The sequence below is a fragment of the Equus przewalskii genome, chromosome 27 (genome assembly GCF_037783145.1).
Source record: "Equus przewalskii isolate Varuska chromosome 27, EquPr2, whole genome shotgun sequence".
In the NCBI taxonomy this organism is placed as follows: Eukaryota; Metazoa; Chordata; class Mammalia; order Perissodactyla; family Equidae; genus Equus; species Equus przewalskii.
Window position 1 is genome coordinate 40,026,184 of NC_091857.1, and position 139,149 is coordinate 40,165,332.

Below are 139,149 nucleotides of genomic sequence, written 5' to 3' on the forward strand. Positions count from 1 at the left end.
CCCGCAGTTCATTACTTTGCATTGTTCAGGGTTCCAGCTGGTTCAGAGAGCCAAGAACAGACACCCAGTGAATCACTCCTGCAGGCTGTATCCTTGCTTACTTAAAGTGCCCAAGAGAACTGGCTGAAAAGACATAAGAACTAATGGGAAAGACCCGTAAGATGTCTTACTACAAAAGTTTTAAAAATCCCTATCTTGTCTACATTGCAGAAGTCATCCATTTAGAAAATATGTTATAAAAGCCTGTGTATTAGGCTGAGAAGTGCCCCCAAAGATGTATTCACTTCCTAATTTCTGAAGTGTGTGAATGTTATCTTCTATGACAAAAGATTGATTAAATAAGGATTTCAAAATGAAGGGATTACCCTGCATTATCTGGGTGGGCCCTAAATACAAGAGAGAGGCAGAGAGAGTTGATTGACAGGCAGAGGAGGAGGCCTTGTGAACACAGAGCAGGGAGAGAGCTGGAGATGCTGGTCCCGAAGGTCGAAGTGAGGCAGCCACGAGCACAGGAATGCCGGCGGCCGCCAGGAGCTGAAAGAGGCAAGGAACAGCTTTCCCCTAGAACCTGGGAAGGGATGTGGCCCTGGGGACACCATGCTTTTGGACTTGTAGCCTCAGAAGTGTGAGACAATAAATTCCCGTTCTCTTAAGCCACCAAGTGTGTGTGTTCCATCAGCCACAGGAACATCCTGTGTTCGTGTGTCCTGCGTCCTCTAACCTGACGTTTCTCCCCGCTGGAAAGGTTTCTTATGGCGGCTGGGACCGCAGGATGGATTACTATTTTGAGTTCACTTGTTTTACTCACTCACTCATATCATGTAATAAGAGAATTTGATCGAAGGCGCTGACCTCTGCCCGATGCCCCCTCCCGTGCCCCTGGCTGCAATGCCCGTCTCCCTGGTTCACCCGAGGGCCCCTTCTTCAGGGACCCTGATGGGTGGGGAGATGTTCCACCTGAACCTCCCTCCTGGAGCTCTTTGCTCAGGTGACCCCCGCTGGCACAAAGAGGGGTGAGGTCAGGGAGGAGGAGTGAGGGACGACCCTGCTTCTGCAGAGATGGGCTTGATGCCTCGGCTCCTGACTTGGTGTGTTTCCAGGAGCTGGGTAAAGAAGATCGCCCTCCCCAATGTGCGTGGGCATCAGCGCATCCATTGAGGGGCTCCCATAGGACAACAGCAGAGGAGGGCGGATTCAGTGTTTTTGCTTGAGCTGCGACGCCATATTCCCTGTCCTCGAACTTCGGTGCTCCTGGTTCTCAGCCTTCCGATTTGGACTGGGGCCACACCGCCAGCTCTCCCGGGTCTCCAGCTTACAGACGGGAGAGCATGGGACTTCTCAGCCTCCACAGTCACGTGAGCCAATCCCTCGTAATAACTCTCTTTCTCTCTAGCTGTGCTTATCGTATTGCTTCTGTTTCTCTGGAGAGCCCTGACTAATACATACAGCATCCTTACAGGGAAGACGAAAGGATTTTTTTCTTTGTTTTTTTGTTTTTTTTAGGAAGATTAGCCCTGAGCTAACATCTGCAGCCAATCTTCCTCTTTTTGTTGAGGAAGACTGGCCCTGAGCTAACATCCGTGCCCATTTTCCTCTAGTTTATATGTGGGATGCCACAGCATGGCTTGACAAGCGGTGCCATGTCCACACCTGGGATCTGAACCGGCGAACCCTGGGCTGTCGAAGCAGAGCATGTGAACACTGCTGCACCACCGGGCCGGCCCGCAAAATGTTTCAGATAGTGTAATCACATTCCTCTAGGATGACAAGCAGTAAAAATCTCACACGGAGCGCATACTGTGTGGGTGGGGCACGTCTGTGCTGGAACAGTGCCTCTGTCCAAGGAAAGGCGAACGCAGACCCCAGGGCCCCAGGGTGGACACAGCGTCCCACAGGACACCATTGTTCCTGTTTGAAAGTATTGCTGACAAGAGAAAAAATAGTCCGCCCCCAGCCACCGCGGACTTGGGGGTACCCAGGAGACACGGGAGTCCCTGTCAGCCGAAGCAAATGAGAGCAGCCTCCGGGTGGGTTGGCAGAAGTGGAATGCCACGTGGCTGGAGAAGGAGCTGCTTTCACGGGGAATGCTGGGGTGACAGTCTGGTTTAACTCCCACACTGTCACATGACATCCCTCCTCTCACACGGGGTGTCGCAGCTTCAGAAGTCCAGGGCAGCATGGAGGGCAGAGCAGCCAAACAGGACGTGTCAGGAGACGCCCACTCTGGTAACTTAGCCCCCACTACCCCCGCCTGTGAGCCATTGACAATAAAGAGCTTCCTCTTCAATCATGGACTCCTAGCAGATATCCATTCTGTTTGGTAAAAACTTCATTCCACACTTGAGCTTAGAACTCAGTTTGGACCAAGAGTTTCCATATACGGTGCAACCCGACCGCTTCAGCAGCCCCCGTCAGGACGGCCGCATCGCGAACGTCCCAGACACACACATATGCACACCTGGAGATGGACTGGAGGACACTCAACCAGCCCTGCCCTGGGATAAACGTCCAACAGGGTCACCGAGAGGAAAGGGGCTGGGCTGTGCTACACAAGTTGACAAAGCCTGGGCTCAGATGAGCTGAGAAAAAACTGGCCCCGGTGCTGGGCCCTGGTCCCGGCTCTTGGGAACCATGAAACAGAGGTTGAGAGGCCGCCTGTGGCTGTTACCACGGCTAGCGATCTCGGAGGACTCCACATGCAGCAGTCAGCGGGTCTCAACCCACCAGGGTGCAGACATCACCTGAGGAACCTTTAAAAGCAGTGATGCCAGCCGCCCCCCACCCCCACCCCGCCATGAAGTCAGAGCTCTCGGGGCCATGCTGTTTAAAGCTCCAGACTCGGGGGGCTGAGACCCCTGAGCTGGGAAGAGCTGCTGAGGGGGCAGCGATGGGGCCTCGGGCTAGTCTGCTTCCCTCACCTGCCCGGGTGAAGGGTCCCAGGTGACATCCAGTCAGAGGCCCTGATGCAGTTAGAATTTGAAATAAAAGGAGAGCCAAAGCCAGGTGCTTTCCCACCTGTGCCCATTGGCAGGTTTGTGGTGGGAGTGGGGGTGGGGGCTGTAGGGTGGGTGATACTGTGATGTAATAAGAAGATGTAATTGGTCTTCACTGGTCTCTGGCACAGAAAACCCTTGGAATTTCCTGAGTGGTAAGAGTGATAGAGGTATCTTGATCTTGATAGCAAACCCGTCTCAACCACGTCTGAGTTTCTGTGGATGAGGACACTGGGAGAACACCTAAGGGTGGGGCTGGCCGCCAGGGGAACCCCCTATGTGATTGGAGAGTTGGCACTTCGGTCCCACCGTCCAACCTCCAGGGAGGGTTGAGGGACTGGAGGTTGAATCGGTCACCAAGGGTCAGGGATTTAGTCAGTCATGCCTACGTCGTGGAACCTCCATGAAAACCCAGCAGGACGGGGCTCAGAGCTTCCGGGTGGGTGAGCACGTGGAGGTGCTGGGAGGGTGGTGTGCTCAGCGTGGAAGCTCCGAGCCCCTCCTGAGCCTTGCCCTGGGCCTCACTTCATCTGGCTGCTCATGTACGTCCTTTGTAATGAACGGGTAACCTAGTGAGTGAACGGGTTTCCTGAGTTCTGTGAGCCGCTGTAGGAAATTAATGGCATCTCTGATCTACAGCCTATCCTCAGAAGCACCGGGGACAACCGGGACTTGCAACTGGCATCTGAAGGGGACAGTGGCAGTCTTGTAGGACTGAGCCCTTCACCTGTGGGATCCAACAGCATCTCCAGGTAGGCAGAGTCAGAAGTGAGTTAAATTTGTGGGACCCCCGGTCAGTGTCCTCGGACAACTGAGTTAACTGCTTGGTGGTGTGGAAAAAACACACACGTTGGAGTGGCCAGCCGTCTGGCTTTCTCCAGCTTGCATCATTTCCCGGCGTCAGTGACTTTCAGGGTTAACACTGCAACATCCAAGACAAACCAGGATAGCTGGTCACTGGGGCCAGGCTGCAAAGCTTCTCCCAGGTCATTCTGATGCCCTCCCATCCCTCCCCACCTGATGTTATCCACCTGCTGCCCTGGGTCAGTGACCTGCTTGTGTCGGGAGCTCGGTACTGAATTCTGGCTCTGGGCTGTGCTTGCTGTGGCCCAGCTCAGTGTGGTTTAGCACACAAACCCCTGAAAGCAACCCTCGCTCCCCCGCTCTGAGATGCCCCCGCAGGAGGTAGAGGGAGGGTTAGGTCCCACCTGATCTGTGGGGTCAGCAGCGTCCCAGTTCCCGGACAGGTCTTGTGGACGCGTGACTGACCTGGTGACGAGAAACTGCTGAAACACACTGATGGTACACGATGCAGGTTTCATTAAAAACAGATAAAACAAAACCCACTAAAGGTTAGTTCACTCAAAGATTCCAAAGGCCAACGTTGGGTTACTTAGATATATGGTGTAAGATTTTGGTCCTAATTGAGTCTCCCAACCTGTCTTTAAATCAGGAAGCTGGAGGGTGTATTTTTGGTCGACAGGCCTGAGTGGTTAAACAGTGAGGGAGGCACTAAGACTGGAGGTTTAGGGCCGGAGGGCGTGCAGAGCATCACGAGAGAATTCCACATGTTGTAAGAAAGGGAACTGTGATTCCACTGAGTATCTGTGTAGACATGGATGCATAGGAAAGGGACTGGAGGGCACCCACTGAGGGGACCCAAAGGAAGGAGAGCAGTTCGGGGGAAGATGCTGGACTTGCCCCGGACATGCCCGTGTGACACCACGTGGAGGTGTCTGCAGGGGCTTGGGACTGGAGTGGGGACCTTTGGCAGGCAGACCACGTGTGAGGATGGGCTCGTCTGCCAGGGGGTTATAGAGGGAAGGGTCGAGACTAGGAACGTGCAGAGCCCCCACATTTACAGGGTAGGAACGAGGATGGCCCACACCCAACACTGTCTGAGAGCCGTTCCATTTTGTTCAGTCGGGTTTCCACACTGTGGATAGACAATTACAGCCTGATTCTCTTCCCAGGCATGGAGGCTGTGGCACCATGATAGGGTAAAAGGTTGCCCTTTGGCCGTGCTGTTTCGAATACGCTTGTTTAGGAGTCGGGCGAGTCCCGGGAGTGAGGAAGGAGTGATGCTAGGTGCCTGCAGCGTGATGGGCCCAAGGCGGGAGCGTGCACGTGGGCCCTGGCCACACTGCGGCTTGGCGAGGGACAGGCATGAGGCCCGGGAAGAGGATGACTCTTGGCCTTAGGTGGGATGAGGAGAGGCACTGAGCCCCCTGAGACACGTAGTGAGGGAGGAAAGGGTGGTGATGGTGGAGCATCTGGGAGCTGGGCCAGGCGGGAGCCCCACAGGCTGAGGTCGGCCCCCCCGTGTGGGACAGAAAGAGCTTCCTCTCTCTGGAAGGAGGAGGGCAGAAGGGACATCCAGCGTGAGGCTTATGAGCTGTGGAATTGTCGTGGGCAAGGTACTCAGTTTTGTTTCTTTGAACTTTGCTCTAAGTTCTGTGCCACGTGCTTTTCCTTCCCAACTCGTATCAGTTACGATTTCACACTGGCCGAGGGGTCCCTCTGTGTCCCTCCCGGAGGGCAGGGACGGGTCTGTTTCTGCCCGGGTCTGCTTCACAGTGAGTGGCAGGGAGCAGGTCTGCACTCCATGAGTGCTTTCTGAAGGAACGGATGCTTCCTAATCAAGAGTCATGCTGGGATGTTAATAAAGAATTTAAGACTTTTAGGGAGAAATAAGGGCAAACATCATCTGGAAGTGTGTTTCCTTACATGAACAAGACGCCCAAACTTGCGCCCTGCGTCCACCTCTCCCCTCCTCGCTCAGTCCGTGTGATATGGAGACGAGGGAAAGAGCGAGCGCTGTGGTGGGTGCCGAGGATGTTGAAATATTGGAATCCAGCCTTTCCCTGGGTTCCTCAGGACCTCCTCACCCTGCAGGGCTCTCACTGACCACCCCTGGCCCTGGCGCACACCATGCCTGCTGAGACGGTCCCAATGGTGGGTCCTCGTGAGTCTGGATTATCACACTTGGATACCGTAACATACCATCGTTACACGAGACACGGGCTGGTTCCCTCGGCCGTGTGGCCCTGGATCAACCGTGACTTCCAGGTCACCCGATGAGACAGCACATGAGGAGCACACTTTAAAACTCTTGCTTGGCTTGTGTTCCACTGCCCCATTACCCCAAGAGCTGTGTAGACGGCGGGAGAGGCGCCCGTTTCCCAGCTTGCCTCTGCCCTGTTCCCGCTCCACAGTGGGCCCCCCTTCTTGGGGCTGCCCCATATCTTGTGACAACTGCCAAGGAGCAGGGGCAGGGACTGGGCCAGAGAGGGCTATGACGCACAGCCAACAGAGGAGGAAGGAGAGAGGAGAGCCCGAACCAGCATCCGCAGTTGACCCTGCGAGTGTGTAGAGCGTGGGGAGGGGGCAGAGCCCAGACTCCGTGGACAGCTTCCATGAGAGTTTTATTGATCTTTTTCTATACACTTGATTGAGGAACACTATAAACAATGGGATGTAATCTTACACCGTGATAGGTTCAAATAGAAATAAAATTGCACCACCTTTAATCAGACACCGTCCTGATTTTCACACAGGAAAACACATATTTAACCTTATAAGACTCAAGCAATTCCTTTTTGAAGTCTCTCTGAAAAGGTCGTACGTATCAGGAGGGGAGGCTGTCCCTTCTTATGAGTCCATGTATTCACCTGGCCATATCAGTCATTTGAGGGCAGAGAAAAGCATAGTGGATTTTTGGTTAATGGATGAAACTGTCAAAGTGTCATAAGCCACGTCAGGAGGCAGGTCACATCCGGCCTGATGGAGGGGTGTGGTGTGGGGTGGTCCCATCTGAGTGGTTCAGGTGGCCTTGTTCACCAAGCATCCTAACTCTCAGCAAACTTAGGGTTCATGACTGTCATGGTGGTGCTCTTGAAAAGGGCATCGTCCTGGTGAGAAAAGCAAACATGACTGTCAGTGCAGGGGAGGAGGAGCTGGGAGCGGGGTCACCTTCCCTCGGGTCTGGCCCCATTGGCAGAGCTTGCCCTCAGCAGCATGTGCTCTGAGGATGAGCTCTAGGGTGGGGAGGGGGACAGGTATGCAGCCTTGAGTTGATGTCCACCGCCTCCTGGGGGAGAGGTTACCCATGGCTGGGAAGATGCGCCCCTCTGGATGGGACCAGTTACTTCGCCCCTGGGGACGGCCACTCACTTTGTCCTACTGGGACTTGAGCTGCTCCGTCTTGAAACGGCTACTTCCTCAACTTGCTCAGGTAGATCAGGGATATCCCAATGATCAGCAGGAGGAGGCCAATGAGCACAACTCCCCCCACAGTGCCCCCGACGATGGCAGCGATGTTGGGGCTCTCCACGCACTCTGGGGTAAGGAGGAAGCACACGCATACCAAGCGTCAGGCCCTCCCCGGCTCACTCAGCCCCATGTGTGCCCCGTCCCAGGTCGCTGCAGTGCTCAGGGTCCAACTGCTGGACTCATGGTGACAGGTAGGTGAGCAAAATGGCCAGGATTGGGGCAGAGCTAGGGACAAGGCCAGACCTTGTGGTTTCAAATGAAATTCGGTCCCTTGTTTACAGAGAAAATGAGGCCCAGGTTGCCAGCCTACCATGGCAGAGCCTGGAGGAGAACTGGCTGTGACCAGGCCGTGAGCTCAGGCCACATGGAGGGCCTGTGCCCCATCTGCCCCCTGGGGTTCCCATCGCCAGGCGGGGGAGCTAGGAGCAGGTCTCAGTCCTGCAAGGGCCCTGGTGGACTGCTGGCCCACCCCTGGTGTGTGGCCAGGCCTCCCAGCCCTGTGATCCGATCCCTCAGCCTCTGTGATGGGAAGGGGTGGGGGTGCAGAGAGTTCGTGTGCTGCACACACCCCTGGGCACTACTTGTCTAAAGCCCTTAGTCCGCTCTTGTCGTGGGTCTATTTCCACTAAGTCCCAGAGACCCACACATGCTTTGTCATTGTCACCCAGTGAACCTCGACCCACCCAACCCTCCCTACCTGTTGGGGACCTATGGATCCACCACCTGTCCCCATTCCTCCTGATCCCCTCCCCATGTTCCATCCAAGGGCAGGCTCTGCCCACACCACCCCCACGACCCCAACCCAGCCCACCCCCACCCATCTCCACTCTTCAGTGCCTGGACCTCGAAGCAGCCCCTCATAGGTCTGCGTCCACCCGGCCCCTCAGGGCTCTGCATCTGGCTTTTGAAAACACAGTTCAGCTGTGCGGCTTGCTCTTCTGAAACCCTGCTAACAGTTCCTTGTATGTTTCAAAAGAGACCCAAACGCCTCCCAGGACTCACTGACCCCCGTAATGACCAGCACTGGGTGCCTCTGACTGCACACCCTGTGTCCCGTCTGTCTGGACACCCTTGTTCTCTGGTCTCAGCTGCAATGTCTCCTCCTCCAAGAGACCTTCTGACCTCTGACCTCGGGGAACACCCCAACCTGCAGTCATCTCTGTACCTCATGACCCCAGCCACATCCTCCTGCCGTCTGGGGCACTGGTGTTCTGACATGTTGGGGAAGGGTGCCCCCCACCTTGGAACGTGAACCCTGTGAAGACAGGGTTGGCATCTCCGTGTCCTCGACCATTACGGGGCCACATATAGCCCTGGAATCCAGGTGACGGACGGGCTAACAGCGTTTGGGAAACCCCAGTGCCTGGGCTTCCCGGGTCCCTGGATCCCCTCCCCAGGGCTGAGTTCTGAGCAGGAGGATTCTCACACCCACGGGTGATCCTGGTGCAGCCATTAGTGGACCAGCCCTTGGGACCTGTGGCTTATGAAGTGAATAAGAGAAACCTCAACTAAATTGGAGTCTGGAAATCCTGCAGGGGGAGCTCTCACCCTTGTGACTCATGGGCAGTTACACCAAACGGGAGGAGACATAACTTTGCTTCTTGGATAGGAAGTACAGCTACTTTATTACGGAAGATTTCTTTCCCAACCAGGCAACAGCTCAGCCAATGAGAAATGCCACAGCTCAGCCTATGAGAAGCCATTGCTGCCCTCAATTGCTACTTTCCCCCAATGACTTTCCTTTAGAACAGCCCTGCCCTCTCCCCCTTTCTCTCTCTGTAAAATCAGTCCCCTCCATTCTTCCCTGGATTTGTCTGTGGTTCAGCATAGTGTGCATGTGTCAAATTGCAGTGCCTTGGGCTGTTCCTAGATAAAGTCATTTTCTTTATTTGCTTTTAAAGTTGACAGGCTTTAAGCCTCAGTCAACCGTCATGGGGAGATAACCAGCATGGTACCCGTAGGCACGCAGTTGGGTCCGTCCCCTGATTGGCGCAGCTCTACTGCAAGGGGACAAGCCATCCCTGCCCCTCAGCACCCCAATGTGAGGTCACAGCCATGAGGGAGAGGCCTGGGGGTGGGAGGACCATGTCCTGGACGCTCACCTGACCCTGCCCGGCCGGCCCTCCTGAGTGGACAGAGACCCTTGCCACCTCTGGCGGCCTCATGACTGGAGCCCTGGCGGCCATATCCCGCCTCGCGGGGTCTCACCTCGCGTGTCCTCCACGTGGATGTCATAGCTGTGCATCCCGTCCCGCTGACGCAGGGTGTACGTCATCCAGCAACCCTCCGAGTCCCGCTCTTTGCATTGCCGATTCACCGAAGGGGCTTCCTGCAGCAGCCTCAGGCTCTCACACTCCACACTGCAGGTCTTCTCGTAGGGGCCCTTCTTGAATTTCAGGCACTCGGCACAGGAGCTGCGGAGGAGCAACTACGTGAGCGTGTGTACAAGAGGGTGTGCACACACATGCAGGAGGGGGCGAGGCTGTGAGAGTACCTGAGGGGGCGAACAGGTGTGTGAGAGGATCTGGTGCTGTGAGAGGAGTGAGGGGTGAGGGAGCAGAAGGAAGTGAGGGGGTGTGAGAGGGTGTGAGAGGGTGTGAGGCGTCAGGGTGTGAGAGGGGGTGTGATGGGGTTGGGGAGGTGTGAGGGTGTATTGGAGGAAATATGAGGAGATGTGAGAGGGTTGGTGTTGCAAGGTGACTGGGCGCCATGTGGGCTTCCGTGCTGCTGGGACAGGAGTGGTCGGGGCGGGCCGGGGGACAGGGATGGGGACGGGGGGCAGGTACCCAAGGGAGTGAGGAAGGGTGGATTGGCCCATGACACCTGGCTCTGAAGGAGGCCGCAGGGGTGCAAATGGAAGAGGGCCCCTTGCCCAGGCTCTGGTCCTCCTGGGGTGACAGCTACGCTGTACCGTGCTGAGCACTCACATGTAGCTGCCACAAGGTGACGGGCAGCCCGGGCAGTCCTGGCACAGGGGCGGCTGGTAGCCATCGTCGCACTCGCACACGTTGCAGCGGCACCGGCCACGACCACTGCACTCTATCCCGCGCTGGTTCAGGCAGCCATCGGTGGACCGTGGGCACTGGCACGCCGAGCCCTCGAAGCCCTCCTTGCACTGGCACTTGCCGCAGTTGCAGGTTCCCCGCTCTGTAAGACAGGGGATCGCTGCAGACTCGCCCTCGTCCCCCCAGACCAGTGACCTGGCCATCCGCCCGCCAGAACCACAGCCTAGACATGCTGCTGCTCTCGTGCGGCTGAAGGAGAACCCCGAGGGTCTGTCTCTCTGCCCATCTGACCCCAACGTCTGCTGTCTGTCCCCTCGCACTCACTCTCGCCCCCACAGACTTGGCCGTCGTAGCGTTCGCAGTTGACGTTGTCGCACTCGCAGAACTGCCCGAAGATCTCCTTGTTGGGCACGTCACTCTTGTGGCAAATGCACTGCCCGCACACGCAGTCCCCCAGCCCCGAGCAGACGAGGGAGTTGCTGTCCTTGCGGCAGCTTCCTTCCAGCTCCTGGCTGCTCCGGCCCTGCGTCTGGCACTCACAGTTCTTCCCAATGTAGCCAGCGTCACACCTGGGGTGGGAGGGACGCAAGGTCAGGGCCCCTCCCCATGACGGTGCCGGACGCTGCTCCTTCCTATAGGACCCCCGGCCCTGGGCTGGAAACAACTGCTGCTGCACATCTCACTGCCCCTGGGGTGGGGTGCACCCTGCGCCCGACTCACCTGCAGATGCCGCACTCCACGGAGCCCTTGTCCCGGCACAGGCTGCGGTCCCGGCTCATGTCGCGGCACTGACACTCGCACTGGGGCAGGACCTGCATGGTCACCGTGTCCGAGAAGCCCAGGGCCCGGATGACAAACGACTGCACCTGGACGCACTCGGTGGCTGTGACCTTCACCTGGAAGGTGATCTGTCATGGAGAACAGCATGGCTCAGGCGAGGCTGGGACACTGGGGTCACCCTGCTCCCATCTCCTCAACCAGCAGTCTGGACTCGGATGCCCTGGGGGTATCGTGGTGAGGGTGGGGTCCTTGGCCCCGAGGCATGGAGGGCGCCAGCCTCTGCAGGGGCCCCAGATGGCAGTGGATTGAGGTGGGGGGATGGGAAGAGCACGGACACTCCAGGATTCCCCAGGACTTGGGACATGAGATGACAGAAGAGAGAATGAGAGAGAGCTGGAAACTCAGAGGCCGCGATGTCAGAACAGGCGGCAGCAGGCCTGGTGGAGCCCCTTGTGCCCACACACCGCCATCTCCAGGCTGGGCGGTCTTTAGAGTACCTTTATCACACATTCATTAAAATGGATTTTACAGTGACTTTGTAAAGGACATACACTTCGTCCTTAAGTCTGGCTGTTAGATGCCAGAATGCCACGGGAAGTCCTAGGATCTGGATCTGGAGTTGTGTCCTGACCCTGAATGAGAGGGTCAAGATCCTGCCAAGAGGAATCAAGTGCGACAGAGCAGAGTCCCCGCCTCCCCTGCACACTGGAAGCAGCTGCCAGCACTGAGCTCCAGGGAGTGCGGTCTCAAGAGCAAAGCAGACCCCGAGTCACTGTAGGTGAACCTCCACAGGTGCTGAGTGAAGGACCAGAGACGTCAGGAAAGTGTGTAAGAGGCAGTCAGCCAATCACAAGATCAAATGGATTCCCGTGTGCATCACCCAGTATGAGGGGGGTATGTTGGTAGAAGTTCACATGCAACATTTAGTGAGTAACGTTTCTGAAGGAATTCCAATGTCGTATTATGAAATGCAGCGATGGGGCCGGCCCTGTGTCTGAGTGGTTGGGTTCGCGCACTCTGCTGTGGCAGCCTGGGGTTTCACCACTTCGGCTCCTGGGCGCGGACCTCGCCCGGCGCATCAGGCCATGCTGAGGCGGCATCCCACAGAGCACAACTAGAAGGACCCACAACTCAAATCTATACAACTATGTACTGGGGAGCTTTGAGAATAGAAGGAAAAATAAAATCTTTAAATGCAATGAAAGCAAGTTTTTTTTTTTCACCATCTTTTTCCCCTTTTTCTCCCCAAAGCTCCCTGGTACATAGCTGTATATTCTTCATTGTGGGTCCTTCTAGTTGTCGCGTGTGGGACGCTGCCTCAGCGTGGTTTGATGAGCAGTGCCATGTCCGCGCCTAGGATTCGAACCAACGAAACACTGGGCCGCCTGCAGCAGTAGCGCGATCTTAACCACTCGGCCACAGTGCCAGCCCCGAAAGCAAGTATTTTGCTGAATATGAGTTCACAGCCAGTGACAGAAAAAATCAATTGTTTTGGTCATAATGAATTTAAACTATTATGGAGATAACTTTGCATATTTGTAATCATCTGTGGCGCCCATGCTTTAATGCCATGTTTAATGTCAAAAACATAACAGAGGGGCAGACCCGTGGCTGAGTGGTCAAGTTCGCGTGCTCCACTGTGGCGGCCCAGGGCTTCGCTGGTTCAGATCCTGAGCGTGAACCTAGCACCGCTCATCAGGCCATGCTGAGGCAGCATCCCACGTGGCAGAACCAGAAGGACCTGCAGCTAGAATATACAACTATGTACTGGGGGCTTTTGGGGAGAAAACAAAAAAGAAGAAGATCGGCAACAGATGTTAGGCGCCAATCCTAAAAAAAACCGTAAAACTCAGGGAAACCAACCCAAACCAGTGTGTAGTGTGTGGAAGCAGGCCCTTCTTTGACGAGATGGGCTGTGTCCAGCGTCTGCCCCCAGGGCGCACTGCCGTCCCCGAGGTGGTTCCCTCCGCACCAGGGGAGTCTGTGCTGACGACTAGGATGCCCTGTGCCAAGGAGTGTGGGCGCTGTCTACTCCTTCCTCGACAGGAAGACAACAGCTCACTCAGCGACCATGGCCGCCTCCGAGAGGATTTGAAAGCAAGGAAACTGGACCAACGATGGACATTGGCTCTTGCCCCTTGCTTGTCCCCGTGCAAGCCCGTCTGTCTGGGTGCACTTCCTTCTAGGTATCACTGGGAGAGAACCTTCCAGAAGGTCGGGTTGGAACCTCACCGGGATGCCGATCCGGACATTGTCGCAGTCCCCTCTGGGCTGGTTCACATTCGACACCCCGTTACTGCAGAAGGAGTCGTAGGTGACTCTCAGGGTGTCAGGGAGGGTGCCGTGCTCCAGAAAGACTCTGGAGGAGAGTTTCTGTGGGCAAAGAGCAGCTGCCACGATTAGGGAGGACCTCCCGCTGTCCCCTGGCCCTTCCCAGCCGATGGCTTGCACACCTGTCATCTCCCTCCCTTCACCCACACGCCCACTGAGAGCTGGGTAGGTGCCAGGTCCTGTGCTCGGTGTATGCAGTGGTGGGGTTACCAACGCCACCCCCCAAGACAGGCCCCCGAGGAGACTGACATGGAGACAGATCATAGGCCCTACCCCAAGGAGGGGCTTGACCCTCCCCTCACCACTGGCTCCCCAGTGCCTGACACAGAGCAGGAGCAGGAAAAACTATAAGTGAATGAGAGAGAGTGAGACAGACAGGTAGTGACAGGGACACAAAGAGACAGACAGATATAGAGACACAGAGAGGGAGAGACAGAGAGATAGAGAAAGAGGGGGAGACAGACTGAGAGAGAGGGACAGAGAGACAGAGACAGAGACAGAAAGAGACAGAGGAAGAGAGAGATATGGAGAGACAGAGATAGAGAAAACAAAAGATGGAGAGACAGAGATATATAGAGAGAGAGACAGAGAGGTGAAGGAGCCAATGATGGTGGCACCATCGAGCGGAGACGGAAACCCCCCACGCAGCGGCTGGAGGCCAGGAGGCCTGCTTTGGGGCTGGGGGCTCTGAGTGGGTGCAGAAGCACAGGGAGCTTCCTCAACAGGCTCTAACTTAATTCAGCGGTGTCAGCGTTTACCCAGGACCCCCAGCTGTGCCTGGTGAGGCTACCAGGACCCTTGGCCTAGAAGGGGGCCTGGCGCTCGTGGTTCGGGGAAGGCACGCACAGGTGAGGGTCTGGGGTGTCACATACCACGCCATCAACCAGAGAGAGGACACAGCTGGCCCTCGGGAAGTGCCAGGGTCAGTGTGTCCAGAAAGCCTGAGGGCGGCACAGGAGGCAGGGGCTCTGCTCTCCAGACCACCCTTCTGTTGACCTGCAGCGGGGAGGGCGTCTCTGCTGTCCGCCCAGGGCCCCTGCCGAGTCCCCCGGGGCACTCACTTCGTAGGCGGCCTTAATGAGCTGGACAACGTTGCTGGAGTCTTCCGACAGCGTCCCGACTGCAGACTTGGGGATGATCTCAGTGAGCTTCTGCCAGGGAAGACCAGGTGGTCATGGCTGGATCCGCGGCCACAGAAAGCTGAGCTTCCCCTCAGTTTGTAGCGCCCCGGGGGGTTTCCTTCTGCTTGCACGTGGCTCACACAGCCCCCACCAGACCTCTGACTGTGTTTAGTTAAGTGAGCACGAGGTCAGTGGTGTGCTGGTAATGCTTAACAACCAGTTCTTGGGAGGAAGAAAGCCCTGAGTTGCAGGGTTTGCTCATTTCCTTGGTTAAATACTCCACCTTCGTGTATTTCGAGCAGTGACCTCACTGAAGGCAGAGCTGGGAAGATGTGCCTCGACACCGTTCAACAGTGTCCCCACCATGGAGAGGTGAGAGGCACAAACCACCCTGGGGCATAGGTAATCAAAAAATGTGCCAAAGCTGTCAGGAACGGAGAAGCTCTGAGCGCTTCAAGCAGTTGATATAACTGAATTTCAGTAACGACCGTGCTAAGCAGCAACGGGACAATCGGCTCTGGCAGGCCAGGGCCAGTGGTCCAGGGATGCCGCGGGTGGGCAGGCCGGAGCACCTGCAATGCAGACAGGCCTGGGGCAGCCTGCGGGAACAATTGTGCCCATTCTCCCCCACACCTGCCTTAGCTGAGCTCAAGGGTCACGCCATCTTTTCCAAAAGACTGCAGCGTTACTTTGTCTTATGGAGCTGATGGTCGGGTGCTGTCCTGCCCCAAAGTCCTTCCGTGACTCCCCTGAAGGGGGCCCAGTTGCCCCCATAGAGCTCATGGGGACGGTCACAGCCTGGCCACCAGTCCCCTGCAGCCTTCACTGCCCACTCCCCTTGGTCCCAGCCTGGGGACAGGCCCTGTGACTCGGGGAGGCTGGGCTCCTCCACGTCCTGTCCTGTCCATCTGCTCTCCACTCGGTGCAGATACCCATTCCAAGGAGGGTCTACTGTCTGCTGTCCCTACAGGCTATGGGTCTCCTTGACTCCCATCTCCCAGGAGCCCCGTGAGTGGAAGTCAGGGAACTAAGGCTCAGAAAAGCCTGTGACCTGCCCAGGACACCGTCCATCTGCGCTAACGGGGGCAGGGTTTGGGGTTCAAGTCTCCTGTCTGCAGCTTCCACCCCAGCACCATACCGTCTTCTGGAACACAAATCCTGCTGCTGATAGCAAATTACTGGGACCTATGATCCGGGGAGGAGGGGACCGCCATGTCCTGTAATAGAGCCGAGGACACAGTGGCTGTGAAGCCCTCACCTGCTTGTGCTCATGAAACTAACGTGGGCGGGTGGTCTTTCTGCCTGCTGCACCCAGCAGGGGCTGAGTGGAGCCACTGTCCCCGGGGCCTGGCAAGCTCCCACTGCCCACCCAAGGGGTTCTCCCAGACACCGGCCTCCGCCTCCTCCTCTGTGTCCCCGCACAGTGTCTTGTCCCCACTCTGGAGGGTGGGAAAATCAACAGGGGGAACCCCTGGTCTCACCATTGGCCCTCACCAAGCGCCCCCCGCCCCATGGGCAGCGGCAGCAGCAGCCCCCAGCCCGCAGCAGAGAGGTGCACAGGACTTAGGGAGAGTGAGGGCCCGGAGACTCACAGCCCATCAGAGCAAACAGGAGACCGGCACGCCACACTGCAGCAGGCGAAAACACGCAAACACAGCACATCTCACACCAACACAAGAGTTACTGAAGAGAAGGAAGGAGGGAGGCGACACCGCCCTAGGAACAGAACGTTCCCCTCCCGAGTTTCACACTACAGAAGAATTTGGTAAGAACAGTGATTCGGTACATCGGGACAGAGCCGGGCCCCTGAGGCAGAGAAGGAGGAAGTGTCTGCTGTAAAAGTGTTGGTTTCCGCGGGGAGACAGCCGCTGCAGGGCCCAAGGCTCCTGTGATGTGGGTGTGCTGCTCGAGAAGCGCACCAATATCCGCTTAAGGCTGGGAGCCCTCCTGTGTGACCTTGGGCATCATGAGGAGCGTCGCACTCAGACGCACAGGATGTAAGAGGAGAAAGTTGCCCTAAAGCGCACAGCGGCTTCTGCTGACCCGAAGGACGTGCTGTGTTGCGGCAAAAGCAGAAAGATCCTGGCTAACACTGAATGTCACGGACAGAAACGTTCCTTCTTTTATTCCCACGTAAAGGTCACGTGGCCCAAAGAGGCCTCGGGCTCCTCCCCTGCATTGTTCACTCCCGAAACCCGTGGTGGCCCAGGTGGTGGACCCACTGCCCAGCGCCCAGACTGTGGAAGCAGAGCTCAGCCTGTGGCAACGTTGGGTTTCATCCTCATTCAGCTGAAATGCCCTGTCCCCCATGTTGCTCAAGACCCTGACTCCACTTACCTCATAGGTTTTCACCATTCTCTCGGTCACAGCAAAGATGAGCTGGATGTGGTTTTCAGCCAGTTTATGGGCCAGCTGGCGCACCGATGGGTGGTCCTGAGAGGAGACACAGGTCAGATGGCCCCGGAGGTTGGGGACAAGCCATCAAGGCTACTGACCCACTACTGCCCGACAGCAGCAACTGCCCAAGGCCCAGTGCCACCCATAGGGCCATTCGAATGATGTTCCCAGTGCATAAAACAATGAGATTATAAGGGAAACCGACGAGACTGAAGTACAGTTAAGAAAGTATTAGAGGGGCCTGTCTGGTTACACAGTGGTTAAGTCCACGTGGTCTGCTTCAGCCGCCCTGGGTTCACGGGTTCGGATCATGGGTGGGGACCCACACACCACTCATCAAGCCATACAGTGCTGGTCTCCCACACACAAAATAGAGGAAGATGGGCCAGATGTTAGCTCAGGGCCAATCTTCCACAGCAAGAAATAAACAAATAAACAGGAAAGTATTAGAGGTAGTGTTGTGCTTCTTGATCCCCGCACTGAAAGGGAGATCGAGCGGCCAGGAACCGCTCCCAGACGTCCAGGTGGAGAGGACAGTAAACAGACTGTGAGGTGTCCCCACTTGAGGGGTGCTGGGCAGATACCCCTCCTCCTACTGGGGGCAGACCTCAGATACGGCCCCAGCACCCACTCTATTTTCCTATTGGAAGCACACGCTCGACTGCAGGCAGAGGTTCACCAGAACCTCAGGTGTCACATTTCCTGTCCAGGTCATAGATCCCTCCTGTTATCCACCCACACCCCCAGAGTCTGTGGGCTCCGGGTGAGAACCCCTGAGGGGTCCTATCTCTAAAGTCCTTTGCGGCCCCCACAGTTTACAATTCCAGGATGCAGACATCATTTCACAGGGGGGAGGGCAAACTCCCGTGACAGGTGGTGTGTGCCTGCCCGGTGCCATTAATACAGCGCCTCTGCCCAGGGGAGGAGACCCCAGCACAACAAGCCTGTCCTCGCCCCCAGCCCTTGGCACCTCCCCTCACCCCTGGACTCCCAACTGTGCTCCCTCTGCCGGCTGGGAGGCACCACATAGGAGGGAGCTGGGGGAGGTGGAGGACCCGGGGGTGCCTCCATCCTGGCCCCTGTGCCTGGGATATCTCGGAGATGAGACGGGGTTGAGAGGGCAGGGTGATGCCCCAGGGGTGGGGACCCCAAGCCCATGGTGAGTTTGGGGAGGGCAGGGGAGGCCCGGGCTGCAGCCTGGGGGCAGCAGCTACTTCACAGGCCCAGAGCAAGGGAGCGGCTCCAGCCAGCGTCCACAGGGCCTGTGTCCAGTCTGAGGAGGGTGGGCGGCTCAGCGGGCGGCCAGCCCACGTGGGGCTTGAGAGACCTAACACTGCCCCGCTGGGGGCTCCGCCGGTTCCCACACAGATCTGCTGTTTAGATCGAAGGAGGGAGCCCCGGATTATAGCAAGGTGGCTGTAAGGACCCTGGCCTCCCGGCTCCCCGGGGCAGAGCCACAGACAGCCCCGGGATTCCCCCCATGGCCCGTTTCCCCCTGTGCTGTGTCCACTCCCTCCCAGGACACCAGGGATGTGGCACTCACGAATTCGTTGCTGCGTTTGTACGTGGTGTCCTCCAGGTGGCAGCGACTGCCATTGGGGGTCAGGATGGTGCCTAGCTTCCCGGAGCCCGCAAAAGGGAGGCCATTGTCCGTGGCGAACACCAGCAGCCGCGTGACATTGCGCCAGCCGATTTCCTCCTGAGCAGAAGACAGCGGGGTTACCTTCCTCCGTTTCCCCCATGGGGCCCCCACAAGGAGCAGATGAGAAGAGGTGCAGCTTGGCATGGGGATTGAGCTCAGCATGGGGACCAAGGCGGCCGGGGCCATACCGGGCATGCAGCCACTTGCATCAGGGCGTGTAGCCCGTCCTGGGGGGCATCCCGGTGTCCAGAAATCAGCTGCTTCCCGACCTCTGTCTGGAACTGGTTGGAGTCGGTGAGCTTCACCACGTGCCTGAAGGCGAGTGGGGGCTGGCACGCCTTCTCCTGGTCGGGGCACGGGTTCTGCATCTTCTCAGGGTGCGTGTTGACGAGGGACCCTAAGCCTGAGGCGGGGGCAGGATGAGTGGGAGAGGCTTCTGGTGGGGGGGGGCCCATGAGCCTTGTGGGGGCCACCAAGGGCAGAACCTCGGTTTCCCTACCTTGAGCCAGCCATGGGAGAAAGCAGGATGGCTTGTGGGGTGTGTGTGAGCAGGTGTGGCCCCAGTGAGGATGCCCCCAGGGACAATGTGTCTGGAGTTCCCAGCGCCCGCCCCTGGGACGTGAGGGGGTGGAGGTGTGGGTAGCAGGGTGGCAGGGATTGTGGGCGGGACTGAGGAGCTTGGCCTCACCGATGTGGCCTGACTCGGTGATTCCCTTAAGGGCCTGCACTAGGTTGCCTGCCAGCTTCTTGACGTGGATGAGGTCATTGAGCAGGGGGTTGGACTGGTCCGTGAGGTAGTACAGGTCGATGGGGTAGCCCTCGGCCCGCTGGAAGTTCACGTTGAATGCTGCTGCCTGACCTGCCGGCAGAGAGGGCAGAGAGTGAGGGTGTCTGGGGGCACGGACACCCCTCCACAGGTCCCGAAGTCCTCATGGCTCCCGCATTCTCCGAGGCCTGCGGGTAAGACACAGGGCGCCCAGTTAGATCTGAACATCTGATCGAGAACCCTTTCCCAAGTAGAAGAAGGTGGGGATGTACTTCCATCAAGGTGTACTCCTGGCTTATGAGGCATGGTTGACATTCACGTCTACCTGGATCTACCCGCAAGCCCGTCTCCGTCAGCAGCCACCAAGCAAATCGACCTGTCCCAGACAGGCCTCCCCTGGCCTTGGTGGCAAAGGGCCCCCGTTCTCCCCGCCTCCCCTCGCTTTCTGGTTGTTATCATTTGAATCACAACCTGCAGTCATGTGGTTACCTGTTCCTGTGTCAGTACAAATGGCCCGTGTCCCAGCCCCAGGATGGGGCCTGGCACGGAGTAGGTGGTCAGTAGACAGGTGACAAGAAGATGGACGAGCCAGGGAGGGAGGGGCGAATCCAGGCCCTCCTGCTGGGCCCACCCTCCAGCCTTCAGCTCCCCCTGGGCTGCCCTTCACGGGACGATGTTGCAGGGCAGGCCCGGCTGTGGGAGGCCCAGCCCAGTGCTGATCAAGCCAGGCAACCACATTGTGCTGCTTGCTTCCCACACGTGCCTTCCTGAAGGGTGTTTCTGGGAGCCCTCACAGGGAGCTGTGTCCTGAAGCAGGCTTCTGTGGTCAAGCCAGTTGGGACAATGCGGATTTAAACAATTACGCAGCTTGCTTGGCTGGAGGACTTCTCAGAGCCTTTACTCTGCCAAGAGTACCTGGCCTTCTGAGAGGGGGTGGAATAGTGTTTTCCACATGGTTTGTTCTCCCTTTTAAAGAAGGACACAGAGAACATAAGGAAAAAGAGAGACCAGGCACCCAGCCAGGACAGCGGGTATGGCAGCATCCTCCTGGGTCGGAGAGGAGAGGGCCGTGGGGGAGCTCAGACTTTGGTCTCGAGGTTCCCAGCAGTCCTGGGCCTCACCTGGCCTACCTTGCTGTCTGACCTGGACACATGGACACATGCCCATTGGTTATCCCTGGCGCCCCAGAGCAGGGCTGTGCTCCTGGCTGGACCCCCACCCGGAACAACGGACACACAGGTGCCGGCTCACCCCCAGCCGAGGCCAAGCCTACCTGGTCTCAGGTAGACGGTCACTTTCTGTGGGGACAGCTGCTTCTGGCCCCTCTTCTGGTCCTGCTGGGTCTCGGCAATGCTCCTGGGGTCCATGATGTCGTCAGCTGCACAGCCCTTCTGTAGCAACTGCTCCCGTGTGTCACAGCGATGGGAGTCGGGCTCCTCTTGACGGGTGAAGTTCTGGGGCCAGAGGGAGTCAGGGGTCAGGAGGAGCACAGAGAAAATACCAGGGGCCCACTGTGGGTGCTGAGTGAGGCTGAGCCTCCTCATTTGCACCCAGGACTCAAGACAGAACTCCCCGTGGGAGACGGGCCTGGGCGCTGGACAGCCAGCCAGGATGAGCCCTGCCTCCCAAGAGGGTGACCCGCCCCCATGAGGGCTCCCAGATCACAGCAGAGCCTTGGGAGAGGGCAGGTTCCTCCCCACAGCCTCCAGCAGCAGGAACGACTCAAGAAGCAACATCTGCAGCCCCAGGCTGACCGCCAGAGGGGATGGAACCCTCAGCTGGCCCCCGAGCCTGGATCAGCCTGGGCATCACCTGGCATCTGGCCCACACTTTTCAAGCCCTTCATCAGCAGAACCTTTGTTGGAGGGAGCAGTTCTCTCCCCCAAGGGAACATGAGTGTCCCCTCTCAGCCTGCGTGGCAGCCCCGAGGTACCCTGGGGCTCCCAGGAATCCTGGATCACAGGCCAGGGCTCTGGGCCAAGCTCCTGGCAGTTCAGAGGGAACTGGCCCAGAGAGGAGCATGGGGGTCCTGGGTCCGGGGCGCTTTCCTTGTGACCCCTCTGCCCCCATGGAGGCCCCCGGATTCTGACGTGGCAGGGACAGAGAAGGGGCCCCCTCCTGGCCAGAGGCTGCTGTGTCCCAGGGAGGGCGAGCTAAGACTACGGTGGGGTGGCTGAAAGGCACAGCTACATCTCTGCTTCCTTTCACAGACGGGGACTCAGGAAGAGCAGCGCAGACACGCGAGGCTAGCTCGGTGCCGGTGCCGGGGAAGTGGGGCCCGCGAGGCGCCGGGAGAGGGGGCGCACTTCCTGAGCTGCCTCTGCTTGTCTTCACTTTGGAACCCTGTGAGTGCTGTATGTGCTCAAGAAACAAAACTAAGTCAGCGGAATGGAGAAGGACGACCCTACACTGTAGTCACAGAGAAACAAACGAGCCACCGTGTTTCAGATGAATGTGATGAGCTCACGCAGGGGAGTGAGGAGTCCAACCCGACATTTCCACCCCGGGCTTGACGAACCCCCATCAAAGGAGAGAGGACACAGACCGCACCCACCTCGGGCATGGAGCGGCTCTCGACTCTGAAATCACTTTGTGGGTGTGGGTTTGAAAATGAGGAAATGTATGCGGATGTTGGGAGCCAGGCTTCTCAGCAAGGAGAACCAGGAGCCCTCAGAGAAATGTCTGATTCTATGGCCGGGGACAGGAAAGTACTGATGGGCCTAGTGCATTCCGCTATTGCAGAGAGTAAGAAAGTGCCCCCCAAATTATGATGGGGCGTGCCAACAGGCCCCAGCGCCAACCTGAGGCCTCCCAGTGGCCAAGTCTGGAACAATTTGAGCATGAAAATGACAAGATGGTAGTGACAGATTATATACTACCAAATAAAATAGAAATCCGTGCGTCCATGCTGGAGAGAGAGAGAGATTGATGGGGGTAAGGAAAAACCTCGTTCCAGAGGCAGAGAACAGGGGTCCAGTCCAGGAGGTGGGAAGGTGGGAAGGGCAGGCCAAGTGTGAGGACCCTCGGCTAGCTGATGCCATCCACCCTGGCTCTTACCAGCTTCTGACACCAGGTGCAGCCAGGCCCTGACTTGATGCAGTCCCGGCAGGTGCTGACCTTGTATCCGATGCATTCCTGGGAGAGGGCTGGGGGTGAGACAAGATGGGCCCTGTGAGCCGTGGCCTACAGCACTGGCCCTCCCCACGCAGAGAGCCTGCAGGCACTGGGGGGCCTGAGACATGGATGGGGGGTGAATGGACGATGAGGCCTGCATGCAGGGTGGGTGGAGAAGGAGAGTCAGCATCAGGACCAGGAAGGATGGGAGGAAGCCAGGGAGCATGTCCCCTCCAGGCTGCTCCCTGTGGAGGCCTGCACGTCAGCCCCACACAGAGGGGCAGAGTGTGGGGAGACAGGCCTGCATCTGGGACCGGCTCCCCAGGCACAGTGTTTCCTAATCTGCCCCCAGGATCAGAAAGAATCCTCAGGAGAATGGGAGGGCAGGCCCCTTTCTTCAGACCCGAATGTTCTTCAGAACTCACCGGACCCGAGGGAGAGCAGACCCAGCAGGGTGAGCAGCAGGGAGCGCTGGCGCAGCATGTCCTGTGGAGGGAAGGGGTCTTGGTGACAGGGCCTCGGACCCCAGGCTCTTGGGGCGGATCGTCCACGGTGCTGAACTCCTCCACAGCAGCCTGGAGACGCAGAGCCGGGAGGGCCCTGTCCCTGCTGCCAGGGGGCGTTCAGCACCGGGGTGAGGCCAGCACGGGTCAGTGTCTCTGACAGCCCTGCACCAGGGCTGCGGGGCAGCGTGGGCGCACAACTCATGCCTGCTGAGCCCACAGGCCTCCAGGGAGGAGCAGGGAGTGGGCCTCCTGCCAGTGACACACGTGTGTGCTCATACATGCACACACTGCACACACAGATCCCACAAACATGCATACACCAGACACATACACACGCACCACACTCCCACACACATCACAAACTCGTGCACACACACGCACACACACACACACGTCTTATTGGTTCTGTTTCTCTGGAGAAGCCTGACTAGTAAAGATCCTAAGATAGGTGCCACAGGTCCAGGGAAAGCTGCTAGAGATGTTTTTTTTGTTTTTGTTCTTGTTTTCTGCTGAGGAAGATTGTCCCTGAGCTAACATCTGTTGCCGATCTTCCTCTTTTTGCTTGAGGAAGATTGTTGCTGAGCTAAAATCCATGCCAATCTTCCTCTACTGTATGTGCAATGCCGCCACAGCGTGGCTTGGTGAGTGGTGTGTACGTCCGTGCCTGGGATCCAAACCTGCGAACCTGGGCTGCTGAAGCAGAGCACCTGAACTTAATCACTCGGCCACCACGCCAGCCCTGAGAGGGGTTTTTTTAACACCTTGGAGCCCAGGTGTGTGGGCAGAGCCCTGGTTTCCTGATCCACATATTCCGGGGGCATCGAGGAAACTTCTGTACCAGTTTCTCAACTCCCCGCATCAGAGCCTTGTGGTGGGGGCCTCACACTCCCTCCCGAGCCCACATGTCGTCCCTCTCAGAGCTGAGACACGTGCGGACATCTGTGCTGAGCAGGGGACCCACGCGAATGCTCATGCAGAAGCCAGGGCCTGCTGGCTCCTTGACTCCCCAGGCCCTGCTACTTGACTGCTGGGAGGGTGGGCGGCCTGGACACCCTCAGGCTTCAGAGGAGGTAACTCTGGGCCAACAGGGAGGCCTGCCTGGTCACAGGCTGGGCAGCTCCAGGACTTGGCTGCCTCACCACAACTGTGCCTGTCTTGTCACCACGATGCCCACTCCCCAATGGCGGAAGTGACTGGAAACCACCAGCCCTGCCAAGGACTCCCACTCCACCGACAGGCTGCCCTGCTGGGAGAAGGCCCTGGAGAAAGGGGGCTGCAGGGGCTCTTTCCTGGCCTGAGGCACACAGAGCAGCCCGGCCCTCGTCTTCTGGCCCCTGGCCCAGCCTGGTGGGGCTCTGGCTGTGGCTGAACACCAGCTCCCGCAAGGCTGACTTTGTGTGAAGACCATGTGGGAAGTCGAGGCCTGGTCCTAGCGCCCAGGGCAGGTGAGGGGCAGCCAGCATTGCTGGGACCAGCAGGGGCTCAAGATCACAGGGCCCCCTGAGACTCAGGCTCCCTGCTCCTGCCCAGCTGCTTGCTTCCATTCCATGGGGGGTCAGCAGAGGCCCGTGATCGGGGCCTCAGCTCCCCAGTCAGGCAGGGTCTGGGGTGAGATGATGAGAAAATCAACACTCCTGTCTGAAATCCAGTTGGTGGAAAGGAAAACGGACAGTGAGGATAGTCAACATCCTGGTTTTGGCCCACCTGGTGGGCGTCCCCTGACATCACCAAGAGATTGCCCAGCACCCTGGGGAGAGTGCCTAGAGTTGAGGGTTCTCAGTGTGCCCGGGCATTGTAATGGTTTTCCTGGGGAAATGTCGTTTGATCTAAGTCCATCTTAGGCAGCACCCTTGAAGGAGAGGATTCTGAACCTCTAGGGAGACAATGGAATGCCTTCTTTGATAGGTACGCAGGAGTTTCTAAAAGACAAAGTGACCCCAGAAACAGCCCTGAAAGGATCCTTACAGCATGCAAATAAAAGTCATTAGCAGATGTCTTTGGCCATCCGAACAAGTAACCTTAACTTAGTCCATCTGTCAGAAGAACAATTTGGATCCAACTATTCCTTTGAGCTTTGTACGTGGCTAAAACTGTTTTAAGTGAAGGCTATGAGATCCCGCTCTGCGCCTGCCTGTAGGTTACGTGTGTCTACGTATGCACGTTATAGAGAGGTGCTATTTCTCCACCTCTGGATGGTATTGCTAAAAGTGGTTTGTCAAAGACCTCTATTTAATAGGCTCGATAGTACAAAAGTGCTTATAAGACTGAAATATAATAGAAACTAATCCACATGCATTTCAGATTTACATGATCTGGGATTAATCCTTACTAAATAAAAGCTAGCTTAAGGTTGTAGGTTTTATTGAAACACACATCTTCAGAGTTATCAGTGCTGAATATAATGCAGAGGTGCAACTTTCATTCTACCTGGGTTTACTAAGTTCATGTATCTCTGTTACAAACTTTGTCAGTAAGAAACATGATAAGATAAGATGATAGCTGAATGCTTCAAAGTCACTTGAAGCTTTTGTGAGTAATCTAAACATAATTGTTGGGAACAAGTGACTTAGACAGACGAACACGAGTAAGAGTATTTTGGTGCAATAAGTATGTTTTATGGTATGTATGCTTGAAAGTATAGCTCCCAAAATCTTTTTGGTAACTTGAAACTTTAGAGTTTTGCTAAGTTAAATTAAATGATGGAACTGCATTGAATATCTGGGTCGTGTTCCAAACAAAATAAAATACTACAACATTAATTACCGAACATAGGTTTATCTACTTTTGGCTTCCTATTGAAGGAAAACTAAAGATAAAACTAGGCCTATTAGTAAAGATGTCTTGTGCCACATTAAAAGATTGTACTATGAGAAAATATATTTCTAGGAATTAAGAAATCCATTCTAAATTTTCCAATCTAAAGAATGCAGGCATAACAGGCCATTTATGAATGCTTACTTCTTAGTGAAAGTTTCTAAGGGCCAAGAATTCTACCCAAGATATGTAGTGATAAACTGAACATCTCCATAAGCAAGCAAAGTCAGATGTGTGCTTTGGTAAAAGAAGGTGTGAGGAATGGAAATACATTTCGTTGAGGGAAAAGAAAATAATTTCGTCGTAAAGAGAGGCCAGTTATTTCAGACTGGGAAAGAGGAAAACAAAGGACAAAATCTGAATGTAGGAAGAAAGCTGTAGAAGCTTTATGGGAAGGAATCTTGGGAGAAGAGTTTTACGCATGGTCAGTACTGGCTAAGATCGGAATGAATGAGTTTTCATATCAAAAATAAGTTGACGCAAAATTACAATTTGGCTTTCTTCTCTGTTAAAAGGACAAAGTTTTCTTGGGCTATTTGTTTTTGATAACAGATTGTGAAAGCTTCTTTACCTTTTAAGTAACACGCCTAGAAAACAGAGATTTTGGTTTTTACCAAAATAATTCCCTCTGTTTTTGTTATCAGGTCTTTAATTACTTAGGAAAGCTAAGCCTTCGTATTAAAGGGGTTTGGTTTTGCTTATAACTATGTAACCTTTGTAATTTGCCTTTGAAATCTTTTCTATGGTCAATAGATAGAATGTTATCACTTGTAATTCTAGCTACTATCTACAAATGTATGTCACAAAAATACCCAAATTTCCTGGTCAATTGCATTATAACGAACCCTCATCTGATGCTTACTCATTGCCTTTTTTCTGAAGTCTTTTGTCAGTTATAGACAGCTTTTTTTCTATCCTGATGCCTTTTCAAATATATTTCATCTCCAAAGAGATTCAGGGAAACGACTTTGACAAGTACTCTGGAATACAGACTTTTGATAGTTTCAAGATCCTAACAGTGAACTGGGCAAGAATTTCTAAAACTCTAATGGCATACTGGTTGCTTTAACATTTTGTTTCCCAGATGTAAAGGACCCCTTTTCCTCCTCTCCTCTAAGCTAGCTATAACTTACAGCAATTGGGTACAGTGTGTCTTCACAACAAAGGCTGAAACATTTATCTTTTCCTCCCTGCCTGACCCCTCCAGAATTCAGAAACTCTTAGATATTCTTTTCATGACAATATAAGTATTGGCATAAATTCAGTGAGAATTGTTTCTCCTCAAGACAGGACACAACAGGAAATACTGGCTAATATTTCCAGGTCTTTGACTAGATTATCATGTGCAAGAGAGACGTACACAGATCCAGAGATGGGGAACTGTTGAAAAAATCAGCCTAGTAGCTTGCTTACAAGGTTCCAGCAAAGCAATCTTAAAAAAAAAAAAAACAGATTATAGGGTCAGGCACTATTCTTAGTGCATTTATATAAATAATGAGGCCATGTTTAATATAAAAAATTAATTTTACTATGATAATAAAAATGGGAGTAATTGTGGCCAGAGAAATTATGTTTGGGCCTTTGTAGATATTAAATTGTAGTCCCATTAATTGTCTTTAAGGTTTAGTTGTATACCTGTAAGCTGGACTGGATCCTAAATTCTGCCGGTTTCCTTACATGTCTGGCTGTGATCCTCCAAACTGATGTTTCCAATTTTCCTGCCCTTGAAAGCTCCTTGGAAGGGACTATACTAGGCGCTCCTCACTACCCAGATGGCAGCCAAACCTCAGGGACTCGAGCCTTGGGTGCACATCTCACAGCTGAGGGAGGCTCCACCTGACACCTAGTCCTGTACAAACACTGGAGACCTCCAAGTCAAATGGACCAGGAAGACGAGCAGCCGACATCCGGGCAGACAGCGTTCCCAGGATGACGGGACCAGGCCTGCACAGCCTCTTCCCACTGTGTTTCTGACTTTATTTTCTCCTTCTCTTTCCTGGAAGGACAAGGCTCTTGCCTGCATTTCCCAATTCCTTGTGAAAGGGGGAAACCTGCTTGGCTGCTGGATTTGCCACCAGAAACTCGGTCTGCCCAAGACAATAACGACCCCTTAGTTCACCCTGTGAGCCGTTTCACTGGGATTCCAAATGCCATTGTCTGTTTAAAATGTTCCACAGGCCCATTTTAGAGAAACGGGGTCCTAAGCCCACCTAAACTTGTTCGTCGCTTTAACTTAACCCAGGCTTGGGAGGGGAAAAGAAGAATCTTTGAATATTTGTGTAAAACATTCTGTGGGACTGCCTATGTAACCCCAGCCATTTGTAAATTTCTTGATATACCCATATATTTAGGCAGACTCTCAGTGTGTCACCACATAATGTCTGAGCCTTGGTGACATAAGCTAACGCCTCTATACCAACAAATGGGTGTGTAGATACTATCACTTAGCGGGAGACTTACGTCCACCCTCTGGGTACACCTGCATGTGTGGAAGTTTTGGAAATGGGCATTATGCTTTATGCCTTGACAACGGGAGAATACATAGACAGTGTGGCTTTGCTGTATTCACTGTCCTATATTCTCTACGTAACCAAATAGAGGCCTCTCGCTGGTCTGTCCCATGAAACCTCTATAAGCACCTGAAATGAGAACTCCCAGGAGGCCTGTGTGACTCTGGCTTTGCCCCGTGGGAAGAGCTTTTTTCCACGGGTCAGAGTGAGTCCCGTGAACAAATGGTCAGGGTTCTCTCCCCGACTCTGGAAGAGTTGGCCGACTCCACAGACAAACGGTTTCAGCTCAGCAATGTTCACCTAACTCATTGGCCAAGGTGGTTTTGGATAATTGTATAGCCCTCGATTATGTACTTGCTGTGCAAGGAGCCATCTGTGCAATAGCAAACACCTCCTGTTGCACATGGATAAACGCCTCTGGGGAAGTGGAGACACAATTGCATAACATGAGAGAGCAGGCACATTGGCTGCAACAAATGTCACCTAACAACCCACCGTGTTTGATTTGTCCAGCTGGTTACCTTCGGGTCTGGGCTCCTGGTTTGGAACCGTCTTGCAAACTGCCCCTATAGTATTGCTCCTAATCCTACTCTGTGTAAAACGACGTGCCCAAGAAGGCGATGCTAGCTCAGTGCTCGGGGATGCTTTCAACACTTATGACCTTGACGAAACGTAGACTTGAGATAGGAAGTGCCTGGGTGTTCTCCTCTTAACCTTCCCTGTTACTCCCGTGGCCTAAATGGTTTCCAACCACTGTGCATTTTCCCTCCAACGTGGGACACGCCAAGGAGGAAAGGTCCTTCCAGGCACCAAGGGAGAAACCGCTAGGCGCAGAGAGCTTGACTGTTGTTCAGTGATGCTTTTGGAGAAAAGCCTTGATCGAAAGGGAAAAACTGAAAATTGATGAGAAATCTCAATTAAACTGGACTCGGGCGCTCTCACACTGTCACATTGTCAGTTACACCAAACAGGAAGAGACCGGGGCTGGCATCTCCCACGATGGTGTCCACCACCGACCTGCCCAGCAGGAGGAGGGAAGAGTTCTCTCCTCACCTGGCAGTAGTCCAGCCAATGGGAGGCTGTAAAATCCCGCCAATGAGAAGCCTCTACACCTTGGACTCCCAGCTTCCCCCAATGGACCCTTTGTTTGTTGCCGCCCCTCCCAACTCCTCCACTCCCTATGAAAGCAGCTCCCCCACTTTGTTCTCCACATTGGCCTGTGGTCCCCAGAGCATGCTATCCCAGGTCCCGCTTCCTCTGGCTAGTCCTGAATAAGTCATTTTGTGGCTCAAACAGCAGGTCAATTTGCTTTTTAACTTGAAACTGTAACCACACAGAAACCCGAAATGGGCTCCACTGAGCTGGCCCAGCCCTCGGTCACCCGCCCCAGGTCACCTGGAGGTCAGGCGTCCACAGAGTAAGGCCCTGTGGCCCTGCTCAGGATGTGGTACCGAGCTGTGGGCTTGGCCACTGTCATGGTCGGCCCTTGTCTCGGGACCTCATGCAGGAGAGGGACTCCAGTGTTCTTACACGAATGCAGGGTGTGCAAGGGTGTGGGTGGGGTGCCCGATGACAGGTCCTCGAGACTCAGCCGTGGCAGACTGCAGACGCTGGTAGAAGCGGGGGTCCCTTCAGTATAGACCGACTGGGGCACTGATGAGCTCCCAGAGGTTTCTCAGCAGCTCTTCTCTGCCGATTCCCACAGATGCTGTGCCCTTGGTGAAGGGAGGGCTCGCTCTCCCTCCCCCATCACAGCTGCCCCCCCTCCTCCCTCCCTGGGGTCCCAGGTGCCTCAGAGAAGGGGATCTCTGGGGACAGCCTCGTCAAGTGGGTTCAGGGACTCTGGTCAGGGTCACCAGTGCGGGATCCCAGCCCCTGGTCAAGGGAAGAAGGCAGGGGTTGGGTGCCAGGGTGAGGTGGAGACAGGGAATGGAGGTGGGTGTAGCAGTGTCCAGTGGGATCCAGGTGGACCCCAGGGTCCAGGGGTGTGGCTCCCGTCTCCTCACTCCCAGAAGACCTTGAGACAGGCCTCTGGGAGCCTGGTTATGGGAGGTTTAGGTCACACACCTAATGCCTGTCCCCCTAAAACTCAACTGGTGTACCTTCTAGAATCTGAGAGAGCCAACAGACCACCATCAGGAAAATGCACCACGTCCACGTTCACGCAACACGTACTCACATACACCGTGCACCCTCACACACACACACACACACACCCCACACACAAATGCACCTGAATGCTCTCATACACACACATACACACAAACTCTGCTGGAGGACAGACCAGCACAGCCGACCTTGGGGGCATGAAGACAGGAGGGGACTGACCCAGAAAGGAAGAGGAAGGTGCAGCTGGGAGGCCCCAGGAGCCATCCTGCATAGCCCTGGCCACTCCTGGTCCCCCACCGACCAGCCAGGGGTCCTTTCTGGCCCCCGCAGCCTCCTCCTGGCTGTGTGGGCCCTCGAAGCCCACACATCACCAGCTCAGCAACTGTCTGTGGCTTGTCAGCATACCCCAGACCCAGGAGCCAAGGTCTGGGGTCTGTGCCATGTCCTGTCACCATGATTGGTCCCATCCCCCTACGTTACTAAGGCACCCAGGGCTCTGCGTGGTTCTGCCCACAGTAAGCACAGCACTTCCCCTCGCTAGACCTCGGTAAAAGGAGGCCTGGAGTGGACAATCTGAGGGCAGGTGACATGGACCAGGGCCACCAGGGCCCCCTCCATGGCTGGGCCACTTGGAGCTGCTTCCCTTGGGAGAGACAGCAGCCACTCCCTGGGGGAAGAGCTGCAGGGCTGAACTCTTCCCCTTGAGAACAACGAGCCCAGACACAGAGGAGCCTCTGTCCACTCACCCCGCTTGATGCCCCGGAGACCTCGGCAGGGGCGTCCCGGCTGGGCTGGGATGGGCTTCGGCTCTGCTCTTTACCAGGCTGCTGCGGAAGGTCTGGGGAGACACCGGCCAGCCAGAGACGCCGATGCTGAAGGCACACTGCTTCCTGTTCTAAGCCAGCAATTCGGAGGAAGCAGTTACGTGTGGCTGATTGCACCAAATGTGGTCCATGAGCCCCAGCCCCTCTGCCCCCCGCCATGGCTCCCGAGGGAGGGACATCAGAGGAGCAACCACACACCTGAGAAGGGGACACACTATTCATCACCCACCTTCACAGGGAGAAGCACAACTGTGTGAAGAGAGGAATAACTAATGGGAGCAGAGGCCTGTGGCAGCCCCGAGGGGCTCACTCACACGCCAAGTGGGGGCTGGCCCCACAGGGCACAGAGAACCACGGAGGGCAGTGCCCAGAGGGGTGACTCACACCCCAGGAGAGGGGACCAGCCTGCAGACTGGCACCCAGGAGAGGAGAGTGCACCCCCAAAGGAGACGCACCAGGCATTAGGGATGCAGACTCTGATGGTGGAAATAAAAAAGAATTACCCGGACTAAAGAGCAGAATGATAAAAGCCAAGAGCAAATCAGAGAGAGGACGAGGATCAGCTCAGGGCACAGAGAGGTGGGAATGAGGAAGACACATCCAGATGCCTGGATGCCAACATCCATCAACCACAGGACTTCCAGGAGGAGAGAAGAGTGAAGCGAGAGGAGGAGCCACTCCAACAACAGAAGAAAAGCTCCAGATCCGAGAGAAGGACCCAGATTAAGAAGCCACTGCGTGCCCGAGGGAGGAAAAGGAAAGGTCCCCACACTAGCTACCTTGTGATGCTATCACAGAACTTAAAAGATGGCAAGAAGATATGCAAGTTCTGGAGAGAGAGAGAGAGAGAAAGGAGACATGGCCTGGGCAACCCAAGATTGAGAGACATATCAACCAACCACAGTGCATGCACCATATGATATTAAGAAATTATTGTTAATTTTTTTAGGTTTCATAAAGGTTTTGTGATTATGTTAAAGAGTCTTCGTACTTTAGAGTCATATGTTGAAATATTCAGAGATGACATGATGTGTCAGATCTGCCTCCAAATAATCAGGGGCGGGGTGGGCTGGGGGGAGAGTGGGTGGAGGTATAAGTAAGACAAGAGGTGCACAGGCCCTGCCGTGTGATGCGGGGTCGGTGAGCTGAGGAGTCAAAAGAAAGATTTCTTACACTCTTAAGATCTGGCAGTAGTGCTCTTTTATTTAGAGAATAGTATAGAATAGCATGGGGACAGGACCCATGGGCAGTCAGAGCTTCTGCTGCGTGGGGACAGGACCCACGGACAGTCAGAGATGCTGCTGGCATGGGGAGCTGCTGATGCCGCCGCTGGCCTGGGGACAGGACCCACGGGCAGGCAGAGCTGCTGCTGGCATGTTGCTCTTGTTGCTGCCATCTTCTGCTGCAAAGTTGAGTGGAGAGTAAGGCTAAATTTAAGGCGTAGGTATGTGAATTATCTCTTTACAAGACAAAAAAAAAGTTAAAATGGTAGCAGTGCCGGTAGGGTCCAGCCATTGGGTGGTCCCCCAACTTTTAGATAAGAATCAAACTGGATTGAGTAAATGGCAGAAGTCACCGCTTAAATATTATCCTCAGCTAAAGACAAAGGAGGATTGGGGGGGGGGGGGGTGTCAGTTACATGAGGTTGCCAGACCGTAAACAACTTAAGTCCTTGCCTTCCCCATTAAGAGTTTCCAGAGATAAGGCCATCCCCCCTTCCTCCTGGCGCAGAGAGGGAGGCATGGAGGTTTCCTTCACAAATGCAACTGTCTCTGATCAAAGGGCAAGCAAATTTCACACCTCGGAGCCTCCTTCTTATCTGTAGTTTTAAAAGTAACCAGCCTAAAAATCCTCGTCATAAACCGTTTTAAAATTAAGCAGCCTAAAAATCCTCACCACCGTGGGCCAGTGATTCTCAGGGAGTGAGGACAGTGGGGGGAGGGGAGCCACACACCTGATCCTGGAAACCCCTGCTCACGGCTCCTCCAGAATTTCAGATTTGCTGGTCCATGCCCAACTCACTGGACCCACATCTGGCCCAGGTGTCTGTCTAACACACTCTGGACGGTGGGGGGAAGGTCTGACCGTCAGCTGGGCCACAAAGCCACAGACCACACCCTGAGCCCCGGGCCCCCCGGGCCTGACCTGGAAGGCACACGGCACTGGGGAGGAAGGAGAGGGGGACGGCAGAGGCCAGAACAGAACCAGGGGTCACCTCACGCTGAAGCCGCCCCTGAGGGTCTTCTCTGTCTCTCTCTGAAACCTTCTCTTCCTACCTCTCCTGCCAGTTTCAAGGCTCCTCCTCATCCACAGAGGGGACTGAAGGACCTCACCTTGCTCCCCAGTTCCCACCAAACCCTAACGGTAGGTGTGCCAGTGCCTGCCCCACTGGGTCCCCATGGCACCCCTGCAGGCATCCTGGCTGTCTCCCTCCCTCTGCCCCTCCTGTGGCTGCTCCACTCTGCACATCCACTTCCCCTCCCCTCTCTCCCTCTCCCAGACACTGGTTCTGGGTCCCAGAGCAGAGCTGGCCTGTCAGCCCAGAAGGACCAATCCAGAAAGATCTCCCCTCCTTCCCCAGAAGCCCCTGTGGACTGGGGGGCGTAGGGGGTCAGTGTCTGTCTTCCCTCTCTCTCTTGTGTTTTCTCTCTCAAGGAAATAGTGGCACCTCTCCAGTGTGGCCCTGTGGGTCAGTCTTGCTTCTGGCACACAGAAGAGCTGGCAGGTGGCAGTGGGGGCCCACGTGGCTGGGCTCCGGAAGCCTGGACTGCAGTCTCGGACACCCGCTGGGCCGGCGTCTGCATGGCCTGGGGCCAGTCCTGAAAATGCGGGTGAGGGGTCTGCCTCTCGGGACCTGAGATGAAATGCATGAGTTCTCAGCAGAGCCCGGAAACACGGAGCAGGGTCGGGGCCAAGTGTATAGGGCCCAGCCCAGCAGGGCTGGTGAACAAGGCCAGCAGAGGTGAGGATGCTGGGGGAGGGTTTCACCCTGACCACTAGGACCCGGGAGGCTGGCTGAGCTGGGGTGAGGCTGAGGTTGAGCGGGGCAGGGAGCATTTGCCCTACTCTGACTGTGACCCCATCCACGCAGGGCATGAGGCACGGAAGGTCACACATGCGTGGGAGGCTGGGCTGGGCTGAGGGAACTGAGGCCCTGGGCTGTGGGCTGGGTGGGCCCAGAAACACTTAACCCTTTCCACACTTTGGCAACAATGAAAATTCCCAGCTAAAGGGGCTGCACCACACCCAGGAGAGAAGAAAGATGCTGGAAAGGACTGGCCACTGTGCACTGTGGGCATCTCTGGGTGACCGGATCCAAGAGACGTGAACTTTCAAAACAGTTTCCTGGGGGCGGCCTCAGGGGAAGTGGCTAAGTTCTCAGGCTCTGCTTCCACCTGGGCGGATGGAGCGCTTCCGGGTTTGGTTGGGATCCTGGGCAGAGACCTGCATACCGCTCATCAAGCCATGCTGAGGGGCATCCCACATACAAAATAGAGGAAGCTTGGCACAGATATTAGCTCAGTGACAATCTTCCTCACACACAAAAAGAGTTTTCTGTATTTCCCAAGTTGTCTACCATAGCCACATACTAATTTTATAATCAGAAAAGGACATTACTATAAACGAGTATAGTAACCAAACAGGAAGGAGGGGCGTCGACTGTGGGCCGCCCCTTGAAGGGCATGCGGTCAGGCACGCACAGGGGCTCCGCGGAGGGCTGGCCCATTGATATGGAACCTGAAGTGAGTTCGCTCACCCGTTGTGAAGCAAGCCAATCTCTGACACCGGGTGCAGTGGAAGAAAGTAGGAATTTTATTATTGCACAGCACTGAGCAAGGAGAGAGGGCAGCAACGCTGAAATCCCAAACTCCCTGAAAAGCTGAAAGGAAGGGTTTTTATTTGGGATTTTAGGTAGGGGAGGGGGGAGCATATGGCCTTGCTGGTCTGAACTTTCCCACCAGCCTGCATCTCTTAGCGGGGCGGAGATAATGAATCCAGGTGCTTGTCCTTGGCAGTATCTGTCTCCACAGAGGACAGTGGATTCTGGAGCCAGGAAGCCAGGGAGTAAGCAGGGAAAGAGTGTTTTGGTTTTGACCCTATATATGCTGGGTTTAATGTGAGGAAACTGCTATCAGAGTCGGCATCACCATCCATTACCCCAGGGCAGAACGCCCTTGTGGAAATCTCGACTTGGGCAACCTCATCCCGGGCCTCTTCCTCCTGCCTCCCTCACCACTTCCTCCGAATCGCCCCCCAGCCATCACAGCTGGAGTCAACACCATATATATATATCTTTGTGTCAGTGAGGAAGATTGTCCCTGAGCTAACATCTGTGCCAATCTTCCTCTGTTGCATATGTCGGATGCCACCACAGCATTGCTGCTGCGTGGAGCAGGCCGGTGCCCAGGATCCCAAACAGCAAACGGGCCTCAGTGGAGCACAGAACTTAACCTCTAGGCCACGGGGTCACCTGGGGACGCATTATTTTTACCCACACAAGTTCTCAAAGGCGAGCACTTCCCAGCCTAAACTGTTTGCCTCTGAACTTCTGGGCATTCCTGGGTGTGGACAGTATGTCTGACCCTGCAGTCGCTGTGCGCAGAGGTGCACAGGTCCGGCACTGGCCAAGCTGCCCTAGGAGCCAAGAGGGAGGTCTGCGAGCCCAGGTCCTGGAAATTCGTCCTTATGGATGTGCTCAGACTGCAAACCTCCCAGCAGAGACCCAAACCGACTGTCTTCAACCCCAGACTTCCTTGAACCAAAGCCGAGGCCATGGGGTTGGAGACCACCACGAACCCAGCTGTCTCCTCTGGGCCCAGCATGCCAGGCCCCCGACCACCAGGGCCCGGTGTCACCAGGACCCAGTCGCCTCCATTGGGCAGTGCGACTGAGAGGCAGATGCGCCCAGGAGCCACCTTGTCCACGCGGCGCCAGCGACCCCCTTCCCCCAGCGGGCCACTCACCTGCTCACTCACTTGGTCTCGGAGAAGCTGCCCGGGCCTGGCCTGGGCACCCCTGCGGAACCAGACCTGGTGCCGACGGCAGGACTGTGTACCTGCCTCAGTCTCCCGATCTGTAGGCGGTAGACGGAGGGAGCCCACTGCTCGCGCAGGCTGGGGCAGGTCTCAGCCGCTGGCCCTGGAGCAGGGCGCCTCCTTCCAGAATTTCCTCCTTTGAGATCTTGGGAGGGTCCCGAAGAAGCAGGGAGCCGGGAAGCCGCCTCCCCTCCCCATTGCCCCCCGGGGCAGGGGGACTCCAGAAGGCTGGGGTCAGACTCAGGACTCTGCCCTTCCCCGGCTCTGGCATTTACAGGACGCACTGCCCGGTGCCCACCGTGACATCTCAACCCTGCGGTGCAGACTCCACCGCGTTTGCTCCCTACGGACTCCAGGGCCACTGGAACGTACTGAGGGTGTGCTCCCTGCAGGAGCTTCCTGGAGCTTTACCCCTTGGACCTCAGAGAACCCTCAGGGCAACCTCACTGTAGAGATGGGAAAACTGAGGCTCAGATGTTCCCACCTTTCCCTAGTCACCACCAAGCTCAGCCGCCTCCCTGGGGGGCGTGAAGGGGCCTCCCCTCGCGGGGAGAGGCCTGGGGGAACCGAAGATCCGGATTCAGGCCAGACAGGACTGTGGAGACAGGAGTGTGCCCGCACAGGGGCTGATAAGACGCGTTCCTAGGGGTGAGGAGACTGAGGAAGGCTCATCTGGAGCTGGATTCACCGGGCTGGGCGCTGTACCCGGGGGGGTCGAGGCTGGTGGCTCCATGACCCCCATGACCACCCAGGAGGGACATCCTGACACTGGGCGCACGCAGACCTGCGGGATTAGAGCATTGGCCCAGGGCCAGGCAGGGCCGGGACGCAGCCGCCCCGGAGCCCTGCGTCCAGGAGTGCGGTTGGCCTCAGGCGGCGTCCACGCTGCAGGGAGGCGGGGACACTGGGAGGAGCGGTGGAGCCCCAGCAGCCCCGCTGTTCGCAGGTGGCCTTGGGCCCTAACGCGCAGCCTGGTGGGACTGGGAGCCCCGAGAGCGGAGCCTGGTCCTTCACTAGGAAGCCCTTCGCGGCCCCCAGTGACCGGGTGGACAGTTACGAGCGGGGCTGTTGTACCGCGGTGCGGCAGGGATGACGCGTCCCGGCAGCCATCCTTCGCGACTGCCTGGGACCCCAGACCCTGGCGCGGAGGGCTTCGGGGGACGCGGCTCCTGCGTGGTCCGCGCCCTGCGGAGGCGGAAGGGCCTGGAACTCTGGGGGAAGCCACTCCGTGCTGGGATTCCCCGCACAGCGCGCATCTCTGCGCTCGCGGCGCCCGCAGCTCCGCCCTCGGAACCCAGAGGAAGGGTGCGCCCTGCTGGTTCGCGAGCGCCCTCGGGCGACCAAAGATTCAGTGCAAGAAAGCACCAAAGAATTGACTGGCCGGACCAGCCTGGTGACAGGCAGGGGAGGCTGGGGAAGATGACAGCTGGGTTTGGGACTTGGGCAGCTGCGCGGTGATGGTGCCCTATTTACTGAAAGGGAACATCCCGCTGGGCAGTGGGGACAGATTGCGATGGGAGCCAAGAATTCCTTTGAGATTTCCACTAAACTTTCCGTGGAGAAGGAGAGAGATCTGGCTGCAGATGCAGATGTCAGGGTAGCCGGGTGTGGCATGGAAAGCTCTGGACTGGAGGTCACCCAGGGGGATGTCAGGCCAGACAGAGAGAGCAGGGGGCCCAGGACTTTCAACCACTGCAACAGATGCATTTTGCAGCAGTTGGACACCCCACTGTGTACTGAGAAAGCATGGACGGCACAGAAGAGGCAAACAGCACCCAGGAATCGAGGCTGTGCTGCAGGAGTCTGGAGCTGGCCAGGAGCTGAGATCCTGGGCTAGGTCAGGCAGGGGAGCGAGTCCCGTGTCCAGGAGCCTAGACGGGGTCTCCTGCCGCAGACAGCTCCGGAATGTGGCTGGCTGGATACAAATGTGTTAAAGATCAGGTCGGCCATGCTGGGGCTCTCTAAACAGAGCTGCGTCTGGAATGTTCCCTAGTGTCTCTGCACAGGCTGCCAGGGGGATGTTCCTTGATGCCCCCTGAGCATTCTCTTTGTGCCTGCGGGCTCTCACCAGTTAGCTCGCCCCGGCATCACATTTATGGAACAGTGATTACTCTGCATTCTCCTTAAATCGTGGGACAGCTGTGGACCTGTGCTGTGGTGCAGAACCAGAGAACCAGGCTTCCCTTACAACGCTGCATGACACCCCCTTAAAGAAGCACATGCCACCGGATGGGTGGGGACACGACTGGTGATGGGCATCGCCTTCTGCACACTCCAGAAAGCCCACCTGTTGGGCCGACACTCACTCCTCCGGGAAGTTCCACTGGTCGTGCTCCCAGCCGGGCAGGAGGGTCTACACAAATGCAGCTGGGCATATCTTTGACCACCTGGCGTGGCAGGCGCTGGTCAGATGCCCTCCCTGGCCACTGGGCAGGCTGCTCATTTCCAAAGGGTCACACAGGGCCAACTTCTCTGCTTCTGAGGCCGGGCCCTGCCCACCTCCTCATAGTTTTTGACATCTGGAGAAGTTCTTTCAGGGAATATAGGCAAATTCTTCAGCTATTTACTTGCAACAATTACAAAATGTGTGTGAGAACTCTGAGAGATAAGTGTCTGTTGTTTAAACCCCTAGTCTGGGGAATTTTTACAGTAGCCCCAGCCAACCAAGACCGCTATTTTCAGTCAGACTCTCCCAAACGTGACCTCCTGGCCTGGAGAACAGGCTTCCAGCCCTTTTTGGGCACCGCAGGAAGACGCACAGACTTGAACTCGATGCATGTATCCAAACATCTAACAGTCTCTTTGCTGAAACTTTTCTTCAGACAGCTTCTGTTCATATGTGTAAGGACACATATGTCCTTACACGCATGTGTGTTACAGCAAGGCACTGAAGACAAAAGATGTGGGCACTTAGAGCGGCGTAAATCCACAGTAGCTGGGAGGGAGCGAGAGCCGATGGAAGCGAGGGGTAGACCTCAAGATCTGCTCTTACGTGGAGGGAGCGAGGTGCTGAACAGTGTGGGGAGTCAGCTCTGATTGGTGTGACAAGAAGCATCAATGAAAAATATATTTTCATTGGGGCGGCCTGTGGTGCAGTGGTTAAGTTTGCACGTTCTGCTTCGGTGGCCTGGGCTTCCCCAGTTCAGATCCCGGGTGCGGACTTGGCACCGCTTGTCAAGCCACGCTGTGGTCGGCGTCCCACACATAAAGTGGAGGAAGATGGGCACAGATGTTAGCTCAGGGCTAATCTTCCTCAAAAAAACCAAACCAAAACAAAGCAACAACAACTTAAAAAACTGATTCAGCTTGAATCAGAAAGCCTGACTTATGGCCTATCAAACATACATTGTACATCTGCTTATCCATTAAAGGAATCTCTCGAGATAAAGAATGCATACTTCCCCTCCTGCACCCTAATGGTGGCAACACCCTATTGGTGATGCCTGGATTAGTCCCTTTCCTGGCATCATGGTCACTGTTGACCTGCTAATTTGCAGCTGAATACCTCTTTGAAAATGTGTCCTGAGTGTTGTAGGGGAGGAAGACATTTCCTCTACCTGCTGTGGGTTCTTCTGGCCAAAGAACGAATTAAATTCACATGAGACAGAATAACAGGAGAAAATTAAACAAAACTTTAGAACATGTATACATGGGAGAGGCTCAGGCAAGCTGAGCAAGTAGCCAAAATGGCCAAAGCCACCACCTTAAATATCATCTTCAGCTAAAGACAAAGGAGGATGTTGGGGGTGGGGGAGTCAGTTACAGGAGGTTACCAGACAAGCACAGTAAACAGGAATAAGATTATTATGCAGATTTAAGTCCTTGCCTTCCACATTAAGAGTTTCTAGAGATAAGGTCATCCTCCCTTCTTCCTGGTACAGAGAGGGAGACACCTTTACGGATGGAGATTTCCTTTACAAATGTAAATGTCTCTTAACAAAGTGTAAGTAAACTCTGCTTTTCAGAGTCCCTTTCCTGTCTGCAGTTTTCAAAAGTTACCAGCCTCATGCCAAAGAGACATATCTTGGGGTGGCCAATTCCAGTCTCCCATAGGGTATCTTCTTTGTTCTAAAAAGATATAAGACTATAGTGAAACCCCCACTTCTCTGGAACACCTTCTGAGGCCTTCCCGGGTTATAATCCTCAACTTGGCTCATAGTAAACTCATTCCAGTTTTGATTTATAGGTTGGTTATGGGTTATTTGCATCAACAATCTGATGAGGATCAAGGCTGCCCCAGGGAGAGAAGCCTAAGGCGTCCTGGCCTACATACCAATCTCTATCATCCTCCAGGAAGCATAGGGCATCCTGACATGATCTGACCTGATTCGTCTCCAAAGTTATAGGACCACCCCATAACCAGACCCCACCTGCACTGATATCACTTTAACAACTTTTTTTTTACATGATCTTTCCTTGTTTAGTAAAAATAGTTCACATACCTATGCCTTGTAAATTTAGCCCTGCCCTCAGCCCATTGCAGCTCTTCACTGCCCATGGGTCCCGTCCCCATGCTACTCCATGCTATTCTCTGAATAAAAGAGCACAACCAACAGACCTTGAGAGTCAAAGAAATCTTTCTTTCAACTCCTAGGCTCGCTGAGCCTGCTTCACATCCAGGGTACATTAAGGTGAATACTTTCTCCTCAAGGATCAAGTGGGCTCAGATGCTGAAGGCATGCTGAAGGAATCCAAAACACACCAGATTGTTCACCTTGACAAATAGAAATGGCAAGCAATAGGATACAATGGAGTATATGAGGAAGACATTTGGTGTAAACCTAATTTGGCCTGACTTTGTGTTTTCCAAAAGGCCTGACTGTGGCCGTTGAGCATGCATTGCATATCTGCTTTGAAACATTTCCTATGGTAAGAACAAATGGCCCTTAAGATAAAGGTGCAACTTCCCTCCCCCTCCCAACGTTGGCATTTCTTTAAGGATTAAGCACCTTTCCTTAGGCTAGGAACTGACTGCTGCGCTCACCTGTGACCGCCCAGCTTGAGACAACAGACTTGCCTCCTGCTGCGCCCTCCGAGACAGCAGACCCACTACCTGCTGTGTCCATCAAGCGCTGTGCCGACAGGGCAATCTTGTGACTATTGTAAAAGGGACATTTCAATCCTATGTGAAACATCCTGTTTGGGGGGATATAACCACTCTGTGCACTCCACTTCTTTGGTGCCCTTTCTTCCTTCGGGAGGAAAGGCCCCAGGCCATGGTCCTCAGATTTTAGCTCAGAATAAACTCTCCCAAATTTTCATTTATAGATTGGTTATGGATTATTTTCATCAACACCCCCACATTGGCATTTCCTTAATGATAAGCATCTCTCCCTAGGCTAGGAACTGATTTCTGTGCCCACCTGTGACCACCCAGCTTGAGACAGCAGACCTGCCACCCTGCTGTGTGCACCGAGACAGCAGACGTATCTGCTGTGTCCACCAATCGCTGTGCTGACAGAGCAGTCTTGTGGCTACTGTAAAAAGGACATTTCAATCCTATGTGAAACATCCTCTTTGAAGGTATATAACCACTCTGTGCACCCCGCTTCTTGGGTGCCCTTCCTTCCTTCGGCTCCCCAGGTCATGGTCATCACATTTTGCCTCAGAATAAACTCACCCAAATTTTCATTTATAGATTGGTTATGGATTATTTTCGTCAACACAGGAGAAAATCAAACAAAGTTTAATAACATGTATACATGGGAGAAACTCAGGAAAAACTGAGCAACTGAGCCATCTGGCTGAGGCTGCCTGTTTAAAATATCTTCAGCTACAGACAAGGAGGATGTTGCGGGTAGTGATTTGGGATTTCAGAGGGGGAGACAATTTACATGGAGATGGAAATGCAAATGTTCGTTAAACAGGTTTTGCTGGGCCAAAAATGGGCTTGTTGGTGACTTCCTATCACGCCTCTTTCACATTATACTATAGCTGTCTTATGGTATGAGTTCCTTCTTGGAATAGGCCTTCTATGTTAAATTCTTTAGGCAGTTTGGGAGAAGGTCCAATGCTCTTCCTGAGTCTTCCAGCCTTTATTGTCTTTAGCTAGGAAGAAGCCGCACACCAGAGGGGCGCATCTCGGGGCAGCCTGCCCTGAACCCCATCACAACCATATCCTATCTCAACCTCATTTTAGACAGGACACCACTTCTCATAACATGCCGGCCCCCACGCCCCCAGTCCTCAGGGCCTTTTGGAAAGGCACACGTGCCACGAGCAAATATACTCCTGCATTTTCATCTTGTTCGTCAGGTCCTGCGCTGGACTCGTCATTCCGCAAATCCCAAGGGTGCTGCGGGAAGCGGAGCAATTAGCCCCTCACCTGCCCTCGTGGCCCCGCCCCCGAGGCCCCGCCCCTCCGAGGCCCCGCCCACCGCGCGGCGCGTGCGCGGCTGAGCGCGGACCCCAGCCGCTGAGGCTCGGCTTCCTCCCGGGCCTCCAGAGCGCAGCACCGACTTCCGCCCGGGTCGGCCGCGTGTGCCGGTGCTTCCGGCCGGCCGCGGGTCCCCGCCGAGGCCATGGGGAAAGTGCGGGGGCTGCGGGCCCGGGTTCACCAGGCTGCCGTGAGGCCCGCGGGGGAGGCCGCGGTCGGCCCCGCGCCCCCGGCCCGAGAGGCCGCCCCTCCGCAGGCCTCGGCCGCTGGAGTTGGGGGAAAGGTATAGTTGGGGCACCGCGGGGGGCCTGGGCGGCGGGGAGGGGGTCCCCGCGGGCGGGTGCGGGGCGCCGCTCTGTGCTCTCGGGGTCCTGGTCGGCTCTCGGCGGAGTCTGCCCCGCGCCGTGCGGGAGCCGCACATCCCGCGCATCCCGGGATGCGGCAGAATATGGCAGGAATTCTTGTCAGTCGTAGCCGATCTCCCGGGGAGAGAAGGGAGGTTCCTAGGTTCGTGGGAAGATGAAGAGCAGACTGGAGAGACCCTGTGCCCTTAGCAGTCGCCCCTCTGTCCCCCGTCCCCCAGCCCTAAGCAGCCACGGGTCTACTTGCTGTCTATTCTGGACGTTTCCTATGGATCGAGTCATACAGGTTGTGGCCGCTGCGTTTGCTTCTTGGACTTAGCGCTGGGTTTTCCAGGTTCATGCCGGTCGTGTCATGTATCCTTGTTCATTCCTTTTTGGGTGGAATAGTATCTGCTGTCAGCATGGACCACTGTTTGTTTGTCCAGGTGCTGACCCTTGAGCTGCCCTGGAAGCATTTAGTGGTGTCTGTAACCAGGGACTGGCACGGGGACAGCACAGAAGGCCTTGGTGGTCCGCGGAGGCCCTGACTTTGGACTGGTAATGCTAATGAGAACAGCCGTGTTTGTTAAGCAGTTGCTGTGTGCTGGGCACTTTACATCTCCACAACAGCCCTAACCCTCGTTTTGCAGGTGGAAAAGCTGAGAGTCTAAATAAATTACCAAGGACAGTCAGTTGCTGTTGAAGGAGCTGATGTCTGATCCCAGGGTCTGGCACCAGTGCCCTGGCTTTTATAAAAACTTTGTTGAGATGTAATTCACATGTCCTAGAATCCACTCCTTTAAAGTGTACAGGTCAACGGGTTTTTTGGGGTTTTTTTTGGTATATTCACAGAGTTGTGCAGGTATCACTACAAATTTCAGAACGTTTTCATCACTCCAAAAAGAAACCTCTTATTATCCATCATTCTGGCAACCACTGATCTACTTTCGGTCCCTATAGATTTGTCTGTTCTGGACATTTCATATAAATGGGATAAAACAGTATGGGGCCTTTTTTGTCTGGATTCTTTCACTTAGCGTGTTTTCAGGGTTCATCCTTGTAGCATTATTTTTGTATCATGCATATCTTTGTTGACTTCATTCTTCCCGTGGCTGAAAAACATTCCATTGTATTGGCATACCATACTACACCACATTTTCTTTAATCTGTTCATAAGTTACTGGATAGTTAGGTTTTGTCTAATGTTTGGCTATCATGAATAATACTGCTGTGAACATTCGTGTACCAGTTTTTCTGTGGACTTATGGAATCGAGGTGCTGGGAATAAGCGTGTCTAAAGTATTGTAGACATAAGGAATCAAGTGAGAGAGGAACGGAAGCAAAGCTTACAAAGACTAGGCAGATTCGGAGAAAAACGATGACTAGACCTTGCGTAAATGAACAGCATAATCCTTGAACTTGAACATGGAATAGACAGTTAAACAGAATTCTGATTTCTAGTCACGTAATGACATGCTAATCTTTGATAAACGTTTGAACAGTGTGACCTCAGCACCTTTTATGGTAAGCTTCTAAATGTGGAGTAATGAGATATAAAGTACCACTGTGGAGAATGTTCAAGGGATGGTGTGGAAAGAACTTGAGGATGGGCTGTATACAGACCTAGACGCGTGACCTGAGGCTGCACCTGACCCCTCATCTCCTGTGGCTCCTTGCCCTGAGATCTTGACCGAGAAGGCCCTCCCGCCTAGCCCACCTGGCTGCCACCCAGGCTCCAGCGCTGCTCTCTGTGGGGTCTCTGATGTCTCTTGTTCATGGACTGTCTCTCCCTGTCCTGGGACCCCTCAGGAGCGAGGGCTTCTCTGTCAGGTGCTCTGGGTGGGAGCTCTGCGTGAGGGCGCTCGGGGCTGCCATCTAGCCTGGCACCTTCGTGGTGCTTGGGCTGGTTTCTGCCTCACCCTGGTCCTCTCTCAGTCTGTGACTCCTTTGGGGGTCGATGCCGTGGTCCTTCCGGAGGCCTCTGTCCTTGACTTGGACCTGGAATGAGCCGGACAGGCATGGGAGGCGAGTTCTGGGTTAGCACAGTGTGACGGGCTGAGTGACTTGGAGGGTTTTGAAATCTTGATGTGGGGATGAATGTGGGTTGGGAACAGACCTGGGAGGAAGAGTGCTGAGATGGAACAGTGGCTGTGAAATGGGAGAGTGCTGCGGAAAGAACAGGAATAAGGTGCCAGGTCTGGAACGAGATCTGGTTCCTGTCATAAGTGCTTCTGAATGTTGAGACTGGAATTTGTAATCGATACTGATCCTAAATCTGGTCTGAGAAGGTCCCAGACCCAGAGCAGAGCTGTGTGGGATTTGAGGCCAGCAGGAAGGATGCTGCCTTAGAGCTCTGGGGTCTGAGCTCCCAGTGGCCTTGGGCTCCACTCTTGGGGGTGAGGGTCGTTCCTCCAGGTCCTCCTTCATAGAAGCCGGAACTGGTCCTTGAGCCCCTTGAAGTCTTTCCCGAGGGGCCTCCCTGTCCGTGACTGGCTTGCATTTCACCTTGAAACCATGGAGCGAGTCTTACGTCTCCTTTCTTTCTGTTTTAGGAGTGGGCTTTCGTGAACACTGACGTCTTTGCCAGGACCAAGATCGACCCCAGTGCCTTGGTGCAGAAGCTGGACCTGGACACAAGGAGTGTTACTTCCGTCCGGAGAGGTGAGAGTGGGTGAGGCGGACCGTAGGGTTTGGGTGTTCACAACGCAGAGGCATGCCAGCTTTGAGGTTGTTTGTATGTGTGGGCCACCGCAGATTCCAAGTTGGCCTGTACATTTTCAAAAGATTTTCATTATTGGAAAATTTTAAAGATATACTAAAGTAGAGAGAATGGTATAAAGAAATCCATTTATCCATCCTATCACTTGCCTTCAACACACATACTGGAGAGTTTTGAAGCAAACAGTGTTTCATTCATGAATTCTTTAGCAAATGCTTCCAAGGGCTCTTAAAAAAGACATAAGCATACCCGCAATGCAATTATCCCACCTTAACAAATTAGTAGGAATTCCTTATTATGAGAGAAACACTCAGAGCTCACGTGTTTGTGATGGCCTTCTAAAAGTTTCTCTGTAAAAGTCAGGGTGCAGATAAGGGCTCCACGCTGCAGCCCAGCCCCTCCCCATCTCTCCCCGTCTGTGTGAAAAGACATGAGGAGAAGGCAACCAGCAGAATCCAAGAGAAGGGAAATGCACTGGGGAAAAGGGCCTCCCCCTTATAAACACGCAAAGACTTCAAGCCCTCCCATGACCAACGCTTCAGTCTCCTGCACTCAGTCCCGCCTTCGCTGTGTTGGTGCAGGAGGCCTCTGGCAAGCTGGTCTGAGCGGAAGCCAGTATCGAGTGCAGGAGACTGAGGCGTTGGTCGGGGGACGACTTGAAGACTCTCCATGTGTCCATGATATGGGGGGGGTTCTTTTTCCCAATGCACATCCCTTATTTTGGATTTTGCTGGTTGCATTCTCCCAAGTCTTTTAACATGTTCTTGGACCTATCCAGTGTTCTTGGCCAGAGCCTCCTGTCTCTTGGGCCCTTGAAGTGGAGGGCGGTTCTGCTGCACTGGGCAGCCCTGGGAAGGGGAGTGAGCCCAAGGCCTGGGTGGGCTCGCCACCTCCCTCTGTGGAGAGAGGCCTTAATGTGCCCACATGAGCTGCACACTGCGGCTGAGCATCTTCCCATCACAGCCGTGTGTTCGTGGCAGTCCGGCCCTCCAGGCTGTTTGCACCAGTCTTGTAATCCTACTAAGCTTACCTTGCATCTTTTTATGCTGGTTTAATCCTACTGTATGTTTCCATCTTTGAAGTTGTAAGTAGCTGTCCTAACTGCTTTGACATTCACTCTTTGTGGCCCTTGGTACTCTGTTGGACGGATGTGCTGAGTTTTCTTAACTATTTTCCTGTTGGATAATTAAGCAGCATCCAGGTTTTCAGTATATTTTTTTCCAGGTTTCCATCTATAGTTTGTAACCAACATTTAAGAGTTTTAAGTCGTAATTATTTCACAGGTACGATTTATATCAAGCATTTTCTGTGGGGTTACGTTTGTTTACATCATTGCTTTGGATTTTTTTTTTATTGTTGAGTTCATACTAGTTACATCATTGTGAGATTTCAGTTGTACGTTATTTCTTGACTGTCATCACATAAGTGCTCCCCTTGACCCCCTGTGCCCACCCCCCACCCCCATCCCCAGTAACCACTGAACTGTTTTCTTTGTCCATGTGTTTGTTTATGTTCCACATATGAGTGAAATCATGTGGTGTTTGTCTTTCTCAGACTGGCGTATTTCACTTAGCATAATTCCCTCCAGGTCCATCCATGTTGTTGCAAATGGGATGAATTTGTCTTTTTTCTGGCTGAGTAGTATTCCATTGTATATATACACCGCATCTTGTTTATTCAGTGCTCAGTGGGTGGGCACTTGGAGTGTTTCCATGTCTTGGCTATTGTGAATAGTGCTGCAGTGAACATGGAGGTGCATGTGGTTACTTTGGATCGTTGTTTTCAAATTGTTTGGGTAGACACCCAGTAGTGGGTTAGCTGTGCCTATGGTATTTCTATTTTTAGTTTTTTGAGGAATCTCCCTACTGTTTTCCATAGTGGCTGCACCAGTTTGCATTCCCACCAGCAGTGTATGAGGGTTCCCTTCTCTCCACACCCTCTCCAACATTTGTTATTTTTAGTCCTAGTGATTATAGCCATTTTAACAGATGAAGGTGGTATCTAAGTGTAGTTTTTATTTGCATTTCCCTGATGATTAGTGATGTTGAACATCATTTCATGTGTTTATTGGCCATCTGTATATCTTCTTTGAAAAAATGTCTGTTCACATCCTTTGCCCATGTTTTGATCGGGCTGTTTGTTTTTTTGTTGTTGAGTTGTGTGAGTTCCTTATATATTATGGAGATTAACCCCTTGTCAGATATATGATTTGCAAATATTTTCTCCCAATTGGTGGGTTGTCTCTTTGTTTTGATTCTAGTTTCTTTTGCCTTGCAGAAGCTCTTTAGTCTGATGAACTCCCACTTGTTTATTTTTTCTTTTGTTTCCTGTGTCTGAGAAGACATAGTATTTGAAAAGATCCTTTTTAGTTCAGTGTCAAAGAGTGTACTACCTATATTATCTTCCAGGAGTTTTATGATTTCAGGATTTATTTTCAAGTCTTTGGTCCATTTTGAGTTTATTTTTGTCTATGGCCTGAGATAATGGTCTACCTTCATTCTTTTGCAGGTGGCTGTCCAGTTTTCCAAACACCATTTATTGAAGAGACTGTCTTTTCTCCATCGTATGTTCTCAGCTCCTTTGTCAAAGATTAGCTGTCCGTAGATGTGCAGTTTTATTTCTGGGATTTCAGTTCTGTTCCATTGATCTGCGTGTCTGTTTTTGTACCAGTACCAGGCTGTTTTGATCACTATGGCTTTGTAGTACATTTTGAAGTCAGGGATTGTGATGCCTCCAGCTTTGTTCTTTTTTCTCAGGATTGCCTTAGCAATTCAGTGTCTTTGGTTGCCCCATATGAATTTTAGGATTCTTTGTTCTGTTTCTATGAAGAATGTCATTGGGATTCTGATTGGGATTGCATTGAATCTGAAGATTGCTTTGGGTAGTATGGACATTTTAACTATGTTTATTCTTCCAATCCATGTGCATGGAATCTCTTTCCATTTCTTCAAGTCATTATGAATTTCTTTCAGTAATTTCTTATAGTTTTCATTGAGTAAGTCCTTCACCTCCTTGGTTAAATTTATTCCTAGGTACTTTATTCTTTTAGTTGTGATTGTAAATGGAATTGTATTCTTGAGTTCTCTTTCTGTAAGTTCATTATTAGAGTATAGAAAAGCAACTGATTTTTCTAAGTTGATTCTGCACCCTTCAACTTTACTGTAGTTAATTATTTCTTTTAGTGTTCCGATGGAGTTTTTGGGGTTTTCTGTATACAAGATCATGTCATCTGCAAACAGCGAGAGTTTCACTTCACTCCGTATTTGGATTCCCTTTATTCCTTTCTCTCGCCTAACTGCTCTGGCCAAAACCTCCAGTACTATGTTGAGTAAGATGGTGATAGAGGGCATCCCTGTCTTGTTCCTATTCTCACTGGGATGGTGTTCAGTTTTTGCCCATTGAGTATGATGTTGGCTGTGGGTTTGTCATATATGGCTTTTATTATGTTGAGGCAGTTCCCTTCTATTCCCATTTTGTTAAGAGTTTTTCTCATAAATGGCGGTTGGATCCTGTCAAATGCTTTCTCTGTGTTGAGGTGATCATGTGGTTTTTATTCCTCTGTTTGTTGATGTGGTGTATCACATTGATTGATTTGCGGATGTTGAACCATCCCCGTGTCCCTGGTATGAATCCCACTTGATCATGATGTTTGATCCTTTTGATATATTGCTGAATTCGGGTTGCCAAAATTTTGTTGAGGATTTTTGCATCTATGTTCATCAGCGATATTGGCCTGTACTTTTCCTTTTTTGTGGTGTCCTTGTCAGGCTTTGGTATCAGAGTGATGTTGGCCTCGTGGAATGTGTTAGGAAGTGTTCCATCTTCCCTAATTTTTTTGGAATAGCTTTAGAAGGATAGGTATTAAATCCTCTCTGAAAGTTTGGTAGAATTCCCCAGGAAAGCCATCTGGTCCTGGAGTTTTATTCTTTGGGATCCTTTTGATTACTGTTTCAATCTCGTTCCTTGTGATCAGTCTATTCAGAATGTCTGCTTCTTGATTCAGCTTTGGGAGGTTGTAAGAGTCTAAGAATTTATCCATTTCCTCTAGGTTATCCATTTTGTTGGCATATAGTTTTTTGTAGTATTCTCTTATAATCCCTCGTATTTCTGTGGTGTCTGTTGTTATTTCTCCTCTTTCATTTCTAATTTTATTTATCTGAGCTTTCTCTTTCCCTTTGTAAGTCTGGCTAGGGGTTTGTCAATTTTATCTTCTCAAATAACCAGCTCTTTGTTTCATTGATCCTTTCTACTGCCTTTTTTGTTTCAAAAGCATTTATTTCTGCTCTGATTTTTAGTATTTCTCTCCTGCTGACTTTGGGCTCTGTTTGTTGTTCTTTTTCTAGTTCAGTTAGGTGTAATTTGAGATTGCTTGTTTGGGGCTTTTCTTGTTTGTTAAGGTGTGCCTGTATTGCAATGAATTTCCCTCTTAATACGGCTTTTGCTGCATCCCATATGAGTTGGTATGGTATTTTATCATTTTCATTTGTCTCCAGATATTTTTTGATTTCTCCTTTAATTTCTTCAATGATCCATTGCTTGTTCAATAGCATGTTGTTTAGTCTCCACATCTTTGTCCCTTTCTCAGCTTTTTTCTTGTAATTAATTTCTAGCTTTATAGCATTGTGATCGGGAAAGATGCTTGAATTCAACTTTCTTAGATTTATTGGGACTTGCCTTGTTTCCCAACATATGGTCTATCCTTGAGAATGTTCTGTCCGCACTTAAGAAGAATGTGTATTCTGATGTTTTTGGATGGAGCGTTCTATATATGTCTATTAAGTCCAACTGGTTTAGCTTTTCATTTGATTCCACTGTTTCCTTGTTGATTTTCTGTCTGGATGATTTGTCCAATGATGTGAGTAGAGTGTTGAGGTCCTCTACTATTATTGTGTTATTATTACTATCTCCTTTTAGGTTTGTTAATAGTTGCTTTATGAACTCTGGTGCTCCTGAGTTGGGTGCATAGATATTTGTAAGTGTTATTTCTTCTTGATGGAGTGCCCATTTGATCATTTTATACTGCCCCTCTTTGTCTCTCTGTACCTGTCTTACCTTGAAGTCTACTTTGTCTGATATAAGTATTGCGACACCTGCTTTCTTTTGTTTGCCATTAGCTTGGAGTATCACCTTCCGTCCCTTCCCTCTGAGCCTGTGTTTGTCATTGGAACTGAGATGTGTTTCCTGGAGGCAGCATACTGTTGGGTCTTGTTTTTTAATCCATCTCGCTACTCTGTGTCTTTTTGTTGGAGAATTCAATCCATTTACGTCTAGGGTGATTATCGATGTATGAGGGTTTAATGCTGTCACTTTATCACTCGTTTTCTGGTTTTCCTGCATTTCCTTTGTTTCTCCTTCTGTGTATTTTGGTCTACCCATTGAATTATGCAGTTTTTTATGATGTGTTTCTTTGTTTTCTTCTTATTTATTATTTGTGTCTCTGTTCTGCTTTTTTGTTTAGTGGTTACCCTGAGGTTTGTATTCAGAATTTCATGTGTAAGATAGTCCATTTTCTGATGGCCCCTTATTTCCTTAGTCTAAACCAATTCAGTCCCTTTCCTTTTCCCCTCCTAAGTTGTTTTTGTCATATCTTATTCCATCTTGTTTTGTGAGTTTGTGGTTAAAAATGACAAGATTATCTTGGTGTTTTCCTTCCCTTTAGCTTAATGCTGTACTTGAGTATTTGTTGTCCTATTCTGATTCTCTCTGCCAATTTATCTCCTTACTCTGTGTTTTGTGACCCCCTTCTCCCCCTTTTTTTGTTTTCAGGTATGAGGGCCTTCTTGAGGATTTCTTGTAGGGGGGTGTCTCATGGCTCCAGAGTCCCTTAGCTTTTGTTTGTGTGGGAAAGTTTTTATTTCTCCCTCATATCTGAAGGATATTTTTGCTGGATAGAGTATTCTTGGCTGAAGATTCTTGTCTTTTAAAGATTGGAATATGTCGTTCCATTCTCTCCTAGCTTGCAAGGTTTCTGCAGAAAAATCTGCTGAAAGCCTGATAGCGGTTCCTTTCTAGGTTATTTTCTTCTGCCTTGCTGCCCTTAGTATTTCTTTGTCATTCATTTTTGCCAGTTTTGCTACTATATGCCTTGCAGTAGGTCCTTTTCCATTGACAAATCTAGGAGATCTGGAAGCCTCTTCCACAGAGATTTCCCTCTATTTCCCTGGGTTTGGGAAGTTCTCTGCTATTATTACTTTGAACCTGCTTTGTACTCCATTCTCCTTCTCTTCACCTTCTGGGATACCTATAATTCTTATGTTGTATTTCCTCATTGAGTCGGATATTTCTCAGAGACTGTCTTCATTTCTTTTTAGCTTTAGTTCTCTTTCCTGCTCTGTCTGTAGCATTTCAACGTGTCTGTCCTCTATTATGCTGATACGTCCCTCTGTGATGTCCACTTGGGTGTTCAGGGAAACTGTGTTTTGTTTTAGCTCTTCCATTGTGTCTTTCATCTCTAATATTTCTCCCTGATTCTTCTCTATAGTTTCAGTCTCTTTTGTGAAGTAGCTCCTGAATTTGTGGAATTGTTTCTCTACGTTCTCTTTGACCTCATTGAGTTTTTTGATGATAGCTGTTTTGAATTCATTGTCATTTAGATTACATATTTCTGTGTCCTCAGGTCTGAGTTCTGGGTGCTTGTCGTTTTCTCTCTGGTCTGGGGATTTGATTTAGTGTCTGATGATGGAAGCTCAGGTCTTTCTCATTCTGATATTATTCAGTTGCGGTTACCGCCTGTCGCCACTGACTGAGGGTCAAGAGTCATGTATTCTGAGCCCTCTGCTTTTAGCCTAGATCCCAGGCAGTGGAGCGGGGCGGCTGGGGGGACGGGTGCTTTCTCCTGCCTGCATTTCTCACTCTGCTCTCATTATCTGGTGTCCTGGGGTATTGGCTTGATGAGGTCACCCAGCGCGAAAGCTTTCGCCCTGTTAGAGGGCTTCCCTCTAGGCTGCGAGGGCCCTCGGCGATCCTTGATGTTCCCACGAATGAGTGTCCCCTCGCCGCTCCTTCCCTCACGGATCCTCCCACAGTCCCGACCGCAGCCTGTAGGGGAGGGAGTGACGTTCTCTCTTACCCCATTCCAGCTCCCCTGAGGGGCCTCCGTGCTCTCCGCCCACCGTCGTGTGACAACCTGTCTCTCTGACGTTTTTGTGTTGTGTTAGGATGTCGTCTGTTGGAGTATGGATGCCCCTTTTCGTTGTATGTTGGAGGGGAGAGAGTCCTGGGCTAGTTCACTCTGTGGTGATGCTGACGTCCCTGACAGCTATTGTATCACCTGCTTTGGATGTTTTGTTGCTGGAAAGACATACCTGAATCTCCTTGCCATCCTTTGTAATCGAAACTCTAGGGAGGAAAAACTTTTCCCTTCTACCATCCTAGGTTCTTTGGCTAGGACCCTGCAAGTTAGATTAACTAAAGACAGTAACAAGAGAAACACATTATTAATGTGTGCAGCACACATCACTCGGGAGAAACCGCAGCGCTGAGTAACTCAGAGGGGTGCTTAGAACTGGGTCTTCTCCGGCGTCTTAGCAGTGAGCATAGTGGAGTGGCAGCGGGGCAGGTGTGCGTGCGCGGGACGTCTTGGCGCTGGCTCTTCATCCTCCTCACGGCGGTGGGACTCCCCTGGAGAAGCGGTTCGTGGCCGTCCCTCCTTGGAGGAAGTGCTGGTTTGGGTTGGACGGGGGATTCTGGAAGGGCGTCTTCCTGCGTCTGTGGGTTCCGTTTGCGTCCGGCTCACGTCGTCCGCGAGCCCAGCGGCGTGTTTGGGGCCGCGCGTCCTCGTGCCTCACGGTCGTCCCGCTGCCTGTTTCCTGGGACGCGTCCTGCAGAGTGGGTCGTGCACAGGGACGCGCTGCCTCGGGTGGGGCGGGGGTCAGGGGCGCCCCGCGTCCCGCCAGGGTGTGGGCGGGGGTCCCCGGAGCCCAGCGGCAGGCCCCGGGTCTCCCTGGTGACCAGCGCGGTCGGGGTCCTCTGTGTGTCGGCGGGTTCTCTGGGGGTTCGTCTGTGTGTCTGGGGCCGTGGGGATCGCCCTTGGCACTCGGCCGAGCGCTTTGCGTGTGGTAGGTGTAGCTCTGAGTGGTCCGCACAGAGCTGTCCTGGGACTTTTCGAGTTGCCGAGTGAGAGCCGGCCCGTGCCCTCCTGCGACAGCGTCCCGCGTGGGCCCCTGCGGCCTCTCTCTCCCTCCCGCCTCCCTGGGGGTCGTGGGGCCGGGCCCTGCCTGTCGGGGTGCGCGCACCCTGGAGAGTGTCCGTCCCCTCTCCGCGCAGGCTGAGCACACTGCGGGCTGGGAGGGCAGCCGGGTGGAGACGCACCTGTGGGCTCAGGAGTGCTCGCACCTTCTCCTGTGTCCTCAACGACATCCTTCTCTGTGAGTGTCAGGTTTGTGGGTGAACAGATGGAGAAATGCAGCTCCGAGGGGCCGGGGTCACTTGGCCTGGAGTGGCCAAGCCTGACCAGAACCCGTTGTCTGGGGAAGCGCTGGGCTCTTGCTGCTCCGTGTGGCCCCCTGTGGTTCCCTGGCACGGGAGTCATGCTGTCCATCGCATGGCATTCGTTGCTGTGGTGGTGATAAGTGTCCCTTGGGTCCGAGCCGGGTCCACTGAGGTGCAGGACGCAGGGATTCCCTCTTTCCCAGGTGGGTGGGCCCTGCAGGGGAGGGCCCTGATGAGGAAGGGCCAGCCCGGGTCACCCTGGGCCCCCAGCCCTGCACCTGCCTCTCGCCTGCCTGTAGCGGGGTCTCCATGAGGGGCAGCTCCAGGGGAGGACCCCGGGGAGAGCGGGAGAAGCCATCTGTGCTACAGCCAATGTCCCTGAGCAGTTTGAGGGAGTGGATGGGACAGAGCATCAGCTGGACTCACAGGACCTTCTTTGGAGCAGGGTGCTGTCTTGGCTGCTTCGTTTCGGAGCATCTGTTTCAGTCCCCACAACTCTTATTTCCTCGTCCTCCAGGTGAGCTGGCATCTGCTGGGCAGGTGTGCCAGGTGGGCCTGCCTGGGAGTCCAGGGCTCTTTCAGCCATGAGGCCAGATGATGCATCCGTGTCATGAGGGGCTGGCACACCTGTCCCCTTTCACAGACGAGGACGAGGTGCAGGGGAGGTGAGGTGGCAGTGTAGGGGCTGGTCCCTGCCTTTGCCGAGCTCAGAGCCGTGAGGTTCCTCGTGGAATGGAAGGGAGTCAGGGCCTCCCTCTGGCACCACTGGGATGGTTCCCTGTGGGCCATCCTCACAGCTCCCCCACCCCCACAGTCCTCTGCTCCCCTCCACCCAGCACATGTGCAGAGAGAGGGGCTGAGGCTGTGCACACACCTCGAGGAGGCCCCGGGCCAGCACGAGCATCGTTGGGGCCCCAGCCTAGCTGCTGACCCTTGTTTTCACACACCGTCCGGGGTCTCCGATCCTGCCACGTTCAGGACGCTGGCCCAGAGGCTCATGGTCCCGCCTCGCAGGCAGGAGCACAGGAGCCCCTCCTGTCTCCTCTCCTCTGTGTGTGAAGATCCGGGAGCCTGGACGGGTCCTTGGTTCTGAGCCGAGCATGGCCAAGTCCTTCCTCGTCTCCTGATCGGGAAGATGCAGCCTCTGCGGCTCCAGAGGGGGCCCCCGAGGGGGCAGTGCCACTCTGTCGGTGGGCCGGCCAGCAGATCCAGGGCTTACATTCATGGGGGTGGCTCCATGCTCCGCGGGCAGAACTCAGCTACCCCTGCACCTTCATACTGAGCCTGAGGCGTTTGAGAAAATTCCAGGCCGCCACTGCCAAGACAGGCGTGTTGTTGACTGCCCAGGGAGCATGGCCAGGCGGAAAGAGCATGAGGTCACTTCCTGGCAAAGGAGACACTTTCAAAGTCTGTGACAGCCTGGTGGCCTGGGCCTGAAAAGCAGGGGAGGGGATGGCGCAAGGAAAGGAAGGAAGTTGGTAGAAGACTGGTCAGTCAGGTGTGGCCACAGGAGGAGACACGAGGAGCTCAGGACACAAACACGGTGTACCATACGCACAGGTCCTGGAGAAGGAGGCCCAGCAGGCAGGACCACGAGGGGAAGCCCAGGGCAGTGAGGAGGCAGAAGACGGGAATTGACTAGCCCCCAGAAGGGAGTCTGTCCCCACTGGAAAGGTTTTTGTAGGATGTCAAAACATCATAAAGAAAGCTAAAGAATATTTACAGAAGGAGAGGGCCTGACCTACAGGGTGCAGAGCTCAGGGCAGCGGCCTGGTGAGCTCTGGCCTGGCACTCGGCAGAGCCCTGAGGGCCTGGAGAAGAGGCCCGGGTCCCGGGGACCCTGGGAAATGGGCAGGCAGCTTGAGGCGGAGGCGCTGACGGTGGTAAGAGCATGCACAGCAAGCGCTCGTGAGCACGTGGGGCTCTGTGCCTCCCCGGCTGCTGGCTCTGGGGCAGGACACTGGGTGGCCCTGGGCCTCAGCCGCTCATCTGTAGAAGGGACGTATTAACAGTGTTTGCCTCCTAAGTTTTGTTTCCTTTGGGGTCAGGATGAGTTAGCAGATGGAAGGTGGTTGACAGGCGGCTTGGCATTAGAAAGAGCTCAGTTGATGCTGCAGAGTGACTGGCTGTGTCGTGTGCCCGGTTGAGGGAGGCCCCTTCTCTGCTGGCCCGAGGTGTCCCGGGGCAGGTGTGTGTCTCGGCCTCTCCCCAGCCCCGTCTCCCTCTTCTCCAGCAGCTCTTCTTCTGTCTGGGTTCATCAGCCTTGACTCCTGATCAGCCAGGAGCCTGGAGCCCGCAGGGGATCCATGGGCTTTGTGGCTTCCCCGGGCTTGAGCTGGGGCGGGCGGCCTGGTCTGGGTGCGGGTCATGTGGAAAGTGTCATCCTGTGACTGAGCCGCTGCCTGTGACCCGCTGGGCTGTGAAGGCGAGGGTGCCTGTCTGCCTGGATTACTGGGGACACGTCCTTCCCACGTGTCCTTGCCCTGGGCTGAGTCACTGACGGAACTGCTCCCAGCACCCCTGGCCGCCGTGCCCCTGCCATGTAGCTGCTGTGTCTGGAGGAGACAGAACCCGCTCAGAGAGGAGCCCTGGCCTGGTTGTGGGCCCATCACCCGGGGTCGATGAGTGTCCGCTCTGCATCCTGCCTCGTGCATACTGTGTGCGCCCCTTCGCTCATGCAGACGTTGTGCTCTCCCCTCTGCTGCAGCCCCTGGACACAGTGGGGCCTGTTGGACCCTGTGGGTGCTGTGTTTCTACACGGAGCTCCTACTTGGAGCCTTAGGGCGCCCCGCTGGCCTAGGAGCCAGTCTGCCCCCGGTTTCCATCCTGCCCCTTGGGCCCGCCTTCTGATTCCAGACCGGCGCTCTGGGCTTCCAGGGGGGGCCCATGGGCTCTGTGGCCATGGGCGGTGGGGCCCCACTGCGTCCACTCTCTGGGTGGGGTCTTGAGGGCGTGGCAGGTCCAGCGTGAGCACTCCGGCTCCTGTGTCCCTCCCCTGCACGGGGCACCGCCCTGCCCATTCTGTGTCTCCTTCTCTCCTTCTTCGTGCTGGTAAGTTGCAGAAAATGAACTCCCTCTGTTCTCAGACAGGCGCCTTGGGTGTCAGGCCGCAGACTCAGGTCCAGAGAGGTGGGTGGGTGGGGCGGGCCTGGAGGAGGACAGGCCTGCTGAGGGATGCAGGGGAGGAGCATCACATGGCCAGAGAGCTCAGCTGGACTGCGTGGAGGCCACCCTGAGGCAGAGGTGGGAGCGTGTCTGCAGGGGCTCTGAGGCAGGGGTGTGGGGAGGTGGCAGTGGTGAGGGGACATACGTGCCTGACGCCGTGGCAGAGAGACCCTGGAGCAGGGGCACCTGGAGCACGTAGGCCACCCTGTCTCTGGGGACTGTGCTGCTGAGCCCCTGCCCCCAGCAGAGGGAGCCCTGTGCCTCAAGGTGGCACAGCCTCAGAGCTGTGACTGGGGTTTCTCTGTGGCGGGATCATCCCTCTGCGCAGACCTCTGCGGTTTCCTCTGAACCAGGTCTCCTCTGAGTCTGGTGTCCGGATCGTTGCAGACGTGGGGGCTGCTCAGCAGAGGGCGGCAGAGCTGCATGCTCTTCAGGCCAAGCCTGGATTTGCAGAGGCCGGGCCAGCCCTCAGGCCTGCCTCAGGACACAGGGACATGAGGACACGGGGACAGAACCGAGCGCTTTCCAGGGGCTGTCTTCAGGGACTGCTTGTGAAGCTCCCCCTTCAAGACTGTCCTCACTTTTCTGCAGCTGTGAGGTCGGGGGTCGGACAGAACCCACTGAGAAGCCTTCTTTTCTCCACCCCACCCCTCCGTGTAAAACAGGAACAGAGGAAGCGTGAGTGACCTGGAGAGGGCGTTCCTGCTCCCAGGGGCCAGTCCCAGCACAGGGTCCCTCCTTGTCTGTAGCTGTGTGTGGGGGCGTTCCTGCTCCCAGGTGCCGGTCCCAGCACAGGATCCCTCCTTGTCTGTAGCTTCGTGTGGGGGCGTTCCTGCTCCCAGGGGCCAGTCCCAGCACAGGATCCCTCCTTGTCTGTAGCTGTGTGTGGGGGCGTTCCTGCTCCCAGGGGCCAGTCCCAGCACAGGATCCCTCCTTGTCTGCAGCTGCTTGTGGGGGTGTTCCTGCTCCCAGGGGCCAGTCCCAGCACGGGATCCCTCCTTGTCTGCAGCTGCGTGTGGGGGCGTTCCTGCTCCCAGGTGCCAGTCCCAGCACGGGATCCCTCCTTGTCTGCAGCTGCTTGTGGGGGCTTTGGCCTTGTGGCTGTTTCGCTTCCCCCTGGCCTTCCTGCCTCTCTGCCTCCCTGAGGACATCTGGCTGGGGGCCCTGGGGGGCTTCTGCGGGCGATGACGCTTATGGCGTTTGGGAGCAGAGACGTCTTTCTTCGGGGCGGTGTGTGTCGCCCGCCCTGCTGGGGGAGCTGGCTGCATCTGTGGTTGCAGGCTGCTGGCTGTGAGCCCCTCTGTGTGTCACCTGGGCATTGGGTTCCTTGCCGTCTGGAGTAGGCCCTCAGCTGGAGGAGCACCTCCACTAGGCCCCCAGGAGGGGCACCCACTGTTCCAGGGGCATCCTGGCTAGCAGGACTGGAAGGCCTGTGTGCTTGACTGGACGGAGGTTGGAGGACATGGGCTTCTTCTCTGGGTCTCCTGGCAACTGGGGGGCTGCTGGGCCTAAATGCTGATGGCGTCTGGCCCTGTTGTCACATGGTGGGAGTGCAGGAAGGACCCTGCTGCCGGGCTGTGCTTGCCTTGGTCTGCAGGGAGCCCGTTCTTTTTAATAGACAGAAGCCCGGGATGAGCAGGGTCAAGGGGGAAGGGGTTGGGACAGGTGAGTGACTGTGGGGCTGGGCCCCAGGGTCCCGGCCTCCTCCTCAGGGAGGGACGGCAGGGGAGGGGCCTGTGTCGTGCCCGCTCTGTTGTCAGGGCTCTGAGAGGAGAGCGTGTGAGTGCCTTGTCCTGTGTGTGCATCCCCTCTCTCCCCGCTGTGGCTGAGCCGCTCCTGCTCCTCGTTCCCGGCTGGCCCTTCCCTGGGCTCTGGCAGGCCCTTCACTGGTGATGAAGTGTGGGAGGACTTGGCCTGCGGCCCTTGCAGCATGCTGCATGAGGACGTGTGTGTGCACTCTGCTGAGAGAGACAATGTGTGGACAGGCCCGAGGTGCCAAGGAGCCAGGCGCCCAACACTATCCCAGAGTCACCTGCAGCTCACCCTGTGCCTCTTGAGTGCTTGTGCTGGGGTAACTCACCCTCATGTACCCCACTTCCCTGTGTTAGGCCATGTGACGAGGGCCCCATACGTGTCCCACCGGCACTGAGTGTGGGGGTGCTGAACCCTGTGCGTGGAGGGGCTTTTGGAGGTCTCTTTACAGGGCGTGAGTGATGTTGGTACAGCCTGGTGACCATTTGCTGAGCACCTGTGCTGCCAGGCCCTGAGCTCAGAGTGGACAGTAGGCATGGCCCAGCCAGCCCTGCTGTGCATCCTCTTGGTGGCTGGAGCATCTCTGTGGCCAGGGGGTCTCCCTCCCCAGCTCCAGCATTGCTCTTCGGTACCCCCTCTCTCAGAGCCTTAGCCTGGGCCCTCTACTCCTAGTGTTGCCATCCCCACTCTGCATGGCACCCTAGCAGCCTGGCTGTAAAGTGTGGTGTGGGAGGTCCCTGGGCCCTTGGTCCTATAGAGTGGCTGCCTGGCCTCCCGACGGTCTCGCTTCATTCTCCTCAGGGCAAACAGATATACGCTGACCCACCCACCCCCACCCATTGTCTCAGAGACTCCCATAGGGAGGAAGGAGGGGCCCCTTGCTCAGAGAGGCTGTGGCCATCCCTGGGGCACTGGACCTGTGACAGCCATGACCGGTGGGGCCTGCACCCTGCTGTGTTCACACTGACCCTTACAGCCTTGATGCACTGGGCATGCCTTTTTGTCACCCTCCTCCCCGCTCCCATGGTCTGTCCCATGCTGCTGGCATTCAGGTCCCCAGAGAGGGGGCCTCAGATCCAGGTCTGGATCAGTCTCCCAACCCTGGGGGTAGTGGTGGGTGGTGCTGGCGAAGGCAAGTGCTCGTCCTTGCCTGTGTTCTGCCATGGCTCTGAGCGTCGGTACCACCCGGGCCTGTGCCTGTGCCGCCTCCTGTGGCAGTGGGCGGGGCTGGGCCTGCCTCTGGTGACTTCCGTGGGGACCTGGGCAGGGCTGAGCTTTTCTACTCGGGAAGTCAGGGAGTTGCTGTTTCTTGAGCATGGCATCCTTGTGAGCTCACGTTGTCAAGATGCTGGACCAGGGGTCGGCCAACCATGAACCCCGGGCCAATCCAGCCCGCGAGTGTTTCCTCCTGGCCTCCGAGTGGCATGTTTGGGTTTTCTGTCCTACAGTCGCGCCATCTGCAGTGCTGGTCTGTTTGTCCTGGGCGACACGTGCTTCAGGTATTCCTTCTTCCATCTGGGCGGGTGGTCAGGAGACAGCCGCAGAGCCACCTGTTGGGTCACTTCCCACCCACTGCTTCCTCGCTGGCAGCCTGCAGCTCTCTGTGATCAGCTCTCCTCTATAAGAAGCGATGCCAGGGACTCTGTGAGTTCATCCTTTCAGGGCCCTGAGTGCAGAGTGCAGCCTTAGCAGGGGACAAGGAGGCTCATGGTGACCCCCCTGCCGTGTCCTGGAGCTTGTGGCGGTATCGTGCTCATGGGCAGCATGGTGGAGTAAGAGTTTGTCGGATTAAAGGAGCTCGTTGGAGGTAAAGGCCCTGACAGTGCTCGGACGTGCTGCGGTAGAAGAACCACGGCCCTGGGTGTAGCAACACCACTTCCCTCTGCCAGCTGCCGTGGGGTTTTCGCGCTGTGATGAGATGTGGTCCCGGCTCACTCAGCTCGTGCAGACACTGTGTCTGGGCGCCATCCTGGGCAGAGGAGAGTCCAGCTTGGCTGCAGTGAGGTCCCCATGTCCTAGGGGCCATCCTTGCTGCAGCGGACATCTTCATGCGTGGGGTTGGGAAGTTCCTGGAGGCAGCGGGGCGGTGTCGCCATGTGGTGTGCTCAGCGGTGGGAGGAAGCGGATCCGCACGGCGCTGGAGCTGCTGCAGAATGGGGGGCGAGTGGGAGGGGCCCGGCTGTGGACGGAGCCCTTTCAGCCTGTCCTGTTTGAGCTCCTGGCTCCATGGGAGCTGAGCTGGCCATGGGTGAACGTCCCGAGTCCTGTGTCGCCCCTCACTGCGCCTCCTCACAGCGGCACCTTTGGCAGAGACTTGAAAGTTAGGGACCAGTCTCCCTCTCAAATTACTTTTGTAAGAAACAACTTCATAAGGAAGAGGCAGGAAGTGCGCATTGTGAAAAGACAAAAAAAAAGACGTTACAAATATAATGCCTGCTCGTGCCACCCAGAGACTGCTGTCCCCGTGGCCCTGTGGGGGATTTTGTGTCTGTGACCCCCATGTCCACAGACCGTGCTGCTGGCTGACCTCATTAGAGCTGACCCCACCCCATTCAGGAAGCAGCCAGTGGGTTCCTCGGCTGAGCTTGCCTCGTGCCCTTTGTCCAGGCGGGGTCCCCACCTCACATGGACAGCCTGGTGAAGCCACCGGCCCCTGTCTGATGGAAGGTTCCCTGGGAATAGCCCTAGTTGTCTCCTGCGAAGCCCGGGGACTATCTTTGTTCTGTTCTCCACACGCTGACCAGGAGGCCTTCCTGGCCATGGGGAGAGGCCATGGGCCAGTGTGGAGGGACAGAGCATGTCCGCAGAGCTGCCTGCCATCGGGGGTGGTGATTTCTGGAATTTTCTGGAGTGTCACATCAGCAGAGTTGGTCCTGGTCACTGGTGGGTTCTCGAGTGCTCCTGCTTCATCACCAGACAGGATGGCCTGGGAGCCTTCCTTCTTCCTCGCCACTCCAGCACCTTCCTCCCAAGGCGGGACGCTGTCTTTACAGTGCTGACTCCAGCTGTGGTCTTTGGAGTGGGCTGGACATGTGGTGTGGTGAGGCCCTGGGGTCATTCTCCTGGGGTGCTGCTTCTCGGTGCATCTGTGTCATGTGCTTGGAGGTGGCGGGGCGGGGAGATGCCATCGGAGCGTGTGGGTCGCTGTTTCTAAACTCGGCTCTCTGGACTCGGTGGTGGGAGCTATTTTAGGTTCTTGGCGTGTTCCAGCTGCCTGCAGAGCCTGGCAGGCAGCATCCCGCCAAGGCCATGTGCTGTCGCTCTCGCCATCACTCATGTCATCAGCAGCTGGGGCCAGAGGGCAGCCAGGGTTTTCAGGTAGAAACTTAGGGGTGGAGGAGGGGCTGGAGGCCCATGGGCCTCTGTGCATGCCCCGTGGTTCCACCTTGCTGTGCTGGACAGAAAGCCCATGGGTCCGGCAGTGCCTCCCTCCAGGCACCGGCCCGCTGCTGTTTCCCAAAGCCCCCCTCAAGCCACTCAGGCAGAATCTGTGAGGTTGGGGACCTCCTGGTGTACGCTGGATGATTGGTGCTCCCATCCCAACCCCTCCCGGGGGGCACTGTTCTGTAAACGTGGTCTGACAGCCGAGCCTGATGAGACCTTCACTCCCCTGTCTGCTCACCCTGCGGGCTCAGGGCTGGTCACGTTCAGAGAGAGTCTGTGCTGACCATTGGGTACAGAGCCCTGAGCAGGGCTCATCCTCGTACCAAGTTAATTATGGACAGGAGGGGACACCCGCAGAGCACATGGTGGACACACTGTGGGGAGTGGCTGTCAGATCACCTCGCTGGTCACCCTCTTGCTCTCCAGGCAGATGTTGAGGCTCCCCAGCCCTTGCCAGAGGGACGCTGCCCTCTGGCACTTCTGAAGCTCCGACTGTGGTGGTTTCTGCCTCCTATGGAATTGGTGTCCACAGTCCTCCTTCCCTGAGAGAGGAGCCTTTGAGGATGAGCCGTTTGCCTCCATCCTCGGAACCAGTGGAGGTGGGAACGTGCCTTTGCTCCTTGGTGTGGTGCTCACTGTCCCCTGACGCCTCGTTATTTGGAGGGCCCCTGCCTGGTGCCTCCCGATGATAACCTGGAGAAGGCAATGGAGCTGAGCCGGGTTGGTGGAGGCAGGAAGGGGAGCCTGGGGGAGCAGAAAGGAGTTACTCCCGTCATGCTGGGGGGCCCAGGCGCCGGCAGGACAGTCTGCCAAGAGGGGAGCACCCCTCCCCTCCTATCTGCCCGTGGGTGCTGCTCACTCTCTCCTGTTGGTCTCTTGGGGCTGGTGCGGCCACTCTGTTGTCCTGGGGCCACCTTTGAATGGGGCCGCAGAGCTGGTACCACAGGTTGCCCCATCAGCCTTCCCCAGGTCTGAAAACTGCACAGGTGGCCAAGCAACCATGGGTCTGTGTGTCAGAAGTCAGTCCTGAGGGTTTGGAATCTGTCCTTTGGATGTACACAATGGTTTGGGGCATTCAAGAGTTCCTCATGGGAGAGATTTTTCATCAACAAAAAGGGTGCTTTAGCAATAAAACTTGGTGGGTGTGTTTTAGAAAATATGTTGATGTGGCTCTTTGGTTAATAATCTTACCAGTTTTCTTCCAGGACATTGTCTCTGATTAGGGCAACTCATTCCCAATTTTTTTCTTTCTTTTTTTTTTTTTAACTAAATGGCCACTTAGTTACAAAGGTGCAGTGTAAATAATGAAGAAAATTTGGAAGACAGAGAAAAACGAAGGGCACAAAATCCCCCCAGCTGCACCCTCTGTAGGTGACCACCTGTTCCAGCTGTGCCCCTCGTGGGCCGTGCGGGCTGCCTGTGTTCAGCCGCTTCTCCGACTGCCTGATGCTTGGCCCGTCCTTTCTCCTGTGGGGTGTCCTCTGGAGCTCGCCCTCGATGGCTCTGAGGGAAGCTGGGCCCGTCCTCTGCCCTGTGGGGTGTCCCCTGGGGCTCGCCCTCGATGGCTCTGAAGGAAGCTGCACTTCCTTGAGCTGATGCCTGCACTGCTGCCTCCTTGTTGAGAAGCTGGGGATGCGGTGTGAGGCGGTGTCGGGGCAGCCTTCCCTCTGCCATCCGCCGTCTCCCGGGCTCTCTCCCTGCACACGAGGCATGCCCTGGCCCCTTGCCTCCCCCACTCTTGGGGATGGTTGCTCGTCAGCACACGGCGACCTTGTTCCTTTTCAAGGCCGCTGCTGTCTGATGGGGCCAGTGCTGCAGGGCAGGTGCGTGTCCAACATCTTTGTGAATACGAGTAAATGCGTTTGCAGTCAAAACTGTAGAGGTGAAATTGCTGAGTCAAATGTGCGGACGTTTAAAACATCAATGAATTTCACCAAATCGCCTTCTAAAGACACTGCCCAATGGGAGCTCCTGCTCAGCGGGCGAGAGGCTGCCTCTGCTCCGTGCCAACACGGACAGGCCCAGGTCTCTGCTGGCAGCAAGGGTGGACAGCAGGGTTTGGTTTGTAAAGTGTGCTCTTCCTTAGAAGGAGGTTCCCTCAGCCACGTTCTCTGTAAGCTGCCTATCTCTGCCCTTTACCTGTTTGCCTTTTGGCCTACTTGTCTTTTCTTATTGGTTTGGAAGAACTATTTATATAGGAAGGAAGCTGCCTGTTCTGTTGTCTGCAGATGTCTCTCCCCTCATTGGTAGTGCTTTTGAATATGTTCACATAATTTTCCCCTATAGATGTTTTTAATCTGCTTAGTCAAATTTCTGTTTTCTTTGTGTTTTATAACTCTTTTGTGTGTTTTTTATAGTGCTTTTATGGCTTTATTTTTTATTTACACATTTAATCCTCCAGGACCCTATTTTGACATACAGAGGGAGGTGAATGATTCTCGCTTTGTCACCCTGGGCCTGAGAGCTCCCCGAATTCTAGGGCCTACAGGACCTCCCACCAGCGGTTCCAGGCAGCGTCTGCGGGACGTAAGCTTCCAAACCCTCGCTGTCTCCCGGGGACGGTGCGTCAGGTTCCTGTTTTCGGGTGCCGTGGGCATGGCTGCGGAGCCAAGGTCCCCAGGGTGGAGCAGGGAGGTCCCTGACCCACATGCTCAGCCTGCTATTTGTTCAGATGCAGTGCAGTTACAATTTGGGCTGGTCTCCACTGGTTGTAGACTTTTTAAAAAATTATTTCAAAATTGTAGAAAGTTGCAGGAGTAGTAGTGTAGAGAAAACTTCTTCCTGAGCCTTTGAGGCTGAGTTGGTGACATGTGTCTTGTTGTCAGGAGGCTTCTGTGTGAGGCTCCCCTCCTCACTCCTCACTTCTCCTGTTGGACATGGGGGTCAGCCCCTCCCCTTCCCTGGCCCCCATTGCTCAGGCTCATGCCCCAAGCAGATGCCTCCTCACCCAACTCCAGCCCTTACACACCATAGTGGGCGCCGTCCTCATCCCATTCATGGTTAGACACTGCACTGGGCCACATGGACATCTCACCCCCCGCCCCACTCTTCCAAAGCCTCTGACACCTGCAGAGAGCTGCACAGATGCCCTCCTTGCCGTGTACCCAGATGCCCCTTCCCCTCGTGCCTGGCCTGCCGCCTGGGTACAGTGGTGGGGTGCAGTGCTGGGTGCATGGAGGGGGATCTGGAGGAACAACCTTGTTCCTGGGTGCTGTGCTGAGTCCTGAGCCCTGCCGTGTGGCCCCATCTGTTCACCTTCTCGCACGCCTGCCCCCTTCCTGAGCAGCACACTGTCAGCCAGGGGTGACTCCGGAAGGTCGCAGCGCCTCCCCTTTCTGGTGGGGGAGTGAGAGGTCAGGGCGAGTGAGGAGGAAATGAGGTCAGCTCCAGGTGCGTTGGGAAGCCTCAACCCGAAGCCAAAACATCTAGGATCTTACCCTGGGAAAAGGGAGGGAATTCCCGTGGGAGTCACGGGTTACAGGGTTTACACAACAGGCTCGTCACCTTTCTCTTGACAGAACTGTTTCTGCCTGGTTTCCCTTAGATGCCGTGGGTCTGTTGTAACAGCCAAGTACAGAAGGATCGGGAGGTGCACATCTCGTGTGGATGTGCTCTGGGTGAAGCACGTCCTAGGCTTGGGCCATGTTATCTCTGGGGAAACCAGTTAAGCCAAGGAACTGGGGCCAGCCCAGGGTCCACTCTGTTTTTAGAGCAAACTCGAGGCAGAGACACTGTCAGCAGCCCTGTGCGTTCCCGCATGCCACAGCCCTGACGTGGGGCGGATGTGTGCCTCCAGAACAGGCTGCGCCCACCAGCCTGGCAGTGGCCCGTCCGCCCCCCGGCCAGATTCACCCATTGCAGTTCTCCATAAGGCGCCCCTCTTCCCCTGGTTGGAAGAATTCCAAAGGGGCCATAGCAGTCTCAGGATTTGTATCGTAAATTTATGGATCACACCAAAAGTTACGCTGCTCTCCGCCCCACCCGTTTACTGAGGAAGCGGAGAGTCTGGGGCTCAGTACCTAGTGAGAGGTCTCTCCTTCTGCAGATCTCTCACTGCCCAGGGCGTGGTCCCCATGTCCTGCCTCGGCACCGTGGGGCAGCAGGGCGCTGGCTGCTCCAGCCCATCCTTAGAGAAGGGAGGACCTGGAGAAGGGGAGTCCAGCACCACCTGACACACCAGCTGGCGCTGCCCCAGCCTCCTTGGGGCCACACGACGGCTTCTGCCAACACAGGGCATTTGTCCAGCTGGGAGTCAGCACCCAGTTGGTGTGGGGCAGGGCCAAGTGATGTCAGTGGCGCATGTGGCTCACGCCCTGGGCAGTGGGCACCATGCTGCAACTCAGTGGTCCTCCTGCCCAGAGTATACCCTTGCGGGTAGGGGTCCTCTATCTTGCTCCCCACCCCCTCTGCCTGCCGTGGAGGAGATGGTAGCCCTGGGATCAGCAACACAGCCCTGGGGAGCTCTGCGTCCTGCGGCCAGGCCGTGTATGTTTTCTGGGCTCTCTAAGGAGCTATACCTGTGTCCACACCTTGGTTCATAGTTTGTTTTGGGGAATAAACCTCCAAATCCCATGTCTCCAGTACCCCTCCAGTGGCCTGGTCCCAGGAGTGCTGGTGAAGCTTCAGTGGGGCCCAGCCCGAGGCCACTGTGCCACAGAGGCCTGATTGCTGTGGGTGCAGTTGCCACACTCCTTTCTAGTCCTGGGCCACAGCAGTTCCCGGTGACAGGTTGTGGCCCCCTTTGAGCTTTAGTTTTCCCATCTGTAAAATGGGCCTGTTCGTAGGTCGCTGACAGAAATGTGCCTGGTGCTCCTGAAGGTCCACAGGTGTCTTCAGGGGGTTAGCGAAGGGAAGGAGTTTTAGACACACCCTCTTCCTTTGTAGGTGATTGGCGACAGGCCCCTGGCGCCTGGTAACTTGCGACGCTGGCTCTGCACTTGCTCGTGGGCAGTGGGCAGGTGCAGTTCACAGTGGCCTGCTTCCACTGCGGGCGAGGCCCTGCCTGGGTGGTGGCAGGAAGCACGGCGCTCTGCGTTATTCATGAGAAGATGGCATGTTGGTGGGCTGGGGCTGCTGTAGCGAATACCACAGACGGGGCGGCTTCAGCAGCAGCCTTTTATTTCTCACTGTCTGGGGGCCGGGAGACCACGAACCAGGTGAGGGCAGGGCTGGGTGCTCCTGAGGCCTCCCGCCATGTAGACGCTGTCTTCTCCGTGTGTCCTTACGTGGCTGTTCCTCTGCGTGTGTGTCCTGCTCTCTTCTCATAAGGGTACCAGTCAGATTGGATTAGCGTCCATCCTAGCGACCTCGTTTTACCTTATCACCTCGTTAAAGACCCATCTGCAGGTCCTGCTGCAGTCTGAGGGGCTGGGCTTAGGGCTTCAGCATATGGATTTGGGGGGATATAGTTTAGTCCATAACCATGGGGATGTGCAGACACACCATGGGAGGCGGGGCCGTGGATCCGAGCCAGGTGAAATCACTGTGAAATTAGACAAGCCAACAGCACAGGCACTGGGGGGAGCAGCGTGGGCTCTAGAGGGTCAGCGGGGTGGGCTGTGTTCTGATGATGTAGGTGTCCTGGGGGACAAAGGAGAAGGGACGTGTTACACTCTGTCCTGATGCTGGATGAGCAAGGCTGGGGACACGTCCCCACACTGGCCAGTGAGAGTGGACAGATGCTCCCAGAGAAGGCCTGTCTGAAGAGAGGGGGATTTTCTTAGTACCTTGGTAGATTCAGTGACAAGATGTGGAACTTCCTCTTGCTTAACCTGGACTCCACTGAGACCCCTCATCTTTGGGCAGCGCCTGTCAGGGATCATCAGCCTCAGCTTTAGGGGCCTGGGTCCCGGGCTCAGCAGAAAGGGGTCCTCGGCGCCATGGGGCTTCCTCTCTCTGAGTCCTCTGGCATTCTCTGGGCTGCGTGGTTATGCTGCAGCCCATCCCGAGGGTCGTCCTGGGGTTGGGGTGCGAGGGCCTGTTGGTAAAGGCCTCCCTGGGCGTCCTGGGGCAGCCCCGTGGGGAGTGCCAGGCCGTGGCCTCGGAGGGACATCAGTGCTTAGGGAGCCTCCTGACTTTGTGCCGACGAGCCCCTGCAAGGAGCCCACTGCTCTGTCCTCCCATGGAGACTGTGAGAGGCCAGCCTGGCCATCGCACCAGGCACAGCCCCACTGCTGCGGGCAGCATGGTGCCGTCAGAACCTGCCCCAGCCCTGGCCTGGGCTCAGTGGGCTGGGAGCCCTGGGCCCTTGTCCTCTGGGGGCAGGAGCGCTCCACTCACCGTGTGTTCTCTGTCCTCAGGCACGGAGGCGAAGGCTGTCCTGCCCAAGAAGGAGAAACTGAAGCTGAGACGGGAGCGGTGGCTGCAGAGTAAGTCCATGCCTGGGCTCCCGGGCGGCGCTGCCGGCTCCCCCACAGTCGGGACGGCACAGGCTTCGGGGAGCCGTGCTCGAGGTCTGGCTTGGAACCCCTTCTGAAGCCAGCCGTAGCCGATGGGTGGTCTGGGGCCATGGGGGCCCTGTGAGATGGCCTGTGCTGTGACAAGCAGATGGCTCCCGGGGCAGGTGGCCTTGTCACCTGGTACGAGGGTCTGCAAAGCCTTGACTTAGTCCTTCCTAAGAAATTGGTCTCAAGAAGCTGCTGCACTCAGCTCCTTGTGTGTAAAAACACTTCTGCTTTTGGTCCCACGATGAAATTTATAATTACAAAAGCAACACGTGCATGTTGTGTTTTACGATACAGAACTATCTGAAGTCGTAGACGAGAACACCTTTCCCTTAGGCATGTGTCCTTGCAGATGTTTCTGCAGGCGTGCGACCGTGCAGGGTGTCTGGGCAGCAGCAGTTCCCAGTGTGGCCCGAGGGCCCCCGGGGTCCTTCTGCCTTTTCAGGGGTCAGCGGGCACTTGCTTTCCAAGTACCTGTCTGTGAGGGTGGATTTTCTTCTTGTGTTTCCAGCCGAATGTCTCACAACAGGTCGAATGCCGCTCTACCCACCAGTTTTGTTTTGGAAAATATAGTTATTTTTCATGGTGCTGAATATTTGCTGTTTTTCTAAAGATAGATTTTAGATGGTTTTGTAATTCTTTTTCTTTCTTTTCTTTTTTTTAAAGATTTTATTTTTTCCTTTTTCTCCCCAAAGCCCCCCGGTACATAGTTGTATATTCTTCGTTGTGGGTCCTTCTAGTTGTGGCATGTGGGACACTGCCTCAGCGTGGTTTGATGAGCAGTGCCATGACCACGCCCAGGATTCGAACTGACGAAACACTGGGCTGCCTGCAGTGGAGCGCGCGAACTTAACCACTCAGCCAGCCCCCTGTAATTTTTTTCTTAATGTTATCTTCTTAGTGTGATTCTCTGACTTTTTAAATTAACTTGGAATGTTTTCTTCTTTATGTTTTCAGACAGTTAAAATATGATTTGCATTATTTTTTCCTTGAAGGTTTTTTTTTTGAGAAAGATTGGCCCTGAGCTAACATCTGCTGCCAATCCTCCTCTTTTTGCTGAGGGAGACTGGCCCTGAGCTAACATCCATGCCCATCTTCCTCTACTTTATATGTGGGACGCCTCCCACAGCATGGCTTGCCAGGTGGTGCCGTGTCTGTACCGGGGATCTGAACCTGGGAACCCCAGGCCGCTGAAGCAGAACGTGCAAACTTAACTGCTGTGCCACCAGGCCGGCCGCACCTTGAAGGTTTTAAAGAAAATACGTTTTTAGTTTTTTAGAGAAGTTCGTCACTTTCTTCCACGAGTAGTAATTTTGTGTTTTCTGTGACTTTCGAATATTTAAGGAGATAATTTGTTCGTCCATTTTGTTTTTCACAGTCCCTAGCATGGAGTTGTACAAAATATTCTTCGTAAAGTGGATTTGGAAAAGCTAATAAGACCGTGACCTCTGGGACCCTGAACATTTCTGGGCCACAATTCTTTGGTGCATTTAAGTTTTCTTCCATGGTGATTGGTCTTTTTTACTACTTGAGTTTATCTTGGCCACTCGTATTTCTCCTTGAACTCATCTAAGCTAATCAGATCTGAGCCTCCAGTAGCAAAGGCTGGTTGGTTGCTCATGTTGCTGACTGTCCCGAGTGTCCTTGGTAGGGTGTCGGCCCCTCTGTAATTCCTCACGTTGCTGACTGTCCCGAGCGTCCTTGGTAGGGTGTCGGCCCTTCTGTAATTCCTCACGTTGCTGACTGTCCCGAGCGTCCTTGGTAGGGTGTTGGCCCTTCTGTAATTCCTCACATTGCTGACTGCCCCGAGCGTCCTTGGTAGGGTGTCGGCCCCTCTGTAATTCCTCACGTTGCTGACTGTCCCGAGCGTCCTTGGTAGGGTGTCGGCCCCTCTGTAATTCCTCACGTTGCTGACTGTCCCGAGCGTCCTTGGTAGGGTGTTGGCCCTTCTGTAATTCCTCACATTGCTGACTGCCCCGAGCGTCCTTGGTAGGGTGTCGGCCCCTCTGTAATTCCTCACGTTGCTGACTGTCCCGAGCGTCCTTGGTAGGGTGTCGGCCCCTCTGTAATTCCTCACGTTGCTGACTGTCCCGAGCGTCCTTGGTAGGGTGTTGGCCCTTCTGTAATTCCTCACATTGCTGACTGCCCCGAGCGTCCTTGGTAGGGTGTCGGCCCCTCTGTAATTCCTCACGTTGCTGACTGTCCCGAGCGTCCTTGGTAGGGTGTCAGCCCTTCTGTAATTCCTCACGTTGCTGACTGTCCCCAGCGTCCTTGGTAGGGTGTCGGCCCCTCTGTAATTCCTCACGTTGCTGACTGTCCCGAGCGTCCCTCGTGGGGTGTCGGCCCTTCTGTAATTCCTGATTAGCTTTGTCTCTTCCATTCCAAGAGTTAATCCTTGTATTTACTCATCAATTCTACTCTTTTGTTTTCTAAATTATTAGTTTCTCTTTTATTTATAGCACGTTCTTGCTTTCTTTAGGCCTGAGTTACTTAGCTAATTTATTTTTATGTGTTTTGTTTAGGAATGAAGGGCTGTAAATTAGCCTCTGAGTGTGGCCTTGGCTACATCTCCCAAGTAATTAAATGTTACTTCATCTTTTATTATGGAAACTTTCACACAGAAAAGTCGCAGGTATTTGGCAGTGAATAACTTCCACCCACCATGTGGATTTCAGTGGACACTTTACTTCTTCATCACCTGTCTGTTCATCTGTCCATTCCTGTCTTACATCCCTCTCCCAGCCCATGTTTTATCTATGCATTCCACAGTTGCAGACATCAGTACCCTTTCTCCCAAGTAATTCTGCTCAAGTTCAATGTTTATTTATGATTCTTTTTTATTTTTATTTTGAGGTAAAATTTGCATATAATAAAATGTAAGTCTTAAGTGTGCCATTCAGTGATTTGTGACAAGTGCATACAGCTGTGCAACCAAAATCCCTTTCAAGATAGAGACATCACCATCACCCAGGACTCCTCAGAGCCCCACCCTCGACGACCCCACAGGCAACCAGTGTCTGATCTGATTTGGGTCGTAGTTTTGGTGTACTGCTCTGGATGTCATATAAATGGAGCCATGCAGGATGTGCCCTTTCTGTGTCTGGAATCTTCTGCTCAGCATGTTGTTTCTGAGATTCCCCCACGCTGCCTAGAGCCGTAGTCTGCTCTTTTGTTACTGAGAAGCATTTCTTCATATGAACATTTACGGTTTGGTCCCCACCTTTCTTTTGGTGGACACCTCGTCATTTTTCTGTTTTTAGCAACTATGAATAAGGCTGCTATGAACATTCTTTACAAGTCTTTTTGTGGACATATGTTTTCCTTTCTCTTGGGTAAATTCTTGGGAATGGAACGCTGGGTCATAGGGTAGGTGTATGTTTAGTTTTATAAGCAACTGCCAGACGTTTCTCTGCAGTGGGTGTACATTTACACTCCCACCAGCAACGCAGGAGAGTTCTGGTTGCGCCACAGCTTTGCCAGCGTGTGGTGGCGTCTGTCTCTTTAGTCCCAACTGATGTGCTGGGCGAAGTGGTAGCTCGTTGTGGTGTTAACTCTTATTGCCACAAACGGGCATTTTCATGTGCTCACTGCTCATCTGTGCATCATCCTCAGTTGAGTGTCTGTTTCACGAGGCTCTTTGCCTTTTTATTGTTGCGCTCCAAGAATTCTTATGTCTTAGAGACCAGTCCTTGGTCAAGTGTATGTTTTGCAAATAATTTTCACCCAGACCGTGACTTGCCTATTCTTTTTTTTTCCCTTTTTGATGAGTGGAAGTTTGATTTTGAGGAGTCTAAGTTATCTTTTTTCTTATATGATTATTATGTGTATGGGTGTGTGTGTGTAGGTCTTGTTTAAGAAAACTGCCCAATCCCAAGTCATGGAGATGCTATCCTATTCTTCTAAAAACATTATACTTTTGGCTTTTATATTTAGGTTTTTGATCCATCCTTTCAGTTAACATTTGTCTATGGTGTGAGGTAGTGATTAAGGTTCTTCTTTTTTTATCAATATGGGTATTCAGTTGTACCAGCACTGTTAGTTATAAAGACTTTTCTTTCCTCATTCAATGGTTTTGGTGTCTGTGAACAATTGGATGGCTCCTAAGCATGGTTGTGTTTGGGGGCCTCCTCTGTTGGTTGGTCTATTTCTTGTACCTTAGCGAGTCCTGGGCTGTCTTGATTGCTCAGTTTTAGAGTAAGTCTCAGAGTCAGATCAGGGAAGTCCTCCATCCTGGTTCTCCTCTTTTAAGATTTCTGTGGACATTCCAGGTCCTCAGCGTTTCCATATATATTTTACAGCAGGCTTGTCAACTTGTTAAAAACCACCACCACTACCAAAAACCTAATGGGATGATGACTGGCATTGCTTTGAATCTATAGATCCATTTCAGGAGAATTGAATTTTAACAATATTGAATCTTCAAATCCATGAACATGGTATATCTCTCCATTTATTTTGAGTTTCTTTAATTTCTGTTATCAGTGTTGTGTAGTTTTCAGAGTAGAGGTCTTACATGGTTTTTTCTGAGAAGCTAATTGCTAACTGCAGTGTAGTTTTTGAAACTATTATAAATGGAATTCTCAAAAACTTCATTTTCTATTTTTCTGCTAGTATATAAAAGCATAGTTTTTTTTAATACTGTATTCTTTGACCTTGCTAAAATCATGTGTTAGTTCTCATAGTTTTTCCATAGATTCCTTAGAATTTTCTACATAATTATCATGCCACTTAAAATAGAGACAGTTTTACATCTTCCTTTCTAAACTTCGTGTTTCCGCGTCTTCTCATCCTGCTGCATTGGCTGGAGCCTTTGTAGTGTTGACAAACTACCTCCCTAGGCCACCATGGTACACAGAGCAGGTTACCTTCTTGTGTCTCTGTTTCAGGCTCTATTTATAAGGACTGTCCTGTCAGTTTTTATAGATTAGCACATGTGGGCAGGGAGGTGAGGAGGGGATGGCAGGACGCTTCCCTTGATGCCCATCTTCTGTTGTGGGACGTGGGTGGACCTCCAGGGGGCTGGTGCTGGCCCTCTTGAGCACCACATAGAAACAGCTTTCCGCCCATGAAACTTTCCCATGCATGTTCAGCATCCATATGGCCAGTTGAAGTTGGTTTTAGAGGCCTAATTTGCATATCAAATGCTTTCTTGGTTGCCCCTCAAGCTAGTTTTAAATTAAATGGTTTAGGATGAAGGAGTGTCAGTCTTTGGCACCCTCCTGAGCTGAGCCTAGGAGGGCGGGGGGGGGGGGGGGGGGTGGGTGGGGGGTGTGTGGGTGGAGGGCAGAGTGGGAGGGCAGGACGAGGCCTCACTGCCCCGGCCAGGCCTCCTAGGTGCTCCCTGACTGTCTTTGCTTCAGAACTTGCTGCTCTGGATGACAAAGTTGATAGAAGGACCTCTTTATGTCCCCCTTTGCTCACGAATAGGTGGGTCCTTGGGGGACAAACATCAGTGTGTGGGTCAGTCTGGTCCCAGCAGCCTCAGAAGGGTTTACCTGGAGAGAAGTTAATGAAGGGGGCTATTTATGGACTAGGTACAGAGATGTAGAGGGAGCCAGCAAGGTGGGGAAGAGGCCCAGGGACTCGGGGAACCAGTACCAGCCCTGCCTAGAGGGGCAAAGGGAGGAGCTGTCCCCAGAAGAGGGCTCAGCTAGGAGGGCATGGGGCAGGGGCAGGGCCGGTGAGTGGCTGTCCTCTCCCTCCTGCCTCCCTCCACTGCTGCCTCTGCAGAGGGAGGAGGCAGTCACGTCGCCCTTACGCCCTGGTGCCGAGCCCGCCCTTACGCCCTTACGTGCTGAGAGCTGCCAGCCTTTGTAAAGCCGCGGTGCCGAGCCCGTGGGCCTGTGACTGACACCCCTTAAGTTCACTGCTCTCGCCGTCTTTGTCGCCCCCACCCATGGGCTGGAGTGAAAGGGCATCCAAATCTGAGGACAAAGTAAATAAATAGTCAGTCATCAAACTGTTCGGGTAATACAGACAAAGCTGAAGACCCCATTCACTGCCAGACTCGCGTCTGGTTCTCGGCTCAGGACTAACGACTGGTTGGTTGTGTAAGAGTAAACTTACAGACCTTTCTCTTTTTCACCTATGCGTGCACACGTGCTGGGGTGTGGGGCTTTAGACATGTGTAGAGTGTGTGTGTGTGTGTGTGTGTGTGTATTTTCCCCCGTGTGCCTTCTGCATCCAGTAAGTGCTCAGGCTTTGCCCATTGGTGCCCGTGGCTCTGTCCTCTGCTCCTTGCACACACGCAGCTCCTGCCCCGGGGCCTCTGTCCCTGCCAGTTCTCCTGCTGGAGTGCCCTCCCCAAGGGGCCTCCACCCACTCACTATGCCTTGGCTCCACTTCCAGGCCATCCACCTGCCCTGGTGGTCACGTGGCTTCGGCCAGTGGGTCCCGGAGTGCCGGGTGAAGGTGGGCACATGCTCCACCTCACTGCCTTCACCCCGTTGTTCTCCCGTGTCCGAGCATCCCCCGCCCCGCCCCGCTCCCCGGTCCAGTATTGCTAGACTTTAAAATCGGCCCATCTGGTGGGGGAAGATGGTAGTCACTGTCATCATTTTCTTTCCCTTGGTTTCTAGGGAAGTTGAGCAGCTCTCACTGCATTTTTTGGCCATTGATTCCTCTTTGTTTTGTTTGTCCGTTTTAATTCTTACGTAATTAGTTTTAGGAATGGTGGGGGGTGGGGGAGGGATCCCCCTTTCTCCCAGAAGGACGGCTGGTTAGTTGAAGCGTGCTCTCACATTCCCGCCTCCCGGTGAGGCCCCCTCCCGTGTCCGTCTGTCTTTTTGCACTCTGTTTTAGCTTCTCTTTCATAGTTTGCTTCATCGTCCAATAGGCCAGCTCTGTTGTTGCTTGTCCTTTTCCAAACACGTTGTGGCTGTTCCCACGCCTTTAGTCTTTTTAAAAAAAATGACGATTTGGGATTAGCTTCACAGGCTCAGTTAGGTATCCTGTTGAGGTTTGATTGAGGCTGCTCAGGTTTGTGGGCTGACTGGGGAGAGCTGTGTGTCCTCGGGGTGCCCCTGCTCATCCCCGCCCCTCCCTCCCTGCGCGTTGAGCCGCCAGTGGGGGTTGCATGAGGTCTCAGTCGTCCCTTTCTTGTTCTGACTTTATGATTGTGTGCGCCCAATGTTTTACCATGAAATGGGATCTTTGTTACAGGCTTCTGTAGGTAATCTCTGTCAAATTGAGGAAGTTCCTTCTCTTCATGGTTTCATTGTATTTTTTATCATGTGTGGACAGTGAATTCTATCAGATTCTTTTCATCACTTCTTGTGGTAACTGTGGCCTTTCCCTTTTAAGCAGCCACCGCAATGCAGCACGTGGCAGGGGTCCTCATGTCGAACCATCCTTGCTTGCCTGGTCATACACCCTAGTTGGGCACCCAGTGTTATTTACGTAAAACGCTTCTGCCTCTGATTTGCGTAGGCGTTTACACCTGTCTTCACAGCACACAGGCCTCTGCTCTGCTCTCCTTGGCCCTGGTGCAGTGTTGATGGGTCTGTAGCCTTGGGAGCAGCCCCCCAACCCATTCATTCACCCATCCGAGTTACCCCGCTTCCCCCTCGTCCCAGGCCTCCCAGAGAACTTGGGCTCTCAGGGAAGAGGCACCTGGTTTGACAAGGTGCCCAGAAAATTGTGTACCATCTTCCTGGCAGGTTGGAAAGCACTGAATTGTCCCCTTATACATCCTAATAATCCCAGGGCCATTGAAGGTTCAGTGCAGGAGGACCTGGAGGAAGGATACCCTTCGTCCCCTGGAGCTCAGCTCTTTGGGGCGAGGGGAGCAGCCCTCAGTAGACAGGACCCTCCTGGCCTCTGCTGGCCAGGGACCGTGGGTGGCGTGGGGTGTGTCCTGACGGGCTCCACCAGGGTGGGCTTTTCAGAGCTTACTTTGGGCAGCCGAGGGCTGCAGGAAGGGGCAGTGTGGCCCCAGGACTGTGAGCTTGGACAGGGGCTGGCTCTGCTGGCTTTGGGAAGCCTCTGGAGGGGATGGTGCAGAATTGGTCTGGCGTCGGCCACTGGCTGGTGCTTCTCTGGTGGCGTCATTTGGCCTCTGTGAGGGCTGGGCTGTGAGTCCTCCTGGCCATTTGGTAGAAAGGCGGCTTTTAGTTACCTTTTTAGATGAGATTCAGAGTCTGTACCCCCATGATTCACAGCCCAATAGACCTCGCACAGTTCCGGGTAAGATGGGCGTCTCAAGCCCAGGTCTGATGTCCCAAATCTGTCACAGCCTTGTCTCCAAGCTTTTTTAGCAGCAGAGCCTTTTTTTAAGGTAAAAGGAATCTAATGCAGAACAAATTAACAAATCACTTAGCACGGGTTCAATGAGTCTTTGGTTTAAAACGTCCTCTGGCCATTCCCGGGATCTGCCTTGGCCTTGCCTGTGGGGTTGCCTTTGATGGTGTTGGCGCCACTGGCCTTGCCTGCTGACACCCTGGGGGAGGGAGGGCCTTCGTCCTAGATCTGCTCATGAACCGGTGAGCTGGCGTTTTCTACAAGCCACACTGTGGAAATGGCACGTTAGAGTATGTGTTTCATTAGCAGTTTGAAGTAAATAATTTTTTTAGTGAAAATGAAATCCCAAGACCGTGCCCGTGTCCAGGCTCTGCCCAAACCCTTTCCAGTTCTTCTGTGCCCGCTCTGCCTAGCTGCCCTGGTTGCCCTCCCCACCCTCCCCTGCCGTGGGTCTGCCGCCGTCGCTGCCTGTCCCCTCCTCACAGGCTGGCCCCCTGTGCGGGAGCCTCCTCTGAGACCCCGAGGCTCCTGTCCCCTGTCGCTGTGGACCGGCCTCTTGCTGATTTCCGTGTTCGGGATCTGGCCTCGCACCCACTGCCCTGTCAGCTCCTCCCCCTGGGGGACCATGTCCCCTCCTGTGTGCAGTGCATCCCCAGGAGGCCTGGGAAACAGGAGCGTGGTCCTCCCGCCGAGTGACTCCCCGTTTCGGTCAGGGCCTGCTCTGTGCCTGCGCGCTCCCCTCCCACCTCCCACCCTGTGTACCCAGGCCACCCTGCCCCCGTCCCTTTGTGGGAGACAGATTCCTCTGTCCTGCAGCTCCAGTCTCATCAGCCCTGTCATACAAAGTGCACCTCTGTGGTTGAGGGGAAAGATAGCTCTGACCTGCCCGCCCCCAGGTTTCCAGGCCAGGGTGTGGGTGCTGGCAGGTAAGGAAGAGCAGGCCTGCGCCGCCCAGAAGGAAGCTCGAGGGCTCGGCGTCGGGAGCCTTGTGGCTGGCACCCTCGCAGCTGACCTCCTGCTTGCCTCCAGGGGCCCTGCACGCGCTGTCACTTGGTCTTCACTTCTTTCGCCCACCGCTTGTCCTCCTTCCTCAGAAATCGAGGCCCTAAAGCTGGCGGAGCAGGAGCGCAGGGCGCAGCAGCGGCGGAAGGCCACGGTGGTGGTGGGGGACCTGCAGCCCCTGAGGGACGCCCTCCCCGAGCTGCTGGAGTTGGAGGCTGGCGGCCGGCGGCAGCGCACCAGAGGGTGAGTGTCCATCTCAGCTGCCTTGAGACGGCAGGCTGCGACATTCATGGCGGGGCTGGCTCTTCTGGAGCTGCTGCCCCCGCCACGTGTCCAGAGCGGGAGGAGAAACAGCAGAGCAGGGGGGTGGGCAGGGCTGCCGGACGCTGCAGAGGAGGGACGGCGAGCCCCGCAGCCCTTCTGGACGTGAACCCCATGCTTGTGGCCCTGGCCTGCACTGGTGAAGGGCCTGGCTGGCATGTTGATGGGGCGCCCGTAGGCCCTCTGCCTTTGGGTTCTGGGGCGGCTCAGCCCGGAGGGCACTGCTGCGTGGCTGGTCCTTCCAGCGCCCGGCTGGGCTCCGTTCTCCCCATCCCCTGCTGTCTGCCCCTCAGGGACGCGCCTGCTGTATGACTCTGCCTTCCGGGCCTCTCTCCCAGAACCAGAATGTTCTTCTAGGCTGTCTGCCTCGCCCCTCTGCTTTTCCCAGGTGGTTGTTCCCATAAGAGGAAGGCGCCACGGCCTGGCCTCACAGGGAGCGCCTGGTGCAGGTGCGTGCTGGAGGTGTTCCCGTCTGCTCGGCGGGGGCTTGGGGCTGTGGACAGCGGCCGCAGCTTTAGAACAAACGGGAAGGAGTCGGAGGGGCCTTCCGTTCTCTCACAGTTGGCAGAACTTCCTCATTTACTGTATCGTCTTTCATTTTGCCTTTTTAAAATGATTTCTCTCACTGAATTTCCCTCTGAGGAGAAAGGATCTGGGGCTCCCACCCTTTCACAGGCTGGGGGCGTGGCAGGCCACATACTCAGGGATACTCGGCAGCAGAGCCAGATGGTCCTAGGCCGGCTCCCCGGGATGGTAGCACCCGGAACATTCGGTCCAGACGAGGAGTGGCCACTGGAGTTGAGATTTGGCGATGGGGCCAGAGCCTCAGATGCAGATTCCATTCCTGGTTCTTGAACAAAAATGTGACCCGGTCAAGTCTCCTTTCCCAGCTTTCAGTTTTCTCATCTGAAAAATGTGCTCGGGGCTCCCAGAGGGGAGAGAGCCGCGTAAACAGCCCGGTCAGCCGCCCGAGGAGGAATGTGTGCGCGGCCGCTGAGCTGCCCATGCTGCTGGGCCGCACTTGCTGTGGAGGCCGTTTCGGAGTCTGGGTGTCGGAAGGGTCCCAGCTGGCCTCACGTGTGCCTGAGCCTCCACTCGGCCCGGGGTCAGCGAACCCCTCACGTGCATCTTGACTCTGGGGAGCTGTTGGCGTAAACACTGTTTTAGAACAGGTTAGTTTACACAAGGATGGCAGAAGTGATAACGTGTCCCCATGTGCCTCAGACTCAGTTTCCCTGTTCATGTCGTCTCATGTCAGCCTCACGCCTTCATCACACTTAGGGAACCAGTACTGATACGTAAATGGTAAGTTTAAGATAACGATTAATTAAAGCCCATCCTTTATTCAGATTGCCTCGGTTTTTCCTAATGTCCTTTTCTGTCAGGGACTCCATGCAGGACTTTACATGACATTCAGTCATCACGTCCCCTCCGCTCGCCCCTGGGCTGTGACAGTGTCTCAGACTTTTCTTGCTTTTGATGACTGTGACAGTTTTGGGAGCACTAGTCAGGCATTTTTGGGGTGCCCCTCAGTTAGGATTTGTATGATGGTTTCTCCTGGTGGGACTGGAGTCGTGGGTGGTGGGAGGAAGACCACAGAGGTGAGGTGCCCTCTCACCACCTCACACCCAGGGGGCGTGCCGTCCACGTGGCCTGTCACCGTGGGTGTGGGCGTGACCCTTGGCGGAGGGGCGTCTGTCAGGTGTCTCCACTCGACATCCCTCCGTCCCCCCACTGTCCTCTGTGGGAGGAGGCGCCCGCACAGCCCACCCCTAGAGAGAGCGCAGGCGGGCTCCCTCCCTGAGGACGGAGGAGCCACGTAAGCCATCTGCACCCTCCTCAGAGATGGACTCTTCCCCCGTTTACTCACCAGTCATTACGTCAGCCAGACTCCTGGACATTCTCTCACCCTTAGGGCCATAACCCAGCACGACGTTACTCTGGTGCTGAAACTGCTCTGGCTCCGGCCCCTGGGACCTCTCGGGGCCGCTCCTGGGTCCCTCTGATGCACCTCACCCATGGAGGCGGTTTGAGCACCTCCTTCCTTCCTGGCACAACCAGGTGCTCAGGCTCAGCTCGGCTCATCCTCACCATCCAGGCTCATCGTGGGCATTTCCTGGCGGGGTCCTGGAATCAGTGTTGCTCCAGGAGCCTGGGCTCCTGGCCTTGGAGAGTGGTGTAAGCGGCCAAGATCTGGGTGCTGGTGAGCCGAATTCCACTGGGCAGTTGTCATTCCTGGGCCGTCTCGGCTGACGGAGCAGGAAGTGCCTGTGTGTGTCCTGACCCAGGGTGTCCCTGTCAAGTTAGGGAACAGTTTATAAATATAGACCATCCTCATTTCCAACACAGGCTGCAAGTCCAGGGGACCGCAAGACCACGCTTAGGTTCCAAATCTCCAGGACACGGAACTCAGAAAGCTGTTGCACCCACAGTTGCAGTTTATCGTGGCTAAAGGATACAGAGGAAAATCAGCCAAGGGGGAGACCACGGGGCGGGCTGGCGGAGTCCCACAGGCCACGCTTCCAGCTGTCCTCTCCCCATGGAGTCAGGACAGCAGTGTTACCCAGCATCAGTGTGTGACAGTGTGTAAGGAGTGTTGCCAACCGGGGGCGCTCACCAAGCTCTGTCCCCCAGGTGGGCAGGCGGGCAGGGCCAGTCTCGGGCTCTGTCACCCGGGAGACAGGTGGGCAGGGCTGGTCTCGAGCTCTGTCGCCGGGGGAACATGCGAGCAGGGCCGGCCTCGGGCTCTGTCGCCCGGGAGACATGCGGGCAGGGCTGCTCTCGAGCTCTCTTGACAGGGGCACATGCGAGCAGGGCTGGCCTCGGGCTCTGTCGCCCGGGAGACATTCGGGCAGGGCTGCTCTCGAGCTCTCTTGCCAGGGGCACATGCGAGCAGGGCTGGCCTCGGGCTCTGTCACCAGGTTAGATGGGTGGGCAGGGCTGGCCTCGGGCTCTATCACCAGAGGGGACAGGTGGGCAGGGCTGGCCTTGGGCTCTATCACCAGAGGGGACAGGTGGGCAGGGCTGGCAAACTTTGCCTTTGTTACCTTCACAGGCTTTGCTTTGTGGCCCTGGGCATCCAGACCCTGAGTGCAAGGCCTGGGTCCCCAGTCACCCTCTGGGACACCTTGACCAAGGTCCTGGGCTCCTCCAAGTGTGTCCGAGATCCATGATGTGGCCTTGCAGGGTCCTTGTAGGATAGCCTGAGGCTCTGAGCCAACAGAACAGGTCCTCAGATGGCATTCCCCAAGCTCCATCTGGGTGAGCACCAAACAGCGCACACTGGGCACTGAGGCTGACTAGAGCCAGCGTGTCCACGGTGACACTGCCAGCGGGCCCCTAGAGGCCTCAGGCCATCTGCCTGTTTGCCCTCTTAGAGACGGTGTGGAGCGCCAGGGCCTGGGGTCCCCCGACCAGTCAGACTGCACTAAACCCAGATCTCCTGACCTCCGCACGCAGCGCTTCCTGGGAGTGCCGGCTGGAGGAAGGGGGCCCCTGTGCCGACCAGTTGTGTGAGGGCAGGGTCCCCGGAGAGCTCTTGGGGGGACCCAGGGAGAGGGGTCGAGCAGAGCCGCAGCGTCCTGGGGCTGAGGCTGACCCCAAAGGGGTCCTGGCCGGCTTGGAGCGCGCTCCCAGGTCGGCCCCAAGCCAGGTGAAAGGAGAGTGGGCAGCACTGTTGGGTGGATGAGAAACGTCTCATTCGTACTCTATGAAACAACGTGAACAGAAGACGAGGGCTCCTGGTCGAGAGGCCAAGTTCAGGCATCGACCCAGGGTGTGGTGGTTTTCTCGCCCCTCCCGCCTCCACTGGGTCCCTCTCCCACCTCATGGCCCCTGTGTCTCGTGTGGCAGCTCCAGAGCTGGCGAGCTGTGCTGGGTCACGCTGGCTGCCGTGAGGCCGCACATGCTCCCAGTGCCGCTCATGAGAGGAGTGCACGTCCCGGCAATCCGACAGCCGTCCTGTGGACCCTGACCTCGGAGATGGGCTCGGCAGGAGGTTCCAGCTGGACTGTGGCTGTGCTGACTGGGCTTCTCTGTGTCCACACAGGGCAGGCAGCAGGCCCCGACCGGCTGAGCTGAGCCGGATGAGCGCCGCGCAGAGGCTCCAGCTCCTGTGAGTAGGGCCCCACCGCCCAGATGAGGCTCTGGTGTCCTTCCCCCACCCGCCCCACCCCAGTCCACTTGGCGCTGTCAGCAGCTCGGCCAGGGCCAGCTCCGGAGCACAGCCTCGTGGGCGTAAAGCAGCCTGTGTCCAGCGGGCCGGGAAGCCCCTTCCCTGGGCGGTGAGGGGAGTAGAAGCTACCAGAACCAGAGCAGCCAGCGGCTCTCAGGATCGCCCTCAGGGCCTGGTCCTTGTGAGGGCGGGTGGGGCCCCCTGCCATCCAAGGCACCTTGGCTGTGTGGATCCCTGGCTGGGCTGTACGTCATCCGGTGGGCTCAGAATCTCCCTGCTGGCTGCCGAGGAAGCCGGGGCCTGGTGCAGTTTGGCTCTGCCCTCGGTCACACGCACACAGGGGCAGAGAAGGGGCTCAGCCCCATCCCCACTACAGCACCGGGCGGGCTGCTTGGGCTTGTCCTGGAGCTGCCGCCCTGAGGTTTCCGTCTGGGTCACCTTAGTTTTAGCAGCAGAGATGTCGTCCCTCAGGGCCACCCAGCCCGGGCTGGTCGCTGTGGCCAGGCTGTAGGGCCCACAGAGTGCAAGCTGGCCCCAGCACTTCCAGAAGGCGCATGCCATGCCTGCTCCAGATGGAGGCTGGCTGGCTTTAGAGACAGGCATGGAGTGTGACAGCTGCCCTGGACTTGGGGGGCTCAGAGCTTCCTGCAGGAGCACAGGATCCCTGGAGGCCTTCTCGTGCCTGTGGGGAGGCAGCAGCTGCCACCTCTGTCCCTATGGCACCCCTTTGTGAGCTTGGCCGGCCTCGGGGCCTTGGGCCCACGCAGTACCCCGCTCCCACCCCCTCTGTTCCTGCCGGGCTGCGTCTGTTTTGGCAGTGCTGGAAGGGGGCCTCTTATGTAAGGCCACGTGTCTGCAGGGCCTGTGCGGGTCGCTGCCTCCCCGCGTCTGTCGCCCTCCTGCTTTTAATAGCAGCTCCCTGTCAAGGTTGGTGAGGGGGCCCAGAGCTCCCTCCCTGGGGGAGGCGCAGTCCTGTCAGCCCCCCGTCCCTCCCTCCACAGACGGTGCAGTGGCTCCGGGGCCCACGTGTGACCATGCAGAAGTCCCAGGGCAGCCACTTCCCTCCTGCCCAAAGCTCCCGCTCGGCTCTCGAACCTCCCTCGGCCTGACCCAGCAGAGCTGCGCCCCTTCTGCTGCGTGAGAAGCCCCGGGCGGAGTTCACAGCCCTGGCCGCCTTCCTCACTCCCCCGCTGTCCCCTCCTTGGACCAGCCTTCATGAGTGTCCATGCAGGGCGCCCCCCTACCCCTCCCTGTGGTGACCCTTAGGCCTCAGGTGCTCTGTCCCATGAGAACCCCTGTCCTGTTGTGTCCACTCCAGTGTCCAGCCTGCCCTGAGGTGTAGGTCCTGGGGATGCTGCCTGCTCACCCCCGGCCCCGCTGAGGAGTGTGGGCTGTGCTGACCTCTGATCTGCATTCTTTCAGCGAGGAAGAAAGGATCCGGTTTCAGGAGCTGCTGGCCAGTCCGGCCTATAGAGCCAGCCCCCTGCTGGCCATCGGGCAACAGCTGGCCCAGCAGATGCAGCTGGACAGTGGCGCCCAGCTCTGACTCTGCCCAGGGGGCCTGCCTTGAGCTCCGAGGATGCACACAAGGTGCCCAGAGAGGGCTGACTGCTCGCCATCGTCGCTCTGAGCGTGGTGCACAGCTGCCCCCGGCCCCGGCTCTTTTTCAGTTGTTAGGAGATGGGTGGGGGCAGAGCCCCCATGAGGATGAATAAACGCTGTATGAACTCAGGCAGTGGGATGTGCACTTCCTTCTGTGCCCCCGGCTGTTCCCGTGGGCTCCTTTCTGAACTGCTCCCAAGCTTCTCAGGGCTGGCAACCAGGGACAGCTGTCCATGCTCCCCTTGGCACAACCCACCTTCGACCAGGTGTGAGGGCCCCAAGCCCCTCTGTGGACCCAAGGTGGCCATGATGTGGCCTTCCGTGGGGGTTGCTGCGCCCGTGAGCAAGGGCGCAGGTGGAGGCACGAGGCCTGCTCTTCTCATCTCGTGGTACCCTTCTGCTGCGGCTCTGTTGCCTCCCAGCCTCCAGCCCTCATGCCTGTGGGGAGCGGGCCGTCCTGCAGCCAGGATCCTTAGAGCAGGTGGGCTCGGCCCTGGACCACGCGGCTGACCCAACCGGGAGCAAGACAGTTAGTTGCCCGGGGTGTGGTGTTGGACAGCAGAAACACTGACTAAGCCCTCAATTTGAGGATGTGGAAAGGTGGAGGTGCTTTGCCCAGCCCCCGAGGCCCAGCCGGGCTCTTCCCCTGGGAGCGGGAGTGAGCAGACTCGCCGCCCACATCCCGCAGGGGCAACCTGCAGCCCGGAGGCCAGGGCTCCCCGAGCAGCAGCTCAGCCCAGCAAGGGCTCCACTCAGGCTGACCACACCGTCCTTCTCAGGGGTGGTGCCTGAACCTCCAGCACCCTCCACAGGCTCTGTGATGTAGGGGCTCCTCAGCGGTGCATCCAGGTGCTGGGTAGTCACTTTGGGCCTCCTGGCTGAACTGGTGTGGACCCTCCACCACTGGCGGCATGGCTGCGTGCTCGTGATTCCTGGACCTCTCATGGGACTCGAAGCCCGCAGCAGTGTCCACTGAGGCCATCCAGGAGTGAGGGGCTGAGCAGAATCACAACTAAGGCCCCCTGCCCCCTCGGGTGCCTGGTGCCCCTTCCGTGGACAAGAACAGACAGCGTCTGCTCACAGTGTGGACAGAAAGGGACAAATAGGACCATGGGGCCGCGGGTGGGAACCCGGCTGCCCTCAACCAGAGGCCAGCACAGTGGTCCAGCCCTAAGTGATGTCAGCTGGTGCCCTTGGCACAGATGGGTTCTCTGTGAGAGGAGCAGTTACAAAGTAGTAGTCATGACAGACACATTTTTGCAATAAAATGAGTGTTGGAACAAGTGGTGGGATGGACGTGGAGCAGGGTGCTGGCCACCGGGGAGGCCGCAGCGCCTCGGCCTTTCCTCCTCGGCTTTGTGTCATCTAGGGCGGTCGGTGGCGACTGCATGTTAGGATGTGCTCTTTCAGAGGAGAGCCTGGCTTGCTGGTCCTGCGGTGGCTCCAGTCTGCCTGCAGTGGGCGTCTGCTCATGGCTTCCTCCATCAGGCCTCTGACTTCTGCCTGGAAGCTGGGCCTCCCCCACAGCCTGCCTGGGAGCACAGACACGATCTGCAATGGCCGCACAGCGTGCCATAGAGGACGGGGCTGCAGGAAAGGTGGGAGGCAGGGCAGGCTGGGCCTCAGCACAGGAGGTGAGGTGTGGGCCCTGTGCCATCCACTGTGATGGACCTCAGAGCTCGGCCAAGAAAGTGAGCTGAGAAGCCACCAGCATGTTTGGGGATGTCACTCACAGAGCAGAGAGCCTGGACCACGGCGACGGCTGCTGCCAGGCCGGCTGTGGTTATGCAGGTGCAGGGGACCCTGGAGGACAGGGCGTCGCAGGCGCAGAGCCCGTCCGGGAGGTGCTCCCAGTTACTGAGGGTGTCCTGGAAGGCACCACCTCCTCTGGGTGTGGCCAGTGTGGGAGAGGCAAGGGATCGGAGGAGCTTCCATGCTTTTGCTTAAGTGTGTTTTCTAATCTTTGTAGAATGAGCATGGATTCTTTGGTAGTAAGTCTAAGTGATGAAGTTAAACGGTCAGTGGTTTTCACGACTTTAAACCCTGGACCCCTCGGTCTGCTTCCCTGCTCAGAAGGGTCAGCAGGAGGTCCGCCTCCTTGCAGTGCGTGGGTCCCAGTGCTCTGGTGCCACCCTGCAGGGTCCTTTGGGGCAGGAGCTGTAGCTGTGGTCGGGGACAGCGCCCCCACTCAGGTGCACCCCACCCAGGTGCACTGTGGGCCCCCAGCAGGGCCAGGCCAGGGTCCCACTTCTTGTGTCCGTCATGCCTGCAGACTTCACCGCCTGCAGCACCAGGCCCTGTCGGGAGGAGCGAGTTGGCCTGGGCGGTGGGGATCGTCCAGCTGAAGGAGCGAGGGGCTCCGCACCCTGGGCATGGCACGGGTGGCCGACTACAGGCCCTGCATCCATGGGCTCCAGGGTCCCCCCACCCAGCCCGACTCCTCCTCATCCCTGAGCAGGCCTGGGCCTGCCTGCTCTGCCCTCAGGCTCTCCTCGAGGAAACCCTTACTTCCCCCAGCGCCCCTGTCAAACGTCCTCAACACCCCCCCTCTTGCTCCAGCAAACCACTCGGCTCTGCCTTCCCCAGAACACCCCTCTCCCACCTGCCCCCCTGGGCCCCTGTCCCAGTCTCCTGGGAGCCGTGTGTGTCAGTTACCAGCTGCCGTAATATTGCTGCATGACAAACGTCCCCAAACTCATGTCACTGTGCCCTGTTTCCCACAAGTCTGTGCCAGGCTGGACTCGTCTTGCCTGGCTCACCCACTGAATTAAGTTTCCTGGGGTAACACATTGCCACACGCTGGGTGGCTGAAAACAAGAAAAACGTGTTCTTGCGGGCTGGAAGTCTAACAGTAAAGTGTTGGGGCCGTAACCCTCCAGGGCTCCCCAGGAGAAAGCTTTGCCTCTTCTGGCCGCTGGTGATGCTGGCAGCCCTGTGTCCCTTGTGTCCCTTGCTGTGCGGCTGCATCACTCCCATCCCTGCCTCGGTCATCACATGAAGACTCGTCACCGGATTGGGGACCACCCTCCTCCAGGATGGTCTTGTCTTAACTAATTCCATCTGCAAAGACCCCACTTCCAAACACGGTCACTTCTGCGGTTCCAGGGGGACGAGAATCTTTGGAGATGTACTTGGTCTGGGGAGCGGCCCAGGACTTTTAGAAGCTCCCAGGTGAGTAGAAGGTGTGCGTTCAGAGTCAACCGCTGTGGGGCAGTGGGGCGGGGAGGAGAGAGCCCCAGTGCCGTGGAAGAGGAGAAGTGTGTCTACACAGCAAATAGGGGGTGTCTGGAGGCTGTGAGGGGTGGGCCGTTGACAGCTGCAGGAGGGGCCAGAAGGCGAGGCACTGCTGTCACGTAAGCTGGAGGGGCATGCTGGGGCTGGAACTGGCTGGCAGGCGGGGCTCCTTCAGGATGCAGAGAGCTGGAGCATCCCTCCCTCCCACGAGCCTTTCCCCGCTGTCCCCAGACCTCGGGTCCCCTCCCTAGGCTCTTGCACACCTGCTGCGCCCTCTGTGTCTCTCTCCGGCATGTCGCCGTGCCGCCTGTGCTCTTGTCCCTTTCCCGGTGAGGAGAAAAGCCCCCGAGGGCGGGGTTTGCCATGTACTGCTGTGCAGGTGGCACCCAAACTACACCATCCCGTGGGGGGAATGAGTGATGGAATGAATGAATGAATGAATGAGAGGCAGGAAACAACGGGGCCTGGACAGGCCCGGACGACAGGGCCCAGGGGCCTCATGTCCACACACTGTGTCCAGGGTAGAGAAGGTCGCCCTGGTGCCTGACTCAGAAAGGCCCCCATCACATCCCACTCCTCATCTTGCACCGGCCCTCCTCTCCCCACCGTCTCCATGGAGGGGTGGGCTCCGGGCCCCCAGACACCACAGGAGACGAGCGCCGTCCTGGTGCTGGATGTGCCGTGAGAGCCGAGAGCCCCTGGGCGGCCTGTGGGGCTGGCTGTGTTTGGGGTACACCTTCTGGTGTCGGGATATTTGGACTGAGGCCTGTGTCCCGTCTGCGCAGTCTTGTCTAGACAGGCCTGTGTTGGGTTCGCCTGTCACCATCTGCTGGCACTTGACCCAGGCCCTGAGGCCCCCATGCCCCCCTTCAGAGGGACTCAGAGCCTGTTTGTGCTCTGAGCACTGGGTGTCCCTGGATTTGTCCTGGACATGGGGGTGGAGGGGATCAGTGGCCGTGTAGCATCAGCCAGGGCAGCAAGTGAGGCCCACAGCCAGGCCTGTCAGGGTTCTCTGCCACTTGGAGCCAGGGGCTGTGCAGTCACCAGGCGTGCTGCTTCTGGAACATTCCTCATGTAGCCATATGCTGGCGGTGGCAGCCTGGGCTGACGCCTTTGTGCTGAGATGTTGGGGCCCAGCCCCTGCACGCCTTTTGTGGGTTCTCAGCCGCCGCCCTGTGACCGGGCTTCCAGGGTGTCGGGAGAGCCGGCTGGCTGGCGGAGACAGCGGGACGCCGGCCTTCCGGGCCTTTCTCTGATGTCGCGCTCCTGGGGCAGCGGGTCCCCGGCTCCTGGACCTGAGACCCGCGAGTCTGCCTGGAGAACGACCTTGTTTTAAAGTCAAAGAGACTCAACTAAACAGAGACTCAACAGCATTTTTCTTCTAAAGATGTTCAGGTTAATGTAGGTTAAAACGATAATTACAGGCATATTCCTGATGTTGGCTTGTGTTTCTTACGTCTTCCTTAAGATTGAGAAATCTTAATTGTAAGATTCTGGGTCGAAAGTCAGTGATTATTTGTAGTTGTGAATCCAGATGTTTCTTCTGGGGCCACAGTGGCACTGGGGCCGTGCAGTCCCCACGGGGCCTCCTGGCAGGCCTGGACCCTCGTCCCTCCTTGTCCCTGTGGTCCCTCCTGCCTAAAGAAGAGGCCTTGGGAGCCAGGCTTTAGAGGGGGAAACCGAGGCCCAGAGCGGGGGAGCCTCCTCCAAGGCTGATTTGAGGCTGAGCAGCCACCAGGCGCTAGGGCTGTCTGGCTTCTCCCGCTGACGTCCTCCGGAATGCGGCTTCCAGCTGCCCCCTGACCCCCACTTACGCACTTGACCTCCGCCCTCAGTTCAAGTCAGCACCATGGGAGCCACAGCACAGGGCTCGGGGCGCCCCGGGCGTGAACCCCGCGTTGCCTCCTCCCACGCCCCGGCCGACAGCCGGCATCCTTCTCCCTGCCTCTGCGTCTGGGCTTCCAGCTCAGCAGTAACTATTCCCACCACAGCATCTCTCCCAGGTCGGGGCGCGGATTCTAATTATGTAACCATGTTTAATTAGAGAATCCAGCACAGGTCAGCCCGCTGGCTGCCCGGCTCCTGCAGGGACGAGCAGGTAGCCTTCCCTCTGCTTCTGCAGGTGCCCTGGGGTCTCACCGCACCTGGCCTGGCAGACCCAAGCCCTGACCCCACAGGCTCACATGCCCCTCATCCTCTGGCCTGTCACCTGGCAGGACGCACCTCCAGCTCCGTCTGATTCATTCAGCCAACCATTTCTGGCCTAATCTATGGCTGCCCCACGCCACACCCGGGAGGCTCAGTCTGGTGGGGCAGGCACAGGGATCCCCTGCAAGCTCAGCCCGGGCCTGCCTGGGGCCCACCTGCGCTCTCTGGGGGAGGGGACGCCTTCAGAAGCTGCGAGACACTCAGGGAGGGAGGGGGAGCCCACGTGGGACGGCAGGGAGACGGTGAGTGTGGGCAAGGAGGGTGTCGGCTCCTTGCCAGCTGGACTCACATGCCAACCGCAGACTGCTGGCAGAGGCTCAGATCTCCACCTGAGGTGGCGGGCAGGCGGCCCCTCCTGGCTCTGCGTCTCGTGGACGGGCTCTGGAGGCATCGGGCTGGGCAGCACACGGGAGGGTGCAGTGGGGCTGGTGCAGGATTACTGCAGATCAGGCTGGGGTTGCTGTCTAGCTGGACCAAGAGGAGAAGCAGGGTGCATTGGTCATGTGCTGGATTTTTAGGCTTCTACCACAAGCTGCTTATAACAGAAAACCCAAGTCATGGCATCTGATTATGTTTAAAATGGGGTGGGGATGTGACAGTCACCATGAGAATCTGCCAGCAGGCAGTCCAAGTCTCCAGAAGGCCATCAGCAGCCTAGGCCCCGCTATCCTTTACTCATGCTCATGCTAAAACAGCTGCCAGTGCCTGAGCCATCAGATCCATGTTCCAAGCAGGAAACAGAGGAGGGGAAGAGGGTGGACAGCAAGAGGGACAGGGAATCCTGCTCTGCTTCCTTTTAATGGCTTTCCTCAGAGGCCCACCCAGCCGTGTCCACTTAGATCTCATTGGCCAGGAGTGGGGTATGTGCCCTCCCCAGATTCAAGGGAGTCTGGGCAGGCAAGGAGAGCCTCTGCCATGGAGAGCAAGGCTCCTTCATCTCCATTTATTCATGTGTACGTGCCCCGCGTGCGTCCTCGTCTGTCCACGCGTATGTGCCCGGCCTGCATCCTGTCTGTCCACGCGTATGGACATGCACAGCTGGACCTAGGAAGTGAAGCTTGAATGGATGATCACAGCCATTACTCTTTACTGCCACATGCTGGACACGCTGCTGATGGGGAAAGTCCACACTGGGCAGGTCCACAGAGACAGGGTGCCCAGTGGTTGCAGGGCTGGGGGAACTGAAGTGACAGGGTGCCCTGGTTATCCTCACCCCCTGAACTCCCAGGAAGAAGGGAACCATGAGAGTGGAGCAGTTCCCTGTCCCCTCAATGCCTCCCTGGGACCCATCTCCCCCACAGACCCCACTGCTGGGTCTGGGGACACTGAGCAGAGCCCCCTGAGCTCCACCCACTACATCTGGGGGCTGCATCCCTCAACAGTGGGCCCGGTCACCTCCAGACACCAGCAGTGGGGAGGGGGCTGTCATCAACCCATGTCCCTTTATATGGCCGGGGCCCTTCATGCGTCTGAGCTCAGGTCCCGTTGGCCCAACTGAGTCATGGCCCTTGGCCAGGCCTATGGCCAGCAGAGGAATGACAGCCACTCAGGACAGCTGGGCACCCCAAACACCCCCTCCCCAGTCACCCCGTCCCCAGGCCCAGTGGGAATTCTGGAGTGCTTGGGGGTGCTGTGCATCCTAAACCCTAAACAGGGATGACCAGAGAGAGTGTTCCTGGGGTTAAATGAAGGAGAATGAGGGAGGGAGGGAAGATGGCACCCTGGAAAGGCAGCCTCCTGGGGGCTAGGCTGATGGCGGCCCCGAGGGAATCAGAGGACCCAAGGTGGCCACACAGCTCCACCCTCTCTGCTCCTGCACTCAGAGACTGCTGGCCTGTCGAGGGTTGTGCCCCTTGACGCTGACCTGCATTCCTGGGGACATACAGCCATGGGCGTGTGTGTGTGTCAGTATGAGCACACATGCATGTGTGCATGCATTTATGAGTGTACACATGTATGTGTGTGTGCATGTGCACGTGTGTGTATGTACATGCACGGGAGCTGGCACCTATGTGCATGTTTATGTTCCTGTGGTGTGCTGCATGTGTGTGCGTGCTTTTAGGGGCAAACTCAAACATCCTCTAAAGTTACAAGGTAGGTGCTTGCTTTTAAGCATGTAATCTATCAGAATAGGAACAGAACCCATCGTTTCTAATTCTTGAGCATTTTTATCAAGAAGAGATGTTGAAAGTTATTGAATTCTTTCTTGGCTCCCGCTGAGCAAGTCATGTATTTTGTTATTATTTTTCCTGCTGGGGGGCGAGTGGTGTGATTAATTTTCCACGTGCTGCATGGCTTTGCATTCCTGGGGTCACGTGCTTGGCTCGAGGGTTCCTTGGCCACGCTGTGTTTTGGTCGCTGGGGTTTATTGAGGAGTGTCCGCCCCTGCTCGTGAGTGAGCTGACCTGTAACCTTCCGTTGCCTCTCCCGGGGAAGCCCAGAGGTGCCAAGGGTGCAGTTTGTAAAATGTGATTTTCCTGTAGCTCGCTGGGAATGTTTCCACACAGTGTCCACGAGCTTCAGCTCACTGGTAGGGGAGAGCGGGTGGTGCCCGACCGTGAGCCAGTGGTTTCCCGAGCCTGGACCGCACGCTCCTGCCCTGCCCCCACCCAGCCCAGAGGGAGGGGATCCCGCCCTGGAGTCTGGAGGCGGGCTTCTGCCTGGCTCCTTCGCCCTGAGTGGCTGTCCTGTCCAGCCCTCAGTCCCCACCCTGACCTCCTGGGGTGGAGTCCCGGGGATCTGCGGGGCCTCTGCTCTCCCCATGCCTGCATCAGCCACACTAGTTCCAGCGGGACCCTAGCACTGGCCTTCAATGTCCTGTTGTTGGGCTGACGTCCTGGTCCCAACATTGTAGAAGCAGCAGCTCACTGTGCCAGGACCACCACCCCCTCTCTGGGGTGGCAGGCCCTGACATGGGTCTTTCTCACATGGTCCCTAACCAGACCGGTCCCTCCCCTCCTACCTGGCCTCTGGAGCCTGCTGCTGTCTCCATGTCATGGTATGACAAAACCTGCTTCATATGCGGAATTTCCAGCTCTAGTGCAAAGACAGTGAACACCTAGCACAGGTGCCCCCTCTGCTACCAGGACAGACATTATTAATCAATCACAGTCTCCCTCCAGCACGATGGGACCTCAAAACCTGTGAGAATATCCAGAGGCAACAGCTAGTGCTTGGGGTTCGCGGGTAGGGCGCCCGCCCCCCTGCTGTCCTGTGTACTTTCCTCCATCTTGATTATCAAATGTGTTGGAAAAGTTAAAAGAGCTCTACAAATGCAAGGCGTCTGCTCAGGAGGAGGTCTGGCCTTGTCTCAGGAGGCGGTTAAAGAAACTGCCGGATCTGCGTGTGCCCTGGACCCACAGAGGGGGCCGCCCATCTGGAGAGCACAGGTGCCCAGTGAACGACTCTCAGGCGGGGATTCTGGGCTCCGAGGGAAGCTGGGGCGCGTGCATTTAACATCTGAACCTCAACAGGGGCATTTGGTGCTGTCTGGAGACACTTCTGATTGTCCCAACCTGCTGGGGGAGAGCTGCTCCTGACGTCTCATGGGTGAGGCCAGGGATACTGCTCAAGACCTCCCATGCACGGGCAGTCCCCGCGGCAGAGGTGGTCTGGCCCCGTCGGTGGCGCTGTGGTGGAGAGAGCCTGTCTATACCCGACCCTGCTGCAATCAGATCCGAGTCCTCCCCTTGCTCCTGCTGGGACTGCACCCTCTGCTCTGCCCAAGCACAGACTTGGTCTGGCCACAAAAGTGAGTGTGCATGACATGTGCCACTTTGGGAGAAGCCTCCAGAATCAGCACACGATGCACTGCTGGCCTGGTGATGGGAACACTGCAGATGGTGGGCTGTCCATCAGCCTGACCCGGTGTGAGGGCCACGTGGACCAGAGCTCCGGCCGACTCCCAGTGGACTCGTGCGAGCCAGACACTGACTGAGGTTGTTGAAGCCGCTGACACTTTGGTGGTGTTGCCGCGGCATAACCCAGCCCATGTGACTGACACGCCTGCGTTCCGTCCCCACCGAGAAGACCAAGGAACAGAGACAGAGAAGTCGCTCTGTCCACCGTGAGGTCAGGAGAGGGCGCCATCAGCAAGTCAGGCGGGAACACCGAGCCGTGAGAAATTCCTGCAGCAGCGACCTGTGCGCACTGGATCCTCATAAACACCCCTGAACGAACGACAACCGCCCCAATGCGCGCAGCGGAGCCAGAAATTGGTGCTCAGTCGTTCGGGGGCCGGCGAGGCAGTTGGCAATGAGACAAGAGCTCTCCAAAGGGACTCTGGGGTCCTAGAGGGAGCACCACCACCTGCAGGCGGTCTAGAAAAGACTTAGCACAGAAGACACTTCCCGGGGACGCCTCTAGAAGGTGGCCAAGAAATGCTCAGAGGAAAACTTACCATCTTAAATGTTTTCATTATACACAAGAGCGAATAAAAAATGCATGAACTAAGCACTCAGTTCCAGACCATAGAGAAGAAAAATAAGATAAGGTCGGAAGCCCAAGGAAGCGGGAGGGATGTGTGAGGAAAGATAAAAGAAGTGGCTGACGTGGCAAACAGCGAAACAATAGAACCGATAAACCCGAAACCTTAACGCCTGGGAGAACCCTGTGGAGGAGTCTGGTGACCTGATCCTTGCGAGGCCTCAGGAAACTGACGCATCCCTGCTGTCAGGAGCAGCCGGGGGCAGATGACCAGCAGGCCTGCCCCCTCCAGCCTCCTCCGTGCCCCCACACGGGGACAGTGGCAGATCCACGGAGGTTGTTCTAGTCATGTGGCATTTTGTTGTTGCTTCTGTGTCTTGGTGTGAGGAACTCGGGACCACGTTAGCTCTCGCTGCCCTCCCCCCCCAACTTCGTCCCCCTGAAACCCAGTGTGCCCAACTAGGAGCTCCCTGCTCTGCTGTCAGCGATGCTGGGGGGCAGACAGCAGGGTACCCAGTTCTCGCCTCGTCCTGCCCTTTCTACCAAGGAGAAGAATATTGACTGAGCCGCAGCGAGCTGGGCTCCCAGGATGGTGCAGGGGCTCCGGGGCCCTGGCTGCCACAAAGGGGCGGCTTCTCATGGCCAAGTGATCTCACAGTGATTTGGGAGAGACCTAGAGCCCCTGATATCCAAGCGTCTGATCGCAGGTGGGGCTGGTGGGCAGGAAAGGTGCCATGTACACTCTCGTCTGGGGCCAGCTGGGGTGGGGGCCTGAGGCCAGTGCTGGTGACCAAGGGAAGCCACCACAGCTGTGCCAGGTGAGTCCTGGGACCCCACCTCCTGTGTCCTGTCCAGGAGAGCTGACCACCGACGTCTCGGGAGTCCTCAGGCCACACAGCAGCCCCGAAAACACAGGGACCCCCAACACTGAGGAAACCACGCCCCTTATCCCCTCCCCCCACCCCCACCCAGAGAAAGCGGGGGTCTCTCTAGAGCGTTGTTGGGGTAGCACTGTGGCTGGGGGCCCCCAATCCATGCATGTGGCTCCTCTCTTTGCTGGACAAATGGCCTCCGGGTGCCGCTGCCTTTCGCCTCCATCGGCTCAAGGGCCGTGAGCCGAGAGGCAGCTGCTCGGAGCGCAGGGCGTTTGTTTAGAGAGCGAACAGGCCTGTCGTCTGTCAAGGGCTGTGGCACGGACTTAGCCTTGTCATAATATTGTGGTTTTGTTTCCACTCTGTTCACCTAGAAAAATGTGAGCCCATCTCGGCCCGGGGTGCGCCACATTCCACGAGCTCCACGGGTATTTCCGCTGCCGTTCGGGAGCTCCACTCCCTGGGCCCCCAGTCCCAGAGGCCACCACTCACTGGCTGAAGGGTGACCTGCGCTCGGGGTGATGTCCACAGCCGTCTCTACCGCAGCCGAGGGGTATTAAAGAGAGTGATGGTACATGGGCGCCAGGCTCCGGGCCAAGTGTTGTCCCGTACGTGACTCGGGGAATCCTCCCGACCCCTAAAAGTCAGTGCCATTCTCGCCCTGTGTGACAGATGGGGACACTGAGGCCCAGGGAGGTCAGGTCTCCTTATCCTCACAGTAGAGGCCCAGGTCATGGCTCACAGGAGCTGCCCTCTGTGTTGGCCTCTGTCGCCCTCTCCTGGTGTGGCCCCCTCCCACGTGGCACGGTGGTCTGTGTGGCCGGTAGCGCCCGGCAGCCATCAGCGAATGCCGTCTCCAAGCCTAGGTGCTGAGCGACCTCGCGGCTCCGGGCACAACGCGGGAGCCTGGGTGGCACGTGGCGAGGGACTGAGGCCTCCTGCTAGCAGCCGTTCTGGGAATGGACCCTCCAGCCCCAGGTGACCCCCAGAGCATGCAGTCCTGGCGTGGCAGCCCGGCCCTGAGCCAGAACCTGAGGGGCCGGCCTGCTGGCCGTTCGAAGCTGCAGCATCTGGGACGATCCGTGGGGCAGAAGTAGATGACCAGCTCGCAAGGGCTGGCACGCCGAGTGTGGGGTCTGCCTGGCACCCAGGCCAGGGGGCCTGCTTTGGGCCGCCAGAGCCCAGCTGGCGGCTCCCAGTCCTGCCCCCGCACGACTGTGTGGCCCCGGCTGCAGCGTGGGCCTCGCCCTCTGTGGACGCAGGCCTCTGGCCCCACGCGGTGGAGGCCAGCCTCGCCTCCTCCCCAGAGCCTGCTGTCCCTGCAGGCCAGCCTCTGAGCACCCCGCCCACTTGCTCCCTGTCCTGAGCCCTAGCCCCAATTGTGGCCCAGAGGCCCCTGCACCTGAGGGGTCCTGTCAGGCCGCAGTGCCCTGCCCGTGGCCAGCCCTCCCGTCTCCTCCCCTCTCCCCCAAGCCCACCTGCTAGCCCAGCCTGTTCAGGACTTCAATGGCACATGCAGGCTTTAGGTCCCCTGTCCTCCCATTGTCCCTAGGACTTCATCCTGGCCTCACTCATCCCCTGTCTGCTCCCTCCTCCCTCCACAACTGCCCTCTCCAGTGCCTTTCCTAGGACTCAACAACGTTCCCCTGGATCCCAGCCCTGCCTGGAGGACCCAGAACCCACGCAGATTCTGCATGCCCCGCCTTCCTGCCCCCAAGTCCCACACCTGTTCTGTCCCCCGTCCCACCCCCGACCTGTCCTGGCCCTCTCTGTCCCACCCTCCCACAGCCACCCATCCCCCAGTAAGCTTGTCAGGTGCTCCTGCAGGCAGGCACCGGTGGGGTTGCAGACCCCTAACTGTTGGCCTCCGTGGTTGGTGGGTGCAGTGAAACAAGGTGCCCCCACAAGAGGAGTGAGCGTGCTGGCCATGTCCTGTGAGGAAGCGTGTCGTCAGTGGGGTCCCTGCACAGGACTGTGTCCACAGTGATGCCTCGGGAGGACCCTGGGGCTGGGTCGAGACTCCCCACCCCCGCTGTCCCCAAACCCCCCCTCCCGACCTCGTCTGCAATGACTCAGAGTCTTGGAGATCCAGAGGCACTTTCCACAGGAGCCTCGGCTGGCCGGCATCAAACTAACCATACGCAGGGAGACCTGGGTCCCTCCCAAGGGGCCCCACCTACCTGAGTGCAGTGGCTCTGGTCTTGGCCAGTGTCCCCAAGGCTAAGGGCTGTGGGGTAGGAGGGCTCAGGTCATCTCAGGGGAGGAGAAGGGATGTTGGGGCCATTGTCCTCAGGGCAGATCAGAGACAGAGGAGACGCTGTGTCGCTGTGTCCTGCACGCTTGCACGCTGTGAACAGAATTCCCATGACTTCTGTTTATGACACTTTATTAACGACTTACATTTCGGTTCAATTATTAGGTATTAGCCGTATTTCTACAAATGCACCAGGCGCTGAGACTGGGGCCTACATGTGTGCCTGTGTGTATACACGCATGTGTCTGTACAAACATATGCATCATGCACGTGTGTATGTATGTGTATGCGTGTGTGCCTGTGTAGTGCGTGTGTGCAGAATGGGGCTCTCTTCTTGAACTCTGGGTCCCACGGTGTCCATTTGCTCTGAGAGGATTTGCCAGGTTCTTCCATCTCCTCGTGTAGAACCAGGTCCCAGCCCGGAGGACAGAGCCGCAGTGGCCTCTCCCTCCCACCTCGCGGAGGGCCCCGGTTCCTGCAACTTCTGACTGGCAGGCTGGGGAGGAGTTTGTTTAATCAGATGGTGTTTCCAGGAGCCAAGTAACAAACACACTTTCCGGAAGCAGCGGGAACAGCCCGTCTCCCAGGAGGGGAAGGAAAACAAGGAGCTGCTGGCGGCCACACCCGGGACAGCTGGAGGCCACCCGGGTGATGGGGCCCTGCGCTTGGCAGCTGGCAATGGGGGGACAGCTCTGCACAGCAGAGGCCCTGCGAACAGTGGCTGCAGACCCCGGGCTACTGTCTGGGCGCCGAGGGCCTAACCCCACGGCCAGGCCTGAGAGCAGGTGGGGACGAGGCCACATGGAGCACTGGGGGGCTGCAGGTGCGGTGGGGACAGAGCTCCCCCTGCCCGGAGGCTGCGGCCTCTTCCTCAGGCTCCTGCTCATTAGAGGGGATCCTGCCTCTGTCAGGCCCTGCTGAGGGGGAGGGGGCTTTGCCCCTCAGAGATAGGACTGCAGCCTCGTCCCTGGCCCCACCTTACAGGGAGGCATGCTGGTGGCCTCCCAGAGGAGGACGATGTCCTGCAGGCAGCAGGAGGGTCCTGGCCTGGGCCCCATCAGGTCTCACATAGGACATTCCATAGAAACCTCGGAGTTTCTCTTTCAAACCTCAGCCCTGCTGCAGAGATAAGTGGAGGCTCGGCCACGCAGGTGCTGCTGCTTCTTGGAGTTAGATGATTCCGTTCTGCACAGAGACCAGGGGGTCTGACGAGCCCGCCCGCTCGGCTCCAGGTCTATCTGCTGAGGTCACAGCCCTTTGCAGGTTGAGGCAAGCTGTGGAGTCAGAGTCGAGGAGAGGGTCCTAACTCCACCCCTGCTGGCCCAGCTGGCCTGGGACCTTCGTCTCCTCATGTGTGGACCCAAGTGGCAGTGTCCACTCTGCCCACCACACCGAGATGGGGAGGGGTGAGTGAGGGGCAAACTCGCTCGTAGGTTCTGCAAACTGTGAGGTGCTCTGCACACTCTCTGAGTTGCTGGGATGAGCATCACTGAGGGGACCTGCAGGCAGGGGAGGGAGTGAGCGAGGGGCTGCCCTGCCTGGGGCGGGGTTGCTGGGCATCAGCCCGTCTCCCTCCGGCTCCTGGCCTCTGGGCACCTGTGGGCTGAGTCCCACACTCATGGAGGAAGGAACAGAGCCTTTGGAGTCTGTCCAAGGTCCCAGCCCAGCTGCTCACAGGCAGCCCTGGCCTGGAGGTCCTGAGTCCCTGGGACTGGGGAGGAACAGAAATCCAGACGTCAACCAGGTGATGCTCACGTGCAGTCAGGTTGGCGGCCCCTCGGCCAAGGGGCAGGGGAGGGAAAGGCCTCGAGCTGTGCCCCTGGGGGAGGCCGGACTGTGGGCCCTGTGGGGCAGGGGTGATGCAGAAGCAGCTCGGGCCTCAGCCTCAGCATCAGATGGGGTTAGTTCCGTCTCGTTGGCCAGGAGCCCCCGGGGCCCCTTTCCACTCTGTGTCCTTCGTCACCCAGAAAGGAGCTCGCTGTGCAGGGCGTCATTGCAGGCTCGGCGCGGGCGCCTCCGGGAGATGCACCTTGTATTTTTAGTCTGCTTTTCAGCTTTGCTGGCGAGCCGCGGACACGCGCTGCTACAGGAGGAGGCGAAGGGAGCTGTCACTCTGCACTTTGCCTCCCTGTGCTACAGCGTCCCCTCCCTGGGCTGCGTCCTCCACTGCCCAGGAATCCCGGGGCTGGTGCGGGGGCCCTGGGGCCATCTGCTCCCTGAGGACACGATGGACCTGCAGCCCAGCTGGGAGAAAGGGGGCGGCAGGGTGGGCCCTGAGCGAACCCTGGGTGAGCTGGTGGCAGGCAGTTTAACAGCAACCAGACAAACCCCATAGGGGAGACCCGGGCCCCTGCGAGTTGTGCTGCCTGGTCGGCCCCTGGCTCAGCAGGTGCATCCGGGGGGCTGTGGGGAGACTCACCCAGAACTCACCAGCTTCCTTCACTCCCTGCCCGGGTCTGGGCGCATCAGGGAATTGCAGCAGTGGGTCTGCCAGCCTCGGTCAACTGTGGGTGCACCTCCCTCCTGCTATACTCTGCCTGGTGCCCCAGGACCCAGGGCCTCCCCGGGGTCTGCAGGGGAGGAGCTGAGGTGCTGGAAGCTGGGCAGAAAGGGCAGGCCAGTGCTGCAGAAGTCCTGGCTCTGGCTGGGCAGCCGGGCCTGACCTCTCTGGTGGGCATCTCCTGGCATGCCAGAAAGGCCGCGCATCCTGGCGCCTCACTGCTACAGGCACTTCTGAGAGAGACGCAGAGCTCTGGGTGCTGGCAAGAGCCCTGCTCCTCCACGGCCCCCACCGATGGGGCTGCAGGTGTGTGCCCACTCCTGACCATGCGGCTAAGGCCTGGGGAGGGCGTGACCCTGTGCCTGAGCAGCGCCCCTGCCCTACCCCCCCACCCCCCATTCAGCAGGCTCCGATGGCCCCAGCCCAGGGACAGGACCTGCAGGAGCGCCCCCATCTCCCGGGGCCCACATCAGGCTGCCTCCTGTGATTCGGGGCCCCTGTGTTTTGGGGGTCACCTCACTCCTTCCCTGCACTCACCCTGCAGGCTGGATTTGCCTGGGCCTCCCCTGTGCACTTCTGTGTATATTTGGACGTTTCCAGAATGAAAGGTCTGGAAGCAGCCACCGCAATCGCCGTGTGCCTGTCAGCTGGCTGAGGTGTCGGTCACTTTCTTGTGGGGAAATAAGCGCTGGTCTGTTCCGCTGCCTTCTGTAAAGGAGCCAGCTGCCCGGGCCCTCATCCCTCAGGGGTCTGGAGACAGCACCCTCCCTGACTGACGTCCCCTGTCTTCTTGTGCCTATGGTGGGCTGCCTAACCGCAGTGGCTGAAGCCATCTCTCAGCCCCATTGGGTGGCTGAGGGTCAGCTGCCCTGCCAGCCCATGTCCGCGCAATGAATACCAGTCTGCCCACTGCCCGCCTCCCCAGGCCACAGAGGCCAGGCCAGGGCAGCTGTGGGGCCACCTGTGTCCAAACACCTTGCGCAGAGTCCGCAGCTTGTCCTGCTCCTGCAGAGCCCGCAGTCCCGCCAGGCCAGGCCCCCAGGCGGTTCCCACACGGCTGCCTTGCTGTCCAGATGCCAAAGCCACGTGTGTTCCACAAACCTGGCTGGGCTGACGCCTGGCTCTCCTCCACCCCACACTCCCCTGGGGCACGAGCCGTGTGCCGCGAGAGGTGTCCCTTCTGGGCAGTGGTGGCGGCAGTGGGGGACAGCCGGGCCTCCTTCCCTCACAGCCTCAGCGGTGCCCCCACAGGCCAGCGGGCTGGTGGTGGAGCAGGGACGCAGTGACCCAGGGTGGGGTCTGACCTTGTCCCGACCTCCCCAGGCTCCTGGGTCACCTGCTTGTCTTCTCAGTTTCTGGGGGCCACTAGCCCCTCCTGCTGCCACTGGGCCAGCCCCCACCGGGTGTTGCTCAGCCTCCCTGCGGGGGAGGCTGCAGGGGCAGATAGGAGTTCAAGCGGGGTGGACCTGCCCCTAAAAGAGTGTTTGGGGGCATCCCTCCTCCTCCGGCCTCAGTTTCCCTAATCTGTGAGGGCTGGACCCCACTGAGGCCTCTCCAGGGCCCATGGTCCACCGTCTACGAGGTTCCCGAGGGCCTGCGGTCTCCACACGGTCAACGATGCCACAGCTAGGAGCCTGGCGGCCAGGAGGCTTTGGGAACCTGGTACCCATTAGCAATCACTCCCCATTCTCCTCTTGCTCCAGCCCCTGCAACCACTAATCCACTTTCTACAGATGTCCCTGTTCTGGAAAGTTCCCATGAATAGAATTATGCACTATGTGATCTTGTGTGTGGCTGCTTTCATGTAGCATAAAGTTTTTGAGGCTGATCCATACTGTAGCATGTGTCAGTACATTCCTTTTCACGGCTGGGTAATATTCCATTGCATGGATGGACCACATTTTGTTTATCCACTCATCTGCTGGTGGACATTTGGGTTGTAACTAATGACATTTTGGCTATTGTGAATCATGCTGCAACAAACATTTGTGTACGAGGTTTTGCGTGGATGTATGTTTTCATTCTCTTGGGTGTGTACCTAGGAGTGGAATCGCTGGGTCAGATGGTAACTCGATGTTTAACTGTTTCAGGCTACAAATGTGAAAACCCATTTATACTGTCTTTTCTGTTTCTCTCTGTAGTGACCTTTCTCAATGTTCTTTGCTTCTTCATGTCAATTCAAGAAGTAGTGTTCTTCTGTTTCAGCCTAAAGGCCTCCTTTTAATGTCTTGTAGGGCAAGTTTGCTTGTGATGGATTCTCTCATATTTTCTTTATTTTTTTTCTATTTTGTTAAAGTCTTATGTACTATTTATATTTTTATTGTTTTATTTCATTATTTATTGTATTTGTCTTAGTTTCTCTTTTATTTTGAAGAACAGTTTCACTGCATATATTATTCTTGGCTGACAATCTTTCTTTCGATGGTTGAATATGGCATCCCGCTGCTTTCTGGCCTCCATGGTTTCTGATGAGAAACCAGCTTCTAATCTTACCCTGGATACCTTGTACGTGACGAGTCACTCCTCTCTCACTGCTTTTTAAAATCTCTCCTTGTCTTTGATTTTTGACAGTTTGATTATGACGTGTCGAGGTGTGGATCTCTGAATTTATGCACTCGGAGTTTGTTCAGCTTCTAGACTGTGTGGATTAATGTTTTTCATCAAATTTGGGAAGTTTTTGGCCATTATTTTTTCAAATGTTCTCTCCACCCTTTGCTCTCTCTCTGCTGTTTCTGGGACTCCATCACGTGCGTGTGGTGTGTTCCACAGGTCTCTGCTCATGTTTCCTCACTCTGGTTTTTTTCTGTTCCTCAGACAGGATAGGCCGACCTGTCTTCAAGCTCTCTGATTCCTTCTTCTGCCGGCTCAGATCTGCTAGTGAACCCCCTAGAGAATCTTTCATTTCAGTTATTATACTTTTCAACTCCAGAATTTCTATTTGGTTCTTTTCATAATTTCTGTCTCTTTGTTGATATTCTCTATGTGGCGATACATTGTTATCACACTGTATTTTTGTTCCTTATACATGGTTTCCTTTACCTCTTTGAACATATTTAAAATAGTTGATTTAAAGTCTTTGTCTAGTTAGTTTAATGTCTGGACTGCGCCAGGGACAGTTCCTAGTGATTGCTTCTTTCCTGCATATGGGACATACTTTCTTGTTTCTTTGCATATCCCAGTTTTTTTTTTTAAACTGGACACCTTAAATAATATAATGTGGTAACTCTGGAAATCAGATTCTCTTCCCTTCCCAAGGTTTGATGTTGTTACTGTTTGTTGTTATACTGTTATTATTTGTTTAGTGATCTTCCAATTCTGTAAAGATTGTATTCTTTGTCATATGTGGCCAGTGAAGTATCTCTTTAGCCAGCGTAATGGTCAGCTAATGATTGAACAGAGATTTCCTTAAATTCTGGAGCCAGTGAGTTTCCCAGTCATTGCTGAGGGGCTTTGTGTGTGTGTGGGGGGGTGCACCTTGACAACTCTGCCTCAGCCTTCACTTCCTGCCTAAAGATGAGCCAGAGGTCAGAGCTCAGGCTCTTACTGAGCGTGTGTGCAGCCCTGGGCATTCTGGGTTCCTAGGAACATGCAGGAACTTGTCAATTCTCCCCGTGAACTTCTCATTCCCCAACTTTGCCTTTTGAGCTTGTTTGTTAGTCTATTTTTTGCCCCAACTGTTATCCACTGCCCCAGGACGCTGTGATGTTGAGCAGTTGACTCCGATTTTTTTAAAAACAAACACCCTCGGGGAAATGGCTGTTTCTGCTGGGCAAGCTCCAAGTCAAGTCAGATGAAGACAGCCTCACAACTGGGGTCTTCCAGGGACCACTAGACAGATCAGATATGATGCTTCTCTGGGATGGAACTTTGAGGGGCTCCACTTCCATTCCATCCCCTCCAGAGGCTGCCAGGCTGCTGGTTTTCAAGGCTACTAAGGAGACAGGATGGGCAGATGGTTGAAGGGCAAGTTAAAAAAAACAAAAAACAAAGCTGGGGCTGGCCCCTGGCCGAGTGGTTAAGTTCGCGTGCTCCACTGCAGGTGGCCCAGTGTTTTGTTGGTTCGAATCCTGGGTGTGGACATGGCACTGCTCATCAAACCACGCTGAGGCAGTGTCCCACATGCCACAACTAGAAGGACCCACAACGAAGAATATACAACTATGTACTGGGGGACTTTGGGGAGAAAAAGGAAAAAAATAAAATCTTTAAAAAAAAATGCCACAAAGCTCATGGATCTTACCAAGATTCAGCCATTTTTCTTGAGTAAACGTTCCTCACTGCAAGTCTTTGGTTAATTTCCAGAGGTCTGAAAAAGTTGATTCTGACTCTTTTGGCCAGTGTTCTCATTGCTTTTATGACCAAGAAGCTTTTCAGATGTCCTTATTCTGTCATTTTACTGATATCATCTTTCAGAGCTTTAAAAACAGCTTTATAGGACTAAAATTGACATACGATAAACTGCACACATGTAAAGTACACAATTTGACAAATTTTGGCATGTATATACACCTATGAAACCATCACCACAATCCAGATAATGAATGTACCCATCGCCCCCAGTCTCCTCCTGCCCCCCTGTGACCCCTCCCTCCTGCCCTCTGCGCTGCCCCCATCTCCAGGCAACCGCTGGTCTGCTTCCTGTCGTTGTGGATTAGTTTGCATTTTCTACAATCTCATGTGAGTGGAATCGTTCTGTCACTCAGCACGATTGTTTTGAGATTCATCGGCATTGCTCTGTGTACCAATGTTCCATGTCCGTTTATTACTGAGCAGGAGTCCGTCGTATGGACGTACCACAGTCAGTTTATCCACACCCTGGCTGATGGACAGTGGTGGTGCTTCTTGTTTCTGGCTATCACAAATAAAACTGCTGTGGACATTTGAGTACCAGCCTTTGTGTGGGTGTATGCTTTCATTTCCCTTGAGGAATAAAATGGCTGGATCATATGGGAGATAAATGTTTAACATTTTAAGAAACTGTCCAACTGTTTTCAGACGTGGTTGTGCTGTTTCACAGTCCCATCAACAGTGTATGGATCGCTCCACATCCTCATCAACACTTGATACCGTCAGTCCTTTTGTTTTCAGCCATTCTAGTAGGTGGATAGTGGTATCTCATTGTGGTTTTAATTTCCCTGATAACCAATGACGTTGAGAATTTTCACATGTTCTAAATTACTATCTGTATATCTTCTTTGGTTAATTGTTCAAATTTGTTGCCCATTTTTAAAAGAGGTTATTCATTTTCTTATTTTATTGCATTTTAAGAGTTCTTTATATATTCTAGATAGGAGTCTTATCAGAAATATAGTTTGCAATTATTTTCTCCTAGTTTGTGGCTTGTCTTTTCATTCTCTTAATGTCTTTTCGAGAGCAGACATTTTAAATTTTGATGAAATCTAGTTTATCAGTTTGTTCTGTATGGACCATCATTTTCATCTTGAATCTAAAAAATCTTTGCTTAACTCAAAGTTAAAAAAGTTTCTCCTATGTTTCTTCTAGAAGTTTTACAGTTTTAGGTTTTACATTTAGATCTATGATCCATTTCGAGATAATTTTTGTATATGGTACAGGGTATAGATAAATGCTCACTTTCTCCCCATATGGCTAGCCAATTGTTCCTATAGCATTTGTTAAAAAGACTCTCCTTGGGGCTGGCCCTGTGGCCAAGTGGTTAAGTTTGTGTGCTCCACTTCAGCAGCCCAGGGTTTGGCTGGTTCAGATCCTGGGTGCGGACCTGGCATCGCTCGTCAAGCCCTGCTGAGGTGGCGTCCCACATAGAAAAGCCAGAAGGACCTACAACTAGAATATACAACTATGTACAGGGGGACACTGCGGAGAAGAAGGAAAAAAAAAAAAAACAAGATTGGCAACAAATGTTAGTTCAGGTGCTAATCTTTGAAAAAAAAAGGGGGGGGGTTGCCTGAAGGGTCAATGTTTAAAAAGAAAAAAAAAGAACTGACTTTCTTCCCTGAACTGCCTTTGCATTTTTCTCAAAAATCAGTTGTCCATATGAGTGTGGGTCTATTCCTGGACTTTATTATGTAAACACCTTATCTTAGTTACCATCTTTATAAAATCTTGAACTCAGATACTGTACGCCCTCCAACTTTGTTCTCTTTCAAAGTCGTTCTGGCTCCTGTAGGTCTTTTGCATTTCCTTACAGATTTTAGAATAAATTTGTCAAATCCTACCAAAAAAAAAAAGAGAGCCATTTGATTTGATTTGATTGAGATTTGTTGACTCCATAGATTAATCTGGGGAGAACTGGTCCCTTAAGAATGTTGAGTCTTCCAACCCGTGAAGCAGAATAGCTTCCATTTCATTCGGTTCTCTTTATTTTTTCTCAGCAAATTTTGTTGTTTCATGTGTACACATCTTTCACATCTTTCGTCAGATTTATCCTTAAATTTTTCATTTTTGTCACTCGATTATAAATGGTATTGTTCTTTTCATTTCGGTTTCCGATTGCTCGTTGCCAGTGTGTGGAAATACAGCTGAGTTTTGTGTGTTGATCTTGACCCTGTAGCCTTGTTAATCTCACTCGTTGGCTCTAGTAGGGTTTTTCCAGCCTCCATTAGGTTTTCTGCACAGATGAGCTTGTCGTCTGCATCCTTTCCAATCATGACGCCTTTCGTTTTCTGTTTTCTCTCCTAACTGCCCGGCTAGAACACTGTGGAAGCGGGGAGAGCAGACATCCTTCCTTGTCCCTGATCTTAGAGGACGTTCAGTCTCGCCATTAAGCATGACGTCAGCCGAGGGTTTGTAAATGCCCTTTATCGGGGGAGGAAGTTCCCATCTATTTCTAGTTGGCTGAGAGCTTTTATCAGAATGGATGTTGGATTTTGTCAAGTGCTTTTGCTGTGTCTGTTGAGATAATCACATTGTTTTCCCCTCAGCTTATTAATATGGTGAATTACGCTGATTGAATTTTCAATGTTAAATCAAACCTGAATTCTCGGGCTAAGCTCCACTTGGTTGGGATGTATTATCTTTGTTATGTATTTCTAGATTCAATTTAAGAAGCTTTTGTTTAGAATTATTCGTCTATGCTCATGAGATACGTTTGCCCCTATCTTTTCCTTTTCTCCTTGTAGACCTTGTCTGAGTTTTTATATCAGGATAATGCTGGTCTCATAGAATGACTTCGGAGCAATTCCTTTCCTTTCAGTTTGTGAAAGAGTTTACGAGGAATTGCTGGTAGTTCTTCCTTAGTGTCTGATGGAACTCCCCAGTGAAGCCAGCTAGGCCTGGAGCTGCCTCTGTGGGAAGGCTTTTAACTACAAATTCGGTTTGCTGAGCCGTCCTCTGGTGCACACCCGGGAAACTGCGTCTCCCTGTGCTTCTCTGGGAGAGCTGTCTCCTCTCAGGTTCTGTCCTACACAATGTAGCTGCCTTGGTCTCCCCAGATTCTTGGCTTCCCCAACTCAGGATGACCCCCAGCCTCCACCGGGGGCCCCTCCCTGCTCTGTGGCCTGGAAACTCTGTCCAGGCAGCCAGCTGGGGCGCCCCCAGCTCACCTCATCTGTTTCCCATCCCTCCGCCTTCGCAGCTCTTTGTCGCTTGATGTTCGGCACCTTGAAAATGTTTGGCCTGGTTTCAGATGTTTGGTCTGGCTTTTGGTTGTTTCAGGCGAGAAAGTAAATCCAGTCCCTGTCACTCCACCTTGGCTAGAAGTGGAAGTCTACCATCTTGGGTTTTTTTAATTAGAGAATAATACATGTTTATTGTAGGAAATCTAGAAAATGCAGACAGGTATGAAGAAAAAAGTAAGAGTCACAGGTGATCTCATTGGCAGCTGACATGTTTGTTGTTGGTAATAGTATAATATTTTCTAGTCTGATGTGCCGCAGCCCAGCAGAGGGGTGCCCCACCTCCAGCCTCCTGGCACTGCTGGGCCAGCGCTGGACTGTGAGGGGCCACCGCCCACGCTGACTCCAAGAAGCCAACATGTGCCTGGGGTGCAGGGCTGAGGCCCCGAGGGTGCCCTGCTTCCCCTCCTGCAGCTGGCAGAGAGACCTCTGCCCGGGCCCCTGGTGCCGCGGTGTCTGGGAGAGCAGCCGTCCGCGCTTGGTCCCACCAGTGTGGGAAAACTCACCAGGGGGCTGGGGCGGTGCCACCCACGGATCTGTGGAACCCCGGGGCAGCAGAGTTCCCTGACTCTCTGAGCACGGCTGTTAGGCCCCCTCCGTTGTGTAAATGGGTCTTGGTGCTCAGCGCTTCCTTAGAGCAGATTCCCAAAACTGGAACTTGTGGGTCAAAGTGTGAGAGCGCTGCAGGCTCTGACATTCTGTCAAGTCTGCCTCCAGGAAGGCGGTCTCATCTACCGGGTGACTCTTGTATTTAAAAGAACAGTTTTTAAACAGAGCAGAGCAGCACGCAGAAGCCGAGAGGCTGCACAGGGTTCTTGATGTTTGTGACTCGGTCAGGCCCTGTAGATGGCACTCCTGGGGCTGGCTCCACGCCGGCTCCCTGTGGCTGGTGGGCACCCCATTGCCTGTCACAGGGCCCACAGTCCTCAGCACATCCTTCCAAGTCCAGGTTTAAGCTAGAAACCTTTCCTCCTCCCCCGGGCCTGGGCGTCTCCTGGCCGGTCCTCTCTGTGTCCACAGCTGGTGGGCAGGACCTCGGTGGGGCACCTGGGGCGCTGGGAGAGGGGCCGGTGGCACACCCGCAGCCTGACCTGGGACTCACAAGGGTGGACCTGTCACGGGCTCCCCCCAGAAAGACACTTTGTCCCCAGCCCTGACTCCGGGCACTGTCACAGCCCCTAAACCCTCAGCCTGGAGCCCAGGGCCCTGCAACACCCCCTGGGCCCAGACATGGGTGGGACAAGGTTGAGTTAGCCGAGGGCACCTCTCGGCGGGAAGCAGCCTCCCTGCGTGGACCACGAGGATGCATAGGGGCCTAGGGACCTGGGCCAAAGGGAACCCCTGTCTGTACAGCTGTGAAGGCTGCTCCTGCGGCTGCCACTCTGATTTCTGCAAAGACGGCTTGTGTGACAATGAGCTCAAGGAGATGGTGGGGCAGGTGCCGCCCAGCAGCAGCGGCCTTGGGAACCAGGCACTGCTGGATGTGGGAGACCCACGGCTGAAACTAGGAAAGGGCTGGACATGCTGGGACGCGTTGGTCATCCTAAGTGTGACCTCCCTCCCCCCAAGGGGGAGAACTCTTAACAGCAAGAGCAAAAAGCCTTCTGTGTCGTCCGTTACCACTGTCCGTCTGGCCCGCGGGACACTAAGCTTTGGGAGCTGTTTGTCCTGATGCCACCTTCAGGGAGGGCATGCTTTCAGCTGCTGCATCCGCAGGTGCAGGAGGTGTGACGGCTCCAGTGGCCGAGACACAGCAGAGCCCACCCAATGCTCCGCATTGTCCCCTGAAGACAGGCTCCCCTGCCCGGCCGGGGCTGAGGACAGTGTGGTACACACCAGAGCGGATGCCCTATACCCCGTCCCCTGAGCCACCTGGGCCGGCCCCTGCCCCTCCCCGCTCAGCCTCCACCCTGGAGCCACCTCGCTGTGGACAGCTTGGGCCTGAGTCTGGGGTGGTCCTCTCTGCAGGGCGGGGCCAGAACCCTCAGCTCTCCTCGGCCTCGGCTCCTCTCCCCAGTGGGCACGGTGCACCCTTCTGTTCTCCAGCTGTGCAAACAGGCTGCAGAGGGTCAAGGCTGAGCAGTGGGCTGGAGAACTCACACCTGGGGACGCGGAGCCAGCAGAGACAGCAGAGCCCGGAGCTGGCCCCTCCTTGGAGACCTGGCTCTGCCTGTCAGACTGTCCGCTCATGCTGCCAGCACCAGGACCCACCCTGGTCCTGCGCGCCTGCTGTCCTCTGACGAGGGGTCTGAACTCCTGTTCTGGGGGAAGACCGGTGATAAACAGGAAGCCAAGCAGGCACTTGTGGGGAGCAGAGGAAACGAATACAAGCGGAGGGTAGAGATGGGGCGGGCAGGAGCCTGTGGAGCAGAGCCCCGGCTGGGCGAGGAGCCACTCAGGGGTCTGGGAGGAGGATGTTCCGTTAGGAGCAGCAGGTGCACAGTTTCTGGATGTGACCAGAGGCCGGGCTGAGGGGGCCGAGGCGGAGGGGACAAGGGGGAGGGGGCAGGAAATGGGCATGTCGGGTGCCTGGGACGCACAGGAGGTTCCTGTTGAACTCTGGATGGACGAGGCTCCTGGAAGGTTCTAGCAGGCAGGGGCAGATCTGATCTAGCGGAACGGCATACATTATGTAGAAAGGAAGAGGGGGGCTGGCAGGCCTGGCGGCTCACCCACGGCCGGGCATGGAGCGGGGCCGGGTTCCAGGGGCCTGGCTGGCCCACTGTCAGTCACACTGTGCCTCTCCCGCGGCCGGCGGAGAGCCCTCGAGTATTCTTCCACACCTCTCAGCCCTTCAGGCTGTTTCCTGACTCCCTGCAGAAGTGACCGGCTGGTCTAAGCCAGTCATGGGGAGACCTGGCTTTAGGGTTTGGCTCTGGTGGTCCAACAAGCACAAAGCCCCACTTACTGCCAATGGTCCCCAAAATGGGGAGCCAGCTTGGCAGAGGGATGAAGCAGCCCACCCCCCTCCACCGTCCTTGGCAGCCCCCAGATCAGCCATGCCTGGAGCCCATGGCACACCCGGACCTCCAATTCTGACCGTTCTGAGTGAATGCCGTGGCCGGGCAGCCGTTTGAGGAGAGTGTTCTCTCAGTTGCACCTGGAGCATCCTGGCGGTGGCAGATGGGTGATGGAGCCAGGATGGTGCCAAGAGGCAGGAAGAAAAGAAAAGCAGAGAGCAGAGGGGAGGGGAGGGGGTAGAGGAGGTGCCTGGGGTGAGGGGCAGGATCGGGGTGCCCTCAGCCTCCCCAGCCACTGTCTACCTCACAGCACCCCAACCTGCTGAGCCCCAAGGCTGGTACTCACTGAATGAGCCCCGAGGAGCCCTCTGGGATCCTCCAGAACCGGCATCCTGTTTGTGGAGCCCAGCCTGCTCTTGCCAAGTAACCCCTGACCTCGATTTGGAGACTTGGGGGAAGGTTTCCAAATTCGGTAAATGCAGCTGTGGAGCCCGGATGGGGCGAACCTGGCCGTGTGATTGTGTAGACGCAGACGAACACACACAGCATGACCATCTCTATGAGGCTCCCGGGGGCGAGGACGTCTATGCAGGCAGAGGTCGGAGGCGCGGTCATGGGCTGGGGTGGGGGCAGTGATGTTCTGTGTCTGGATCTGGGCGCTGGTTCCACAGTAGTTTCAGTCCGTGAAAGCTCGTCAAGTGTCTGCTTATGATCCGTGAAGCTGGGCTGTGAGCCGCCACCTGCAGAAGCTATGAAGCAGATCTCAGCGTCCCCCACGCGGGGGTCTCTGACTCTGGGGCTGTGTCTCCTGCAGAATGGCAGTGGCACACTCATTTGAGAGCTCGGAGGCAAATGCACCTTTTTCTTTGCATTTTTGTTGGTCGGCTGTGTGAGCTCAGCCTGTCATCTGCAAGTCAGCAGATCCCCAGCCGTCACCCTCCACGAGGCCACCAGGTCAGAAGTTCCAGGAGTCCCTTCAGACTTGGCCTTGTGCACCCACAGCCCCTCACAAACCGCACCTGTGGCTCAGGCTCGCAGCTCCCCGGGGAGACACCTCTTCGCCCAAGACCCGCTCGGTGCGGGAGACAGGCGAGCAGCCTGGACAGAAGTGGTCTGAGCAGGTTGCCAGTGACAGCACATGTTCTCCGTCAAATTAAGTATTTCTATCCATTTGCTTGATGGATGTTTGACCAGAGGACTTGAAACCTTAAATGTAAGCCGTGGATCTGCTTTACAGTGAATTATTCATTAGGAAACAAAGCACCCCTTGAGATCAATACTTGGATTCTGAGTTTTTATTTTCTAAAAGGTTGGCTAACGGCTGGCAGGCAGGGGCAGCAAGGAGCTTCTGAAGAAATCTCGGGCAGGGGCTTTGAGCAGGAGCCGAGGCCAGCTTGGTTTGGGGGTGACAACACCCCTTGAACTGTCGGGCCCCGAGTGGAGGCCATGTGTGCAGTTGGGTGCATTTCTGGTGACAGACAACTGGAGCTCTTGCTGTTGGGGCCCTGCCGACACATCTCTGTGGCTGGTGGGTGACTGCGGGGGCCACTCGTGGGGAACCTGCCCTCAGGTTCAGGTGGGCCAGATGGACCCGGCCAGGTGAGCCGGGGAGCTGGGGAGCCACATGGCCAAGGGATGGCCCGGGCGTGAGGCCGTGGGCCTTCCACTGGCAGAGATGGGAGCCTTTGTAAAGACCCCTGGGCTGGGCTGGAGGCCCCACCTCCAGTCTGCCTGGAAGGATGACCAGTTAGCAGGCGAGCAGTGCCAGGCTTGTCCACTGCAGCCCAGGGATTACGGGCTGAGAGCCAAGCGAGGACGTCTGACAGGAGCGCACCTGGTTCCCACGGCTCCTGTGACAGCTGGCGGGGGGCTGGGGTACCCTCCACATGTTATTAACAGTGATGCTTGCCTTCTTTATTACAAAATCCACGTGTGTTCCTTTCAGGAACTTGAGAAAGTACAGACGGGCAACAAGAAGACAATAAAACCCGCTGGTATTCCAACCACTCAGATAAAATTGCCGTGGGACTGGCTTTATCGGGCGGCATTTCGGACATGTCTGGGACCAACTGCTCATGTCCTTTGGCACCCTGCTAATTCACACATCTATCCGTGTGACCACGTGCCCCCACATCTTAGCTGGTGGGGTGCATGTCCCCAAGTCTATTAACCTGGCACCCGTGGTCAGACACACGGCTATTTCCTGATTTCACTCTGTGAAGGAGGCAGCGATGAAAACCTGGGGTGGCCTCATGTCTTTTGCCTGCTTAGTGTGTGACTGGGGACCCCCATTCTCAGACCACACGGTTTGGCTGGAGCTGACCACTCTGCCGGCCCCAGACAGGGGTGTGTGAGGCAGGCTTGTCCAGTCTCCGGTCAGAGATTGGGTCACAGGTGCTCCTGTGGCCTGAGCTGAGCCGTCGGAACCTTCCCGGGGTAACAGGCGGCTTCTGTCCCTGAAGCTTGCTGGTGTGGGGGCCACCTCTGGTCTCCACAGAGTGAATGCCATCACACAAAGAAGCAGACTCGGTGTGACAGGGACAGCGGCAGCTCATCTGGGCTCCTGGCTCAGCTGGGCCCAGATCAGAGTCCTGTCCGTGTCTCGGTCGCACCAGGCAGTGGTGCCGACTTGCTCTCTGAGCTGGCAGGAGACACCCCTGGAGAATGGACCTGGGTTTGCAGTCAGAAGCATCTGGACAGATGCAGAAGTGGTCCCAGAGTGGGATGTCGCACAGGGCAGCGCCGGAGGGGAGGCTGGGCGAGCATCGCTGTGCCGCGGGCAGGGAGGGCTCCTCAGCAGTGTGCGCCTTCCGCCACGTCGCGGGACCCTGGACTCAGCCCAGGGGCTTCCCGAGGCCAGGAATGTTGTGTTGGCCGCTTCCTGGAGCCTTCCACCCGGGTTGGCCCCGGCTTGGCTCATGCGATTGCAGAGAACGTAGAAAACACAGCTGAGTGACAAGAAGCCCCCTCGGTGGACAGTGGGGGTCCCAACTGATGACGGCGGGAGTGCTGTGCACCCCTCAAGATGGGAAAGCAGAGGCTCCTCCCCAAACCAAGGCCAGGGGGTGAAGCCCGCGCCCAGAATGATGTGGGTGTAAGGCTGGGGCCCGCTCCTTGCACACCTACCTCCAGGTCCCTTGCTGTCGCTGAGCTGAACTCTGATGGCGGCCTGGGGAGTGAGGAGGGAGCCTCCCCTCCCAGCCTGTGGCCCCCTCATCTCCAGGCCAGCTGTGAGCAGGGCCGCAGGTCCTGTCCCAAGAGGCAGAAGCCCCAGGCCACGGTCTTGGTCAGAGGTCAAATACCATTTTCTTCTTTTGGGTAATGGGCCCCCACCCCACAATTGGGTGAATGCAATCGACCCACAGGAACCCCAGGTTCCGCAAACAGAGGCTGTGACTGCTGCAGCCCTGGGCAGTCTCGGACTCCCCCAGCGGAAGTGGATGGCTAAAATGCTGCTGTCCCCCAACCCCACTGTGCCCACTTTGCTTGTGGCCACGAGATGATGAAGCAGAAATGTTGGGGGCCCAGATGGACCGGACAAGCCCCTCCTCTGACCGTCCAGCTGGGCTGTCCCAAAGCTCCTGGCCAGGCCTAAGGCTGGTACCCTGGGGCCTGGTCCACACTCCTCTCTCGGCAAAACCTGGTTCTCCATTGTTTCTGTGGCCAGTCATTCACGCTGGGCCTGAGTTGCTCCATTCTGACCCCTCCTCAGGCCTGCAGGACGCCAGGGCCTGCACCTGGAGCTGGAGCTGGGACCTGGCCTAGTGGCCTCCTCGTGGGGAGGGGGCTCGCCTTCCTTTGTGTGGTTCAGCGGGACTCTTTGCAGTCAATGCACCTGTGACCTGGGTGAAACCTCACAGGATGCGCCCCCAAACCCGAGGGCATGAGGCAGGAGAAAGAAGTGGATCCAGCCGCGAGGACGGTAGAGGGGCCCAGGGAGGGGCGGGGAAGGGGGGTGCGGGTAGCCACGCTGGAATCCGCATGATGGCCTGTGATCCTCGCCCCAGAGCCCACGGCAACGCAAGGGGAGAGGGTGCAAAGATAGCTGAGAAAACCAAAACCAGGAGGAAAACAGACAGGGCACCCTAGGCCGTGAGGGCTCTACACGGCCCCTGTCTGAGCCTCGGCTGCACAGGAGCAGGCACTGGCCAGAGGGGTGGGCAGGGCCGGGCAGGGACCTGGGCTCTCTCCCTTGTGCTGCTGGGTTTTTGTGCTAGGTGCAAGGGTGGCTGCGACCAAGTAGAAATATAACCACAGGAAAAGCCAAGGAAGGTCCCTTGGAGCCCGTGGGGGTTGTGCTCAGCTCAAGACCCACCCCGGGGCCCCCTGGGCCCACATGAGCCTCTGGGTTCCTGTCCACTGGCTGCTCAGCCCGCCTGTCAGCAAACCCTTTACTGCCAGATAAGGGTCAGTGACGTGATGTGGCGGGAGCAGAGGGCCAGGAGTGCCCCCCAGGGTCAGAGTCCAGCCCTCACCAGACTCCATGTCCTCCCTGTGCTTTGGATCTGGACATACAAGTTTCGAGCTCCCTCCAGCCCTGAGTTGCCACCTGCCCCCAGTGCCAGGTCCCTGTGCGTCCAGGGCCGGGTGCCGACTGTGCCAAAGTCAGCAGCAGGGCCCGGAAGGCGAGCTCGCCGCCTTATCTGTTGTGCTGTTTTCCTTGAGGCTTGCTTCACCCCGGGCTGGCTGGAAACTCTCACCCCCGGCTGCTATCGAAATTTCCCAGACATTCTTTGGGCCCCTGGCCTCCTGGCATCCTGGTGGGCGGCGCTGGGAAGCTGCCGGGCTCCGGCTCCCACACGCCCGGCTCTGCCGGCATCCTGTCTGTTTTTGTGGGCAGCACACCCGGGGCTCTGTTCCCACACTGTGCCTGGGCAGCAGCGTTCTGACCACTGGGGCTGACCCATGGGGCGCTGTGCGTGGGCCCCTGCTGCCATGGACAGCCAGGGGACGAGCTCTGAGCGGGGAGCAGCCGCTGACATGGCCCAGGTGCCTGGGTGGCCGAGTGGCATGTGTGGGCAGCTCCTGCAGGCCTTGGGGAGTGCGGTGTGCCAACCCCGGCGCTCAGGCAGTGGGAAGGGGCTACACTGTCCAGTGCTTTGCAGTTAGCGTGTTCCCATAACCACCTCCTTCCATGGATGAAGAGACTGAGGCTGCCAGGGTGGTGGGCAAGGGGAGGGGGTGTTAACAAGAGCCCAGAGGCTGCACCTGCTTCTCCAGGTAGGGTCCTCACCCACCTGTGTCACATTACCTGGGTGCTTGTCAACAATGCAGGTGATTCTTAGTGTTGGGAAAACGGCAATGTGGAGCGAGGTTTCCCAATGGTAACGCGTGGGTCTCCTGGGCACTGTGCCGATGTGGTTCAGTGGGTCCGCGTGGCCTGGACGCAGCATTTCCACCCAGCTCCAGGAGATGCTGGTGCTGCTGCTCAGAAGCCTCACTGTGAGTACCAAAGGGCTGGAGGTGGGGGAGGTGGCAAGGTGCGTCCAGCAAGGTCAGCCAAGGACAGCCTCCATGCAGTGCTCAAAGCTCACCGGAGACTTGGCCTCCAGCCCGGCTAGCAGCCTGGGGGAAGCAGGTGGGCGGGGCTTGTGGGGCCGAGGATGCACCGGGCTGCACGTTGGATGTCAGCAGTTCTGCACTGGGAACCTTTCCCAGAGATGGGACGAGGACGTGTCCGCAGCAGCACCATTGGCAATAGCTGGGCCTTGGAGACAACCTAATAGCAGATAAATCAAACATTGCCTCCAACTTCAATAACAAGTCTGGAGCTCTCCCCACTGCCGCCACGCCTGCTGCCATGCCTGCTGCCACACCTGTCCAAGGCCAGTCGTCCCCTGGTCTGCCCTGGTCTCCCTACCCTGAGCTTGTGTCCCCCCAGCCCAGATACATCAGCTGGAGGTGCCCCTTCCCCGGGATCCCACCTCTCAGGAGAACCTAGCCCCACAGGACCTGCCGCCCCCTCTGACCTCAGCCCCCACCCACTGTGCTCCTGTCGCCCAGTGCCTGCAGTCCCTGCTCATCTGCCAGGCTGGCCCCATCTTGCTTCAGCTGTCTGCTCAAGTGTGACCTCATGGGGAGCTCTTCCCGGGCCCTCACATATAACGTAGCCCCTACGCCACCTGACATCACCTGTCTTCTCAGCCGGCTCCATCTTTCTCCGCACGCTTTCCACCAATGACCTTTCTGCTTGCTTCTTGTCTCTCTGGCCCCTGAAGTCCTACTCAGGCGGGAACTCTATCTACTTGGTCTGCTGCTCCCTTCCCAGCACCCGGTTGGTGCCTGATAAATGATAAATGTCTGATGGACGGGAGAGTGACGACCTACACGTGGCAGACGGCCCATGGAACGTCACCCAGAAGCCAGAGAATTGCCTGAAATCTGCAGGTTCATTCAGGACCGATGACCAAAACACAATGCTGATGGGATGTGACATTCACACATGACCACCGCACAGACAGAAGGCCGCTCATCCGTGGCTCATGGAGACACGTGTGTGCAAAGGAAACATTGGAGGGCTGGCAGGCACCCAGGGCCACAGAGCACATGTCCTGGGAAGAGGGGACAGGAGGACGGGACAATGAGGCAGGTAACCGAGGCCAGCCGCTTGTCTGGACGACTCGGCTCCTGGGGTTAGAAGTGAGAAAGCAGCGTAAGAGATGACGCAGACAGTGCTAGTCCACCCGGAAACAGAGAGCATCTGGACCAGGAGAGACGCAGGGACCAACGTGAACGGCCCTGTCCTCTATAGACCAGGCCACGTGCCAGGTTTGCACAGCCTCACAGTCGCTGGAAGGACACAGGAGACCTGGACCACTCCGCCCACCTGGCTCCTGACAGGAGGGAGGGGCTCCATCTCTCTCTTCCTGCTCCCTGTGCTCGGGGGGGGGGCTGGGGTGGGGGCTGGGGAGAGTGCGGGCGTCCTCATGTGGCAATAACGCAGCTTTTTCGGGGCACAGTTAGAGGGCGGGTCTGGTGGGGGGCTAATGCTTCCTGATTTCAACACTTACCACAAATCCACAGGGATCAAAACAGGGCGCTCCTGGTGTAAGGACAGACACACGGACAAGCGGAGCAGAACAGAGAGCCCAGGTACAGACGACCTTCCGTATGGTCAGATGACCTTCCACGAGGGCGCCAGGACCATTCAGTGGGGAAAGGACGGTCCCTTCAACAAGGGGTGCTGGGGAAACTGGAAAGCTACATCAAAAGAAGGAGGTTGAACCCTTACCTCACACCAGATACAAAAATGAACTCCAAATGGATCAAGAACCTAAACGTAAGGCCCAAAACAATAAAACTCTTAGCAGAAACATAGCACACAAGCTTCACGACATTGGGTTTGGAGAGGATTTCTCGGGTGTGACACCAGAGGCTCAGGCAATAAAAGCAAAAACAGACACACCCCATGGGGTCTGCCATCTCCTGTGCCGGCACCACGGGTCTGTGATGACCCAAATGGACATGGGCATCTGCTTCCACCCCGTCCTGGGGACGCCTGTTCTCACCTATGCACAGCAAGGCCAGGTGCTGTCTGGGCCCCGCCCCATCCATTTGCTGACCCCCAGCTCGGGGGGAATCTGCACGCAGCTAAGCCTCCTTCACCAAACATGTAAACCAGCAGGAAGGCCCGTGGCTTCCACAGCATCAAGCCGTGCAAACGCTTATGGTGTTTCTCGCACACAGGTGTGGCATCCCAGGGAGCACCAGCCGGCGGGCTGTCAGCTCGTAATATGAACTCTCGGGGGGAGGGGAGGCTTGTTCTGGAAGAGCACATGGGAGCTGATGCGCAGAATCCATACCACCCTTTATCTCAGCTTCCCAGGGTGGCTGACCCTTGAGACACACAGTCTGTGCAGAGGGGACGCAGCCCTGCATGGCAGCCACCCCGAGGTCAGCCCCAAGGGCCCCGAAGGCTCCTCTGTGATACACTTGGGTGCAGTGAGGAGGGAGAAAGGGGGACACATCCCCCGAAGTCTCCTTCAAGCATCTCGGAACGTGTCAACCTGTCTGCTGCTCTGCCTTTGGAGACGACCTCAGGGTTCCCCAGGCCACAGGGAGCTCTGTCCTGGGAAAAGGAGGAGTGGAAAGTGGGGGCGAAGCTCGAACAGGAGACGTGATGAGAGCCTCACACATGCCAACTCAGGAATATTATCACATGGGAACTGTACGGCGTTCAAGCTGAGTGTCCATCAAGTTTTCCTGGCACTCACCACCTCATTCATTTCTGTACCGTCTGTGGCTGCTTTTGTGCTGCAAACCAATAATTGAGAAACTTCGAGAGACCTCACGGCCCACAGAGCCTGAAGTACTGACTTTCTGCCCCGTGTAGAGAAAGCCCCCACGCCTGGAGTTAAAGTCGTTTTTGCAGCAGAGCGAGCGCAGCCCCGCTGTCTGGGGAGCAGTGCCTGCCGCGCCGGCTTTGGGCATCTCTGCACCCATCGCCACCCGGGCCGTGCCCAGAAAGGGCTGGGACCGCGCAGGGAGCTCAGCCGCGCCAGGGCCTTCCTCAGCGCACAGGAGAGGGCAGGCCTGTGCCTTGGCCTCCCCTAAGCCTGCAGGCCACCGCCGCCCCGGGTCCAGGCACGTGGCCAGGGAGGGAGGACCAGCTGCGTAAGAAGGTGAGTGCAGTGTAGATGTTTGCTGTTGTCATTTGCAAACGGGACAGCTCTTCTTATTTTACTGATCTTCATCTAGATTTACCCCCATTTTCTGATGCAGGTACAATATCAAAATCGGGCCGTTTGGGGTCCAAAATGACCCCTGCCTCGCAGCCCTCCGTGCATCCCTCGCCGCCTTCTCACCAACATACCCGTGAGGGATCAAGAGCCAAGTTCCAGATGGATAAAAGACTTATTTTTAAAACAAAATGGCTGCAATACGAGGAATAGATGAGCACAATGTTTATGTTCTCTCAGAGGGAAGAAGTCGTCTGCGCGTGTCGTGAAGGCAGAAACTGTAAGGATGAAGAATTAAACAAGGAACTAAAATTGTTTGCATGACAAAGAATGTCCCTTGAACAAAATAGAGTGGCAAATGGCTTTGGGGGCAGGAGTTCCAGCCTTTTCGACACATAATATTATGATGCAGTCCACACTTCGAGCATTGAGGAGAGCTTTCAAATGACCAAGAGGAAGACAGTACCGGGCTGACCTTGTCGGCTGTCCTGCTCACTGGCCACCAGCATCCCCTGCACTTCTTTTCGGGGCCTGCACTCTGCTGGCCCCAAATCCTGAGGAATGATGCCTCCGCTCCTACGCCCCCAGCACCCTCGACAGTGCCTGGTGGAGCTGGGGGTCTTTGCTCAGCTTTCTACTCTTGGCAGGGGTGTCCTATCCCAGTGGGACAGTGGCAAGTGGCTTATAAGACCCCCGCACTGGCTGCCTTCTCTTTCCATCTCGTGTCCTCGGTCCCTGGGTGGGTGCTGAGACCACATCCCAGATAAACTACTTGCAAGCAAATCCTTGAGTCAGGACTTAGTTCTGAGGGACTCAAACCAAGAAATACCCCCAATTAAAAGTGGGGGGAATGTCCTCAAGAAGACCAATACACGTAGCCAGCAAGTATAGGAAAAACATTTAGTAATCTGAGAATTTCAAATTCTAACAGCAAACCGTATTTCATCCACGAGACTGGTGGAGTCTTCACAGCATGAGAAAGCAGAACCAGGACCTAGGAGCCCGTGAGCCGCCATCCCCACCCGCTTTTGGGAAGTTATTTGGGCGACATGTGCTGTGATTGCTGGACACACATCTACCTTCAATGCAGCCGTTGCTGTTTTGTAATTTGCTCCAGAGAACGAATTGGATAAATGTACAAAGAGAGCCAGGTACATACAAGATGTTCAAAGCAAAACCAAAGGAAAGCCACAAAACTTAAACACCCAATGGCAATGGATTGTTTATTTAAATTATTGTTGATTTCCATGAGGAAATACCACGCAGCCATTAAAAATGATGCCTCTATTGTATACTTGTCATAGAAAAACGTTCATGACACATTAAATGAAAAAAGTGGGATTGTAAAACAGAATTTGGAGCAGGAACCCATTTCTGTAAATATGTAGACACCCACAGATAGGTATAATTTTTGCAGAGGAAAATGTCTAGAAAAGGATAGAGCAAACTTCCAACTACTGTTACTTTGGAATGGTGGATGGTTTCATATTATTTTGTTTTTGCCTGCCTATGTTTTCTCACTTTTCATAATAAATATGCATTAGTTATGTGATTTGAAAAAATCTGGCGCTTGCTTCTGCCAGAGAGAACAGTTGCTGAAGGCTGAATGCTTGAGAGTTTACACACTGTACAGATCCGTGTTCACTAATGTGTGGTGTGTGCCCCAAACCCGGAGGCACCGTCTCCATACCACCGCCCTGACCAGCCAAGGCAGGAGCATGAGACCCCCACCACTCACACCTGAGGGGGGGCCTGCTCTAACCAGCTAAGCCCACCCGGGGGGCTACCCTCCCCAGGATAACTGTGCCTCCAGCCCAGGGGGTCGCCTCCCTGCTTCTCCCCTTGGCTCTGTGACTTCCCGTAGGCCCCACTTTCTGGTCCCCCCGGCCAGCCCCAGAGTCACGGCCCCCAGGTGGGCAGTCCCAGCAGAGACCACCTCTTTCCTCCCAGTTCCAGCTGACGTCCCAGGGAAGATGCCCGTTGGCCCAGATTGAGTCACATGTTCATCCTGAGCCAATCGCAGTGGTGGGGCCAGGGGCTGAGTGCACTGAGTGGCCAGGCCGGGCACTGCCCACCCCTGGAGTGGAGGAGGCAGGGTCAACCCAAGAGAACCATGTGAAGTGAGAGTTGGGCGGGGTCCGTACGGACCTGGGGTGTTGGGACTTACAGGAGGGGTGTGGACGCACCCACTGCACATGCCTGGGTTTCCCACACCGAGGGAAGGCCCTGCTCCGTGCTGGCCCCTCTGAGTGTGCGGGCTCCTTGTTCTCACACAGCCGGGAGGAGGGCTGCTGCTGCTGTGTCCCTGGAGGGCAGGTGACTGCCAGGAGGGGCAGATCTGAGCCCTGGCCAGTGCTGGACCCAGGACCAGGCCAAAGGCCAGAGAGGGAGGCTCTGGGCAGCAGTGTCAGGACCCCTCAGCTGCTGTCAGCCTTCAGGGGAGGGGAGCTGGGGGAAAGTGGGAGGACCCTCTGCCCAAGTCCGGGCCCTGGCTGATGCCCCTGAGCACCAAGGTCAAGAGGCAGCACTGGGCCAGGGCCAGGAGTGGATTTCACACAGGAAAAGGGCCAGAGGCCAAGTCAAGGGAACATTGGGAGGCCAGTGCCAGGGCGAACCCAAGAGTCCCTACTCCCCACATCCCCTCCCGGGCCAGCCAGCCCGGGGATCTCCCCCTCCCCCTGAACCCAGCCACACTGCACTGGGGGCAGCAGAAAGTTGTCCGAAAATTATAGCGTGATAGCCCACAGCCTGCACCAGCCTAGACACAGTGACTCTGGACACACAGGACACTGAGAACCTGGACTGGGCAGATGAGTAGCCAGCTGGACACACGTGGCCTCTTTGGGTCCAATTCCAGCCAACGAGCATCCTCCATAGACTTCAATGCACTAGGAGGACAGAGCGCTCTCCGCTGGGCTTGCCCTCCTCGGGGACACGGCCCCGACCTGGCCGGCGCACCTGGGAGTGGGGCCCATGGGAGTCTGTGAAGCAAGCAGGATGTAAATCCTTGTGCAGAATGGCAATGAGGCATGAAAACGATAATGTGCGTGAAAGTGCCGTCCACTGCAAGCCCTGTGTGTGCAGAAACGGTTTATTTTTATCATCGAGTGTCCTGCTGGGCTGACTGTGCTTTTCAAATCTCTCAGGTTGGGAGGCCCTCTCTGGATTGCTGGACCTCAGGCCACTGGGGGTGGGGGCAGGGCACAGGAGCTCCTCTGTTCACCCCCGTCACCTCTCAGCAAACAGTGGCCCCCCCGCCTCCACTGATACGCCAGACCTCTGGCCTGGTTGTCTCTGCTGATGACATGAGGGCTTCTCATTACTCACGAGGCTGTCTCAGAAACAGAGTGGCTGAGGCCAGCTGAGCTTCTGTCCCCATCAGTGGGAGTGGAGCCTGTTGGGGACCCAGAACCAGGCCACCCAAATGCTGTGAGGCGGGAACAATGACAAAAACATAAAGAGACCATGAGAGTACGTGCATTTCATGAAGCAAAGCTGGCTTTGCACTATGCACTTGCCATGTGACAGATGGCTTCATTTTCTCATGCGGCAATAGATAGAGCGTTTCTCCCAGGATCATCCTTGATTTCACCTGCCTCCTGGGCACTGGTGCAGAGGTCATCTGCAGGCAGCAGAGGCAGCCCCTTGCCTTCCCCCACTCACACCCAGGGGCTCTTTTAGCACCAGGGGTGTTAAACACATACAGAGAGAACTTCTATTTCTGGCAGCTCCGGGGACCTGGTTCCCTGCCCATCACTGCCACTCGAAGCAAAAGCTCTGAATAAAACATGAACAGTGTTTTCTCAGACACTTGAGCAAGCTGGCAGGTGAGGAATGAACACTTGGAGACTGAACCTGGAGTGTGTGCAGGAGCCTGGAGCTGAGCAGAGCTCCGTGCCTCGTGGGGGAAGCGGCATTTGCTGACTGCAGACTTGGACTTGAGCTTGTCCTGGAGGCCCAGGTGGAAGAGGACACAGCTCAGGACCGACTGGAGGCGTGCAGCCTGGTGGGAGACCCCTACGCCCTCTCCACAGGGATGAACCAGAACAGCGCCCAACCCCTGCCACCCTCTGGGGCTGCCTGTCTTAAATTTTGACCCTGAGCGGAGGAGAAAGCCTCTCCCCCGAGGTTTGTGACCACAAGAAGACCCTCATGGGGTTGGCAACCCAAATTCACACTGCCGGAGGGATCCAAAGCCCAGAATTTGACTGAAGCAGTTTCCGATGGGTGGTGACTGTGGGAGACCCAATCTCAACCTGACCTCAAGGGGCCCCTATAAGTAAAAGTCCAAGATGCATGAAATTGTAGTAAAAAACCACACAGACAGGCAGCAGGACACCACAATGAGCCAGACAGACCACAGGCAGCAGAGGGTGACTCACGGATACCCCAACTGCAGAATTTCAAGGCAGAGCATCCAATAGGTCAGGTACGCTAGGTAAATAAAAAGGAGATTTATTGTGAATAAAGAGCTTGTGACCATAAAAAAGTGATCAAGCCAAACTGAAAAACCAAATAGAATTTCTAGAAATGAAAAATATAATAAAGGGAGACAAAACTCCATAGATTAAAAAATAAATAAAATCTTAAAGATTTGGTAATCAGTGGATCAATTCATTGCAGTTAGATATGGTTAAAGAGCAAGCTAGTGGATTGGAAGGTGGAGCTGAAGAAATTACCACTAATTCAGCAGAAACAAAAGCTTGGAAAATGCAAAGAGTACATGATTAAGAGTAAAAAAATGTGGCAAATGTGTACAGTCAAACCTGAAAAAGGAGACTATCTGACACATCACATTCATTGTCTGTTGACCAAGACAAAACTAAAATAGAACACGAGTGTGCATAGAGCAGGGTGAGGCTGACTTCCGGCCACGGTGAGTTGAGGAGACTAGTCACTAACCCATCAGACACCAGATGCAGGCGCTCAGCATCCACACTTGTTAAGGGAAAGGGTCAGCAGGGAGGGAGTGAGGACAGTAGAGTCTGTGCAGAGACGGCAAGAAAAAGAAACACAGAGACAGGGAGCAAATATCCAGTTTAAAACAAATGAGCAGTGGGGGATCAACAATGCCAAAAGCTGAGTCTGCAGATGCCTGTGAGATGGACGACCCCCTGGTAATCCTGATCGAGATATAAGAAGAGACAAAAATAAGTAGTGTTAGGAGAGAGGGCAGCAGACAAGCCACAGAAGCTCCAGTGACTGCAGAGGGGATGTTACGAATAATTTTATGCCGATATGTTTGAAAACTGGGATGAAGTGGACAAAATTCTACAAAAGTCTAACTTAAAAGCAAACCGAAAAGAAATAGCCTGAATAGCCCTATAAACATTAATTAAATTGGATCAGTAGATAGAAATCTTTCACAGAAAACCAGGTCTAGACGGTTTTACTGGCAAGTTTTACCAACATTTAAGAAAGAAATAATTCTAATGTAAAAGCAATTATTTCAGGGTATATAAAAAGGATATATTTTTTTAAAGCTTGTATCATATGTCATATCTTAATAGTGAACTTTTAAAAACATTCCCTTTGAGATCAGGAACAAGGCAGAGATGCCCACGGTCACCCTTCTAGTCAACATTCTATGAGCCCTAGGAAAGGTTTGTAGGGAAGATAAGAAAAGACACAAAAGGTGACAAACAGGTGGAATTTTCATTTTCTCATGTAAATGTAGGCATTCCAGGGCTGAGATTGGGGCTCCATCCTTTTTTCATTCTGCTGCACAGTCATCCTCAACACTAGGTTGCTAACTCATAGTCCAAGATGGCTGCCCAAGTGCCAATCATCATATCTGTATTCCAGCCAACCAGAGAGAGGTGAGAAGGAAGTATGCCTGCTCTCTGGACAATACTTGAGAGGCATATCGACCACTTCCACTTCCACTCCACTGGCCAGAATATGTTGTCAGACTTAGCTGTCACCTTGATTCTGGATGGGTGTGAGTCCAGAATGACTGGAGAATGGGATGGGGGGCCCAGGGACAAACACTCAGAACTGGGAGGAAAGCCCAGGAAGGGGCCAGACAGGTGGCCCAGGCCAAGACCAAGACCCCCTCCACCCCCCACCAGGAGCCATGCCACACCACCACCATCCACAGCTTGCCCAGCCTCCAGCCCCTTTGGGAGATGAGGGAAAGAGGCCGGGGTGGCTGTTGGTCCTCCATGGCATCTGGAACAACGTGGGACAGAGTTCATGGGTGCAGGACCCTGGCCCTGTTTGCAAGACACCGAGTGACCTTGCTCGGTTCGATGTTTCTGAAGGAGAAGACGCTTCGAGCAGCTGTTTTGCTGCCTGGATCCGTGGATTGGCAGGAGTGCTTTTAGCAAATTTGCAGAGCACCATCGCGTTTGTCAGAATTTCAGCAAGCATTATTTTTAGCTTGAGGACTCAGGGGCAACCTGACTGCGCAGCCCCGGAGCCCAGGAGGTGCCGTCAGAGCCCGGCCCCAGCTGCAGGTCCCTCTCTGTCCAGACAGCAACACGCCAGGAGCGCCAAGACTAAAGGTCGTCCAGGTCACACACACTCCAGAGTGTTTTAAATGCCTGCCAGACAAGGGAACCGCCGAGTCACGCTGGAGTGCCGGCACTGCATTTAAGCAGGGAGCATGTGGCAGAAGGGCCGAGGGGCCCCGAGGTGCCATGTGGGGACTGGGGCTGCTCAGAGTGAAAGGGGCAGGCAGAGGGCAGAGGGGTGAGGTCCGGGCACTATGTGAGCCCCAGGTTTCATCATCTTTCTGGGGGCCCTCTGTCCCCACTGCGGCTCCAGCTGGAAGGGCCTCTGCGACAGGGGAGCCCGTAGGTCCCGGCCTTGCCGATTCCTCCTCGAGGTCATTTCTAAGGACAGGTAGCTCTGAGGACGGGGACGCTTGTCAAGGTGTGATAAATGGGCAGCGTGTGCTAAGGGGAAAGTGGGGCCCCGTCAGCAAGACCCCACGAAGGCCTGGGTCTGAGTCACCTCTGCAGGTTGGGTCTGGGAGGGGCGTGAATGCCCCGCGGGCTGCTTGGTGTAGACTGGGGTGCTGGGGTGGCGGATTTGCGCTCCCTTCTGCTGGATGCTCTGCAGGGCCGTCCCCTCCTGGTCCTTCTGGAAGGGGCCCAGCACCACCAGCCTGGCAAACAAGCCGGGGATACAGCATGAAGGCCCAAAGCCCAGAAGGTTAAAATAAGACCAGACGGGCACAGAGACAATCAGGTTGCTCAGAGCGTGAGTCTGACCGAGGCAGGAGGAGCCCGGCTCCTATTTCTGCCCCATCACCCATGGCCCGGCTCTCAGCCTCCCAGTGGGCACGGGGCAGCCCCCCACCTGCATTCATGGGTTGGCGAGACCAGAGTCCACCAGGGCCCACCAGCAGGACAGCCAGGGCGTGGGGACCATGGGTCTCACCGGGCAGGTGTGCCAGAATCCCCTGGGAGCCTCTTCAATTCGGGGGTCCCCCTCCCCCAGCAGGGCATATTAGATGAGGGGGCGGGGCCTGGGTGGGCCCTTGTTCAAGGCCCCCCAACTCCCCCACCCACGTTAGGATTTGCTCACGTGGATGGGGACTCTTCTTCCAGACACTGTCCTGGAGTCCTTATCCAGTAAGAAACGTGTCCCCAAGGACAGGTCCACCTTATGCCATCCTGGTGGAGGTCTCTGCCCCTGTCTCACGGGGGGGTGGGTCCCGTGGGGGATGGGGCTGGGCAGGGGGGTGCTCTGCCCACATTCTAGGCAGGTCCCTACACCCAGCTCTGGGTGCTGACCCTTCTCCCCGTTAGCTGTTCAACAAGCCTGGAGACCACGGGGCACTACTGGCCTTGGGGGACCCCTGTGGCCCCTTCAATGCCCCGCCTCCGTCTTCCATCAGAGGCCCCGTCTCTGACCCTCAACCTCAGAGGGCTCGGTCCCCGTGGCAGGGCCCCGGGTCTGGAGGGAAGAGACCCCTGCACTCGCCGAGGGCAGCGTGGAGCCTCCGCAGTTCCGGGTGCTGGGTGTTTAGGGGGTGCACTGATTTCCCAGTGTCAGGACTTATATCAGAAAAGAGTCCAAGATTGACCAGCACAAGGTCGTGATGCCCTGCTGGCCAGGCTGCGTGTGGTTCCCTGTCGGGAACGCAGCTCTTGACCCCATGAATGGGTATGATGGGCAGCCCCTCATTGCAGAGTGCCACCTGGCGTGGGGCCCTCTTCATCACCGGCCCCCGAGCCCCTCTCTCCTGAATGGACGCGTTGAGTGTGTGCCCAGGCGGGGAGCTCGCCTCTGGCTTCCCTCGTCCCCACGGGGGTAATGAGGCCCCAGACGGGCAGAGAGTGGCTTGTATGACAGCTCAGAAAATGGAACTAATGAGCCGGCGTTGGCAGACAGAGGTGGCATTCAGCACGTCCTGGGACACCAGAGCCTTATCGCCCGCCCGGGGCAGGCAGTCCAGAGTCCCCAGCTTTGCGAGGTGGCCCGCCCTCCCCAAGCTTGCGTTTAATAAGTGGCTCCTCTGCGAGGGGCCACGTGGGCTCCTCCGCGGGCTCCTCACCGCCACCCGACCCAGGCTTGGCGGAGCTGGGCCCATTGTCTGAAGTCGCAGTTCCCATGAGGCTGTAAGCCCCAACCTGGCTGCGCCCCGGGGCCTCCCACTGCGGCAAAAGTTCCTCTTCTTTGTCTTTTCCTCATAAACTGGCCAAAGCTGGTAACTGGTGGGCTTCTGCGGGTTTCCAAGCTGCTGCTCCGTTTGAAGCAGTTTATGTGGCTGAGAACAGACTCAGAGGGTGAAACTGAAGTCAGTGTACAAACAGCGCGTACTTTCCAGTCAGTGCACGAACCGCGACAGTATTACGAGTAAAGCAGAGTGTGCGCCACACGATTCTATGTCCAGGGACTAACAGAGCTTCTTGTCCCCCGACGGCCTGCAGATCCCCCTGTTCCACGCCTGGTGTAACCGTGCACGTTCTCTGGCGAGGAGACGTGTGGGTGCCACAACTTCTCCCACTCTAGTGAGTGTACGAGCCTCTGCGATCCTGTCAAAATGCAGATTCTGATTCTCGGCCAGGGGCCCCGCGCTTCTGAGCCGCTCCCAGGGGCGCTGGTGCAGAGGAGTCTACAGCCAGGGACCTGACGCCCGCCCGCGCACCGTCGGCTCACAGGCGTTGGCGGGGTGGTCTGGAGGGCGGAGGAAGAAATCTGGGTGGAGAAGCTGCAGGCTGCCCGTGCAGGGGTGGTGTCCAGAGGTGAGGAGGCAGCAGGCAGGACCTGGGCAGGAGCGACGAGGCAGGACGCAGGAAACCGGGGTGTTCCTTCTATAGATTGTAAATACGGACGCTTGCTGCAGAAAAGATGGGAAATCCGTGTAAAGGTGAAAAAGGAGAAGTCACGCACACAGTTACCAGCCTTTATTTTCTTTGTGGCCTGATGCTTCCCAGTAGCGAGCCCACAACTTGTGCATGCTTACATAAACATGTTCCCAATTTATTTAACGTTCTGTCTGGGAGTTGGGGTCCTGCCTCAGCAGGTGCACCTGCAGCGGCCGGAGTGGGCCGAGTGTTCCCTGGGGTCAGCAACCCGGAGAGGCAGTGTTGGTGGAGGGGACCAGGGAGAGGAGTGGACAGGAAACAGCTGTTTCTCTGAACCCCTACAATAGGGGCCCCAAAAGACTGGCTCCTCAGTGTCCTCTGAACTCTGCAGGAAGCTCATCTGAGCACGAGCCCATAAAATCTGGGGTTCCTGCTGCCCCGAGACCCTGAAGGAGATGGGACCTGAAAACCAGGCTCCGCCCACCTCATAGTTATCAGCCACCTCAGAGGTCAGGGGTCAGAGGTCGGAGGTCAAGGATTCCCACGGAACCACTCCTTGTTACTGGACATCCTGGGGCTCCATTGTATTCTAGAGCTTGGAGGAAGGAGGAAGGGACAGGAAGGAAAGACCATGGTGGGGTGGGGTGGAGGGCCAAGGCCAGCTCAGTCCAGGCGGCCATCTGGGGTCTTGGCTGCAGCCTCCTGGAGATGGGCCTGCCACACTTCGTGTCCGATGGGCTTCTGATGGTGGGACCAAGACGCATCAAGACTCAACTGGTTTTTGTTGGAAGAACTTGATATTTGGAGGCAGGAAGGAAGGAAGCCGGGAGCAGACACCGGGGCCTCCAGGGGCCCACAGCTGGCTGTGCAGGGTCCTCTCTGGGAGACACGGCCCCGTGATGCTGGCCACCCCAGCCCTCTCAGTCCCAGCCAGGGTCGGGGAGCCCCAGTCCATAGGGCATGTGGTTCCCCTTGCCAGCCTGGTGGGAGCAAGAAGCAGAAATCCTTCGTTTGATAATTGTTCTCCATCTAAACTTCAAGTTGGCCTGGAAAGTAGGCCGCGGCCTGGCGGGGAAGGGGGCGGGGTGTGAGCGGGGTGGCGCCTGGACCCTCAGCCGGGCTGTGCAGAGCCGCCGGCAGGAAAGGCCAGCTGCCCGGCTGGAAGCTCTTTCTTTTCTGACTCACATAGATATTTATAGCAGAAGAGAGATGCTCCAAGGCCCAGCGCACGGGGTCGGAGTCGAGAGTGATTCAGTCTCGGCTCGCATCGCCTGGCCGTCTGTCCTCTTTGTCCGGCCAGGGTCTGGCAGCCTCTGATGAAGGGCAGTCACGGCAGCTTCCCGCCACTCGTTCCTGACACCACGCACCTGCCCGTCGCTGTGGCACGAGGATGCCAACCCCAAAGGGAGAAAACCAGTGTCAAGAAACCGAGCTGCCTGGACAAGGGGAGGCCGTCCTGTCTGCGCCCACCCCACGGCGATTAAACCTTGAGGCTCCCCCTCCCCACTTGCAGCAGGAGCTACAGCCCCTCGATGAGCGTCGCCTGGTACACCCCTAGGCTCAGAGGGACGTGTCCCACCAGGGGCCGTGTGTGTCCTGGGTAGAGCGGGCATGAGCGCCCCCGGGAAGGGCCCCTGGCCACAGTGGGGACGGACGGGAGTGGACGGCGGCCCAAGGAAGGGTTCTCTGGGCTCAGCTCTGGAAAGGAAGGAAGCCTGAGGAGGGGGTGACTGGTGTCACAGGTGTCACCAAGCCTGTAGGGACAGCGAAGTCTCAGTTTCTCCCCCACCCCCTGGGGTCTGGCCAGTTATAGACAAAGAGCAAAGAGCCGGCCAATGAGCTGAGGGCCCAGGAGTGTCCTGCTGTGCTGGAGAAGGACAGCCAAACTCCGGGCTCCCAGTCCCCCGTACAGCCTCCCCTCGCCCTCAGAGGGGCCGGGCCCCCACCTGCCCCACATCCTGCCAGAGAGAGAAGCTTCTGGGATGGGTCTGCTCCCCACCACACCCCGCAGCTCTGGTTCTCTCCCCATTAGGCTTGGGGTCAGCTGGCACCTGCCACCCGTGTTGGGGGGACCAGCCTCCAGCAGGACAGCCCTGCCCCCTTGGCGAGGCTGCCCCATCCCCAAGGCAGGAAGTCGTGGAGGGCGTGGGGCCTCCTTGATCTGATGAGAGTCTGAACTTTCTCTAGAGCAAAGGATTTAATACTGTCATCGGAAGGCAGTGTCGGCGGGGAGTGGGGTCACCCCATCTTTCCGCGGAGCTGCTGCTGAGCTGGGGGAGCCTCCTTTCCTGGGTCACCTGACTCGGCCCGGCTGGGGACGGCTCTGGGCTGTCCTCCCTCCATTTCCCAGGGGAGCTATTCGCAGGATTTTTCCTCATCAGGCTCGTCTGCAAGCTGCTGTGTGGGGACGGGCAGGAGGACCCCGCGCCTCCTCCCAAGTCCCTGCAGCAGCTCCCCAGGTCAGCTGGCACGGCCCTCTGGGGCTCGAGGAGAGCGGCTTCATCCTTTCTAACCAATCTCCATCACCGGCAACGTGCTTCTGGGTTTGTTCTTCACCTTAAGTCCTTAAAATAAAAATCTCTCTTCCTCTGTCTGTCTGTCTCTCCTCATTTTTCATAATCAGCTTTCCTGTGCACACAAGCCCTTCCAATCTAGAGACGTGTCTTTCTCTGACTTGCAGGAAAGGCCCCCTGTGTCTCTGTTCTTCTTCTCCTCTGCCCGCTCTGTTCCCTTCGCTCACGTCACGGTGTGTGCCCGGCCGTCCTGGTGCCGTCTCTAGGTCTGCAGCCCCCTCCGGCCACATCCATCTCTTTACCTCTGTCTTTTTAGTCCTGGGACGATTCCTGAACTCCTCTTCAAATTCCTGGGTGTGTTTTTCTGGGGGGCCAAGCTGCCCTTGGCTGTCCCTGCTGTGTTTCAGAGCCGGCAGCCCACATTTCTCTCCAGGACCCTGGCCTGCTCTCAGAGCCACTCCTGCCCACGGCCGTCGGCACTCGCTGTGTAGACGTGAGGCCCCTTTGGGATGTGTTGGGTGCACAGGTGGGATTCCAAGCCCGGGCCCCTCCTCTTCCACGTGAGGTTCTCTTGCCCACCTCCCTCTCAAGAGGGGATGGCTCTCACAGAGTCCGTTCCTCGGGCAGGAGTTGGGATGTCAGACCCTTTAGGGCCCGTTGTTGGCTGGCCCTGCCACGGAGGGGGGACTCAACCTCCCGCCATTGGATGGCAGGGCAGGAGCTTCCCGGAAGATTCCTGTCTGCCTCTGGAGGTGGTGGTTGGGGTCAGCCATGGCTCCTCTGTGGGGCGACATCCCCCAGCACCTGCTGGGCCAAGGAAAGGGCTGGGACTATCTGTGGGAAGCGCCTCACCGCCTCCTAGTCCTCCCCACGGAGAGTGAACCTGGGGGCCTCCACTGGACCCCCTGCATCCCCGTGTGCGAGCAATTGTGGGGTCGTTTGTAGCGCTCCCTCCATTGCTCTGGGCCATCCACGTATTCTAGAAACTCTGGGTACTTTCTCCCACGGGGGACGCACGGAGGTTCCTGTTCCTTGGGGCCATTTCCCTAAGACCCAGGAGAGGGTGGGAGGGTAGAGCCGAGGCAGGCGAGGCAGGCTGCACCCATTGGGAGCTGGAAGTCCTGTCTGTGTTTCCTGCTTCCGTGGTGAGGTTTGCACATGCTCTCCCCCGTGTGCAGGAGCCTCCCAGTTCCCGGGCTCAGGGTGGCCCGGGGCCTGCAGTGGGCGAGGACGGGACTCGGGTCCAGCCCAGGCTGGCCCAAGGCCTGAGCAGAGGAGCCTGCAGTGGCGGCCGTGGCCGCGTCCGGGCCGTCCTGGCTGCGGAAGCGCTGTGAAGGGGAGCGGCTGGGTTTATGAGAGGTCACCGGCCCGTCTGCTCAGGAGCCCGGAGATTTATTTTCCCGTCTGAGTCTTGCTTTGCAGTGGGATTTGCAGCCACGAATGTTCTTGGCCAGGACATTTGTGTCTTAGGAAATGTTGGGTTGCACTTTTATTTTTAGCTTCAGGAATGCGATGCTTGATACTATTTGGCTTTTTTAAGATGGGCCAACTTTAAGATGAGAATTATGTGCCTGAAGCCCACACCAGTCCCGAACACTCTTGTCTAAAAGAAGGGGTCGGTGTGCACACTGGAGCACGCGAGCTGCCCGTGCCCGGTTACTGCAGGGAAGCGTCTGCGGAGGTCCCCCCCATGGGCGGGCCTGTAGCCCCGCGCCTCTGGCCAGGAGGAACCGGGCTCTGCTGCGTCCAGGACTCTGCAGGCTGAGTGGGTGCCACGAGGGTGGGGGACCACAAGTTGGAGCCAGCACATCTCTTCCACATTCTGAATCGAGTTCCTGAGTCTCTGAGCATTTGCTCCTATAACAGCTTCATTTTTTTTCCATTTCACAGGGATTTTTTTTTTAATGGGAAGCAAAGACTTTTCCAACATTAAGTGGAGCGTGCGAGTCACGCCGGGCTCACGGAGGGACCCAGTGGGCTGGACAGGGAGGGTCTTCCCAGGCCCCAGCCCCGGCCCCAGCCCTGCAGAAACCATGGCCCTCTCTGTGACCTGCTATTCTCGTGCGTCAGTGGGCACCATCATCCCCACCAGGATGTCACATTGGTGTCACACGTCACATGTCACATTCCTCTCTGAGTCCCCATGCCTGGCGCAGGAGAAGTCTCATAAACGCTGGTGAAATTGAGTGTGTGATGAGCTAATGAGCCAGTGAAACCCTGAGGTGCTCCAGGGGCAGGGGCTCAGCCCATGGAATCTGACCCCACTGGGGAGGACCTGCCTGATTCTCCAATGCTTCAGCTGCTGCCCGGGGAGGGCACGGCAGTGGGAGGCTGGGCCGCCTCGGGCACTGGGCAGTTTTAAGGGCATCAGACGGACTTCTCTCTGTTGAACAAGCTGCCGAGCCCAGGCAGCGGGTGCTCTGCTCCACGTCCCGGGCACTGGCGGGGCACCCCTTGGTCTTGAGGTGCTTTGAAAGCCAGCTGGTGCTTTTGGGGGGTAAGGCGAAGTTTGGGGATATTCTTCCTCTTCTTTCTACTCTTCTTTCTATTTCTCTGGGTTTTCCACATTTTCTATAACTTTTCCATAATTTAGAAAACTAATTTTTAAATGTCTGCAGTAATTTTGAAAGTTTAGCGTTTCTAGGCTTGGATGTTGCTCCAGAAGGAGCCACAGTACACTTGGCGATGTGCTCCCCTCCCCAAGTGTCACGCCGGGACACGTGCTCGGTCGGAACTCAACCATCCCCTGTCCGTCGTAGGTCAGATGTCACCATGGCCACAAGCTCCCCTTCAAGGCCCCACCCTGGCCCCGAGTCCTCCCTCGCTCTCTGCCAGGCTCATCTTGGGCATTTCCCGTCCCCAACGTGAAGCAGCCATTTCTCTCGGAAGCCCCGGTTTCTCAGAGTGAGGAGGGTCTTTAGAGAACAAAGTTTGGGGCTGGGTATGCTCACTGCTACTGGATCACCATGGTTTCTAAGCCTTTTCAGTGGGCAGATTTAGGAAATATGCATATTTTTAAGAGGAATGAAAGCATCAGTCCTTACTACTATTTATTCAAATTTATTATTAAAGAGTTTATACTTGACTTCATTGACGATGTGTGGGCGTCTCTGGGTATCTCTCGTGTCTTATGCTCAAAGTCGTGGTTGTTAAAGCGCACTGAATTCTTCATTCGCTTACTCCTACAGTTTGTCTGCAATCGTTTCAAAATAACAGCACTAATAATACGGCCAACAACGTGACTGAATGCACGTTAAAGTTTCTACATGATTCTCTGAGCCCTTAGAATATTTCCCACTGAGGACGTACAGTCAAAATACTGGATTTTAGAGTCTCTTGAAATAATATATTTTGGAGTCGTTTAATAGCCATAAATTTGTTTGCAGTTGTTTATATTTTTAGAGATTGATTTTCATTTTTAATTGCTTTAAAAACCCATGAGAGCCCATTGCGTGGCCCCAAGTCAATGCCACGGAACCAGGCACAGCAGAGTCTCGCTTCCATCCTCACGGCCCCTCCCTCTCCCTCCTCATCCCTCAGGAAACGTTCTGACTACGGTTTGGTTGACCTCCCATTGTTTCTTTTGGAAAATACAAGCAGAGACATGTATTCACACGCCCCCCTCCTTACCCCAAAGAGAGCGCCACGTGGACCCTGCTTTCCTCTTGTCTCTCCACCTCACAACGCAGGTGGACGTGCTTCTGGCTGGGCCCCGAGGTCCTCTCCTCCTTCCCAGCAGCTCCGCGGGTCTCTCCGGTGTCCACCATGAGCACACAGAGCCGCTGCCCTTTGGGATAGCCCCACAGCTGCCCCAGACCCTCTGAACAGGGCTTTTCCTTCCCTCGCAGCACTGGGTTCTAACCTCTGCAGGCCCAACCCCGTACGCACCCTTTGATTCTTACCCAATTTTAACATTTTTGGTCTACACTCCCAGGTCACCAAAAATCCTGCTGTCATCAGCAAGCAGGCCCAGGCTGCGGCTGCTCCAGGCCCCAAGCTGGGCCCCAGGCCCTACATTCTTTGGGGAAGTGGCCTTCAGCTGACTGCTCGATTCAGCCACGTGGGAGCCAGGGTCTCCTTGTGGAGAACAGAATTTGGGACACAAGCAGCCAGCCTTGTCTGATCAACCAAGACCCAATGTGGACACTGGAGTCACAGAAGGCAAGGCAGGTGCCAGTGCTGGCTCACTGGGACCCTGAGGGCAGCCAAGGTTGGTAATTGGACAGGGCACCTGAGAGGTGACCTCCAAGCCGGAGCCCGGGAGGGCCCTGTGACCTCACACTGGGGGGAGTGTGGTACCTCTCTGTCATGGAGGTTGGTTCCCTCCCACTCACTGGGACTGCTTCACATGTCCACACCGGGTAACTCAGGACACGCCTTAGTAACCTGCAACTCGCTCCCTGGGAGACAGAGAGCATCCCACATCTCTGCGTCCATTCATTCTTTCATTCATTCGTTCATTCCACACGTGGGCCTGCCCTCCCTTCAACACTGACTATAAATGATGAACTTCTGAGTTTTCTCTGCCAATGCCCTCCTTAGCCCAGCAGACCCCAGGTCTCAGGCCACACCCTTCATCCAATCCAGGCCATTGGACAGTGACTCACAGAGTTCCCGTTGGGTGGGCAATGGTCTAGGTATCGGGGTCTCACGAGGCTTACAGTCTGGCGGACAGAGGACAAGCTCAGCAAATTGTACAGCAAAGTCGGGCTGGCTGGCGACAGGTGCATGGGAGGAGTGAGGGGGGCTTTGACTGGGGTGGAGTGCTGAGGGGGGTGTGGCCGTGCCCAGCCAGGAGAGCACTGCAGGGCGGGCCGAGGGGCTGAGGGGACAAGGAGATGAGGGGACAAGGGGGCGAGGGGGCGTGGGGACTGAGGAACAGCAGGGAGGGCTGAGGGGAGAGCAGGAGCAGAGGGAATGCACAGGGCCCCATCTCTCTTCCTGTGCAGAGCACAGGCCCCAGGGAGGCAGGTGCAGGAGGGGCATCACAGGGTCCAGGTGGGTGTGGAGGGGGCCCTGAGGACGTGGGTCCCGGACACTTTGAAAGTAGAAGTGGGAGGATTTGCTGAGATTAGATGTGGTGTGTGAGAGAAAGAGACGGGTGGAGAGGGGCTCCAGGGATGTTGGCCTGAGTTACCGGGAGGATGGAGGGTCCTGAGCTGAGGTGGGAAGACGTGGGGAAGATGCAGACTGATCAGGGAGAGGTTCAGCCCCCTAGCACAGCCCGCAACACAGCCCCCCAACACAGCCCCCCAACAAAGCCCCCAACACAGCCCCCCAACACAACCCCCCCAACACAGCCCTGCAACACAGCCCCCAACACAGCCCCCCAACACAACCCCCCCAACAACAGCTCCCCAATGCAGCCCCCCAACACAGCCCCCCAATGCAGCCCCCCAACACAGCTCCCCAACACAGCCCCCCGACACAGACCCCCCAACAACAGCCCCCTAACACAGCCCCCTGACACAGTGCCCCAGGCCTTGTCCTCTGTGAGTTGTGGTCTTTGTGCACCTAGCACAGAGGCGGGCACGTAACAGGACCTCAGCACACGAGGAGAAGATTGCACAAGCTTAGCAAGAGGAAGGACCAGCTGTCTACGAAGGGACAGGAGCACACTGGCCTCAGCGTCACTGATTGCTGTGGAAGGGGCTTGGCGCTTCTGAGCCACAATGATTTGGAAGCTAGAATTCGATACCCAGCCAAACAGTCCATCAAGACGGACAGCGAAGCAGACACGTTCAGATGAGCAAGAGCTCAGCACACGCACTTCCCGTCTGACTTGAAACAAACCTTGAAAGAAGGAGGAAGACCTGGGATCTGAGAAAAAGTAGCCCCACCCCAAGAATACGAAGAGAGAGATCCGGGTGGTGGATGTGGCCCAGACGGCCACTGTCCGAGTCAGCAGGAGTCAGAGGCCCCTCAAAGCCATGTCTCATAACGCAGGTGGGGTCCTTTCAACAACAGAATAATTAAGAAGCAGATGAGCTGGGGGTGAAGACACATATTTCTGTCATCAAGAAAAAAGAAATATAATTAGAAACTGCAGGATAAACAGAACTTGTCCTAACGAGTCCACATCCAACTACGAAGGCCGGGGCGTGTGGCAAGAGTCTGCAGGCTGAGGAAGTGTGAGCCGAGGGAGCCCGTCTGCTCCGGGCCAGGAGCTCACGACTCGTGCTCCTCTGGTGGGCTTCCTCCCTTCTCTGCGACCCCAGTCAAAGCAGGACAGGGAGTGAGCCTACGTTTCGGCTGAGAGAAGACTGGAACCAGCCGTCTCTTTGACAGTGGAAATAGGACCCCAGAAATGCCAGCCCACTTTCAGAAGGCAGACGGCTTTAATTAAAGAAAAACTTGGAACGGATCCATTGGGTCTGGCGGCACTTTTGCTTTTTTCATTATTAAGTTGTGAATCTCTTTTCTGCGCTGAGCAGAGAAGCTAGAGGTTAGGTGACACTTTTGGCCCAGGAGCTACATACAGAACCCCTGAGAGAGGCGGCCGGCCCGCGAGGCTCTGATGGAATCTGAGATGCCGGCCTCCGCTCTCCATCGTGAGCTGCTCCCGGCAGTGCTCTCCCAGCTCCAGTTGCCCCCACAGGCTCCTGTCACAGGGCCACCTCCCTGTTGGTGACCCACTGGGGCAGGAGGTGCTGACTTCGGAGTCCTCCAGGTGCGACTGGTAAGAACGGGGTGTCTGTGTTGCATTCCCACACACCCTCCTTCTTGGCCTCGAGTCTACACTCGCTGTAGAAACCCTGGCACGCCTTTGGGCTCAGGACAGGGGCTGCTTTTCGTCTCCTGTCTGCCACAGCCGTTCGCACCGAGCTCTGAGCAGTAAAGATGCTGCTGGCAGCTCCCAAACCTGAACACAAAGCAGAGGTTTGTCACTCCTTGACATAAAAGGGAATGTGAGCAGTGTAGACCTCGGAAATGTAAAGTAACGCTGTAGTTAATGGAGAGGGGGCAGGAAGAGAGGGACAGGAGGAAGAGAGGGAGGAGGAAGAGAAAGGAGGAAGGAGAGAGGGAAGAGGAGGATGAGGAAGCTGGGGGGAGGAAGGGGAGAGGGAAGAGGCGGAGAGGGAGGAGGAAGCAGGGGGAGGAAGGGGAGGGGAGGAGGCGGAGAGGGAGGGGAGAGGAAGGAAGTGCAGTGAGCCGTTTCCTCCTTCAGCGCACCAGGAGCCAAGAAGACGTCCACAGTTGGCTGGATCTAGTCCCCCAGGTCCCACAGGGCTGGCAAAGCCAGTGTGTCCTTTTTCTCTTCCTAGACGTCACCCAAAAGGAACAAGGAGGAGAAACAAATACGCAAGCTCCAATTTCTGGAAACTGAGGAACAGGGAATCGCCCAGACCTCCCGATGGCTGGAAGCAAGGGTTGCTGAGTCATAGCGATGAGAAGGCGGGAGAGAAGACTGAGGAGCTGAAGGTGGCAGAGAGGGCCACACCTCACTGCTGGATGGCATCATGGGCATCAGAGGACAGCGGGGTGGCTGAAAGCGAGGACCCACGTACAGGCGCGGCCCACGCTGAGGCAGGGAAGAGAGGAGCCAGCATTACGTGGGGCATTGGGAAAAAGGAATGTGCAGGAATGGCCAGGATAGTTCCTCAAAAGGAGAGTGTTCAAAACGCCTCATATAGGCTCAAGGTGCATGGTAGCACCGCTTGGTGCAACAGAACAGAAGGTCCAGAAGCAGAGCCAGCTCCAAATGGGAGCGTTGTCTGTGCTAAGATGGTACCTCACATCTACAGGGGAGATTAGTAAGTGAGGTGGGTCACCCGGTGGCTACCTGGAAAAAAAATTAGTTGGGTTTATACACCAGCCCATTGAGCAGGATAAATCCCAAATGGCTCAAATATTTCATAGTCAAAAAGTAAAATCTTAAAAGTGTTGTTTAAAGATGAGAAAATTCTTTAAAACTTCAGAAAGGGAGAAGGCTTTTTAAACGGTGACACGAAACCCAGAAGCTATGAACAGCTGAAAAATTCGACCACATAAAAATAAAACAATTTCTGCATCACCAAAGCTCTCGTAACCGAAGTCAAAAGACAAACTGGGTCGTGCAGCTGTAATATAGAAACAGCTCCTAGGAATCAAGAAGAAAAAGACTAACAATAGAAAAAGTGAGAAAGAAAATGTCAGAGAATTTGCACACACGCACAAAGTAAAATACACGGGTTCTAAACCCATGAAAAATGTGCTCCAGGAGAGAAATGCAGACGAGCCAGACGTGGGACCCCCTTGTTCGACCGACAGTTTGCTGACTCTGTGCTGTGGGCTGTGAGCTGGGCCTGTCACAGGGAGGTCATTCCACACCACAGGCCCTTGGACCTCACCTGTCCACTTGTAGGAGTTTTTCCTGTGGATACACTGGCGTCTGTATGCGAGGCTTCCCCTGCGGGGCCGTCGGTCAGATGCAAAGGCTGGAAACCACCTACCACCCACCAGGGGCAGCCGGGCTGAGGCCTGCCCCAGGCTGTTCATACAGCAGG

General features: G+C 55.7%; 2 protein-coding genes and 2 long non-coding RNA genes across 6 annotated transcripts; 3 read left to right on the forward strand and 1 right to left on the reverse strand.

Annotated features, from left to right (window-relative positions):
* The first annotated feature begins 645 nt into the window (after nucleotides 1-645).
* LOC139079970 (uncharacterized) lies at nucleotides 646-2,287 on the forward strand. The gene is made up of 2 exons (XR_011534034.1): nucleotides 646-1,355; nucleotides 1,599-2,287. It is a non-coding gene; the product is annotated as an uncharacterized lncRNA (long non-coding RNA).
* A 4,112-nt stretch (nucleotides 2,288-6,399) lies between these two features.
* On the reverse strand, nucleotides 6,400-31,270 carry LOC103546063 (integrin beta-2-like). The gene is made up of 16 exons (XM_070597940.1): nucleotides 31,107-31,270; nucleotides 22,847-22,907; nucleotides 22,365-22,453; nucleotides 20,581-20,761; nucleotides 19,230-19,400; nucleotides 18,730-18,944; nucleotides 18,443-18,598; nucleotides 16,840-16,935; nucleotides 14,443-14,532; nucleotides 13,283-13,423; nucleotides 10,991-11,178; nucleotides 10,595-10,839; nucleotides 10,193-10,412; nucleotides 9,474-9,679; nucleotides 7,167-7,331; nucleotides 6,400-6,904 (listed from the first exon to the last, which is right to left on the reverse strand). Exons 2-15 carry the CDS (start codon nucleotides 22,902-22,904, stop codon nucleotides 7,207-7,209), a joined length of 2,181 nt encoding a protein of 726 aa, XP_070454041.1. The 5' UTR covers nucleotides 22,905-22,907; nucleotides 31,107-31,270; the 3' UTR covers nucleotides 6,400-6,904; nucleotides 7,167-7,206.
* An 11,325-nt stretch (nucleotides 31,271-42,595) lies between these two features.
* Nucleotides 42,596-84,296, forward strand: SLX9 (SLX9 ribosome biogenesis factor). 3 transcript variants are annotated; one of them, XM_070597900.1, is made up of 6 exons: nucleotides 42,596-42,879; nucleotides 45,490-45,598; nucleotides 68,687-68,755; nucleotides 78,163-78,313; nucleotides 82,440-82,505; nucleotides 83,567-84,296. In XM_070597900.1, exons 1-6 carry the CDS (start codon nucleotides 42,742-42,744, stop codon nucleotides 83,595-83,597), a joined length of 564 nt encoding a protein of 187 aa, XP_070454001.1. In that variant the 5' UTR covers nucleotides 42,596-42,741; the 3' UTR covers nucleotides 83,598-84,296. The 3 variants fall into 3 exon arrangements, with proteins under 3 accessions (XP_070454001.1, XP_070453999.1, XP_070454000.1); XM_070597898.1 differs by having other exon boundaries at nucleotides 83,988-84,296; XM_070597899.1 differs by lacking the exons at nucleotides 42,596-42,879; nucleotides 45,490-45,598 and adding an exon at nucleotides 57,640-57,929 and having other exon boundaries at nucleotides 83,988-84,296.
* A 2,721-nt stretch (nucleotides 84,297-87,017) lies between these two features.
* LOC139079960 (uncharacterized) lies at nucleotides 87,018-120,452 on the forward strand. The gene is made up of 2 exons (XR_011534016.1): nucleotides 87,018-87,338; nucleotides 117,236-120,452. It is a non-coding gene; the product is annotated as an uncharacterized lncRNA (long non-coding RNA).
* Nucleotides 120,453-139,149: the final 18,697 nt, after the last annotated feature.

What these genes read in the sequence shown, in the direction of transcription:
- SLX9 (XM_070597898.1), top strand. Translation starts at nt 42,742, where the DNA reads ATGGGGAAAGTGCGGGGGCTGCGGGCCCGGGTTCACCAGGCTGCCGTG. An exon ending in ACGGGAGCGGTGGCTGCAGA is followed by an intron (nt 68,756 to 78,162) that starts GTAAGTCCATGC and finishes CTCCTTCCTCAG; the next exon opens with AAATCGAGGCCCTAAAGCTG. An exon ending in CGGCGGCAGCGCACCAGAGG is followed by an intron (nt 78,314 to 82,439) that starts GTGAGTGTCCAT and finishes GTGTCCACACAG; the next exon opens with GGCAGGCAGCAGGCCCCGAC.
- LOC103546063 (XM_070597940.1), bottom strand. Translation starts at nt 22,904, where the DNA reads ATGCTGCGCCAGCGCTCCCTGCTGCTCACCCTGCTGGGTCTGCTCTCC. An exon ending in CACCGAGTCAGGCCACATCG is followed by an intron (nt 18,945 to 19,229) that starts GTGAGGCCAAGC and finishes CCCCCGCCTCAG; the next exon opens with GCTTAGGGTCCCTCGTCAAC. An exon ending in ATGTCCGGATCGGCATCCCG is followed by an intron (nt 11,179 to 13,282) that starts GTGAGGTTCCAA and finishes TCTCCATGACAG; the next exon opens with ATCACCTTCCAGGTGAAGGT.